Below are 130,125 nucleotides of genomic sequence, written 5' to 3'. Positions count from 1 at the left end.
ATGACCTGAGCCAAAGGCAGAGGCTTAACCCACTGAGCCATCCAGGCACCCCATCATCGTGATTCTTTTTTAAAAGATTTTATTTTTTTTTAATTTAAATTCAATTAATTTAATATAGTGTTACTAGTGTCAGAGGTGGAGGTCAGTGATTCATCCGTTGCATGTAACACCCAGTGCTCATTCCATCACGTGACCTCCTTCATGCCCGTCACCCAGTCACCCCAACCCCCACTCCCCTCCCCTCCAGCAACGCTCAGTTTGTCTCCTAGAGTTAAGAGTCTCTTATGCTGGGGTCCTGGGATCGAGTCCCACATCGGGCTCTCTGCTCAGCAGGGAGCCTGCTTCCTCCCTCTCTCTCTGCCTGCCTCTCTGCCTACTTGTGATCTCTCTCTGTCAAATAAATAAATAAAATCTTTAAAAAAAAAAAAAGAGTCTCTTATGCTTTGCCTCCCTCTCTGTTTTCATCTTATTTTATTTTTCTTTCCCTTCCCCTCTGTCCATCTGTTTTGTTTCTTAAATTCCACATATATGAGTGAAATCATATGGTATTTGTCTTTCTCTGAGTGACTTATTTTGCTGAGCATAATATCCTTTAGTTCCACCCTCGTCATTGCAAATAGAGGGATTTCATATTTTTGATGGCTGCGTAATATTCCATTGTGTATAGATTCCCCCATCATCTTTCTCCATTCATTTGTCGATGGACATCTGAGCTCTTTCCATAGTTTGGCTATTGTGGATGTTGCTGCTATAAACATTGGGGTGCACGTGCCCCTTCAAATCACTATGTTTTTATCCTTTGGATAAATACCTAGTTATTTTATTTTGAGTTTTTGAGAGAAAGCAAGAGAGTGTGAGGCACAGAGAGGGGAGACACAGAGAAGAAAGAGAGAGAAAATCCCAAGCAGGCTCTCTGATATGTGGGGCTTGATCTCATGACCCTGAGATCATGACCCAAGCTGAAATTGAGAGTCTGACATTTAACCAACTGAGCCACTCAGGTACCTCAAGATTTTGCTTTTTATTAATCCCTGTTCTCTAAGGTGGGGCTCAAACTCACGGCCCCGAGGCCAGGAGTCACATGCTCCACTGGCTGAGCCTACCAGGCACCCCTGGTTCTGATTTTTAAATAACATGATTTTCAAAACTGAATCATAAAAAAATTGGGTTTAAAAAAAACTTTCCTTGGAGAGGAAATCGTAACGTAGTACTATTTATTTGTTTTGTCCTAGACTCCAGAGCCCCAGGGATGACTTGGCTAAAAATGTCAACCTTCAAGTTTTGCTAGAGGTCAAGTCACCCGCTCGTTTTCTCCTCTTGCCCAACTGCTTATTTGTACAAAAGACATGGGGAAAGAAGGGGCGTGGCTTTCTCGAGACTTTGAGGTAACACCAAAGCTCAGGGTGATGACAATATCCGCAAAGCTGGGTTCTTAGAAATTTTGCTGTCAGCTGTCCACTGGGCACCTGTCCTGCACCGGGCCCCTTGCTGAGTCAGCCTTACTGAGCGACCTCAGAGAAGACATCATGTCTCCACTAAAGGAACCAGAAAGCCTCTGGGAAATAGCCGAGGAGACCTCAGAGCCCCTGTTTTGCAATAAGAACCCCGAAAGCTCTCTGTCCCGCACCGAGGCCCTATGGTGTTGACTTGGTCCCGATTTGATATTCATTAGCTATTACGGCCGAACAAATCTCATAAAAATTAGCCACTTAGAACACGAGCATTTATCAGCTGTGTCGAAACTCAGTTGTGGTCTGGCTGACCGTTGTTGCCTGCGGTCTGTTTTAACTGTAGCTTTAATTTTTCTTCTTTAGGTGCAGCAAAGCCAACAGATAAGGAAGCAATTGTTGTTGAAAAGATAGTTGGTTACTCACGGATCCCAAAAGAGCAGGACCGAGTGGGGCTGGCCTTTTGGGAGCTGGAAGCGGGACCCAAAAAAACTCCCTTCCCCTCTCTCCCACTCTCCCTCTCTAGCACGGGTCAGGGGAGGACCCTGATGGACCCAGCTCTGTTCTCTCGTTCCCCCAAGCCCTGTGCCTGGGTCTCAGGGGTCCGGAGGACAAGGCTGGCTAGCAGCTGGGGTGGGGGTGGGGGGTTCTGGGGGCGGGGGTGTGGAGGAGGAGAAGCACAGGGACACGGCCAGCCCGGAGCTGGGCTGCCAGCCCAGCTTGCAAGCCGAAGTCGGAGCTGCCCTATTTTGGGAAGAAGAGGAAAATGCGACCGCTCCCAACTCTCAGGATGGTGTCTTTGCACAGACATGGCCTCATCAGCAGGTCTATTCCAAGACCAACATACTGAGCCTGAATCTTCAAGAAGCCCCATTCTTGTGGACACACGCTCAACCCAGAGTCCAGTCTCGCTGACATAGCGGGTGGGTGAGCCAAACATCTCCGTTTAATTTTCTCCCCTACGCATTGCTCTTAAGAACAAGGCTCATGAAAGCAAGTCGAAGGTGCAGCAAGCAAAGCTCCTAACCCCGGGATCCTGGAGTGGTTTCCTGATCTCCTGGACAAGCCCCATCACCCAGTTCAAAGTCCTCCAACGGGAAGATAGGAGCTCAAGGGTAATTTCGTTGACAAAAACACCTCCTCAGCATTCGGCGCTTCCTGGGGAGGGGGGATAAATGTTTCTGCAGGTTCTCTGAGAGGAGATGTCCATCTGGCACACACACCCCGTTTCCAAGCCGGCACGTTTGTGGGAGCCTGCAGCAAAGCCGGCCCAGGTTTGGGCAGGACCCATGCTCTTGCTTCTGAAATCCCCGTGGCTTTGATGTGATTTCGATCAGGATATTTAACATTTAACTAACATGAATATTTTTAAAAACCACTTCATTGGCTACCGGATGCGTCCAGAGCCCACCGAGAGCATTTTCTGGGGGCAGTTTGGGAAAGAATGTAGGCGCGCCGCTTAGCTCTGTCTGACCTGTTTGCTTTCTCATCTGTAAAATGAGGCTCTAAGACTTGCCAAGTAGTCTGGCTGTAGGAGGTGCTTGGTGAAACAGTGGGATGTGTTGTGACCAGTGGGATGTCGGCAGAGGATCGACTGCTTGCCTCTGGATGCGCCTGGGGTAAAGGTGCCCATGGGGTACAGGAGACATGGAGGAGGAGGGGCGGGGTGGTGGAAAAGAGCCCAAGTCAGAGTCATCTGGAACCCTAACAGAGCTGGGGGAAAGTGCTAGAGGCGGGATGCAGGGAGGGATGGAACCAAAGGCGGTGTGGTTGAGGGGCGAAAGCCATAAGCTGAGACTTGAACTCAAGACCTTGAAGTGGCCTTGGGATGCACCCCTGAGGTCTGGGGTCCCTCCCTGTACCCCTCATTCCCACCTTCCCAGAACTGCCTTGGGTGAACTGACATCGGCCCCCTGGGTGCCTCCCCACCCGACTCAACAGCAGCTCCTTGAGGACAGGGAGCTCCCAGGGCAGGGGGGAGCTTTTAATCTGTGACCAGCTGGGAAGCAAGGCCAGTCAGCGGTCCCCAAATGTTCCAGCCTTCAGATGGGAACTAGCCCCACTTCTGCCCCTGACAGGCTGGAAGCCCAACCTTTCTCTTAGGGTTCCTGTCCCCCCATATAATTAGAGGGGTCACCAGCGTTATCAAGCGCCTTTGGAAAACTGAGGCACCCTGAGCCAGGATATTAAAAAATCGTGGCTCAAGCCCTCCTACAGCAGTGCGGTGTAAGCATAGGCTGTGGGGCCAGAGAGCCTGAGTTCAAATCCTTCCGTGGCCTCTTAACCAGCTGCCTATCCTTGAGCAGGCTACTTTACCTCTCTGGGCCTCAGTGTCCTCATCTGTACACTGGGGATATTAATATCATCTACTAGGTGGGTTCCCCTGTGAAGACTAAATGAGTCAATATGGGGAAAGCACTTGGGACTTTGCTGGGAGAAAGCTCGCCCTTGGGGGGGGGTCCCTTGTTACCTCTCTAGCTGGAGAGGCTCCCAGCCTGTCCCTAGCTGCCTAAACAGGGGCCCTGCCACTCCCTCGAGTCCCTCCTTCTGGCTGCAGGATCTTTTTCTCTCCACCTCCTTGGGTGACCCTCTGTCCTCTCAGGGACCAATGGGCCCTTCCTGGCACATTCCGCCCAAAGAGGCCAGCTATCTTCTAGAAACCCAAACTGCCAACCAGCCCCCCAAATCCAACGCACAAAAGACCCTCCCTTCCACACGAGGCCTCTGCTTGAGGTCCGTCGAGCACAAGTCCTCTAAGGGGGGGCCTGGCCTCCAGCTTGGAAAGGTCACATCCACCTTGCTCAGTGAACTTCTCTCTGGGCCTCAGTTTCCCCATCTGTAGGGTGAGGGTATGGAATTCCATGATGCCCGCGGCCTCCTGAGCACTGAGGCCGCTCTTCCTACTTGTCCTATTTCACGTCATCTTCTCGCTCCGTAGCCTGCCATGGCTCCCCAGCACGCTGGAGTCCACCCCTAGTCCTCACCACAGGGGAGGCCAGTGTCCCCGCCCACTCCACCAGAAGCCTCTGCTGGTCTCAGGCCCCCCTCCCCACCTCCTTCTCCAAGGACCACCCCTGAGAAGCCTGGGAGTCCCTCAGGCTGGGCGTGAAGCCTGCCTCTCCCATGTGAGCTGTGTGGCCTTGGACCAGCCGCCTTACTGCCTCACTCCTCTGCGTCTGACGGGGTTAGATGGGAGAACTAAGCCTCCAGCATGGGATCTGATCTCTGACCTCCCAGGAGTCGGGGCTTCTGAGGAGAGATGACTGGGCGGGCCAGGACCCCACAGAGTGGAGTGGAGGGAGGGGCAGTGAAGTAAGCAGAGGTGGGGCAGGGTGAGGAATGTTCTGGAGAGTGGAGAGTTCCTGTGAGGGAAGGCCTGGCAGGTTGGTCAGGCCGTGGACTTTGTCCACAGGGTAGCAAGAAGCCACCGGCAGGTTTGCGCTGGGAACACCAGGCATTCTGGAACTGTCCGACTCCACCTTGCTCCATGAGCGACGGGAGGTGCAGGTCAGCTAAGGGAGCCAAGTAGGAGGCAGCCACAGCTTTTCAGGACAGAGAGATGGGCTAGGACTGGACAGGTGGCGGGAGACTCCCACCGGCGGAGTTGAGGGGGATCGCCCATCCTCCCTTGGTCCCCAAATAGCTGGGCCACCAGAAGGTCTAGGCTTGCCTTCAGCCACATGCCCGCTGGGCCCTGCCGGCCGCCCCACACCAATCTGGGGGTGACCCCGGCTGCCACCCAAGAAATGAGCCACACTGACGCTCCTGCAAACCCTCCAAGGGTATGTGTTACTTCCCAGGGTCCACGTGGGCAACCACGCTGTGGCACTCTTGGATGTCAGCGACTGCCACACTCACGGCCGCCCCTCTCTCAGACCGACGGGCTTCCCTGGGTGGCTGCCGTCATGCGTGGTCCCAGCGAGGGCACCTCCCTCCTGCAGGCGGACCTCTGGGGTGCCTCCTTAAGGATCAGAGTCTCATCTTCCTGTCTGGACCTGGAACTACTCTGTGTAATTCTGTTCCAGGGCCCAGATGCCCAGCCTGACCCTCATCCTCCTGAGGCAGCCTGGGAAGGCGTACGGGGCCCCCTGCGCCCTCCAGCCCCTCAGGGACCACAGCACAGCTCTCCTCTCTCGGAGTTTATTCGTTCTAAAGGGCATCTGTTCTCCCAGGGGAGGCTGAGCAGGCTCATGTCTTCTGGGCTCCGTGGACAGGGCGGTTCACATGCTCAGGGGAGGCCAGGTAGGCCTTGAGCTTGGGCCGGGCACTGAGGCGTGCCACATAGGCCAAGAGCAGGGGGTGGGAGTCCAGGCAGCCGGGGGCCAGGACCTGGTGATTCAGCAACAGGTCCAGCAGATTGTAGTCGGCAAAGGAGATCTGCGGGGCCAAGACCGGAAGAGAGCTGGAGCAGCGCCAGAAGAGGCAGGGCCGCAGGGAGCCAGGACCCTGGCGGTTCGCCATGGCTCTCCTCTGGGCCTCAGTGTGCCCTTCTGAGAAATGGGCTCTGCCACGGGCCGGACCCAGCACTCACCTGGTCGCCCACAATGAAGGCCTGGCCCCCCTGGTTCTGGACCAGCAGGGTCTCAAAAGGCTTCAGGCGCTCCGGCAGCTCTTGAAAATACTTGGCCTTGCCCTCCTCCTGCAAAGGGCAGTGATCCAGTGGCAGCTCCCAGCACGCCTGGCCAGGGTGACTTCCCGGCCCCGGCCCCGGCCCCGGCCCAGAGCACCAGCCCGCCCCTGCTTACGTAGTTGTGGTGGATGAGCCGGCCACAGTGCCTGCGGACGTCCTCCACACCATCGTTCACCATGTCCACCAGCGCCGCCTCCCGCTGGTCTTTGCCGTACAGCCCTGGGGCAGCAGCCGGGCAGCGGGTCAGGCTCTGTCCAGGCCGGGGCTCCGCTGCTCCCCTCTCCCCCAAATGCGCACAGGTCTCAGGCTGGGGCAACCGGGTCCCCCGATTGGGAGGGGCCGCTCTGCCCAGCTCTGCTGCTCCCAACTGCGAAAGCTCAAGAGGAGGGGTGCCGCGGGGACTCAGTCCGTTGGGCAACCGACTCTTAATTTCAGCTTGGGCTGTGATCTGCGGGTCCTGGGATTGGGCCCTGCATCAGTGTGGGGTCTGTTTGGCCCGCCCCCTCCCTCTCTGCCCCCAACTACTTTCTCAAATAAATAAATAAAAGCTTTTTAAAAATGCGCAAGGGGACATGCCCAGCTGAGGACCATGTCCCTTCTTGGTCACATCCCAAGTCTTATCCCGAGACTCGGGAATTTCTTGACCAAATGGCCCCAAGGCCCCTCCCCCAGATCCGTCCCTCCACCCCCACCCCTGCAAGGGTGAATGAAGCCTCCCTTCTTCCCTGGGCCTGAGGGCAGCTGCTTGGGGAGCCCGGACGGAACTGGGCCAAGGACACTGGTGGGGCTGTGTGCAGTGCTGAGCAGCGTCACAGGGGCAAGAGGAAGCGGCAGGCCACAGCCGGAGGCCTTTCTCCTCCCACCTTGGGTCCTGCAGAAGTCAAGGCAGGCTTGGCCTGGGGGCCACCACGACTCCTCTGTCCCATTCCCTGATTGCCACGTCCCACTGGGACCCAGGGCTTGCCAAAAAAGAGGCAGCTCTTGCAGCCATGTTCCTACCACCATTGTAAGGAGGTCACAGGCTGGCTCACTGAGCACAGATTTTCTAGATTCAAGAGAGGCCAAAACAGGGGAACATGGGCAGGAGGTCCACTGTGAAGCCTGCAGCGGCCTGTTGCCTAGGCCGCACACTGCGGGGGCCGCAGCCTCCTCTGATTTGTCTTCCAAGAAATGGGCACACGCAACGCATCTGACACCATCTGGCTGGCAGAGCCCTCACGACCTGCCCTTCCTTCCCTTGGGATCATCTGGCCTGTCCTCTGGACCGGCGGAACTCTGGTTCTCAGGACATCCAAGGGGGACCCATCGGATACTCTGCAGGCTGCGCTGCCTGCAACTCTGAACTCACCAAAGGTGCGGCCCAGGTGTCGCAGGATGGCATTGGACTGGTACAGGGTGAGGTCTCCGTCCTGGAACTTAGGGAGCTGCCCGTACAGCTGGGGGGTGGGGCACAGCGCTGTCAGCCATGCTGCGCTTGGCTGCCCCCAACGGCCCAGCCCCTGCCCCCGCCCCCTCCGGGGGGTCACTCACACAGGAGGCCTTGAGCGGGCCCTGCAGCCAGGTCTCCTTGGTCACCACCTCCTCCTTCCAGCTCTGGCCCTGGTCCGCCAGCAGCATGCGCATGGCCTCGCAGCGGCCTGGGGGCGAGGGGAGAACGGGGTGGTGGGACACGTGCAGGGACCCCAGCCTCACAGCGCCCTGGGGAGGGGGGTCCAGAGTGTGGGGACGGGACAGAAACTCTAGCTTCTGAGTCTCCTGAGGAGATAAACCATGGGGAAACAGTGGCGACCACGGCCCCAGTGCCGTCCTGGAGAGGGAGACAGGGGCGGAGACCCCAACCCATGGTGCCCCGGGATGGGAACAGAGGCAGAGGGACAATGCAGCCAGGCCGGGCACCAAGAGGATGCCACCTCGGGAAAGCCGGACCTGGCCCCGCCCCCGCCGTCAAGGCTCCGCCCCCGCCCCACCGGCCCCGCCCCACGGCCCGGGACTCCTGGTCCTGTCTTCGGCCTCGGCTGGACCCCAGGGAGCAGCCTGAGCAGGCGGCCTGGCTCCACCCGTGCCCTTCGCCCTCCTGAAGGAGCAGGGGCCGCACCTCGGGTGGGGAAGTAGACGATGGTGTAGGGCGGCACTAGGAGAGACGGACAGGGGTGAAACAGGACCCCTCACGGAGCTGCACCGAGAAGGGGGTGGCTCAGCCAGGGTCCCGCCCCCCACCCCCACCCTTACCCCCACCCCCCACTCCCCATCCCCCATCCCCCACCCCAGGCCTGGTCCAGACCCTACTCACTAGCTAGCGGGGGAGTGGAAAAGCAAGTAGCAGGAAGTGGCGACGGGCCCAGTGACCTTATATTTATGGTTGTTCCCCAACCCCCCTCCCTTCTCGCCCCACCCAGGAATGCGCCGAGTCACCGAGCGGAGCTTGGCCCTGGGCAAGGCTGGGTGTGGCGGGGGCAGGGCCAGACGGGCTCACCCGCACCTCCGTGCCGCCTGTACCCTGCCTGAAGGGCACTGACTTCAGCATCGCACAGCCACTACCAGCATCCGGGCCACGCCCAAACCCGCAGGCTCAGGGCCCACGGAGGGCCAGGTCCGGGTCGCCAGCACTGGCACACAGTAGGTGCTCATTAAGTGCTTCTGGCACGAATGAATGCAATTCGATAGGCATATCCATTTTACACCTCTTCTCTCCAGAATAATAATTATGGCAAACCCTTAGGAGCCGAGGACTGTGCTGAGAACTGTATGTAGATTACCACCCTAGGACTTGGTATTGTTCTGATCCCCATTTTACAGAGGAGGAACTGAAGCACAGAGAGGTTAAGTGACTTTCTCGAGGTCACACAGCTGGGAAACAGTACTTTTACTATTCACTTTAAAAAGTTGTTAACCCTCAGTCTTTCTTCTGTAAAGCCTTGTCATCTCCAAACCATGTTTTGACTGAGTCTAAGTGCTAAGGCGCTCTTCAAATACCGATTGGACACGGGGATACGGGTGGCTGGAAAGATGGACTGAGTGGGCAGGACCTCCTGAGCCCGAGTGGGTTGTGTTCTTCCAGGCAGAGCCCGGTGCCTACCTCCCTGCAGGCCCACTGCTGAGACACCCCCAGCCCTCTTCTGGCTGCTTCTTCCTGGGTCGGGGCAGGGGTTGGGGGGTGTCTCAGTGGCTGCGGCAGTCCTTCGCGGGAACTGGAGCCTGACTGAACCGGACGTCTCTCAGCCAGGTTTTCCCGTCAGAGCCAGCAGGAACGAGGAAGGTATCTTCCCCTTCTAAAGCCTGGGGGGGGGGGACCCAAAACAGGCCTCATCAGGAGCATCACTCAACCTCCTTCAATCCACAGCTGCCTGGGGCCGGGAGGGGTGGGGGAGGTGGTGCCAGGGCTGGGTTCTATCCCTGACTCACAGCTGGAGGAACATCTGCCCGGCACTTAGCAGCTTACAAAGAGCTTTCACATAAATGGTCTCATTTCATCTCCACCACGTCCTGAGAGGGAGGGAGTCTTGTTCCCATTATACTGACGAGGACACCAAGGTTCACAGAGGTTCATTCACCTGCTCTGGCCTGGAACATGCATTGCCTCCCTTCGTGCACAAGCATCTAAGGCCTGGGAGACCCCTTCCTGCCTAGAGGGCCCGCCTCCTGCCGGCTCACCCCCCCCAGCGATTGTGCTCAAGTGCCCAGGGCCAGCTGTCCCCCTGCTCAGCCGGGCACTGTTCGACGGTGTTCTGGGGTCTGCGTTTACCCACAGTCCTCTGGCTCCCCAGGCAAAGCCCGTGGACTCTCTGGCCATCCCGGGGGCCTCCTCCTCTGGGATCCAGCAGCACAGTTTTTCCAGCCCCGGGGGGCCAGGAACTTCCCTGTGTCCATCCCCCACCTCGCGTCTTCGTGTATCTCAGCACCGGTCTCTGGCAGTTTTTTAAAATATAAACAAACCACTCTATTTTTCCTCGGATTTCAGCCTTATAAAGGGTACACTCGGCAGCTTTAATACATTGTGTTGTGCAGCCTTCATCACTACGCAGTCCCAGCACCTTTTCATCCCCCCCAAAACACCTGAACCCATGGGCAGTCCTGCTCTTATCCGCACTCATCTATTCTGTTGCTGTGGATTTGCCCACGCCGGGTATTGCATACAGCCGGAAACACACAGTCTGTGGCATTTAGGGTCTGGCTGCTTTCACGTGGCAGAATGTCTTTGAGGTTTATGCATGTCTTAGGGTGTAACTGGGGCGCCTGGGTGGCTCAGTTGGTTGAGCGTCTGCCTTTGGCTCAGGTCACGATCTCAGAGTCCTGGGATCAAGTCCCAAGTCTAACTCTCTGCTTGGTGGGGAGGCTGCTTCTCTCTGTCCGACTGTTCTGTTCTGACTCTCTCAAATAAATAAATACAATCTTTAAAACAAAACAGTGCATCATTCCTGTCTCCCGCGGAGGAGTATGTCGTGACACGGGCATGCACATCTTGTCCACCCGTTCCTGCACCGACGGACATCTGGGCTGTTTCACTTTGGGGCTCGTGTGAATCAGGCTGCTGTGAACACTTGTGTGCAAATTTTTGCATGAACTTAACGCTTTCAACTCCCTTGGGTACGTCCCCAGGGGTGGACGGCTGGGTCACACGGCAGCTCATTTTGAGGAAATGCCAAACTCTTTCCCAGAGTGGGTTTCATAAACCCGCCAGCAGCCTGTGAAGGCCCTCGCTTCTCCAAGTCTTCACCGACACTGCCACTGTCTGTCCTTTTCCCTTTAGTTATCCTGGTGCGTGTGGAGTGGCGTCTCCACGTGGTTCTGTGCGCCAAGGCTGGGGTGACTTGTGGGGAACAGGGAAGGGAGGGAGCCATTGTCTTTTGTCATCAGAATCACATCTCAGGGACACCTGGCTGGCTCAGTCGGTGGAGCACCGGAGTCTTGATCTCAGCATTATGAGTTCAAGCCCCACGTTGGGCGTGGAGCCTACTTAAATATTAATATTAATATCAATAAGAATTTTTTAAAGATTTTATTTATTTATTTGACACACAGAGATTACAAGTAGGCAGAGAGGAAGGCAGAGAGAGAGGAGGAAGCAGGCTCCCCACTGAGCAGAGAGCCCCACATGGGGCTCGAACCCAGGACCCAGAGATCATGACCCGAGCAGAAGGCAGAGGCTTTAACCCACTGAGCCACACAGGTGCCCCAATAATAATTTTTTAAAAAGAAGAAGGATCACCGCTCAGAATGGAGGAGATAGACACAAGGCTTCATTCACACTCTGGTTAGTCTCTATCAGGCTATGAGTGGGCTAGGCTTCATGGCAAACATCAGAATAGGAAAGATACGGTCTCCACTCTAATTGACTCTTCCAATGAAGAATATAAAGTCTTCCTCAGCAGTCCGTCCACCAGCCATCTGTCCATCTCCATCCTTCTCTGTCTGTCCATCTATCTCTCCCTCTATCTAATCGTCCGCCCATCCAAAAACCAAACATTTGGCCAGCAGCCCATCAGAACACCTACCTATTTGTCTACCCACCCATCTAGCTACCCATTTACCCACCCTGTCATCCTCCGCCTGTCCATCCATCCGTCCATCACCCAACCTTCTATCAGTGCAATCATCTACCCATCCATCTACCAACTATTTAACTACTAGCCTATCAAATCATCTACCCATCCTTCCATCCAGTCAGCTACCTATCCGTCCGTCCATCCATCCATCCATCCATCCATCTCTCTGTCAACCTATGTGGACTTCCTACACACTGGAGCCGGAGCTCCAGCTTGGCTATGGTGGGCTGGGCAAGTCAAGGGCATCGAAGCAAATACCGTAGAATGTTGTTCACTGAACACAAGTGAGGAAGGATTTCCAAGCCAGGCTTTCTCCACCTAGATACAAAGGCTTTGCTTCTTTTTTTTTTTAATTTTTTATTTTTTATAAACATATATTTTTGTCCCCAGGGGTACCTGGTGAATCGCCAGGTTTACACACTTCACAGCACTCACCAAAGCACATACCCTCCCCAATGTCCATAACCCCACCCCCCTTCTCCCAACCCCCCTCCCCCCAGCAACCCTCAGTTTGTTTTGTGAGATTAAGAGTCACTTATGGTTTGTCTCCCTCCCAATCCCATCTTGTTTCATTGATTCTTCTCCTACCCACTTAAGCCCCCATGTTGCATCACCACTTCCTCATATCAGGGAGATCATATGATAGTTGTCTTTCTCCGCTTGACTTATTTCGCTAAGCATGATATGCTCTAGTTCCATCCATGTTGTCGCAAATGGCAAGATTTCGTTTCTTTTGATGGCTGCATAGTATTCCGTTGTGTATATATACCACCTCTTCTTGATCCATTCATCTGTTGATGGACATCTAGGTTCTTTCCATAGTTTGGCTATTGTGGACATTGCTGCTATGAACATTCGGGTGCATGTGCCCCTTCGGATCACTAAGGCTTTGCTTCTTGACTGAAAACACTTTTATCCACTCTACCCTGACCACTTAACGCCCCCACTACTTTGGCTTATGCTTTGGGGCACACGTTTCTCCCACTTCCCACCTTCTTAGATGGTCCTTTGGACATAGGATCATTCGTCACACGTGGAATCCACGATTTTTCTGAGCCCTTCTTATGTGCCAGGAAACTTCTAGGTCCTTCACTTAATTTTCACAAAGGTACCAGGAGGCCTCGGTCAACATCCATTTTCCAGATAAGGAAACTGAGGCTCAGAGAGGGGAACTACCTCGCTGAGCGCCACATAGTGAGCACACAGGGAAACCCTGGCCTATAGACCTTCTAGAAGACCTTGCAGAAAATGCTAAAATTCCCGTGTCTGAAGGATTTTGCAGTGCTACCTGGGATGTACTGCCCTTCTGGACTCCAGGAGGAGGCAAGACCTTGACGGCAGAGGGTGACGGTTGCAGGCTGCGGAAGGCTGAACCTTCAAGGGGTCAACTTGAGCGTCTCAAGGAGCCCTTCCCACCCTTTACCACCTGGCCGGCGTCTGCTCACCTCTGAATCCTGACCTTTCCTCAGATCCCCTGCCCTGCTCAGGGCTGTGTGGGGACTGTTCCCTCCTCTGCCCACTGGCCACCCTTCCCTCTGGCTGGTCACTCCCACCATCCTTCCGGTCTTGGCGCCCACGCCATGTCCTCAGCGCCCCCAGTCACAGCAAGGTCGCCTTCTCCTCTCAAGAGCCTGTCCCATCGTCATCCTGGGCTTGCTGAATGTGCATCTGCCCCCAGCTGGAAGGTTCCAGGAGGCAGGGACTGGAACACCCAGGAAGGCGATGTAGGTACTCCTCGACGCTTGATGAAGACACAGCCCCTCTGAAATTTTCTCCGGCCTCTTGCCACCCATACCCTCTCCAGGAGCTACTGACCTCTGCCTCCCTCCTGGGCGCCTCTCCCTAATATACTCTGCTGGATGCAGGGGCCTGGAACATTCCACATTCACAGTTGATCCCCGCCAGGGTCCCAGCACTCACCCAGGGCTGAGCACGGGTCAAACCCTAAAAGGCTGCCCCTCTCTTCTCCACGAAGCCCCCGTCGCCTGGGCCAGTGCTCCCAAGCACCTGGAGACTGTCTGTGGCCCTTTTCTGAGTTCATTGTGCCTGAAAGCAGGACCCTCAGGACAGACCCAGTCTGTACAGGCCCTGAGGCTCGGTCCCAAGTGGCCTCAGATGTCTGCAAAAGGAACACATGAATGGGTGGCCGCTCGTGTGGCTGAGGGAGGCCAGAGCCACCAGCTCGGGTGGCAGGTGTCTGGCGGGATCTGTTTCCCTCGGACAAAGGCTGGTGCGGGGGGCAGGTGAATAAATCATGAGGGGCCTGGAGCAGGGCGGGGGTAGGACAACTGACCTCATTGTGGGAGGTGAAGACCAGGCTGCTGGGCAGTAAGAGGGCTGGGGACACAACAAGGGGGCACGAGAGGCCGGGGGGGGGTGCCTGGCCCACCCCCACATTTCTCCCTGAAGGAGGTTGGAGGTCAGCAGAAGGTAGGTGGGAGATGCTGGCGGAAGGCGAGGAGGTGGGGGGAGTCCAGAGCTATCCTGGGGCTCTGCGTGGGAAGAAGGGGGTATGTCTGGGGGCAGGCGCAGGTTGGGGGGGCTGTCTTTCCAGAATCTGGGAGTCATCTGGGAGGGGGTGTTGGTGGGGAGAATGGAAAGAGCAGGGGTGGACAGACAGAAAGACGGACAGACCAGTGTGAGAGAGATTTTTATGCCATGGAGGGAATGACAGGTGGGCAAGAATGGTCAGAGAGACCCGCAGACACAGCTGGACAGATGTCAGCAGGGGGAGGCAAGGGGATGCAAGTGGGAGAGCCACAGAGAGCCAGACGCAGAGCTGAGGGGGCCGAGAGGGGCAGTGAGCGAGAAAACAACGGGGAAGGCAGTGTGGGGGTGCAGACACCAGGAGTCGAAGAGGCCAGGTGGCCAGGGGTCTGCACGGGTGACGCGGGGGCGGGGCCCAGGGCTCAGTCTGTGGCCAGCGCGGGGCTGGAGGCTAGTGGGTTGGGGGAGGGGCCGTGTAAGCAGCATGGGGAGCGAGAAGAGCTGTGGGATGGGGGCCCTGGGCCTGTGGAGAGAGGATCCGGGGAAATGAGTAGCAGGGACCCTGGGGGGACCCCACCCACAGCTGCCCACTGAGCCACCCTCCCACAGGCACGGGGCAACCAGAGTGCGACCAGGAGGTACCACGCGCTTGTGTCCATGGCCCTTCCCCAGGGCCAAGCAGATGGCTGTCTCCCCGCGGGGGACCCCAGCCCCTCGGAGGGCACCCCAGGGCCCAGCCAGGCTCCCGCCAGTCCAGCAGCCACCAGGAGGCGGGCACTCCTCAGGGAGCTGGAGGCCCAGGTGCAGGCAGCCTATGGGCAGGTAAAGGGGACAGGGCTGTGGGGCATGTCTCCAACTGAGGGCACCCCGAGGGAACAGCAGGACCCCACACCCCATCAGACAGACCCAGGGCAGAACTCAGGGAGGAGACCCCGGACGTGCCTTTTGACAGAGGGCTCAGTGAGTCTGCCAGCTGCCCAGGAGGCTGGTGTCTCTCCCCACCTCGGCCCTCACCGAGCCCTGCATCCAGTCTGTGGCCCCCAGGGCTGGCCCCTTTCCACCCTTCCCCTGAGCACAAGGGCCAGGGCAGGGGCGCGGAGGGTGGGATGCTGGCCAGGGGCTCCGAGGTGAGAGCCACGGTCCTGGCAGGGAGAGGCAGCAGCGTCCTGGGCCCGGCCAAGATTGCCTCCTCTCAGGACGGGGAGTAGCGGGGAGAGTCTGCCAAGTTCTAAGCACCATTCTGGGGCGAGAGGTATCCCAGCCCTGCCCAGCACACCAAGCACCTGGTTTCTTCCTCCCAGGTCCAGGAGCTGCTTCTGAAGGCATTAAATCTCTTCCGACTGGGGGAGCTCAGGGGTAGGGTCTGGAGGCGAAAGCGCTAGAGGGGGTTTCTGGAAGACCCTCCGGAGTGAGCACAGGGAAGCTGTGCCTTCCAGGGGGCCTTGGGTCCTGAGTGGCCCCCCTCACCAGCAGAGATGCTCAGAGATAATCCTGGATTAGGACCCAAGCCCCCGTGCCCAGGGCTCCCCGCCTGCCCACTCGCTCCCAATCTTCCCCACAAAACCCTAGGAAAATCCCCTGCAGTGTCCCCAGACTCTCACTGGGAGCAGCCGGAGGCTGGCAGGAGCCCACAGCACCCGCTGAGGCCTGGGCCTGGGCTGCCCCCAGGACTCCAGGTTTGGCATGGTTCAGGAGCCCATGGGAAACTGTGCCAAGCGGCCTCGACACCGGGGGCCTAAGGTAGGACGGCTAAGGGGGAGAAGCCAAGGCCAGGAGGCTGGGCTGTAGCCTGGGAGGGTCAGGTGGGGTGGGCAGAGCCCGGAGGGAGGGCTGGGCTGGGGTTAGAGAGAGACCATGGCAGGGGGATGGAGGGGTTGGATCCCACGGCCCTGGGCCAATCAAGATTTTCCCTGGGAAGGCCCCAGACTCTAGCCCCTCCCATGGACCAGTGGGCCTTCCCTGCCAACCTCATGCAGGGCCCCCCAGGCGCCCACCCAGCTGCCTGTGCCTGCTGCTGTCCCTGCTCTCCGCTGGTCAGAGATGGGAGACGCAGCGTTTGAGCTCAAGGTCCCATTCTGCCACTGGCTTTCTAAGTGACCTTAGCCCGGTCCCTTCCTTTTCGGGGGGACCTCGGGTAGTCCAACTGAACAGTAAGGGGACGGACCCTTCCAGCCTAGAGCGTTGATGGGTGAGAGCCCTCACTGTCCTGTACTGGGCTCCAGAGATGGGAGAGGCTGGTCAATGAGAGCGGAGGGGCCGCTACCCCAGCTCACAGCTGGCTTTGCTGCAGGACCACTGGCAGCGGCCCAGCTCCCCCCCAGGGGGCTCCCGCTGCGGCCCCAGCCCCAGCCCTGAGGAGCAGGGGGGCCCAGGGCCGGGTATCCAGGGCTACTCGGTTCTCAACAGCCTGGTGGGGCCCGCCTGCGTCTTCCTGCGGCCCAGCATCGCGGCCACCCAGCTCGTATGTACGGCAGCCCCTGTCTTTGCCTCCTCTCTGCCTCTCCTTGAATAATGGGAAGAGGATGGAGTGGGGTCTTTGGAGCAAAGGCACCCAGATCCAGGGGGTGGGGCAAGGAAAAGTGGAGACACAGAAACAAGATCAAACAGGGGGGAAGACCCAGGGAGACATGCCAGGAAAGAGAGAGGGGAGGACAGAGAGAGCCCCAGAGAGCCCCAGAGACAGCCACCAAGGGGGTGGGCAGGGAGGCAGCTGGGCATTCAGGAGAGGAACAGAGAGAGAACAAGAGACATACAGTGACACTGAGGTCCCCGAGGCCAAGTCAGAGGTTCTGCCCGACTCCAGATCCACTTCCGGCACACCCTACAAGTTGGTGGGGGCAGGAGGTGGGCCCCGGGAAAGATCTGGGCAGGGGGCAGGGAAGGGGGTGGCCCAACACACCCAAGTCAGTCAGCAGAAATGGGTAGGAGCAGGTCTGAGCAGTATCAGACAGACACAGGCCCTGCCCGTTCCGTTGGGGGTGCCGAGTGGGGGTCCCCAAAGAACGAGAGGAAGGGGTGCGGGTGCCTGGGTGGTCCAGGGAATTCTTAACCTCTCTGTGCAAACCGCCCTCTCCCCCTGCCCCAGGACCGGGAGCTGCGGCCAGAGGAGATCGAAGGTAAAGGGTCTGGAAAAGACTGAAGTGTCCAGAAGGGTGGCCATAGGCGGGGCCTCAGCTGGTCTCTAGGAGGAACTAGGGGCAAGGAGGAGGCTGCGGGAGATCGAAGAGATGGGGGCCAGACTGAACGGAGAGGGGCTGACAGAGCCCAGAGCTGCCCGTTCCCAATCTCAGCTGCCAGGCGGGTCAAGGGCCCTTTTTATATTTGTTCATTCAGCAAATACCTCCTGGGTGCCTACCATGTGCTTAGCCCTGTGCGGGGAGCACTGGGGAAGGGGCGAACTGGACAGAGGCAGCCCATGTCCTCCGGGGACAGATGTCGATAAGTCAACTATGAGTACAAATGGTGCTAAGTGATCTCAAGAAAATGAACAAATGGGCTGAAGGGGACTCAATGTAGAGGGAAGACTTCCTTGAGTAGGTGACGTAAGGACCAGAAGAGGGTAGAAGGTTCCAGAACGTGAACTCCGTGAGGTCAGGGATTGTTTCCTTTTCTTTCCCTTCCCTCTCTCTCCTTCCCTCCCTCGCTCTCTCCCTCCCTGCCTTCCTTCCTGCCATATCCCAGTACCTAGAGCAGAGCTTGGCCCATAGTAGATGCTCCTTAAATATTTGAATTAAATAACATAACATGAGCCAAGACACCGAAATGGCAGAGGAACTGATGTTTACAAGGAGGAAGTGATTAGACCAAAGGAAGAAGGGTGTGCTGGTCCAGGCTGGGGCTCAGGGGGACGTGTGGGGGGTGCTGACCCCGCCCTGCCCGGCAGAGCTGCAAGTGGCCTTCCAGGAGTTTGACCGAGACCAGGACGGCTACATCGGCTACCGGGAGCTGGGCGCCTGCATGAGGACGCTGGGCTACATGCCCACCGAGATGGAGCTCATCGAGATTTCACAGCAAATCAGTATGTGCCTCAGACGTGCCCCACCCACCCCCAGTTCTCTAGAGGCCATGGCCATGGCCATGGCTTGAGCGGCTGGGCAGCCCGGGGAACGTGCCCACCCAGGTCGCCCCCAGACCCCGGGCCCCTGCTCCTTCCCAAGGCACTCTCTCTGCCTCTGAAGAGTCTCCCCACCCCCGGCAAGATGGGCAGGGCAAGGACGATTATTCCCATTTTTGAGATGAGGAAACTGAGGCTTTGGAAGCTTAAGTGGCTTAGCTAAGGTCCCAGAGCCAGGTCATTGGAGTGAGGACTTAAACCCGGTCAAAAGTCTTCAGGAAAAGTAGGAAAAGCCACCAGAAAACACAGATGACCCAGCCTGCCCTCCCCCCACCACCACCACGAGAGGGAAGGGCCCACTTACTGGGGCAGTGGACAGGGACAGAGGCCAGGAGAGGCGAGCAGGGGAGGGGCTGGGCAGGGGTCCCTGATGGCTGGGGTCTCCGATGGGCATGGCCCCCAGGTGGCGGAAAGGTGGACTTTGAAGACTTTGTGGAGCTGATGGGCCCCAAGCTGCTGGCAGAGACAGCGGACATGATCGGGGTCAGGGAGCTACGGGACGCTTTTCGGGAGGTGCGGCCACTGGGGCTGAAGGGCAGTGGGGTGGGGGTGGGGGGCTGTGGGTCTGCTGCGAGTGAAGGCCAAGTGAATGAATGATTCGGTTGGGGACTCAATGCCACGACCAATGCCATCACAGTTTGACACCAACGGGGACGGCTGCATCAGCTTGGCTGAGCTGCGGGCAGCCCTCAAGGCCCTGCTGGGGGAGCGCCTCAGCCAGCGGGAGGTGGACGAGATCCTCCACGACATTGACCTCAATGGGGACGGCCTGGTGGACTTCGAAGGTACCACCCACCGCCCTCCATGCTTAGTGCCACGCACTCTGGGAGGTTTCTAACAGACAGGAAAGAATAAAAAGAACATTGTCATTGCGTGCCAGACCCTGGGATGAGCAGCCTATGTCCTCTCCCCATGAGTAGGACAACAAAGTCAATTCTTAGCAAAGTGTGAGTGCTTAGTGAAAGTTGTGGATGGAACCAAGATGTGGAGCCAGGCAAGCTGACCAGAACCCAGTTCTCCCTCTATGCTGGATTCCCACAGGGCGAAAACAAGGGTTAGACACTAACAGGAAGCCAAGGAAAATTAGCATGTAGAAATTCTCCATAGTAGGCCCCAAAGTTGTTCCTGAGCTTCCTAGCAGCCAAAGCAAAGAGGAAAATGGGTTTAGTTTCAAGGGTTTTGTCTTTTCTGTTTTTTGTTTTCCCCATAAAACAAAGCCCCTCTTCTTAGCCCCAAGGCCTACTCCCTACCAGATTCAGAAGACTCCCTTGCAGACCCTGTCCTGGACGGCACTCCCTCCCACTTCAAAGTCAGTATATTCTCACAGCTATTGGGCTCCCGAGAGCAGACCTGCAACCTTGGCTTTGTCCCGGCAGAGTTTGTGCGAATGATGTCTCGCTGAGCTATCTGGGCAGAGAAGCTGGAGGCAGCAGACAGGAACTTGGGACCACAGCCGGGAAGCCCACCGCCTCCAATGGCCCTCCTCCGCCCCTCCTTCCCCCTGCCTGTGTGTCCTCATCTCCATCAAGACCCCATGCCCGTCCCTGTCTAACAATAAAGTATTTTGGGGCCTTGGGAGATGGCTTTTACCTCTCACTGGTATATCCTGCAGGACCTGGTCTTTGGTCCCCAGAAGTTAAGTCCTGGGCTGGGAGGCCCCTCGACTGTGAACTCCACCGTGGGCAGGGGCCCCATCTGGATCCTGGGCCCATCAGAGAGCAAGTGTCAGGAGACGTCCCTAGAGGAGGAAGCGCCCCCTGCTTCTCCCGGAGCTGGGATGCGTTGGGCCCCTCCTCCTGTAAAAAGGCCCAGGGTTACACATGCCCTAGCGCGTGCGGCCAGATTTTTCTTCCCAAGATGTGACTTGCGTTGTGTCACACTTCTGCTCCGGAACTGGCCACAACCCACCACCCCCATGGTCCCCAGGTTAATCCAGCTCCTGCTCCCGGCACCAGAAGGCTCTGGGAGGACGAGGGCTCACGTGGAGTCACACGGATTAGGATGAAGTAGAGGCGGGTCTTAAACCCTGGCTCCAGGGCCGGCAGGACAGGGTGGCTCCGGGTCAGGGAGGCCCGGGGCCTCAGGCTCTCCTAGCTGCAGCAAACACCTGCTTGGCAGAGCGCGGCCTGACCTACAGCTGTGCCCACCCGCTGATGCCTGACCTGGTCGAGAAGGGGTGGGAGCTTTCAGCCCCCCTGCCCAGCCTTCACCATCACCACCGCTGCCAGCAAGGTAGCCTGGGGACTGCGGAGGCAGGCGCATGCCGGTGTCCCCCCCCCCAACCCGAGCCCCGCCCCGAAGCGTGAGGGTTGGCTCCAGCAGCCTCGGCATCACTCCCTCACCCAGCAGATCCCAATTAATCTTAATACTTAATTATGGGATCTCTCCGGCCGGCCTGGCAGGCCCCAGGATGAGGAGGGCATGCGCGGGCCCCACGGCATCTCTGGGGGCTGTGGTCCTCCCTCCCTCCCTCCCACCACCCCTCGTGGGCCCGCACAGACAGCGTTGCTGCCTGAGAAGCTGTCTGTCGCCTCTGCAGGGCATGGGGGTAGTGACTGGATGTGCGTCGGAGGAAACCCAGAATCCTTCTCAGGGTCTGCCTCCCACCGCCCCCTGGCTCCTAGGCTGGCAGGCTCTATGGTTGGGGGTGGGGGGCGGGAGGTGACGGTGGGATGGTCCTCCTTGGCTGCCGCATTATCTGTCAGCACCAAAAGCATCCTCCTACCCCAAAATGGCCCAGAAGGTCCCAACGAGGTAACTGCTGGAGCCGGGACCAGGGCCGGGAGGGAAGAGGGAGGAGGCGGAGACTGTGCCGAGTTAAGAGCCCCTTGTCCACTTCAGGGGGGCACCTGTCGCCCAGCGCCAGCAACCCTTGCCAGGTGGAGCAGGCTGGAGCTCGGAGACCCTCGGATTTTCCCAGAGAAGCTAGAAAGTCAGATATACGCTAAGTCCCCGTCAAATAGTTTGACAACTGCCGACAGCATTTAATGAGGTGTATAAACCCTAAGTGCACATGAGTTTCACATGTGTGTGCCCACATAGCCACCACCCACATCATGATACGCCATCCACTTATTTTATTAGAACAGTTGTAGGCTTACAGAATTATCTTGAAGATAGTCCAGAGAGGTCCTGTTCACCATCCACCTCGCCCAGCTTCTCCTGTGTTAGTCGAGAATTCCCCAGAGAAACAGACCAAATAGGAGATATCTCTGCGTGTGTGTGTGTGTGTGTGTGGAATGTACTGGGTATAAAGTTATTTATAGCAAGGCATTGGTTCAGGTGACGATGGGTGCTGAGCTGTCCCAAGATTTGTAATCAGCAAGCTGGAGACCCAGGAGAACTTGGGGGTTCGGTTCCAGTCTGAGCCCGACAGCCTGAGAACCAGGAGGGTGATGGTGTAGGTTCTAGTCTGAGGGCAGAGGATTGATGTCCTAGCTCAACAGTTGGGCAGGAGAAGTTCCCGCTTATTCAGCTTTTTTGTTCCCTTCGGGTCTTCAACTGATTGGATAAGGCCCACCCACCATGGGAAGGGTCATCTTTACTCTGTCTTCCAATTCAATGGATGATAATCGCACCTGGAGACACCCTCACTGACACACCCAAAATTGTGTTTGACTAAGTATCTGGGCACTCGTGACCCAGACAAGGTGACACTTAAAATTAACCATCACACACTATTAATCTCTCGTATTAGAATGGTACATTTGTCAGTTAATGAACTAACACTGACACTGTTATTAACTAAAGTCTGTATTTCATGCAGATTTCATCATTTTTTCCCTGATTATCCTTTTGCTGTTCCAGAATACCATCCAGGACACCACACTGCACGAGGCATCGTGTCTCCTCAGACTCCTCTTGGCTGTGATAGTTTCTTAAACTTCCCTTGTTTTCTTACGATCTTGGCAGTTTCAAGGACAACTGCTCAGGTATTTTATAGAACATCCCTAAACTGGAATTTGTCTGATGTTTCTCTCATGATTAGTCTAGGGTTATGGGCCGGCAGGAGGAAGACCACAGAGGCAAGTGCCCTTCTCATCCCGTCAGATCAAGGGTACCTACTGTCAACATGACATCACTATTGATGTTGGCTTTGATCATCTGGCTTGAGGTAGGGTTTGTCACGTTTCTACACTATAAAATTCCTCTTTTTCTTTCTCCCATTGTATACTACATTCTCTGGAAGAAAGTCACTGTACAGCCCACACTGATGGGGTGAGGGGTTATAATCCACTTTATCAAGGGCGGAGTATGAACATAAACTACTTGGAATTCTATACAGATTTGTCTCTTCTCCCCCTTCATTTATTTAAATACACACACACACACACACACACGTATATCAGTATGGTCTCATAGATATTTATTTTGCACAAGTTATAATCCAACACTTATCTTTAAATTTCCAAATCACTCCAGCTGTGGCCACTGGGACCCCTTTCAGCTGACTCCTGTGTCCCTTTGGCATATACCCATTGTGGTGGCATTTGGGGTTTTGGAGTCTGGTGGGTTCGGGGTTTTGCTTTTGTTTTTTTGTTTGTGTTTTAGCATTTTCCTACATTGTGGCACTATAAGAAGCTTCAGGATTATCTTGTATATTTCCTGCCCCAGTCTTAGAATTAGCCATTTCTCCAAGGAGCTCCGGTTCATTTTATTGGAGAATGCCATTAGAAACCAAGATCTGGGTGCTAGGTTGCTTCTAGGCCCCCTCAGCACAGAGGAGAGATGTATGTACACTCATCTGTGTATATACAATTTTTAAAATATTTCTGTATGCAACTGACTGTATCTGTGTCGAACAGGGTTCCTACTGATGTCTCCAGTTCCAACCCCTTATCACGCGGATCGTACTAGCCTCCTCCTCTTGCTTACCTGTCACTTCTCATTCCGGTGATGAAAACTTCTCCCTCCTAACTGACTTAATTTTGATTCTGGTGGACGTGTGCTGTGGTTCCAGAGCTGCTAATGCACACGCCACAGGAAACCCCTTCACCGACGTGTACGTGCTTCCTTGCAGTTCCTCTGCGTTCACTCTCTAGTCATCCACTCTTTCCCCCACCCCGTCGTGAGGCTGTCTCATTCATTTATGATACGGCTGGTCCTTTGGTCACATTCTGTTCCATCCTGGGATCCCATGACCTCCTCCATCATTTCTTTAATTTTGCCTACATTCGAGTTTACCCTTTACGACTAATGCTTAGTATCGTGTATTCGCCGTTACAGATTCATACAAAATAGTTCCACTGCCTTAAAAGAAGAAACATCCTGTGTCGCCCATTTAAGTCTATCGCTCACCACCCCTGGCAACCAGTAATTTGTTTACCTTATGTATACGTCTGTCTTTTCCAGAATGTCCTACGGTTGGAATCATACAGCGTGTGGCTTTCTCAGACTGGCTCCTTTCACTCAGCAAAATGCCTACCTGTGTCTTTTCATGGCTAGACAGAGGATTTCCCTCCACTGCTGAATAAATGGTCCATTTTGTGGATATATCACAGTTTATTTGTTCCTTCACCAGCTGAATGCCACCTCCCCTGGGAAGACTCCTGTGATGCCACCAAGCGGGCTCCTTCCTCTAAGTTCCAATGCATCCTGTACCAGTCTCCACACTGTCTTACTGGACAGTGTGTCTTTGCTTTCCCGTCTTCCTTGAGACTAGGAGCTCCTTGAGGACAGAATCCGTGGCCAGGTTATTTCCATATCATCAGTGCTCCATGCAACGCCTGGGATGGAGGATGGAGTCAGAAAATAAGGCACCCAGGTGGCTCAGTCAGTGAAGCGTCTAACCAGCTCAGGTCGTGATCTCAGGGTCCTGGGATCGAGCCCCGAATCAGGCTCTCTGCTCAGCATGGAGTCTGCTTCTCCCTCTCCCTCTGCTCCTCCCTCCTGCTCGTGCTCTTGCTCGCTCTCTCAAACAAATAAAATCTTTAAAAAAAAGAAAGAAAGAAAATGCCCGTTGGATGAATGAATGAAGGAATGAATGTATGTCCTGGAGATGAGGGAAATGCACAGACCTGGGGCATGAAGGGCACACGGGCCGGAGAAGTTTCGAGAAGTCGCCTGGGAGAAAGGGTTAGTGTTTGGAAGAGAGTCTAAGGTCTGGGGTCGGGAGGAATGAAATTTGAGGGGAGGGGCCTGGATGGAGAAATGGACAGAAAAGAGCACAATGAAAACAGCTTCTTAGGAACTCATTTATCCACACAACAACCCTGCGAGATAGTTATTATTAACGTCCGCATCTCGAAGACGGGGAAACGCAAGACGTACTGAGGTGGGTAACTTGCCCAAGGGGGAACCGCGGGTGGGGTGCTGTGAGATGCCAGCCATCACCCGGCGCTCTCACCCAGGACCGTCCGGTACAGGCCCGGCGCGCGGCGAGTATTCAACGAAGGTGAGCTGCTCCTGCTGTGGTAGAAGGCGCAGGCTCGGAGTCTCGGGGGACAGCTTGAGGGGTCTTTGAGCTCGCCCTCGGACCCAACACCAGCCTGGACCGAGGGATGAGACAAATGCGAAGAGGAGCGGCTATAGCGTCGGCGACCGACCCGTTGCCATAGGAACAAACGGGGGCTTCAGGAGGGCGCATGCGCAGACCGGAGATAGGGGTGCTGAACCGGTGAAAGGTGACGTAAAAGCGCACGGGGTGAGACGCAGGGCTCCGAACGTCAAAGCCTCGCGTCCTCCGGCACTCAGAGCTGTGGAAAGGCGCGCTCGGCGGCGGCGGCGATAGCAGGCCCGGCTGGACCGACACCAAGAGATGCGAAGCTGACGTGCAAAGCAGCCCGAGCGAAACGTGAGGGCGGCGCCTGCGCCGGGAAGAGCCCTCCGCGCGTACCGCGGCGGTCCAGACCCGGGTCCCGGCTTCCGAGGCCCCGCCTCTCGGGCCTTGGGACTAATCGGATTGAGAGCGCGCCGGCCCGGACCGCGAACTCGCCAATTGCGTAGGGCGTCAGCTACCGCCCAATCCGGAGCAGACAGGTGCGAGGTCCGAAAGGCGAAGACCAATCAGCAGCGGTTGCGGCCTGTTGGGGTCGGTCTTGGCCAATGAGGAGGCCCGACTGACATCCTCACGCACCAATCGGGAGTGAGAGAGGATTCGTGCCCGCCCGCCCTTCCGGCCTGGGCTCTATTTACCAGGGGCGTGCGGCCGGTTTACCAATCAGAGCGCGGCTGAGCGGCCAAGCAGCCAACCCCGGAGGAGCGGCCGGCCGGCGTCCGCCGCACCCAAGAGTTGGGGATGTCCTACAAACCCATCGCCCCCGCCCCCAGCAGCACCCCCGGCTCCAGCACCCCTGGGCCCGGCACCCCGGTACCTACAGGTGAGGATCCAGCTCTGCCCCTGCTCGCCTGCCCGGGTGGTCGAGGTCGCGACGAGAAGACGGCCTGAGTTCCGCACCCCCGGGCCTGCCGCCTACCCTCGCGGAGCCTCAGTTTGCTGGCCTGTGAAGTGGGCGTGGTCACGTAAGGGCTAGTTGGTGGAGCGCAGGGGGAGGGGTTTGTCCCTGAAGTTGAGCGCCGGGAGTGAAGCATCCCTTTGGAGGGAATCGGGCGAATCCGGTCGGGGCCTTGGAACGCTGGGGAGAGGCGTCCCAGCCCCGCGCTGACCTCTTACTCGCGCATGTTGCAGCCGGAAGTGTCCCGTCGCCATCGGGCTCGGTGCCGGGAGCCGCTGCCCCTTTCAGACCCCTGTTTAACGACTTTGGACCGCCCTCCATGGGCTATGTGCAGGTGAGTGGGGGCGAAGGTTTAGGTATGGATGGGGACTGGAAGTCCCCTCGGAGCCCGAGCTCATCGCCCTGTCCTCTTTTGACATAGGCGATGAAGCCACCCGGAGCCCAGGGCTCCCAGAGCACCTACACAGACCTGCTGTCAGTCATAGAGGAGATGGGCAAAGAGATCCGGCCTACCTATGCTGGCAGCAAGAGCGCCATGGAGCGCCTGAAGAGAGGTAAGTGAGGCCTCCACCCTCCCTGTTCGGAAACTAACAGGACAATCGCTCCTCAGGGAAGGAAGGACATCTGGAGGCCACTTGAGCCAAGCCTAGACGAGAGCCAGTGTCCACTATCCAGAGCGGTGTCTAGAATGGAATTAAAATTGAGTCAGTTTTCGGGGAAGGACCAGGACGTTTGTCTTTAGATTTAAGGATTAGCCAAACCGCTCGTTTCACTAGGCCCCTCATTAGATTATAGTCCTGGTCCTGGGGTGAGGACCAGGGAGGAGGTGAGGAGGGAGGGGTCTTCCTCTGGAGGGTGGGGGTAGGACTGTGGAGGGTCGCTGTATGTTCCTTGCCCATCCCCACCTCAGGCATCATCCATGCCCGGGCCCTAGTCAGAGAGTGCCTGGCAGAGACAGAGCGGAACGCCCGCACGTAACAGGACGCAAGTCCGCCACCGCGTCTGGACCTTTCCTGGCCACTGCAGAGCACCTGCTTCTCCCTGGCCTTCACCCCGAGTTGCACTTCCCAACCTGGGCTTCCTGTCCTGTGTCCCTTGGTGGGTGCCCTCCAGGAACGAGGGGGCGGCTCTCACTCCAGTCCACAGCACTGACTGGGACTCTATCAAGAGTCAGCAGCGAGGTCACTGTGAGCCCCACCCATGACCTGCCAACAGTGTTGATCCAGCTGGAGCTTGCTCTTTCTGTGGCCCCCACCACTCAGCACTTACCCAGGACTTCCACCACTTTTCCCAGACTCCTTCCCGAGCAGGGCCTCCGAAGGCCTGTCACCTCCCTGCCTTGTTTCCTGGGCCATAGCGACTCTTTTTTCAGTGTCTTTTGCTAAATACACCCTTTTTGTATAAATAAAAGATAATTTGGAGTTGTTCTCTCTACCTTTTAGTCTTTCTGAGTGTGGTACTTCTAAGCCAGAAAGAAATTGGGAAAGGGGAGACTCCGGGAGGGGAAAGGGGCGGTGCAGTGGTGGGAGAGAGAGGGTCACTGAGCCTGGCCTTGCCTGGCCCTTGCTTTCCGTTGGCTTGGGTAAGGACCCTGCCCTGCTCCAGCCCTCAGCCTTCCTAGTTTTAAGTAGTGGAAAGGGGTTGAGCTCCAGTAGCTGAGAGCCGTGCTGCCACCAGGGGGCAGCGCAAGGCCTTTGCAGCCTCCACAGCTGGAGGGCACTGTGGCCAGCCTGGGCCTAGAGGGTTCTTTGGATTGGCAGTCATGCTCGGCAGGGTGGAAACGTCAGTTCATATAAGGCAGGCCCTCACATGCCTTAATGCCCTAACGTCTTAAACTCCGAGTCAGCCCTGGGAGGCTCTGAATACATCCTGACCTCTCAGAGGAGCGGGGGTACTGCTGCCTCCTTCTCCCCAGCACGTGGGAAGCAGAGCCAAGGGGAGAGGACTGGCTTCCAGCAGGGGTGAGACCCAGCTCGGTGCTGCCATCCCAGCACCTACTAGCTGGCTGGGTGTGGTCCAGTGAGCCCAGCCCTCAGGTGTCTCAGCCTTTGCCCGGGGTCTGGTTGGCCAGACTTGTGGACCCGGAAGGCATCAGTGGGAAGTCATGGGGCCCCATTCAGGGGCCAGACCGAGGATTCAGAGTGACTGCAACTCTCTGCCTGAATGTGTAGCTGAATGACCCTAGAAGCCTGGGGCACTGGAACCCTGGCTCCTCAGAAGAGGCAAGCCTTAGACCAGCGGCTTCTTGCCAGACTTTGCAGGCTGGGGCATTTCCCCCACCCTGGGTCTCAGGTTCGAGGGCTGGGGAGAATGGGCATGGGGTCCTGCCATATTTCCATGGCCCCCGGGGGGGCTGGGCGAGGGTGGGGAAGGGAACTATGAGAGCTTAGGGGATCCCAAAGAGTAGAGGGAGTAAAAAAGCGTCAGCGATCGGAGAACTGCCTCTTCCCCGGCCGGCTTGGGGAAGGAAGGCGGGGGCCGCCCTCCTCCGCCGCCGCGGGCGGGGCCGCCGGGACCCCGCAGGAGTGGGTAGGGCCAGCCGGGCCCAGGAAAGGGGCGGGGCGGCCGCAGTGACGCGGCGGGCCTCGGGAGGGCCGGCAGGGGCGCCGGCGGGCGGACCCGGAGGAAGGTCGGGGCCATGGGCCCTCGCTGCGCCTCCAGAGGGTCCGGCCACTGCTGGAACCCGAGGCTGGGGCCGGGGGCGCTCCGGGCTCCGACCCACGGCCCGTCCGCCCCCGCCCGTACCGGGTGAGGGGTGCCCGCCCTAAACTAGAGGTGAGCCGGGACGTTGGCGGGCGGGCCAAGAGCACGGCAGGGGACGGGGACGCCGGGGAGCAGAGGGAAGTGGGGACAATGGTGCCTCTCTCCTGTTCGCTGGGTGCGAGGTGGGGAGGTGGAGGGGTGCCCGCAGCGGAACCGGGGCGCAGGTGGGCGGAGCGGGTCTCCCAGGGTGGGGGCCGTGGGATACCCAGTGGAGCCACTCTTCCCTCAGCCCGAAGAGGGGTCAACCCCGGGAAGGATGATGGGGTAGCTGCATAGACGAGTGCCAGGGGTCCAGGAAGGATGCTGGGGAGGGGAAGTCGAGGACTGGGCTGCGGGCCAGGATAGGGAAGGCAGATCTGGGGGTCGGAGGGGTTAGTTATGTGGTCCTGGAAGGTGGGTTCAGATGCGGGGTGGGGGGGGACACTGACAGACGCTCAGAGGAGGGGCGCACGGAACTGCTCTGCGGAGAGACACCCCGGGTGACAAGGTTCTAAATGGATGTCCGGGAGTGGGGGACATGCGACCCCGCCAAGTAGGGGAAACGGGGTGCAGGGGGCGGACCCCCAGGGGTTGGTCGCGGAAGGCGGGCCAGGAAGGAGGCAAACGGTGGCTCCTGGGGGTGGGTCCCCGAGAGATTTGGAGGGGGCTTGGGCCACGGCCGCCGCTGGAGAGGCAAAGGTGGCCCGTTAGCCGGCCGGCCCGCGCCCGCCGTTCCGGGGGGCCCGCGTCAGCGCGCGGTTGCCATGGCGACGGGCGGGCGGGGGACGGGGGCTGCGCGGAAAAGAGGTCAGCGCTCAGCCTCGCTGCGGCTCGCGGTCCCCGGCGGCGCTAGCGGCAGCGCTGGGCTCGCCTCTGCCTCCCCGGTAACGGGCCCAGGCATGGGGTCCCGCGGCCCGAGCCCTCCGGCCCGCGCGCAGGGCTCGGGGCCGCGCGCCGCCGCCCCGCACTGACTGCCGCGCCGTGCCCTGCGCCAGGCGGAGCGGAGGCCGCGCGCGGCCGGCCGAGCACCTTCAGGATGCTCATCAAGGAGTACCACATTCTGCTGCCCATGAGCCTGGATGAGTACCAGGTGGCCCAGCTCTACATGATCCAGGTGAGGGCGGTGGGAAGCAGGAGACCAAGGGGGCCACACTTCATGATGGGGTAGTGGCAGGCACGCGCAGGCCGCACCTGGGACGAGGGGTGGGCCCAGCTCAACCCCCATCAACCCCGCTCTGGGGCTTGCAAGGACTCAGAGCCTAGGGGAGTACAGAGAAATCCCCCTTCCAGTGCAGGGGGTGGGGAGGGGGCGGCTGTGGGGAAAGGGGCAGAAGGGCCTAGCGGTGCCTCCCCATCCCCCAAGTGCTTGGCCCCTGGTTGATGCTCAGCCCACTTCTGATCTCCTTTAATCCTCCTTAGAATCGTAACCCCTTGCGGGAGGGAAAGGAGTGCATGAGCAGGCAAGAATGAGAGGCAGGGAGCCAGGAAGGGCGCCAGGTGGTAGAGAAGCCTGGCAGGGGGTTCTCCAGAGGGTGCACGATCTTTACAACCCCGTGTGGTCAGGGAGATGGGAATGAGGGTCAGACCCCAAAACTGTGACAGAGAGGGGCAGGCAGAGACCCAAGAGGGTGAGGTAGGGGTCCAGGCTTGGGAAGAAGAATGCAGGGAGGCAGGCTCTCGGGGAGGTAAAACGGTTCAGGGCCTCAGGGAGGCCTGTGTTCCCCAGAAATGAGGGTTAGGGTCTCAAGAGGCAAAACGGCCAGGATCTGGCCTCAGAGGGTTGAGTGGGCCGAGTTCAGGCTCCAGAGCTATAAACGGGCAGGAGATGAGTGCTCTTAAGCTACAAGGGGTGTGGCAAGAGCTGGTATTGGGGTCCCAGAGAGGGAGGGGACTGGGGTCAGGTTCTCAGAGAAGTGCAGATCCCCTTTACTGTCCTGGATTCTTCCAGGCCACCCTCCGGGGCCTCCTTGCTGCCCCTGGAGCACAGGAGGCACACTCCCGCCTCAGAAGCTTCTGTTGGCATCCCCCCCGCCTGGACTAGTTCCCCCCAGCACCCATCTGCACCCCACATCTACCTCCCCCACTTCAAGTCATATTACATTCATACTGTCAGATCACGTTATCTTCTCCATGAGGCTCTCCCTGATCATCCTGTCATAATCGTAATCCCAACCCCGTATCCCTGACCCTAGCCGACACTTCCTTCTTCCCATAACATTTACCCCTTCTAACATACCATGTCCTTTGCTTCTGTTAAGTTCCTCTCTGCACTGGGACGGAAGTCCCACAGGACAGGCAGGGATCTTTGGTCCTCAACAGCAGGTCCCAGTTAATGTAATCCCAATATGCCTGGAACAGAGCAGATGCGTGAATGAGTGCCGGGCTGCAGGCCCCATGGAGGACTGGACAGCAGCTGTGATCCTGACCCCTGGGAACTGCAGCGGACCAGGGTCGGGTTTCGGGGAGGTGGAAAGGGTGGGGTTAGGGCTCTGGCACTGTGCAGGGGGCCAGGCTGAGCTGGGGACCGAAGGGAGCTCAGCGGGGGGGGGCTGAGCTGCCCTTTCTGCTCTGCCCGCTCCCCACTCCCTGGTGCAGAAAAAGAGCCGGGAGGAGTCCAGCGGTGAGGGCAGTGGAGTGGAGATCCTGGCCAACCGGCCCTACACCGATGGGCCCGGCGGCAGTGGGCAGTACACACACAAGGTGTACCACGTGGGCTCCCACATCCCAGGCTGGTTCCGGGCACTGCTGCCCAAGGCTGCCCTGCAAGTGGAAGAGGAATCCTGGAATGCCTATCCTTACACCCGAACACGGTGAGTCGGGGGGAGGGCGGGCCTGGAGTGACAAGAAGGAGAGCAGCCCTGGTGGGCACAGTAATGACCATCACCCCTGCCCTGTGCCCAGGTACACCTGCCCCTTTGTGGAGAAATTCTCCATTGAAATAGAGACATATTACCTGCCTGATGGTGGGCAGCAGCCCAATGTCTTCAACCTGAGCGGAGCCGAGAGGAGACAGCGCATCCTGGGTGAGGCCCCGGGCCAGTGGGGGGGATGCCGAAGCCCCTCTCAGGCCACCTGCCGCTCAGTGGGCAGCCCCGGACCAGTCCTAGGCTCTCTCCTGGCCTCGGCTTCCTGGCCATGGAAGGCTGCCCTCCCCATCCCAGGGCAGGGAAGGTGGGGAAAGGGCTGGTCTGACCCAGTGGCCCTGGAACTGCCCCCCCCCGCCCCCGCAGACACCATAGACATCGTGCGGGATGCAGTGGCCCCAGGAGAGTACAAAGCAGAAGAGGACCCTCGGCTGTATCGCTCGGCCAAGACCGGCCGAGGACCGCTGGCTGATGACTGGGCGCGCACAGCGGCCCAAACAGGGCCCCTCATGTGTGCCTATAAGCTGTGCAAGGTTGAGTTCCGCTACTGGGGCATGCAGGCCAAGATCGAGCAGTTCATCCACGATGTTGGTGAGCACCCCGCTGTAGGAGGCTCCCTTGACCCAGCACGCACCAGACCCCCACCCTCCCGTGTTTGAGCCAGGAATGTTCCCAGGCTACTGGGGACGCAGAAACAAAAAGGCATCATTTCCATCCGATATTGCACTGAAACAGAGGGGAGCAGCCCAGCCCGGCTGGGGTTCAGGGGAGGCCTGGCCTTGAGGCATAGGTAAGAGTCAGGAGGGCAAGAAGCTGGGGACATGATCTCTGAGGTCCACGCGGGCTCTGACATTCAGAGAGGCCGCTTTTTATCCCTTAAGCTTCTAGGGTTGTCCAATGTTCTGTGGATCAAGGGAGACTTAGAAACTGTCAAAAGGGTCAGCAGCCCTAACCAGCAATACACACAAGTACAGCCTAAGCCTGGGGCTCTGCCATCATTCTTGGGGTCCCTCCCACTCCCAGCTCCCATGGCCCCATGCTCAGGCCCTGGATCCAGGAGTCCTGTTTCTAACCCTACAGTGCCTGCAGCTCAGCCCCGCCCTATACCCCCGCTCTGACAGTGGACCGACTGCTGGTAGGGAAATCCTCAGATGGGGTATCCAGGGGTCTGAGCTCCATGGGACCTCCAGTGAGCCACTTCAGGTCTCTGCACCTTAGTTCTCCCTTCTGTGAGCGAGCAGGAGGCGGGGCCAGGCATTAAGAACAGGCATTGAGAACCTTCCACGACTTGGGAGGGGCCTGGCTAATCACTTAATCCTGCCAGGATTTCTTTAACCCCCATGACACCCCTGCAAGGTAAGAACCACTAGTCCCATTTTACAAACCAGATGAGGAAATTTAGCTTAGAGAATAGTAGAGGCTCCATGGTAGAGGCTTGCATTGGTAAAAATACCAGAAAGCACAAATAAGAAAATGAAATCACCCACATGGAACCGCTAGTAAGATTCTGATCGATTTCCTTCCAGAAGTTTCTAATTATAATCCAACCATTATTAGTTTATCTCCTAGGTATTGAAGTTTCTAACTTTATTCCTCTGCTTCAGATGAAAATATCCCAGAATGGGTATCATCTTTCGCTACTTCATTAAGTGCCAACACTTCCATTAACTATTAACACCTTCATTAACTATCAACAATTTCATTAACTGTTAATGCCTAATTGTCAACTCCTCTGAAGAAGTCAGCAGGCAGCTAGTGAGAAAGGCAGCGAGAAGCCTTGGTCCCAGCTTCCCAGGTGGTCGGCATCGGGTTTGTGCTCAGAGTTGGGGTGTCCAGAGGGATAAAAGAGGCAGGGATGGAGGGAGGGAGGTGGAGCCAGAAGACCAATGCCCCAGTTTCTATTCCCATCTCCCGGAGGGCCCTCACCCTGCCCTACTTTATGGCTCCGGGTGGGTGGTGTGCCCAGGGCAACCATCACCAGTGCAGAGGCCTGGGCTTGTGGCTACCCCGTGGCAGCGGCAGGGAAACTCAGACTCGGGGGGAGGGCTATGGTTCTGATGCCTGGGCACTTGCAGGTCTGCGACGGGTGATGCTACGGGCCCACCGCCAGGCCTGGTGCTGGCAGGATGAATGGACAGAGCTGAGCATGGCTGACATCCGGGCGCTGGAGGAAGAGACCGCCCGCATGCTGGCACAGCGCATGGCCAAGTGCAACTCAAGCAGTGAGGGGCCGGAGGCCCAGGCCCCGGGGAAGCCTAGTGTTGAGGCCCGGGCTGCGGCCAGCCATGCTGGCACCCCCGACGGGCCTGAAGCACCCTCCGGCCCCGACGCCTCACCTGATGCCAGTTTCGGCAAGCAGTGGTCCTCCTCCTCCCGTTCCTCCTACTCCTCCCAGCACGGAGGTGAGGCTGGGGCCCAGAGGTGGGAAGGAGCCACCTTCAGGCCGGACACCCAGGCTGAGGGGATATGGCCCTGCAGGGGGCGTGTCTCCCCAGAGCTTGTCTGAGTGGCGCATGCAGAACATCGCCCGGGACTCCGAGAACAGCTCCGAGGACGAGTTCTTTGATGCCCATGGTCAGCACCACAGCCCTGCCGGGGGTGAGGGTGTCCCTGAGCGGCTCCCACTGCCCCGTGACACAGCCCCTTGTCCTTTCAGAGGGCTTCTCGGACAGTGATGAGGTCTTCCCCAAGGAGATGACCAAGTGGAACTCCAATGACTTCATCGACGCCTTCGCCTCCCCCGTGGAGGCCGAGGGGACACCAGGTAAAGACTGCCGGCCACCAGCACCCTGTATGCCTTGGACGCTCAGAGAGCCACGCGGTCTTAAGCTTAACGGGGTCCTGAATCGAAAGTCAGTCCAGAGAGGGTGCTCATAGTGACGGAGGAGGGGTGGATAGATGGATGGTTAGACTGTATTCCAAGTTCAGACAGAGCCCAAAACGTGAAGAAATTAATCTGGAGTCCAGGAAGGCTTCACGTGGGAGGTGATGTCTAAGCGGGACTTTTTTTTTTTTTTTAAGATTTTATTTATTTGACAGAGAGAGAGACAGCGAGAGAGAAGGAGCACAAGCAGGGGGAGTGGGAGAGGGAGAAGCAGGCTTCCCGCCCAGCAGGGAGCCTGATGCAGGGCTGGAACTTCGAACCCTGGGATCATGACCTAAGCTAAAGGCAGACGCCTAGCAACTAGGCCCCCCAGGCACCCTGTCTAGGTGGGATTTGGAAGAACTGGACTAGCTCTGTCTAACAGAACTTTCTGCAATGATGGAAATGTTCTAGCTACTGGCCACATGTGGTTTCTAAGTACTTGAAATGTGGCTAGTGAGACCGAGGCGCAAAATTTGGTACCGTATTGCATTTTAATTTATTTCACTTTAAATAGGCAGACGTGGCTGGTGGCTACTGTATGGGACAGGGCAGGATTAGAAGGAATTTTCCAGGCAAACAAGCACTGTGGGGAGAGGAATCCCTGAGAGTAGCAGGACCAGCATGTGCAAAGGCCCAGAAATGTGAAACGACCCATGAGAGCCTGATGAGGGAGGACAGAGGAAGATGGGGGGGTTGCTTGGGCAGACAGCAAAGCAGGGGTATATGGAGTGCCAGATGAAGAGAACCCCGCAGGCTCCTCAGCCTCCTTCCCTCGCTTCCCCATGTCCTACAGACCCTGGAACGGAGGCCACCAAAGACACTGGGGATGGGGCCCGAGCACCCAGGGACTCAGAGGTGAGTTTGGCCAGCTACCCCACATCTGCAGTTCTGCCCCTCCCTGCCCACCAGGCAGGCTACTGGTCTGACACCCCCGGCACCCCACTGTGCCCCACAGGGCCCAGACGGAGCCGGGGAGCTGGGGGCCGAGGCATGCGCAGTCCACGCCCTCTTCCTCATCCTGCACAGCGGCAACATCCTGGACTCGGGCCCCGGAGATGCCAACTCTAAGCAGGCAGACGTGCAGACCCTGAGCCTGGCCTTTGAGGCTGTCACACGAGTCCACTTCCCTGAGGCCTTGGGCCACGTGGCACTGCGTCTGGTGCCCTGCCCGCCCATCTGCGCTGCTGCCTATGCCCTTGTCTCCAAGTACTGGTCAGGGGTTGAAGGGTGGGGGACAGCCAGGGTCTCCAAGGTGCAGATCGCATGGGGCTCCCGGGACCAAAGAGGGCCCACGAGGAAAGGGGGAGGAGGCCAGGAAGCCGACCACTGGGCCCGTCGCCCACCCAGCCCAACTCCAGTTTCTAGTCAATGGTTCCATCACAAGGGCCCCTTGGGTGCTGTTGCTTCCCACAAAGGCTCCCCACAGTGCTAGGACTTGCCACCAGGCCAAGGGGATTTGGAGGGGGGCAGTGGAGGGGCTAGAGGCCCTCCCACCCACCCACCACCCCTCCTCCCACAGCCTGAGCCCCTACAGCCACGACGGCGACAGCCTGTCCCGCTCCCAGGACCACATTCCACTGGCTGCGCTGCCACTGCTGGCCACCTCGTCCTCCCGATACCAGGGCGCTGTGGCCACTGTCATCGCCCGCACCAACCAGGCCTATGCTGCCTTCCTGCGCTCAGCTGAGGGGGCTGGCTTCTGCGGGCAGGTCAGGCCTTAGGGATGTCCCTGGGAAGCTTGCTGCTGGGGCCCCCCCATCCGCCGGCCTCTGCTGCAGCCCCTCCTGAGGGCGCCACTCTCCCCGCGCAGGTGGTGCTGATTGGAGACGGCGTCGGCGGGATCCTGGGCTTTGACGCCCTCTGCCACAGTGCCAGCGTGGGCACGGGGAGCCGGGGCAGCAGCCGCCGTGGGAGCATGGTCAGTGGGGCCGAGCCCTGCCTGCTCGGGAGGCGGGGGTCTCGCCAGCTCTAGGTCTCTGTCCCCTGCAAAATGACTTCTCTTCAGGCGGCCCCCCTGCTGCCTTGTGCTGTCCCCTCTTGGGCTCTGCCCCGAGTTCTTTCCTGGAGGCCCTGTCCAACCCCCAAGCCTCTCTCCTCACTTCCAAATCAGAGAAATTGAATCGTCTCCAACCCTAAGGATATTTCTGTCCCCTATTTTTGTCTAGACCAATGAGCTGCTCTCCCCGGAGGTCGGCCCAGTGCGGGACCCCCTGGCAGATGGGGTGGAAGGGCTGGGCCGGGCCAGCCCAGAACCCTCAGTCCTGCCTGCCCAGCGCACCCCCAGTGACATGACCAGTCCTGAGCCCGAGGGCCCTCAGAACAGGTGACACGTCTGTGCCATAACCCACACCCTGGGCTCGTGCTGGGCTGTGGAGGCAGTGGCACTGAGCACCCCTCCCCCCGCCCCAGCCTGCAGGCAGCCCCCCCAACCACCTCCTCTGGGGACCCCAGGCGGGCAAGCACAGCCTCCTGCCCACCTGCTGCCACTTCTGAGGCTCCCGATGGCCCCACCAGCGCTGCCCGCCTTGACTTCAAGGTCTCCGGCTTCTTCCTCTTTGGCTCCCCGCTGGGCCTGGTGCTGGCTTTGCGCAAAACCGTGATGCCCACCGTGGAGGGTGAGCCCTCGCCTCGGGCTGGGGGTGGGAGCCGCACCTTCTCCTCCATCTGCCTCCCCCCCAGCTCTTTTGTCCCCCGTGAGATGCTGGCAGTACTGCCACACCCCCACTGTACCAACTAAGATGCTGGCTAGAGAAGGGGAACCTGAGGCAGAGAAAGGAGGGACTTGCCAAGGCCAAGTTTCCCGAAGTGTACCAGGAGGAACTCAAGCCCATACACGATGCTCCACTTGAGAAGGGCTCTGACAGGCAGGGGAAATACGTCATCCCAAATCACGTCAGCAGGTGCTCCTTCGGCAGCACATATACCAAATCACGTCAGCAGATAAAGGGTCTGATCTCTTCTTAGCCGAGACACCTGTGTCACTTTCCCGGGACCCTGGTAACCTCCCGGGGAGTGCAGTTTGGAAAGTGCTGGCTCTGGGTCACATAGCCCATCAGGTGCTGCGTCCCACACCCCCTGCCTCCCAGTATGCCCAGCTGAACCTCCTCCTTCCTTCATCTTCTGGGTTCCAGTGGCCCAGATGCGCCCGGCCTGTGAGCAGATCTACAACCTCTTCCACGCGGCCGACCCCTGCGCCTCCCGCCTTGAGCCGCTGCTGGCCCCCAAGTTCCAAGCTATCGCCCCACTGGCCGTGCCCCGCTACCAGAAGTTCCCCCTGGGAGATGGCTCATCCCTGCTGTTGGGTATGCCCCCGGCCAAGATAAAGGGGAGAACGGGGGGCAGCAACCGGGAGGGATGGGAATGGGCTCCCCTCCCCCAAGAAGACAGGAGCTGTTTCCTCCATCACTGACGAGCTCTCATGTCACCAATCCCCAGACCACAGAGGCCCTTTGTGAGGTCTGGATCCCCTAGACCCTCTGACATTCTCTGCCAAGGAGCCGGGGGCAGTAGGGACGGCTGGGCTAGAGAGAGGAGCCGGTGGCGCTGGGGAGCTAGTGTCGGGGAGCGGCTGCAATGAGGGGGACTGCCGGATCTGCGTGGAGGGGCGCACAGCTTATCCATATACACTTGTGTTCATGTATCATTGTGGGTCACGTACCCATATGCATGCGAGTGGTTACCCATGAGCCCCCACGAGACGAATGGGCTTGTGTCGGAGTGGTGGAAGCAGACGTTCTGAAAGGAATACAAATGGGCTGTCAGCGGGAGCTAAGAGGAGGCCAGGCCCCCACTCTTCATTTCCACCCAATTGTGGGGCACTTCAGCCTCAGCCAAGACCTGACTGGGGAGGGCTGGAGTGTGGGGGGCCCAGCTGCCTTGGAAGCCCTAGGTGGGAAGACAGGAGGGCAGCCCGGCTCGGACCGCGGCTCAGGTCGGCCCGTCTCCCCCAGCTGACACTCTGCAGACACACTCAGGCCTCTTTCTGGAAGAGCTGGAGATGCTGGTGCCCTCAACACCCACCTCCGCCAGCGGTGCCTTCTGGAAGGGCAGTGAGTTAGGCTCCGATCCACCGGCCCAGCCAGCTGCCCCCAGCACCACCAGTGAGGTGGTTAAGAGTAAGTTAACCAGCCACCCTGCCGCAGGGGTGGCACTTCTACCTCCCGACGCCCAGCTGAAAACACCCTTGCCCTGGGATGAGAGGGCCCTAGCACCCAACCTTGGACTTGGCAAAGAGCAGGCTTGGCAGGAAGGAGGGAGGAAAGAGCACGCCGGGGGGCCAGACACGTGGGCACGAGGTGGGAGGCCACCCCTGACTCAGTGCCCAACGTGGCCGTGCAGTCCTCGAACGCTGGTGGGGGTCGAAGCGGATTGACTACTCACTCTACTGCCCCGAGGCGCTCACCGCCTTCCCCACCGTCACGCTGCCCCACCTCTTCCACGCCAGCTACTGGGAGTCGGCTGATGTGGTGGCCTTCATCCTGCGCCAGGTGGGCTCGCGGATACGGGGTGGGAGATGAGAACTGGACCAGGGGAGGCGCAGCCCCAGGTTCCCTGTTCACGCGGCCCCACGTGCACAGGTGATCGAGAAGGAGCAGCCGCAGCTGACGGAATGCGAGGAGCCGTCCATCTACAGCCCGGCCTTCCCCAGGGAGAAGTGGCAGCGCAAACGCACGCAGGTCAAGATCCGGGTATGTGCCCTGCCCCTCGTGTCCTGAGGGGCCAGACCCCGCCGTCTCTCCCCAACATCCCCGCCCAGCACCTTCCCGGGTGCCGCCCCACCCCCTGTAGTCCTGGCCCCGCCTCCTCGAGCCTCAGCCCCGCCCCTGGAGACTGGGAATCTCCTCCCCTTTCTTCGGGAATTGGGACATCCGATCTCCGCTCTCCTACCCAACCTTACTTACCCTCTGAATCCCGCCCTGTCACGGCTCCGTCCCCTGGGAGCCGCAGTTTACACGCACCCCCGACCTCAGGTCGGGTGGGAAAAGCACCCACCACTTGGGCCTCGCCCCTGCCTGGGCGCGGGTCCCCCACAACAGCTCCTCCGGCATCCCTGTCCGGGCTGGGCTGCGGGCTCACGCCGTCTCCTCCCGCCAGAATGTCACTTCGAACCACCGGGCAAGCGACACGGTCGTGTGCGAGGGCCGCCCCCAGGTGCTGAACGGACGCTTCATGTACGGGCCCCTGGACGTGGTGACGCTCACGGGAGAGAAGGTCAGGACACGGCGGCCTGGGCCCCGGGTGCACGTGCGCCTGTCGAGCCGACCTCGCCCACAGGGAACTCTTGGTCCCTCCACCCCCGACGACAGCCCGCCCAGACCCTCCTCCGCTCAGGGTCCGGGGGTGCGTGGGGTTGAGGCCCACGGGCTGCTCTCCCCATCAGGTGGACGTCTACATCATGACGCAGCCACTGTCAGGCAAGTGGATCCACTTCGGCACTGAGGTCACGAACAGCTCCGGCCGCCTCACCTTCCCGGTGCCCCTCGAGCGCGCACTGGGCATCGGCGTCTACCCGGTGCGCATGGTGGTCAGGTGAGCGCCGGGCGGGCCGGGCTTCCGCGGGCTGGGGCTCTGCCGAGCCTCGCCCGCCCCATGCCGCTCACCCCATACGTGGGCCACAGGGGCGACCACACGTACGCCGAGTGCTGCCTGACCGTGGTGGCCCGCGGCACCGAGGCCGTGGTCTTCAGCATTGACGGCTCCTTCACTGCCAGCGTCTCCATCATGGGCAGTGACCCGAAGGTGCGCGCCGGCGCCGTGGACGTGGTCAGGTAGGAGCAGCCCCCCACCCCGCCCCCACGCTGGCTGCGGTGACCAGCCGCACCCCCGCCGGTGGAGCTGACCTCCATCCCATCCTGCAGGCACTGGCAGGACGCCGGCTACCTGATCGTCTATGTAACCGGCCGGCCCGATATGCAGAAGCACCGCGTGGTGGCCTGGCTGTCGCAGCACAACTTTCCTCACGGCGTTGTCTCCTTCTGTGATGGCCTCACCCACGACCCACTGCGCCAAAAGGCGATGTTTCTGCAGAGCCTGGTGCAGGAGGTGAGGCTGGGAAAGGGAAGGGGGAAGGGAGGGTCCGGCTCCGCCCCCTCCCTGGGCAATAGGATTTGCAGAAGCCCACCCGGTCCCACCCCCAACTGCCCGGGACCCTAACTGGCTGGAGAGGGCCCTATGGCCCGGCCTCCTAGTGGTCTGAGAAGCCCCCAGTCAGGGGCCTGGTGATGGGACCCTGTGGCCCCGCCTCCATCCGACCAGTCCCACCCTCAATACCCTCTAACTCGGACGCCTGGCGGATGCTCCAGGATGGCTGACTGGCCTCTCCCAACACAGGTGGAACTGAACATTGTAGCTGGCTATGGGTCCCCCAAAGATGTGGCCGTGTATGCGGCACTGGGCCTGCCCCCGAGCCAGACCTACATCGTGGGCCGCGCGGTGCGGAAGCTGCAAGCTCAGTGCCAGGTGAGGGCCCAGGGAAGGCCGGGACTGGGCGGCCGACGGGCAGCAGAGTCCGGGTCCCAGGCCACCAGGACCACCTGTGCTATGAGGGGACCACTCTAAAAGAGCCAGCTGGCCTCAGGGGACTGGGCTCCTCCTAGGATAGGGACGTGAACAGCTTGGAGCTGCAGGGCAGGCCAGGATGGACAACAGAGGTGGAGTGTGCCCAAGACCTTGAGCGCCGGTTCCCTCCGGCTTGGCCCTGGGCATGGACCTTGAGCTTTGTGAGCCCCAATTTCCTGTCTGTAGAACGGAAGTGCTGGACTGGCACCAAGCTCCCCAGCTCTCAGGGACATCACAAAACATGCACTCCACTTTGCTGGGAACAAAGCAAGCGCTTACTGAACGTCAGCTGCTGTTCTTTCCCGCCAAGACCTCAGGAAACTGAAGGCCAGAGAGGCGCAGAGCGAGGAGGAAAGCCAGGGCGCTCTGGCTGCCAATCTGGGGTTCCAGCTGCTGAGAGGAGGCTCCGGGTCTGACTGTGCCCGGCCTAGAATGCTGCCGGCACTGCCCCTGGAGCCTGCGTGGGGTGGGGGTGGGGGGTCCACAGGCAAGGGGTGCATGTGAGCCTGAGACCAGCCATGCCCTCATCCCTGCCCACTTCTGCCCACAGTTCCTGTCAGATGGCTACGTAGCCCACCTGGGCCAGCTGGAGGCAGGCTCCCACCCTCACGCCCCCACGGGACCCTCCAGGGCCGCCCTGGCCAAGAGCAGCTACGGCGGGGCTGCCCCCGTGGACTTCCTGCGCAAGCAGAGCCAGTTGCTTCGCTCCAGGGGCCCCAGCCAGGTGGAGCGCGAGGGCCCGGGGACACCGCCCACCACCCTGGCCAGAGGCAAGGCCCGGAGCATCAGCCTCAAGTTGGACAGCGAAGAGTGAGGTCCGCACTCGGATGGCCCTGAGTTATTTATTCATGGACGCAAGGGGCCCAGGTGGCACGTGCCAGGGATTGGGGGGCCCTCGGCCCCCCCAACCCCACAAACTGCATCTTTCTCTGCCCCTCAGTGTTACTTCCCTTTCATGTCGGGGGCACCTAGCCTCGGTGGGGGAGGAGGGAGCGGCAAGGGCCCGGAGGCTTTTCCAGCGTGTGTAAATCTATGGAAATAAACCACCTGTAACCCACTGACCGCTCACCTGCCCGGCACCGCAGCGCAGCCGAGCCCAGGTTCCAGTTTGATGGGGACACCGAAGGGCCCAAAGGGGCCAGGATGTGCCCAGGGTCATAGAATAGGTTAGGGACAAGGCCAGGTTGGGTGCCCAGGCCTTGGAGGTCTTCTGGAGGATTCTGTCCTCCCTTCTACCAGAGGCCTCCTCCTGAATAGTCAGGCCACTGCACCCCACCCTCCCGCCCTGGGTCAGCCCTTCAGTTCACAGGAACCCAGACAGCTTCTGGCTGACACCTCTGCCTCCAGAAGCAGAGACCACGGGACCAGAGGCTGGAGGGGAGCTATGCTAGGGGACCCTCCCGGCTGTGCCTCTGTCTCCCCCTGAAGACTGAAGGCCCCGAGGCACTTGGGCCCCGGCCAGCAGAAAACACTTCCTTTGAGACAGAGATCCTTCTCCTCATCTCTGTTGGGGACACAGAGGCCCAGAGAGGTCTTGGAGCTGGTAAATGGGAAGCTTGGATCAGAACCCTAAGCCTCTGCCTCCCCAAACCACCTGAGTACCAGGAAATGCAAGGTGATCAGCCCGGTTCCCCCAATGGATCAGCTCAGCAGGTCCAGGAAGAGATAAATACGGCCTTTATATACAGGGAAGCGGGATGCAGCGGGGGCAGGGGGGCCAGTGGCAGCAGCAGCGCGGCAGGCAGGCCAGGCAGGGCCGGCCAGGCCCTATCAGTGGGAGAAAATGCCCCGGAAGCGAGCCTTGTCCTCTTCGTCCTTCTGCCGGATCCGTGCCTCCAGGGCCCGCAGCTCCCGGCCCACGATAGGCGCCAGGGCGGGGTCCAGCTCCAGCACCTTGGCAAAGTCAGCCTGGGCCTCCTGGGCGTTCCACACGGCCGCGTGCGCCTTGCCCCTCTTGAAGTAGGCCTTGACGTTGTCTGCAGGGGTACCGGCGGGCAGCAGGCATGCAAAGGCGCAAAGGCATGAGGGCGGGGGGTGGGGGGACAAGCCAGCCGCCCGGCCTCACTTCTGGCACTGCCCCCCACTCCCAGGTCAGACCCCTCCCAACATGACGATGCCAACCACACCCTGAGCCCCACACCACCATCCCTCCACATCACTGGCATCACGGAGCCCACAGCACCGCCCGGGTGGAGGACGTGTGCTCGGGCTGGCACCGGCGCTCACCGTCGTACTTGTTGAGGATGGACGAGCAGTGGTCTAGCACCTCGTAGTACTCCTGGGCCACCAGCTTGCACTGACAGTAGTTGAGGAGCAGTGGGGTGATCTGCTGGTCCAGCTGGATCCAGTCAGGGGATCCAGGCTGCTCCTGGGGACACAGGGGCAGGGAGAGGGCAGAAGCCGCTTAGGGCTGGGTCCCTAGGCTCCCCCCCGCCCCACCAGCCCCCCCACTCCCGCCTCCGGGCCGCACCTTCATCTGCAGGTTCTTGAGGCAGGCGATGGCGTCGTAGTACTTGGCAGCGGCCTCCTTCACGTGGCCCTCCCGGTACAGCTTGTTGCCCTCCTGGTGGATGACCGGCACCGCCTTCGCCTTCTCCTCATCCGTCATGGCCCAGGGGTCCTGCTGGTATGTGCCGGGGCTCTCCACCTGCCAGAATGCGACCCCTCGTCAGGGGGCACCTCAGCTTCTCAGCCCTTGGGCCCCGGACACCAGGAGCAGAACCACTAGTTCATTCCCTGATGACTCAACAAACGTTTACGTAGCACCTCCTACGTGCCCAGCACCACGCCAGCTTCCCACACGAGAGCCATAAACATGGTGGCAAAAGCCCGCCCTCACAGAGACCTCCGGAGGCAGGGGAGCCCCAGAGGCAGGACCCTCGGGGACTGCCGGAGTCCCGCCAGGCCTTCTTTTTTTTTTATTTTATTTTTTTTTAGATTTTTTTTTTTTATTTATTTATTTGACAGACAGAGATCACAAGTAGCAGAGAGGCAGGCAGAGAGAGAGGAGGAAGCAGGCTCCCTGCAGAGCAGAGAGCCCGATGCGGGCCTCGATCCCAGGACCCTGGGATCATGACCTGAGCCGAAAGCAGAGGCTTTAACCCACTGAGCCACCCAGGCGCCCCCGCCAGGCTTTCTTGTACCCGCCTGTCCCGACCTCCCCGCCCAGCAGTCCGTCCACGGAGCCCACAGCCCTGGGCAGGCAGGCAGGGCCTGTTTCTGCCGTGAGGCCCCCAGGCTCAACAGCCTCTCACCTTGAGCATCTCAATGTCGAAGACGAGAGGCCGGGGGTCCTGCTGCAGGGCGTCCAGGTCGGCGTGGCCTAGCGAGTTGTGCTCGTGCATCTGGGCGATGCCACAGCAGTGTCGCTGGCCCTCCAGGGGGTCCTTGCCTGCCGCGATGTTGCGCAAACTCTTGGCCACCAGCGGGTACAGGACCACGTGCTGCGGAAAGGCGAGTGGGTTGCCTGGTTGCCACGTCCAAGAGGGCCCAGCCCCGGGCCCCATCACCATCTGGGAAAGGACACTGAAGCCCAGAGAGGGCCAGCAACTGGCTCAGGCCCTGTCCCGTCAACACACAGGAGGGCTTTTCCCTCAGGAATCCTCTGGCATCCCAGCCTTCTGCTCTGGAGAAGTCCCCAGCTCCTGCCACACTTTCTGGCCACCCAACCAAGCACCCCTGCCACGGCCGACACGAACACGCCCTGTCACAGTCAAGCCAGCTTCCCGGCCGTTCCAAGCTCAGTGGACTCGTCCTCCTCCTCCCCGACGGTAGCCCACAAGCTGGACTTCTCACCATCACTGAGGTCCCTCCCTCCACATTCTGTTCTCGGCGTCTCTTCCTTCTCTCCTGCCCCAGCCCATCCCATTCGGGGCCTATCTCAGGTCTGGGCCCAAGGTAGCAACTCAAAGCCCTTGGCAGGGACCTCCAGGCATAGAGGACCTAGCCTTTGACCTTCCACTAGGAGTAACTGCTCAGATGGTGGAAACCAGACTGCCCCCACCCTGGTCCAAGCAGCTCCGCTCACTGCCCCTACTGTCTATATGGGGGCAGATTCCTAGAATAGGAATCTCGCCAGCAAACATGTCCTAAGTCTTGGTGCCGAGTGTTTTGAGCTAAAGGTAAACAGGTCCAGTCCCTGCTCTGCAGTAGCTGAGACCCAGGTAGATCTTGCCATACAGGGCATGAGGGGTTAGAGGACCAGAGGAGGGTTTCAAGCCAACCACCAGCAGTCAGGGAGGACTTCCTGGAGGTTGTGACCCTAGGAATTCACTCCGAAGTATGAGGGAAGATCTTGGCCAAGAAGGGGATGGAAAGGGGGCACTTGGGTAGTTCAGTCATTAAGCGTCTCCCTTCGACTCAGGTCATGATCCCACAGTCCTGGGATTGAGCCTCGCATCGGGCTCTCTGCTTGGTGGGAAGCCTGCTTCTCCCTCTCCCACTCCCCCTGCTTATGTTCCCTCTCTCGCTGTCTCGATCTATGCCAAATAAATAAATACAATTAATTTTTTTTAAAAAAGAAGAAGAAAAAGGGAATGGAAAGGAAAAGCAGGGAGGTGAGTGGGAGGGGAAAATTGGTATGAGTCAGACCCTGCAGAGCCACGTGAGAGTCTGACAGTCACTAGGGTCCAGAGAGGATTAAAGATGCAGTTGTGCGGTCATTTGCATTTGAGAACCAGTCCCCTGGCTGCCATCTGGCTCATTAAGAGGAGAAGGCAGAAGAGGCCAGGACGCCAAGGTCCTGTTGGTGTCACACCCTGGAGGGAGTTGGTGGCAGCCTAGCTAGGGCACAGGCCCCGGGATGGAGAAGAGGGAACGGCAGGACAGACACCATAGGCAGTGGACGCCAGGTACCTTGACATCACAGCAGAACTGGGCGATCTCCCCCTCACGCATGGTGCACACGATGGTCTCCCACACAGGCAGCTTGAACTTCTTACCAATGATGAGTTCCATGGGCTTGCCACGCACCCGGCTGTCGTCCAGCACGGTGCCCTCCTTGTCGCTGTGCAGAGTCCGGTAGTGGAACGTGGCCTGCAGGCCACATGTGGGATAAGACAAGGGCACAAGCTCTCACCAAGGCCCCAAGAACAAGCCTGGCTCCAAATGTGCAGACAGCACAGGCCGCAGGACTTGCCCAAGGGTCACCACCTGACCTCTACCCCACTGCCCAGGGGCAGAAACTAAGTCACAGAGAGGGAAGTGAGGGGCCCAAGTCACACGGATAGGGGGTGGACAGGCTGGGCTCCCAAGCACTCTGGCACCAAATGTTCTTTCAACAAATATTTACTGAGCACATATTATGAGCCTGAGCTCTGTGCTAGACACAGCAGTAAACAAAGACAAAAGTCCCCACGCCTACGGAGTTCACGTGGAACTTCTAGAGGAAGGAGATGAAGCCAAAACAAAACAGTGCACTGTGGACAGTGGAGCTAGGGGCTGTGGATCAGAAAACAAAATGCAGCCGAGTAAGATAGGCCACATTATACACAGGAGGTGGGCACTCCCTGAGGAGGCAATGTTTAGGCAGCAATCTGAAGACAGGAAGAGAGACAGCACGCCAGACAGAGGCTAGGCTAGGACACTGGTGTGGGCCTTCTAGGCCAAGAGAACAGCAGGGGATGGTGTGGTGTGTTCAAGAGGCATCAAGGCCAGTGTGAAAGAAGCAGAGTGAATGGGGTGAGGGGGGCACTGCGGGGTCACCGGAGTCAAGGGGACAGATCCCGCAGGGCCTGGAGGCTGTGGTGAGGGCATCATGTTTTTCCTCTGGGTGGCTCCATACACAGGAGGGACAGGATCTGACCTGGGTTCCACTGCTGCCAAGATGAGAGAACAGGTTCCAGGGGGGTGAGGGCAGATGCAGGAAGGCGAGACCTGTAGGCCTGCGGGGGACAACAGAGGCCTGAACCAGGACAGCAATGGGAGAAACCGTGTGAAATGGTCAGATCCTGGGTGCATTCCCAAGACGTGAGAGAACAGAGGGGCCATGGAGACTGGGAAGGATTTGGCCTGAGCAATCAGAAGGCCAAAGGTGCTCTTCACCGAGATGGGGAAGGACTGGGTACAGCAAGTCAAGTCTGAGAGCCAACCAGAAATCCAAGGGGTGACGGTGAGTTGGGAGCTGGATATCAGGTTTAAGAAAGAGGTGCAGACAGAAATACACCTGGGGGAGTAGTCCAGGCATGGAGGGTTTTTTAGGGATGAGCCTGGGGAGAGCATCTGCCGGTGAGTGCAGAGAGAAGAGATCTGAAGACTGAACCCTTGCCAGGATATAGGTAGAGAAGCCCAAGCTCTTGCCCACCACACCAGGCCGCAGCCCTGGACTCTGGACTCTGTTTCCAAATCAGTACAGTGGAGGCCCCCATAGTACCCATCCTGCATCTCCTGCACCGCGGGGATCAAAGGAAATAAACCTGTGTGGTATTGAGCACAGGGCACACTGTGAGCCCTCAGTCTACGCTGGGGATTGTTATTTGGTATTACCTGTCCCTCATTTTGGGGGCCACTGTTCTCCTATCTTCACTATCTTTATGATGTCTCTCCTTATGCGGTCTGTTCCATCCAGGATCTCCTTTGCCAGGACCTTCTTCAAGGCCATCAAACCCCACCCCCAGCTCCTGGGGGCATGCACACAACCACACTTCTTCTCTCCACACTGAAAAGATCCCGATGGCCAGAACGATGCAGCTTCCCTCTGCCTCTCAGGGCACTCGCACTGGGCCAGCCTAGGATCTTTACCTGCCCGACCTTGGTAGCTCAAAGACAATGCATTCACTCACAGCCGCTCTGGCTTTTGGTGTCCCAGTCTAGGCCAGGATCTCGGGTCATTCGTTCAATATGCATGTTCTGTGTGACTGCTCTGCTGGACCCAGGGGCTGCCCCTGGGAAGCTCCTGACTCTACAGACAAGTGGCAACTGGAAAAGGCCCTCCAGGAGAAGGGAACTGCATGAGCAGAAACAGGGAAGCCTGGAGATGTAGGAGGCGGGGGCTGGAGAGGCCTGGGTAGACAAGGGAGGAAGGTGGTGGGGTCTTTGATTTCCCAGCCCATATCTGTCCTGCGCAACATCACCGAGCGCAGTCCAAACCCCTGCCAACGAGTTCGTCTGGCAGACCTGACCTCTGGAAATGGGTTTGCGCACTCCGGGGCCTCACCTTCCCCATCTAACAACGGGAGCCGCTCTAAGTGTTTTCAGAAGGCTATCCCATGTATAAAAGAACTTGAACCCTGCAACCCAGAGGCCCCAGGGCCTCCTCCCCCGTCCCGGAGGACCTCCCAGGTCCCAGGTCTCCAGCCCTAGGTCTCCTCCAGCGCCCGGTCTGTGCAAACACTGAAGCCAAACCCCCTCAACCTTCGGAGGATGACTGACGGCTTCCCAGACCAATGCGGCGACACGGCCAAGCCACGGGGCGAGGCAGACACAGCTAAATTCACCCCCTACTTATATTCAGACCAACCAGCGTCGAGCTCAGCATGTGAGCAGTAGAGTCACCGACCGCTGCTATCTGGGCATGCGCAACCTCTCGCCTAAGGCCTCCTCCCGCCTCGCATGCGCACCGCGCCGCAGAAGGGTTGGGGAGTGGGGGGCTACGTACGAACCTTGGTTCCATCCTGAAAGTCGGGGAGCTCTCCTCGGCCCTCCTGTATCACACGCTTTTGGATCCCGTCCTCCCGGAGTCTTGCGACGATATCCGCCATCCTTCTTCCCCGCTGCTCTCTTTCGGTAACTTCCGGACTCCTTCGGCAGCTTCCGGACCTGCTTCGGCAACTTCTAGCGCTTCGGCAACTTCCGAGATGGCGCCATTTTGGCTGAGGGCAGACGCCAAAAAGGGACGAAACGTAGAGGTGGCCTGTGATTGGTTGTCTGCGCAGCGGCAGAGCGCGCGGGTGTGACCAGGGGCGGGTCTGACCTGGGAGTTCCCGGGAGGCCTATCGGAGAGGCGGGGCCAGGGTCTCCCGGGCGGGGCCGGGCGGGGCTGGGCGGGGCCGGGCGGGGCTGGGCGGGGCCGGGCGATGCCGGGCTGGGCGACCCTAGCAGTCCTGTCCTTGAAAGGATTTGGACTGGCCTTCCCACGTGATTGTGTTCCCCCACCCAACCCGCTTAAAGCTGTAGTACGGTAACGGCTTTGCAGGGCTCGGAGAATGCGGGGCACCCCCTTTGTAACACTGCTCCCTAAAGCTGCTATTGTTGTGTATCCCTTTCTGGCCTTAAGTTTTCTTTTTGCATATCTAGCACAATAGTGACTCTTGGGTCCTGGATTTTTCTCTTGGAAAATAAATAAATAAATAAGTGACAAATAAAAAATAAAACTAGGAGTAAGAAAGCGGGGAAGGAGGGTTTCCGTATTCCTGTGAGTACAGTAAGCTCCCTTCGTTGGGGGTCAGGAGTGAGCGAGTCGTCCCCTGAAACCACAGTGTCAGGCACACAGTAGGTGCATAATAAATGTTAGGAACTACATGACTGATAAAAGTGAGGTACTTTGGCGACTAAAACAAGGTTTTTCTTGGCTTCTGTAAACTAGCTGTGAACAATAGCGATAGGAGCCTTTTCCCAGTTACTAATTTTTTTAAAGATTTTTTATAGATTCATTTGAGAGAGGGAGAGGCAGAAGGAGAGGGGACACAGACACCACCAGGAGCCAGGAGACATGGGGCTTGGCATGGGGTTCTGCATGGCTTCCATCCCAGGACCTGGATATCATGACCTGAGCCCAAGGCAGATGCCCAACTATCTGAGCCAGGTGTCCCTCTTCCCCCTATTTAAAGGATTCCCCACTCCAGGAGGGGGAATGTCTTGAAGCCTGTGTCATGTCTTCATCCTACCCTCCTAACTCCCCTCTGACCCAGGTGCTAAGTGCTTCAGACATTCACACTGGTTCATTGCCTACAAGAAGTCCCCTGAGAGAGGTGGGACCTCCAAGGTGAGAGGGAAGTGTGCTTTGTTTGTCTGGTTTTTGCTTTTGCTTTATACCAACACAGGAAGTTTGCGGCTAAGGTTTGCCAAATTTTGAAGCAATTTTGAAGCCTGTGTCTTATACGAATTCTTCCAGAAAATGGAAAAAGAGGAAAAGCTGACCGATATATTTTGAGGCTAGCTCAATCTCGATTCCCAAACCAGATAAGTATACTGTAAAACAAGAAAGGCATAAGCCTGTTTTACTGATTCGCATAGATATAGAAAATGCTAAATGAAATATTAAGATAATTGAAACCACTAGTATGCACAAAAATGTGTCAATATGTTAAGTGAATGTCACTCACAAAAAAACAAGTATTATATAATTCCATTTATATGAGGTGCCTAGAACAGTTAAATTCATAGAGGCAAAGTTGAATGGTGGTTGGTGGGGGAGAGGCAAATGAAGATTTGTTGTTTAATGAGTATAGAATTTCAGTTTTACAATATGAAAAAGTCCTAGAGATTGGTTGTATAACAATGTGTATATACTTAACACGACTGAACTGTGAACTTAAAAATGTTTAAGATAGTAAATTTTTTGTGTATTTTCTGACAACTAAAAATTAAACTTTTAAAAAAGATTTTATATTTATTTATTTGAGAAAGAGACAGAGAGAGAGCACAAGCAGGGGGAAAGGACAGAGGGAGAGGGAGAGGGAGAAGCCAACTTCGTATGGAGCAGGGTGCCTGACACCAGGACTCCATCCCAGGACAGGATCCTGAGATCATGACCTGAGCCAAAGACAGATGCTGACTGAGCCACCCAGGTGACCTAAAACCTTCTTACAACAAAACAAAACAAAACAAAAATCAAGATCAAGTACAGTTCATTCCAGTAATGTAAGAATCATTCATCACATCATCAATCATTCATCACATCAATGAACTAAAGGAGAAAACTCATGTGGTTATCTCAAAATGTTCAGGAAAAGCATTTGATGAAGTTTTATTAGTATTTATGATAAAAACTACGGTTAGGTGGGGCGCCTGGGTGGCTCAGTCGGTTGAGCATCTGACCCTTGATTACGGCTCAGGTCAAGACCTCAGGCTAGTGAGACTGAGCCCTGTGTCCAACTCCCTATGTGGTGGAGACTTTTCTAGCGATTCTCTTCCTCTTCCCCTCCCCCTGCTCTTGCTCGCTCACTCTCTCTCTAAAAATAAATAAATATTAAAAACAAAAACAAAAACAAAAACTTACAGTTAGGAAAAAAGGAACCTTGTCAGATTGATAAAAAGCCATATGTGATTAAGTATGATGGAGTAAGTTTCAGATTCCCTTCAACATCAGGAACAAGACAACTAGCTCTCTCTACCAACAATGCTATTTAGCATAGTATTAAAAGTCCTGGCCAAAGCAATAAACCAAGAAAAATAAATTGTGAGAGTAATTACATCTACATAGAAAATTCAATAGAATCTATGGGCAGACTATTTTAACAAATTAGAGAATTCTGAAGTATTACAGGTATATAAAATAAAGCTATGAAAAATTAATAATACTCTTCATACTATCAATAACCCAATAAAAAGCTGCAATAGAAAATAAGATACCATTCACAAGAGAAATAAAACTCAGGAAGTATTTAGGAAGTAACAACATAGCCTGGAACTTGTTGGAGAGAAAATATTTTCAGGACTCAAATGAAGACACGAATAACTTGAGTGACATACCTTTTTAATGAATTGAAAAGCCTAACATTTGAAACTGACTTCTCCTGAAATTAATCTAGAAGTATAATTGAAATCCCAGTGAAAATTAAGATGTTTTCTGAAAACATAGAAAAAAATTTTTGTAATATTTCTACAAATGAATAAAGGTGCATGAAAACCTAGGTCAAGTTTGAAAAAAGTGACCGGAAGGTGGAGGGGGGCAGTGAGGAGGGTGGCTTGTTCTATTTTAAACCACCCTGCAGACCGTAATAATAAAAAGCATGTGATACGGAGAATTAGTCAAGCGGACCAACGGACACAAAAGAGAGCTTAAAATAGATACATATGTCAACAACCATATACTTGACATATGATGAAAGTGGCACCACCATTTAGAAAGAGGAAGAACTGATTGGTTAGTGATTTGGGGGAAACTGCTTCACCCTACACTGAAATAAATACGGATCCCTTCTTGTACCATATCCAGAGACAGTGTCCATAGGGTTAAGGATCTTAATTTAAATTGTAATACCTAATATGGATTGAGTGTTTATATATGGCAGGCCCTGTGCTATGCTCCTTAATATGCATGAACTCATTTAATCCTAAAGTAATGCAATGAAGGAAATACTATTATTACCTCCATCTGACAATGAGGAAACTGAGGCACAGAGAGTTTGCATAACTTGCTCAAGGCTGGACAAGGGTGAGATGAGTGAGGTGAGTCATGCAAACTCAAATCATGTCTTTACTTAAAATTTTGAAATTTCGGGGCACCTGAGTGGCTCAGTCAGTTAAGCCTCTGAGTCTTGGTTTCAGATAGGGTCATAGTCTCGAGGTGGTGAGATTGAACCCCTCATTGGGCTCCACATCCAGCATGGAGTCTGCTTAAGTTTCTCTCTCTCCCTCTGCTCCAGCCCCCCGGGCACTGTCTCTCTCTCTCTCTCTCTCTCTCTCTCTCTCAAATAAATACATAATGATTTATTTATGTATTTATTTGAGAGAGGAGAAGAGGCAGAGGGAGAAAGAGAATCTCAAGCAGACCCCAAGGGCTCAGTCCAAAGACCTGAGATCACGACCTGAGCCAAACCCAAGAGTCAGACATTTAACCAGCTGAACCATCCAGGTGCCCCTCTAAAATAAATACGTAAATAAAAGCTTTTTAAAATAATCATAAATAAAGTTAAATGTTGATATTTTGCTCGTGTATTTTTGCCTTAAATTTTATTTTTAAAAGTAGTGCATTAAAGTGTTATTGATCTTGCTTGGTCTTTTGATGGCCCCTTAAATTCTTCACCCTCGTCCTGGCCCTCCAAAATCCCAGCGCTAGTAAGGAGAGAATGAATTCCAGTGATGTTGGCCTCTAGAGTCAGTGAACTACCTTGTTGCAACACTTTTCTGGATCATAAAACTATCAGGCCAGGATACTGTAACATTGGAGAATATCTTTGTGATCTTGGGTTGAGGAAACACTTCAAACAAAACTCAAACAGCACAAACCTGATGGGCTTGAGCCTATAAAACTGTGGATCCTTTTTTTTTTTTTCTTTTAATGAGACTTTGGGTGTAAAAATAGAAGCAGAATAAAATGAATTTATTGACCAAGTTATTTTTCAGAAACGAACTGGAAATCTCATTTTACAGCAGTGGAGCAAACAAAACAAAACCAAGCCCCAAATACCTCTGTCACATTGTAGTCGTTTGACTAGTGACCCAAGTATATGGTGAGAGATGGCGAGTAAAGGAACGTTGCCTCTCTGAAAGCAGGAAACAAATCTGGGGGAGTTTCAGATTATTGTGCATCTGCTGGGGGAGTACCCCGTGGCCACAAGCTCTCCCCTTTTGCCTTCTCAGCTTGAACTGAGCGTTCTATAAACTTTGATCCTTTCTCTCTTTTTCTTTCTTTCCTTCCTTCCTTCCTTCCTTCCTTTCTTGTAAATTCACGGAACTCTGAAAGGAAACACAATAAATTTTTGCTTTCAAATGGCTTGATCTGCCTCTTTGCCTTTGAAGTGACTTTGAACTGTATGTCTAACTCCTTGTGAGAGAATCCGGAGCCCTCTAGCCCCTGGTCCACGAAACAAACCAGGCAGTGGTCCCCAGCTACGGACCAGATGCACGACTCGGGTGATACAGCCAGCCAGCAGCCAGCCCAACATGACTTGTAAGCGAAGCAGAGAAAAAAGAGAAAACCAAACAGAAACAGTTTCTATTTTCCGTGTGTGTTCCCAGGATTTTCCTGTTTGTTTTTTGAGCTGGCCTTGAATGTGAATTTAGAGGAAGCTAAGGAATACCAAGTACCACCACGAGGAGATCCTAGATTTACACAACAGGTGGGTCATGCCCAGCTGCCCCTTGGCTTTGATGGAGAACAAGGCCAGAGGGTGATTAAACTCTTAGGAAGAGTGGGATGATCCCTCAGGAAACACACTTCCAGATCAGCTGGAGATCGCAGGCCTCAAGGTAAGAGGACTTATGTTAGGTGCTCTGTAAGAACACAGGAGATGCCTGGGCCCCCCGGGTGGCTCAATCAGTTAAGCGTCGGCGTTTCAGCTCAGGTCATGATCCCAGGGCTCTGGGATGGAGCCCTGTATCAGCCTCCCTGCTCAGCAAGGAGTCTGCTTCTCCCTCTACCACTCTCCCTGCTTGTGTTCTCTTTCTCCCTCTCTCTCTCTCTCAAATAAATAAAAATAAAGTAAATATTGAAGACTAAGGTTTGGAAGAGAATAAGTAAGGAATGCTGAAAAAAAACAAAAAACAACAAAAAAAACCCTCTTCTGGGCTGACCCATTCAAGACAGAAACAAAACATCTTCCAGTTTAACCCATTTCTGACAAAAAGTCATACCAGGGCTGACCCTTGTGGAAAAGTTAAGCTTAAACCTCTCCCAGGGAAGCCTGGCTGGCTCGGTGGGTAGGGCGTCCAACCCCTTGATCTCAGGGTAGTAAGTTTGAGCCTCACATTGGAGAAGGCCTCCAAGAAGAATGTGGAGAGAACTGGAATTTGAGTTGTCATGGTGTGAACGGAGCAGAAGAGGGCATGGAGTGCAGATCCCCCCCACAGCCTCATTTGGAGAAGACCTATGTGGCAGTGGGCCAGAAAGGAAGCTGAAACAGAAGCCACCAAACAGGACGGGTGTCCTGGGGCAGATAGTCTTTGAACGCCTAGGTATTCTTCAGCAGGTTTTTCGAGTGAGCCCCGGGGAGAATTCTTGGGGCACCCCCTGCAGGTCAATGAGGGAGAGTGCTAGGCCTGAGAGAGGAAATCGAGGCCCATCCCAGTAGCCACATCTGGGTAGCGCTGGTACCTGGAGCCCCCATCATCCATTGGTTGAGACCCAGCAGGAGCCAAGGCTGCGCTCCCCGAGGATGCCCATGAGTGACGTGGGCCCCAGCCCGCACTCCATCCCAGGACCCCCAGCATTGTTAGCCAAGGAAAGCTTAGACAAATGAGACAAACCGGGGAAGAGATCTGCACAACACCAAGGCACTGATTGATACTTACCCACATATAGACGTGCAGATCAGCAGAAAGAAGGCCAGAAACCCAATAGGAAAAATGGACAAAGGATATGAACGGAGTTCACAGAAGAGGGAAGCCCCACGACTGCCAAGTCCATGAAGAGCTATTCAAATTCCCCAGTTGTCAGAGGACCCGGATGGAAATCAGGAACCCTTTTAGATTCATCAGACTAGTAAGCGTTCAAAAGCTGGAATACCAAGCGCTAAGAGAAAACCAGAACCCTCACGGTGAGTATGACAATTCATACATTTGTAAAGCCAAGGTGGGCTGTACCCTATGGCCTGGCGGTCCTACTTCAAGAATCCTCTCACTATCCATCAGGAGGTAGTGTGAAGGTGTTCATGACACTGATGCGACGGGGCATTGAGACCGAGCTAAGTGGGCCTCACCAAAGGATGTCGTGGATAAAAAAAGTGTTGGATGTCCAACATGGTATGCCGCATGCAACTGGCAAAGGAGAGACGTGTAGACACCACGAGTGTGGAGTGTACAAATGCAAAAACATAAAACAGCAGAAGGAGTTTTATACACGGCACCTGTAGATCGCAAACATTCACGTGGCAGCTGACCCACAGAGAACCAAGCAGGATACACGGAGGCTGACTGCCCACGCTGAGAGGGCCCCGGTTCAGGGCAGTGATGTGTCCTACACCACGAAGTAGGACTCTGTCCGTGAGGTCGCAGAATGAAGCGTGGGCAGTGGAGGGTCAGCACGCCGGGTACCCAGTTCCGCCACCTGTGGGCATTTGGGATTTGGGCAAAGCACTCACTCACTCAAAGCATTCATTCATTCATTCATTCAGACACTGTGGACACAGTGGTGAGTAAAACCAGGTAAAATAAGTTAACTTTAGGCAAGTGCTGTGTAATGTGAAGCTGACTTTAGATGGCGTAGTCAGGGATGGAACCCATGAGAGGTGACATTTGAACAGGGACACTGATGATAAAGACCCCGTTGTGAAAGAGCCAGGTTAAGTGCTTTCCAAATATAGAGCACGTGCAAAGACCCTAAGGTTGGCCTGTGCTGCAGAGGGTAGGTGAAGGAGGAGCAGAAGAGGCTTGATGAGATTGGATAGATAGAGGGACCAGGGCATTCACAGTTTTGTGGGCCTTAGTGGGGAGGAGCCACAATGGAAAACCAAGGGACAGTTTTATACAGACGATTTAGCCCCATACTTTTTTTTTTTTTAAATTAGGAATAACACACAGAGAGGGGCACCTGGGTGGCTCAGTCCTTAAGTGGCCAACTCTTCGTTTCTGCTCAGATCATGATCTCCGAGTCCTGGGATCAGGCGACCTGGGACTCCTCGCTCAGTGGGTTCTGCCTGCTGATTCTCTCTCTCCCACCCTCTGTCCCCACCCCCGCACTCGCGCCCCGGTGCCCTCTCTCAAATAAACCTCTTTTAAAAATAACACACAGAGAAAAAGATCAGATATATTTTAAAAGATCACTTTGGCTGCTGAGTGGGGACTGGGTTGGAGGAGCAGAAGCCACATAAGCTTTCTGAGCCTCAGTTTCCATATCTGCAGGGGTAAGTCTACCCATCCCATGCAGATCCGCGGTGAGTCAGGGTGGGGACACACTCTGGACCCTGGAGTCTCCTTGGCCCTGGAGGCGCGGGATGGGATGCAGAAGGCCCCATCTTGGGCCTGGGAGGCTGGCCTCTGGCTGCCTCTCCAAGCCCAGGACACAGACCCAGGGATTGCCTCGAGTACGGCGCCCGCTGTGGCTCGCGGAGGCTGCCGCTGGGTGGCGCCACGGCCCCTGTGCGGTCCCCAAAGGAAGCCCCGCCCACTGGTCCGCTCGGCGCTCGGCAGCTCGGGCCTGCCGTCGGCGAGCAGGGGCGGGGCCGTTACGTAAGGGCGGGGCCTCGGCCAGGGCGCCGGACAGTCGCGCTCCCGAGAGTACGGCCCGGGGCGGGGCCTGCGTGCGGGGGCGGGACCGCGGCGCGAGGAGCAGGCGGGCCCGGATGGCGGCGGCGAGGGGCTCCTGAGCGGGCCGGGGCCATGAGCGCCGCCCGGCCCCAGTTCAGCATCGATGACGCCTTCGAGCTGTCCTTGGAGGACGCGGGCCCGGGGCCCGAATTCAGCGGGGTCGCCCGCTTCGGGCCGCTGCACTTCGAGCGCCGGGCCCGGTTCGAGGTGGCCGACGAGGACAAGCAGTCCCGGCTGCGCTACCAGGTGAATGGTCCGGCCCAGCCCAACCCCAGCCCAGGTCCGGGCGGGACCCCAGGCCGGACCCTGGAGAGCCCCAACTCAAGGGAAAATCTGTGTAGAGGCCTCAGCCTGCGAGGCTACTGATCCAGGGCCCAGCCTAGACCCTCTCAGCTCTGATTTTGGTCCCCAGCCACCACTGGAGAGCCGAGAACCGGACCCGGGTGCAAATCTCCTGGCCCCAACTGGAAATCCCACCCGGTGTTCCCGCCCATTCCTGGATACTGACCTAACCCGCCCTCCCCCGCCCCTTATCCCCCTGGACTGGGGAGCGCTCTGTACGTCTGATGCAGAATTCCCACTGAACTGGAAATCTCCATTCGCCCTAGAGGACTTCCACCGATTCTAGGATCCTTTTCTTCGAGACCTGTACCAGATTTCTGTGCCCCAAACCTGAAACCATGGGCTTCTGCCCCTCCTTGGCACCCCAAATCCAGCGCCTCCCTACTGAGCCTGTGAAATACCATTCTGAAAGCTCCACCCTGACTCCCGAACTTGGGAGAACTCCTGGCCCTGGGACCCATGCTAGGAGCCCTCAACCAGCCCCGGTGTCTCCTGCCACCGCCTGGCGCCCCCAAGCCCCCAACACCCACATCCTACCTGGGTTTCGGTTTGTGTGAATCATCAGACCCGTTTTGCGGGAGGGTGGAGGGCCAGGTGAGCAGCTGGCAGGCAACCAGGCCAACAGCTGTGTGGGCTTGCTCTCCTCCTCTCCCTGAGGGGGAAGGAGGAAGGGCCTGGGCCCAGTAACCTCTCTGAGCCCTGTGTTCTGGAATAGAACCTGGAGAACGATGAGGACGGAGCCCAGGCCTCTCCGGAGCCGGATGGGGGAGTCAGCACCAGGTCAGGGCCAGGTGGGGACCCATCCTCTACCTCCGCTCCTGGCTCTTGTGGCCCAGGTCCCTGGCCAGTCTTCCACCCAGATCACCCAGCTCTCTCACAATGTCCTACAAGGATTCCTAGCCTGATCCCCACTCCCCTCACGGGTTCCCCTGTCCTGCAGGGCCCCCCTACCCCAGTGCCAGCCCCACCCACCCACCCCCACCAGGCTCTTTATCCTGAAGAAACCCCCCAGCCTGCTCTGGCCCCTACCTTCCCACAGGTCACCTGTCCTGCAGGAATCCCTAGCTTGACTCCCCAGCCTTTCTCCACCTTCAGTCCTGCAGAGACCCCAGACCTTGAATTCCTCATCACCCCGTCCCCTCTCAGTGCCTCCATCCCAGAGGAACACGCAGCCGTAGTCCCTGCACCATCCCCCACCACCCCTTCCTTGCTTCCCCGCCTCTCACTGGGCCCAAATGGGCTGCAGGGATTCCAGCCGAACGTCCATCCGCAGCTCCCAGTGGTCCTTCAGCACCGTCAGCAACACCACCCAGCGCTCCTACCACGCCTGCTGCAGGTGAGGCCCAGCCCTGCTCAAGCTCCCTTCGCTCTGTGCCCCCAGAATAGGCGGCCCGGGCTTTCCTCTTTGGTCCTCTGGGTGGGGGAAGGGTAACAGGAGGGAGTTGGGCTCGTGTCACCTCTCATACCCGTCCTGCTCTCCCGCCACCCAGCTGGACTCAGCACCCTTTGATCCAGAAGAACCGCCGGGTAGTGCTGGCCTCCTTCCTGCTCCTGCTGCTAGGGCTGGGTGAGTGCCCTGAGGGTCCCCTGCCTACCCCCATGAGGGGCCCGTCCTCCCTTCGTGCCGGCTGTGTATCCCCCTTGGCACACCGAGCCTCCCTGCATCCTGAGGGGGAAGCTGGCTACATCACCCCACCCCCATTTTACAGGTGAAGAAACTGAGGCCTTGGGAGGAGCAGGCCCAGCCTCCTGGTCACACAGCTAGGAAATTACACATAATTGAAGTGGAACTTGGTTCGGTGCTCTAAACTTAACTTTTCTTTTCCTTCCTTCCTTTCTTTTCTTTTTTTCTTAACTTACCCCACCGAATCCACCAGGGAGCAGAAGAGTAACCACTCTGCCATTTATTCTTTGTCTGCTTGGAGCCAGGTGCAGCGTAGGCTTATTTCCCCCCTTATGGAAGTCACAGGTGAGAGACAGGGCCGTGACCCAGAATCTGAACAGGGACAGGTTCTCAGGGATATCCCTGCCAACCTGGTCCCCAGTGCACCTGTCATTTCCCCTTCTCCGGAGTCTGAGTGCGGATGAGGACCTATCCCTGCCCCTCGCTGGGCACATCCATTGCCCAGATGGGGGAACTGAAGCCCAGAGCAGGCAGATCGCACAGCCAGATGTTTTCGGACTCGGTCTGTGGGGCTGAGGACTCACGATCCCCAGAAAGGACAGGGGTGAGGTCAAGAGGGGCCCGTAAGGACAGCCCAGCTGTGGCAGCTGCTCTTCCTCCTCCAGGGTGGTCTAAGTCCCCTGGCCAGAGAGCTGAGCAGCAGCCTTGGTTCATCTCTGGGCGTCTTGGGGGCAGGGGGAGATGCTGCTTTTCCAGCAGCCACTGCAAAGCTGGGCACTGGTCATACTGGCCACCTGCCTTACCCCTTTTCATTCTCTCAGTACCCATGAGGGCAAGCACTAATACCATCGCAGTTTAGAAGTAAGGACAGAGCCTCAGGCAGGTGAAGGGACTTGCTCAGACCTCAGCTGGGAAGTTATTGAGCTGGGATTTAAACCCACATCACAGACATTACCTGGAGGCCACCTTAGACATGTAAAGTTCCTTTGCAGAAATTAGAAAAACACGCCTCCTCTGAGCGGGCAGGGCCCCCAGCCCTAGGCCAAGGTGGTCAGTAGCGTATCAGTCCCCATGTGTACTCTTTTTGAGGTGCCCTGTGCAGGGCACAAATCCCATAGCAGTCCGTGGTGGTCCTCAAGCTTCAGTGCTCTATCACCGCCCTTGCTACAGAGCCCAGCTCCCTAATTCCCCCCAATCCCATTTTCCAACTGGGGGCCCAGGACTCTCTGGGTCTGAAAAGTTGATCCAGCCATGACTTCCCCAACACCCACTGTCCTTAGCCAAAGTCCACGTCCCTTGCCGGGGTCTCCAGGCCCTGCCGAACTCCTCGAGCCTGGGCACTTGCCTCTCCACTCTTGCAAAATCAGGAAGCTCCTAGAAGGCCCCAAGTTCCTACCATGGGAAGGAACTTTGCCATGCTGTTCCCTCTATCTAGAGCACTCCTTTCCTTTTCTGCCTGCACGATCCCCACAGCAAAGCCTCTGGAGTCAGGTCGCTGCCTCCTTCTGAAATGCAGTTCTTTGCCTCAGTTTCATCTTCTGTGAAATGGGGATGATCATATCTATTTCATTCAGTCACAGTGACAATAAAGCAGTGCAGGTAACAAGCTTAGCCCAGTGCCTGGCAGCCGCTGGTAAGTGGTAACTAAATGTTACCTGCTGCTGCTACTGCTACTCCAGCTCAGCTTAGTGGCCACTGCCTCCAAGAAGCCCCTCCCTGATGCCCCAGACTCGAGTGCTGCCAGACCTGGCCCTCCTGCAGCCGGATCCCGAGCCCCCTGGGTTGTAGCTGGAGGTTCTTGTTGGTTGCAGCACCAGGAAGGGCCATGAGAGCAGGGACCTCATTTGCCTTTCCCTGTGGGATTCTCTGTACCAGGCACACAGCAAGTGTTCCATAAATATTTGTTGATTGACTGAAAGAGCACACCAAAGAGCAGAGAAAAATCTCTTTGGGGACATTTCCCAGGGCCTGCCAGGGGCCCTACTCGGAAAACAGAGCTTGGTGAGCTTCCCAGGAAGGGTCTATGGCAAGGGAACCTTCAGTTCAGGTGGGGGATACCATTGCTAGGGCCTAAGCGTTGCTGGGGGTTGTGGGTGGAGGACCCCGCCCTGGCCCCCGGCGCCGGCCCCCTCCTCCCGCCCTCACCCTCGCGGCTCCATCTGTGTGCAGTGCTGATCCTGATCGCCGTGGGACTGGAGGTGGCCCCCTCGCCAGGTGAGCGCCCCCTCCTACCTCCGCAAGCAGCGGGGGTTCCCCTCGAGGGAAGAATTCCTCGGGGACCCGCGAGTCCCTAGGCCCCTCGGAAGTTTGCTTCCGCCTTCCTAGCAGGAAACGGCCCCTTCTACCGCGGACAGTGACACTTGCCCAGGCAGTGACCCGTGAGCCCCGCCCCGTGCCCCCAGCCTTGACTCGACCCCTCTTGCTGCAGGTGTCTCCAGCGCCATCTTCTTCGTGCCGGGCTTCCTGTTGTTGGTTCCGGGAGGTGCGAAAGGGCTCCGGGGCGGGGCGGGGGCGGGGCGGGCTGGGCTCTGGGCGGGCCCTCGGCGCTGACCGGCCCCGCCCCGCAGTCTACCACGTGATCTTCATCTACTGCGCGGTCAAGGGCCACCGGGGCTTTCAGTTCTTCTACCTGCCCTACTTCGAGAAGTGAACCGCGGGCGGGCAGCCGGGATCCAGCCTCGTCTCCCAGCGGCCCCACGAGGCGCTCCTCGGGTCCGCTCCTGCTCCCTCATCTCCAGGGAAGAACTCCGGGACCCCGGAGCCCCCAACCCCTCGAAGTTTGCTCAGGAAGTTTGCCCAATACCCAGGCCTGGAAAAGTCGCCCCTGGCCTGTTCTGTGCCTTAACTTATTCTTGGGCCCTGGGGCTGCTGGGTTGGTGGTGTTTTGTGCTAATAAAAGAATGTACTTCATTCCAGAAGAGACCACTGATCCTTCTTTACCACTAGCCCTGCCCAGCCCACCAGCGTGGCCGCAGTCCCGCTCCTGCAAAAACTGAGGAGAGGGCTGATGGAGCCTGTCTTCTCATGGTGACAGTCCTGATGCTCTAAGACTTGCTTCTGCTCTTTGGGGCAGATCTGGGCCTGGGACTCTGTCCTACAAGCCTGGAGGAGATCCCACCAAGCTTCCCATTTCCCCCTGCCCTTAGCAGAGTTGGCCCTGCCCATTCCTCTACCTGGAGGCGCAGCATTGGTGCCTGCCCCGGGTGGCCCTCGCCAAGGGCACTCAGATGACGCAGGCCTGGGCCCTGGAGGCTGGTATCCTGGTTGCAGCCTGGCTCTGGGGCCCTGGACTGCCACAGCCAGCCCGGAATGTGGGCCATGACAAGACAGCAGCCCAGCCCTTTCCGCCCACTGCCCTACTTCCTAAGTCCCGGGATTGGGAGAAGTTAGGGCAAAGACAATGGTAAAGGGCCGGTATCACAGAATCTCAGTGATCAGAGACTCTTAGAACCACAGAACGTTGGAAACAGACCATCTCAGACTTTTGGAAAACCCAAGCATCTCAGAATCGTGAGAGCCAGGAAACAGAATCTTTGAGAATCCTGCAATCTGAAATCCTAATAGCTACCATTTATGAAGCTCTTAGAAGGCAGCAGGTCCTGTGCTAAGCACTTAACACAGGTGATTTCTAATAATCACCACCTTAGCCCCATTTTATAGATGAGGAAACCATGGTCCAGAGAGACTGATTGACCCAAGGGCAGAATCGAACATCCCGCAAGGCTTCCAAGACACCTGGGTGTAAGAGGGAGAGGAGAGGATACAGAGCACGTGTGTCCCCAGCTGACCACCCAAGGGGCTGGCTGAAGGACCACGGGCTGGGGTAGATCTTGTTCATGCACTTAGGTGTTTACAGTCTTTCTCCCCCAGTAACCCACGAGTGCACTGAGAAGAGACGTGGCCTGGTTTCCATTGGGTCTGCAGCAGCCAGAATGATGTCTTCAGATTCCTGTAACTTTGTGGGAAGAATTAGCCCCCAGACCCCTTCTCCCACTCCTGTTCTCCTCGCCCACCCAGACTTCCCACCCTCAGCCCCTAGTCAAGACACTTTCAAGGGCACCAGTGGGGTGCAGGAATTCCTAAACCCATGGTTCTCCAACCAGCTGTGGTAAAGGACCAGTTTTCATTTCTATCCATCATGGACCAGTGCCTTGGCAAAATAAAATAAAACCTGGAAAAATGAAATAAAAACATACAGAATGTAAGTCCACAGTCTGTATTACCAGATTTACCGGAGGTAAAATTACATTTCAATGACTATAATCAGAACAAACATAAGAAGAAAGGAAAATTGTGACAACCGCTGTGAGCAAATAGGCAATTAATACAGAAAGTTGCTACTCTGCCCATAACTTTTCGTCATTCCACGATCTTACCTTTTTTAATTATTTGTTAAAGATTTCATTCATTCATTTGAAAGAGACAGAGAAAGCACAAGCAGAGGGGAGAAGGGAGGGAGAAGCAGACTCCCCGCTGTGCTGGGAACCCGACATGGGACTCGATCCCAGGACCTTGAGATCATGACCCTAAGCCGAAGACAGACACTTAACCATCTGAGCCTCCCAGGTGCCCCTCCACAATCTTAACTAAACAAAGTTATTCCAGAAGTTGTGATTCTCCATATTATAAGTCTACAGCAGGTGTCAGCAAGCGATAACTCACAGACCCGATATGGTCCCTGGGCTGAAAGTGGTTTTTACATTTTAGTAATGGTTGGGGGAAAAGTAAAAGAACAGTACGATTTTGTGACACATACAAGTGGATAAAATTCAAATTTCAGTGTCAATGAATCAAAGTTTAGTTAATTCATTACTGAATTTCCAGCCCATCCACAACTATTCATTTCTGTGTTGGCCGTGGCTGCTTGGGGATACAGAGCTGGGCAGTCATGAAAGAAACCGTATTTCCTCCAAGCCTAAAGTCTTTACACTGTCACCTTTTACAGAAAAAATTGACCAACCCGTGGTCCATGTGAACACACAGGACACTGAATCACAACATTTAAAGTTTCAGCATGACCAGTGTGCTTGACTTGGGCTGATTAACTTATGTAATCCCAGCTGACAGTAGCCCTATCCTCAGGAGATAATGAACCTCTAAATGTAGCTTCTTTCTTGAAAAATACATCGATATTTGTGTCCAGACGAGGAATGTTAGATTTCCTTAGTGAATTATGCCTCATTTTACCCCTAATGTTTTTTGCCTTATAGCCCATTTCTGTTTGCTCTCCCTGTACTTACACCATTTCTTTTGGTTTCTTTCATATTTTCCTGGTAAATCTGTTTTCCAGGGCCATCACTTTCGGCCTTTCCATTCTCGTTGTGCTACTTGAGTGTGTCTTAGATCCTGCACTCAGCTGTGGGGAAGAGCCCGGCATCTGCCCTTTGGTGTCCGCTCTCTGTCCTACAGTAGAAGGACCTCTGGTCTTTAGCTGGGTAAAAGACTACATTTCCCAGCATACTTTGCAGCTACATGTACCAGGTGAGGAGCCTTACCTAAAGGGGTATGAGTGGTTTGTCCGCTTTTGTCCTTTGGTCCTGCCTCCAAACCTGCCACCTGGAAAATGAACAAACCTGGGGATACCCCAGGAAGGGCAGGCAGCTAGCAGGACCTTGGGTCCCTGAAGACCATACAGCTGGATTTCACCTAAAAAATAAGATTTTATCCATTTTAAGGCATCGTTATTTCTCTGTCAGTCACAGGAAACCCAGTCTCATATTGTAACTTTCCTCTGGGGCTGAGATTCTTTCTTTCTTTCTTTCTTTCTTTCTTTTTTAAAGGTCTTATTTATTTATTTGACAGACAGAGATCACAAGCAGGCAGAGAGGCAGACAGAGAGAGAGGAGGAAGCAGGGTCCCCTAGGAGCAGAGAGCCCGATGTGGGGCTCGATCCCAGGACCCTGGGATCATGACCTGAGCCGAAGGCAGAGGCTTTAACCCACTGAGCCACCCAGGCGCCCCAGAATTCTCATTTTTAAAGGATTATTTCTGCCTTCTGTTTTTCTTTGTTTTGTTTTGTTTTTTAACATAGCCTCCATGCCCAGCTTGAACTTGAACTCGGGGCTTGAATTTGTGACCCTGAGATTACAACTTGAGCTGAGATCAAGAGTCAGATGCTCGGGTGCCTCAGTGGGTTAAAACCTCTGCCTTCGGGTCGTGGTCCCGGGGTCATGGGATCGAGTCCCGCATCGGGCTCTCTGCTCAGCTGGCAGCCTGCTCCCCGCTCCCCACCCCCCCCCCCAGCGTTCCTCTCTGCCTACTTGTGATCTCTGTCTGTCAAGTAAATAAATAAATAATAAAATCTTTAAACAAAAAAAGAAAGAAAGAAAGAAAGAAAGAAAAAACATTCTATCTGTATTTCTATACATTAATGGTTCCCTTTTAATGGTTAACAAATTCTAAACTGATGGGTGAATCTCTCCTCCTCTAGGAAAGATGAGAAAAAAAGATATCAGCATGTTTAAAGTAGCCCTTCCCATCTACCATTTTATTTTGTCTATTATTTTAGTCCCTCCTTTATTTTTAAAATCCCCCAAATGAACTTTTTTTTTATAGTTAATGTTTCTTTAAATCCACCAATGTGTTTACTGATCGGTTTCCTGACCATGATTTAGTACATACTTTGCCTTTGTTCAGGTCTGCATTTCCCTCTTACTGAAGCCATCCCTTCCACAAGAGCGCATGGCTGGGAAACTCTTCCCAACGTTTATTTCCTGAAAAAAGTTGATGTTTCACCTTCCTTCTTGAATAACGATTCAGAGAGGGATGGGCTTCTTGGCCGGCAATCATTTCTTCTCGGCCTGCTGACCAGCTAATCTCATTGTCTTCTGGCATTTACCGCAGCCAACGAAAAGTCTTTGCAGAGCCGAATCGCTCTTCCTCAGTGAGCCATCGGACTTTTGTCTCGAGATGAGTTGTTCTTAGGGTTTTCCTTTTGTGACAGGGTTGTTAAGCCCATTGTGTCCTGGCGTGCCCTTCCAGTAGCTTCTCCCTATCTGTTCAGCTCTCCTGCCTAATGTGCAAGCCTGAGTTTCAGGTTCCTTAGAGTAGCTTTTTCCCCTCGAGGCCCTGGACATCTGTACCCTTGCCACCTCCTCAGGCCGGCAGGTGGAAATATATTTGACCCTCTCTTCAGGAACAGGGTAGCTCTTTGCGACCCTGAAAGGTAGTCAGGCTCACGTTCTGTTCCTTGGTCTCTGTCTTACAGATCTTCTGTCACTCATGTGTCAGAGCCGGGGCTCCGGAACTTCTCTCTATGCTGAGGCCCCCATGGTGTCCCCACTCTCCCACCACCCAGCTTTGAGTTCTTGCCTTGTCTTTAATACCTGGGGTCATCCCTGGCTTTCTTCAAGTTAAGCTTTTTTTTTTTTTTTTTTTTTTACATTTTTACGCAATAGTGGGAGGCAGGCTGTCACCCTCCCAATTCGCCACGCTATCCTGCCAACGCTGTCCCCCTGTCTTTGAACGCTGAAGTGCCCAGGAGGTTGTTACCTCCCTGGTTCTGGAGAGATCCAAAATCTTGCTCATACTGGAGAATGAGAGGCAGCTGGGAGCAGGTTTCCTCCCGGCAGCTGGGCGGGGAGGCAGGTGAGGGTGCAGGTGGGTGGGCGGCCGTACAAGCACCAGCCAGATGTTGTCAAGGTTCCGAAGCAGCCTGGGAGCCGCTGGGTCTCTTCCATTCTGGGGCCTCATGAGGAGGGTGTACAGCGTGAACACTGCTGGCCTGGGGCCCGAGGGGCAACGCGTTCTCCCGGCTAGAGCCTCAGTGGGTGAGAAGCATCATCACAAACTCTGGAGGAAACAAGGGGCAGGGCTTGGGCCAGTTCGGGTCAGGGATCCCAGGACACGCTGGGCTCCTGGGCGCTGGAAGGGTGGGGGCGGGATGGGAAGGAGACTCACCGTCAAAGTCTACGGTGCCATCCCCGTTGAGGTCCACTTCTCGGAGCATCTCATCCAGCTCGGAACCCACCAGCGGCTCCCCCAGCAAAGCTGGTGCTGCCTGTCGCAGCTCTGCCACGGTGATCCGTCCATCTCTGTCCCTGTCAAACTGGGATTCCAGCAGGGCTCAGCCCCTCCCACCCAAAGCTGGCTCTGCCTGAACCCGTCTCTATCTTGCCACATCCCGGGCCTGGATGCCCCCACCTGCGCCCATCCAAACCCTCCACCTCTTCCCAAGCTGGGACAGCAGGCCCCCTGCTCCAGGAAGTCTCCCTGGGCGGATCCCCCAGCTGAGAGGGAGCTGGACCTTCTGCAACCCCTCCCTGGCCCTAGGCCCCCTATCTGCAGGGCCGTGGGCCTCCAGGGGCTGAACCCCACCCCCAGTCTCTCTGGCCCGGATGGGAGGCCAGCAGGTCTGCTGTCCAGTCACCCAACCAGCACGCGACTTGACCACACTCCATACCTCTCGGAAGGCGATGCGCAGCTCCCGCACCCCCAGCATGTGCGCCGTCTCCTCCCTCAGCTTTGGGCTCATCAATTCCACAAACTCCTCGAAGTCCACGCGGCCACCCACTGTGGACCCAGGCAGAGCGTCACGGTGGAAAGGGCCGGGCCCCAGAAGGGACGTCGCAAGCATCACAGGTGCCAGCCTCTCCCCAGCTCTGCATCTGGGAAGGAATCCTCAGCATCCAAGCCCTTGGGGGTGGAGGGGAGAGGAGGTGGGAGCCCTGCTCTCCACGGGGACTACAGGGCGAGATGCTCAGGTGCTCTCAGTGAAGTACGTAAGTGTGGGGGAAGGAGCCCAAGGTTCGGACCCAGGCAGCTCCAGGTTCAAACTCTGCCTCGGCTGCCAAAGGGCATGGCCTTGGGGGACTCATGAACTCTCCTTCCTCATCCTGGGGCAAGGATGAGAGGACCCACTCTTGGGTGCTTTTGGGGTGGCAGTGCATGGCTCTACCATGCTGGGACCCCATCGGCAGCAATAAATGCACCTTAAGAAGTGTGCCCAGGCGGTCTCTTGATTCTAAGCACCATCCACTGTAAAAAGCACCAATGAGCAAATAACAGCTTTGGGGGAAAGAAAAGAAGCACAACACTGAATGTGTTCGCATTAACCGTAAGTCACATCCCATTTTGGAAACCATAGAAAAACCAAATGCAGGTGTCCTGGAATGAAGGGAATCTGATATTTGACAAATCAGCTAACGATAATCACCAGTGCCCTGTCTATCTGATACTAATCGCAAAGAAAGGCCAGCGTTCGGTCGCACTAGGCCTCACTGAACCTCGGAGGCTCTTTTCAGGGACCTCAGGAGGGTCAGAGAGACACAGAGAAGAAAGCCAGCCGGGAACATTTTATCACTAGTATCACAGAGACAGAGGGGGTCCTTAGCCAAGCCCCAAGGGTCTCTTGGATCACGGGTGACTTTCATGACCCCTGCACCTAACAAGGCTAATGTCAGATGGTCAGAATGCCCTAGAAACTGCCACCCACTCCCACCATCAGCCCTGCAGACTCCCAGAGCCACCTCCCGCCACTTCCTCATCATCCCCCAAACCACGAAACTCAGAGAGGACCAGGGCTGCCCAGCCTGGACACAAAGTTAGGTGACTCCCACCCCACCCTGCCCTGGGACAGTGGGGGTCAGTCACTGACTCCTCATCTTGACGTGCTGGGAGACCTCGATGAGCTCCATCTCGGTGGGCATGTAGCCCAGCGTCCTCATGCAGTCGCCCAGCTCCCGGTAGCCGATGTAGCCGTCATGGTCAGTGTCAAACTCCTCAAAGGCGGCCTGCAGCTCTGCAGGGAAGGGAGGTCAGGCCCAGGCACCTGGGTCAGGGACCCCTCCCACCCGCCTCTGCCAACAGCCAGGACCACTCACCATCCAGCTCCTCGGGGCCCAGCTCGCGGTCCTGCAGAAGCATAGTCCACCATGTCCCTGGGGCCCATCCTTCCTCCTCCAGCCCTGGGCCACGATGGCCTGCGCAGGGCCAGTCCCACAAGGGCAGGAGAAAGCATCTGACTCCCATGGGCCCCTGGAGAAGACATGACCACTCCCCTTCCTGCTCCCGGAGCCCAGAGCTCTCATAGAATCCTGGGTCTGGAGCAGAGGTGGCCGGAGACCTGAGTACCAGGAGCAGGGCAGGCCGAGTCCAAGGGCACAAGTGTGATCCCTGCCCCACCCCCACCCCCAGCCCAGGCCCCACCTGACCTTCCCGAAGATGCGGTTGAGCAAGGGTCCGTATGTCTTCTGAGCAGCATCGTGCTGGGGGCCAGAGCGATGCCGGTGGGACTGGCGACGGGAGGCTGGCCCTGGGGTCGCAGGACCCGTCCCCTCCTGTCCTCCAGTCCCAGAGGGGTTCCTGCTGCTCCCTGCGGCCTCGGGACCCGGGAGACGGGTCTGCTCCTGAGAGCTGCCAGCACCCTTCTGGGACCCTCGGAGCCCCCTCTCCTTCTTGCTCCTCTTCCTGGTCAAGGGGAGACCCTCAGCACTACTCCTGGAAGCCACGACCCCCGCAGGAGGCTTCTGCAGGCTGGGGGCCGGGTCTGGGCCATGCAGCCCCCTCACCTGCTCTGCGGCCATGTGGGGAGGGACGACGGGCTCAGAGACGCAAGACCAGGGAGCACCCCTGGTTCTCAGGAGCCATAAAGCTGCTTATGCACCCCTACCATGAGAACTGATGGCCAATGGCCGGGGATGGAGACTTGAAGGGGATTAGGGTAAGTGAGGCAGGCAGCGCAGGCCCTAATCCGGACCCTCTGCCTGGGGGCAGAGCCACATGGGTGAAGAGAACTGTCCCCAGCCACAGGGGTGCCAGGACACAAGGCTACAAGGAGCTTAGGATTCTTGCTCCTCCCCCCACGAGCTGGGAGGCCCAGCAAGTTCATCTCTCGGTCGCCTTGTCTATGAAATGGGGGGGGGGGCATATCACTGAAGAGGCAGGGACTCTCTGTCCTTGACTCCAGTCCCCAAATCCAGTTGTGTGACATGGGCAGGACTTAGCTAAGAGAGGACAGGGGAAGTCACCTCAGGAGGCAGAGAGTGGGCAAAAGCTGGGAGAAGGGAGAGACCAGGCTGAGTCGCCCACTGCAGTCCCCTGTCGGCGGGACATTGTGGCCAGAGCAGAGGGTGTATGGAATGGCGGAAGGGAGGCCCAATCACAGAGGCCTTGAATGCCAGAGTGAGGGACATGGAGGGGATGTCAGAAGAGGTGGACCTTAGAGGTGGGGGAAACCCAGAGCCTGCTCGGAGGCAGCCGGGCCCAGGGTGAGGAGGTTTTAGCCCTCTGGCTCTGTCAGGGATGGGGTGGCCTGGCTGGTCACTTGGCCCTGCTAGGCCGGGGTTAGGGTTTCCCGGTGAGCAGCCCCATGAATGATTGATGTCTTCTCAGCTTGGGTTTCATGCCGGCCGCCTTAGTGCCGCCGGGCGCCATGCAGCAGGCCCTGCTGGCGTGGGGCCCCGCGGATGGCTGGACCCCTGGGCAGGCAGGCACGCCCCAGACCGCACCTCACAGGTAAGCCAGGCCTCACCTGTGGGGGCTCAGGGCAGCTCAGGGCTATGATCCAGCAGAGGCTGGAGCTGGCAGAGCAGGGTCTGCCTGAGGAAGAGGCTTAGCGGGGAGGAGAGCCCCGGGCTACAGGCAGAGGGGCCGGAGTGGTGGGCACAGGCAGGAGCCGGACTTTGGGGGCTGTCTACATACTCCCTTGACTCAGCCCTCAGCACCTTCTCCACCCTCAGAGGGAAAGTCCCTCCACCCATAAGGTCTATGAGGGAAGGTAGAGGCTGGGTGGGAGAGGCAGCAGGCCTCCAGGGTCCCAGTCACTCTATCCTCATCACGCTGCTCAGCCCCGACCCCTTCTGTCTGGTGGCCTCAGAGGACCACCTTCTGCCTGAGCTGTGAGAATGAGGACAGGGCCCCAGAGGGAGGTCGAGGATGATGAAGAGGGTCGAGCTGCTTCCGGGACAGCTGTCCTGGCCTGAGCTGCAGACCCCCACCTGAGTTCAGGCACTGCACATGCTTCGGGGAGGGTCTCCTCTGGCCCAGGATCCTGGGACTCCTACGCCCCCCCCCCCACCAATCTGGGGATCTTAAAGCACTTGAATCCCAGGATACCAGATGGGAAAGGGCCTGCGGCGATCTGACCAAGCAGTTTGCACAAACTGTCCTCCCTGGAGCCCCAGGGGTGCTCCCCTTCCTTTAATCTGAGCACTCCCTTCTCGTTCATGTGGGAGTTCTGCTGTGCTATTTTATTTGAAGAAAACATTCACAGCTTTAAAAATATGTTCGAAAGCCAACTCTATCAGGTGCACTGGGATTCGGAGTGGCAGAATGGTTAGGTGTGAGTTTCAGGCCTGGAGCCTCTGTCCTACCTCTGACCTTGGGCAAGTCACCAATCCTCTGAACCTTCCTTCCCTCTCCTGTAAAACGGATTGTCTGAAGACTAGGTGGCGTCATCTACTTAAAGGCCCCGGCCGAGGCTAACCACCCAAAAGGCGATGACAATGGCTCAGAGAAGGACAGTGACGTGCCTGGAGACACACAGCACCCTTTCTCTCATACTCAGTCCCTCATGATTCCATTGATCCATCAGGCGGCCGCCCTGTGGACAGCACACAGGGGACCTCGGACGGACACCGCAATGAAAGCCGACCCGGGTGCCGCCGGCCTCGGGCCCCGCACAGAGCCAGACGATGAAGACTACTATCCCCAGGGTGTCTGGGACACGGTCTTCCTGGTGGCCCTGCTGCTCCTGGGGCTGCCAGCCAACGGGCTCATGGCGTGGCTGGCTGGCTCGCAGGCCCGGCAGGGAGCGGGCAGGCGGCTTGCCCTGCTCCTGCTCAGCCTGGCCCTCTCGGATTTTCTATTCCTGGCGGCGGCAGCCTTCCAGATCCTGGAGATCCAGCGGGGAGGACACTGGCCGCTGGGGACGGCGGCCTGCCGCTTCTACTACTTCCTGTGGGGTGTGTCCTACTCCTCCGGCCTCTTCCTGCTGGCGGCGCTCAGTGTGGACCGCTGCCTGCTGGCGCTGTGCCCACGCTGGTACCCGGGGCACCGCCCGGCCCGCCTGCCCCTCTGGGTCTGCGCCGGCGTCTGGGTGCTGGCCACGCTCTTCAGTGTGCCCTGGCTGGTCTTCCCGGAGGCCGCCGACTGGTGGTACGACCTAGTCATCTGCCTAGATTTTTGGGACAGCGAGGAGCTGCCCCTGCGGATGCTCGAGATCCTGGGGGGCTTCCTGCCTTTCCTCCTGCTGCTCGTCTGCCACGTGCTCACCCAGGCCGCCACCGCCTGCAAGACCTGCTGCCGCCGGCCGAGGCCCGCAGCCTCCCGTGGCTTTGCCCGCGTGGCCCAGACCATCCTGTCTGCCTACGTGGTCTTGCGGCTGCCCTACCACCTGGCGCAGCTGCTGTACCTGGCCTTCCTGTGGGACGTCTACCCCGGCTACCTGCTCTGGGAGGCCCTGGTCTACTCCGACTACCTGACCCTGCTCAACAGCTGCCTCAGTCCCTTCCTCTGCCTCCTGGCCAGTGCCGACCTGCGCGCCCTGCTGCGCGCCGTGCTCTCCTCCTTCGCGGCGGCTCTCTGTGAAGAATGGCCCGGCAGCTTCACGCCGGCCGAGCCACAGACCCAAGTGGATTCTGGGGGCCACACTTCGCCAGGGCCCATGGCCCAGCCACAGTTGGATTCTGTGGCCCCTCCACAGTTGGATTCTGTGGCACCCCCACGGGTGGACCCCACAGCCCAGCCACAGTTGGATTCTGTGGCACCCCCAGGGGCGGACCCCACAGCCCAGCCACAGTTGGATTCTGTGGCCCCTCCACAGTTGGATTCCGTGGCTCCTCCACAACTGGATTCTGTGGCACCTCCACAGGTGGACCCCATAGCCCAGCCACAGTTGGAGCCTGTGGCCCCCCAACAGGCGGACCCCACAGCCCAGCCACAATTGGAGACTGTGGCCCCCCCACAGGCAGACTCCTCTGCCCAGCCACAGTTGGAGCCTGTGGCCCCCCCACAGTCAGATTTTGTGGTCCAGCCTCAGCTGAACTCAGCTCAGCCCCATTTGGACGTTGTGGTTCAGGCACAAGAGAGCCCTAAGGCCCAGACCCCCGGACCCCCTTCTGGTTCAGCCCCCAGGCCCCGTGATGAAGCTTCCTCTGCTCCCTCCACAGATCCCACCCCAGAAGCCCCCGAGAATCCAGCTGTGCCTGCTGCCTGTGAGGGAGAAAGCCCCAGCAGTGTCCCCCCAGAGGAGACAGGCCCCACATGAGGGTCCCGGAAAGCCCAGGCCCATCAGGGCACGGGAAGTACCTGAGGGGGACAAACGAAGCAGCCAGTCAGAGCAGAGGGGAGCCATGGAGGACGTCATTGTGGAAAACCCCACCCAGTCCCCGGGGCCTGGCAGGAGGACTTTGGGGAAGTGAAAAATGAAGCACCAAAATGTCCCAGGCAGTTTGTCGCAAACGTCTTGTCCCCATCAGGTCCCACTTATCCCCTTCACCCAGTGGCCCAGCAGTCGGAGCCCATGGTCTCCGGCTGGGCTCTGCCCCCGACAGCCCAGACCCCATGGACCGTCTCCCCCAGCCTCAGTCCTGCAGGAGACAGCCAGCAGGGGCGAGCGCCTGTGCTGACCTCCCTTTGCTCCTTCCCTCCCTCTTCTCCTCCCTCTCTGACCCTCTAACAGTGGGGACGCCACAGGAGGAAGTCCCTGCAGAGAGGGAGGGCATTCAAGGGCCTGCAGGACCCTGGGGCCTAGGAGCCCAGGCAGGCTGGCCGGGCCCCTTGCCCACAACAGGTGGTGAGACCTTCGGCGGTCTTCCCTCAGCAAGGCAGCGGGAGCGGAGGCCAGAGCTACCAAGCCCGGATTCCACTCGGGCTCCCGTGACTCTGGCTAAGCCGCTTTACCCTCTCAGCTTCTGCCGCATCCGCCAGATGCGAGGGTTAAGTCAGAAAGTGTGGGAGGCGCTCAGCTAGAGCCTGGCACACAGTGGGGCCTCAGGAATCAGAAGTCCTACCCTCACGGCTGTCTAGAAAGGTCCCTTGCAGGGGCTGGAGTCAGATGGGAGGAGATGCCTCCTGGCCTGGCCCTTGGGAGCTTTGAGACAGATCAGCTGTGCCTGTGACCAGTTCTGGGCCTCAGCCTCCCCCGGGGAGCCTGAGACAGCACGAAGCCAACTCTGTGCCTCTCATGGCTCCAGAGGACTTCAGCGCCTGCGCCCTCCACTCAAGGGCGCGACTAGGGTCCACCCAACCCAGCCGCCGGCCTCCCAGTCTACAGAGTGTCCTGGTCCTGCCTCCAGCTGAGCCCCTTCTTTGCCCTCAACCCACAGGCTGGGGGTGGGGGGCGGTGGGGGACAGCCAAAGAGAGAGCTCTGGGGACCAGCGGTTCCAGAAAGGGTACAGGCCCCCATGAGGTCGAGCCCCGTCTTCCCTCTCAAGCTGCAGACACTGCAAGAAAAAGTAGGAAGCATTGAAGTTCTCATTTCTGTACCCCCCTTCCCTTTCACACCGGCGCTCTCTTCTGGCTGCCCCCTTCACCCAGCTTTCCCTCCCCCAAACTGTGCTCCAGAACCATGAGCCCTTCACCCTTTTAACTGACCCCCCCTCCCATCCTTTGAGCTGCCCTGACCGCTGGTGTAGACGACAGATGTTTCTGTGCAGCCCTTCCAGGTCTGCCTCTGTCTGAATAAGGCAGCAGGCAGGGCGCGGGGTCTGGAGAGGTGCAGAGAGATCTGGATCCGGGTTGCTCTTCACCTCAGCGTTCTCCTGAGGTAGAACGGGGCGGTGGTGTTCCCCTTTAGTTCCCCTTTCGAGGGCTGGGCCCGGGGATGGAAGCGGGCTCAACAGTGGCAATGCTGGGGGGCCCCTAATTCTAGCATTTCCTGCCGACGGGAATGTGGACACTGAGGCTGCAGGGGAGAGATATCTGAACGGGCACAAATTTGTTGAATTCATTCATTTATTGAGCACTTGCTAGGTGACCTTCTGGCCAGCCCTCCATTCTAGGGACACATGGCCACATGGGGTGGGGGGCATGACCTCGGGTGCCCCTTGGGGGGTCTTTTGAATCCCAGCTCCACCATTCACCAGCTGTGGGATCTTCAGCAAAGCCCTTGGCTTCTTTGAGACTCAGTTTCCTCATCTGTAAAATGGGGATCAGATCAAGGGTCCCCATTCCCTAGGAGTGTTCATCTCTATGAAGTACTTGGATCCTTGCCTGGCAAAGAGTAAGTGCTGAATAATTTGTTAGCCATTAATGTAATTATACCGGTGGGCATCCCCAAGACTCACCCAGGCCTGGGACTGACACTCACCCAGGGGCCAGAGCTCACATGGCTGTTGACTAGGCATTGTCCCCTCCATTGTACTGCTTTCCACTTCTGCAAGAAATGCACCACCCCACTGGGTGCATAGCCCCTGGAGCTAGGGTCCGGACTGGAGTCATTCTCGGGGCACTCTGCAGTGCCCTTCCCCCTTTCCCCCAGAGATCAGTCCCAAAGCTTTTCCAACAGGACGTGCAGAGCAGGCACGAGACCCCCAGTGCCTGCCACGTGCCTTCACCTCTGGTCCCCGTTTCAAACCCAGCCTTTGGGAGAGTGGGGAAGCCCCACCTCCAAGGTCCCAAGGGCAAATCTCCTCCATAACGGGAATTGCTATCCAGGAGAAAGAGCGGTGTTATGAAGGGTTTTGTGGGATGAAGAGGAGTTCTACTGGTGACCCCCCAGAAGAGGGTTTTGTGTTAGAGGAATATGGACACCCAAGGCCACAGAGAGTGAAGGCAGGGCTCCTCCCTGACATTCTATAGTCCATCTACCTCACCCCTAACACCCTGGGGAGGGGGGCTCCTGCTGCCCTCTAGGAGACGCGCCCCTTCTCCAGCTGAGAGGTGCATTTATTCTGAGTTGTGAATATGAACATTTTCAATTCTACATTCAGGACTGCTGTTCATTCATTCATTCATTCAGCGTACAGGACTTGACCCCACGCGGTGTGCTAGGTCTCCTTCTGGGTGCTGAGGATACAGTGGGAACAAGGACAAAGTGCTACCCTCAGTTTGCTGACATTCTAGTGGGGCAGGGCAGACAAAAAGCAAATACACAAATAATTACATAGTAGAACATCAGATAGGGATTAAGGAGGAGGCAGGAGGAACAAGTAAGGGTCAGAGAGTGACCAGCGAGGGGGGTGGACTGAGACCTGGAGAAAGTGAGAGATGGAGCCTTTTCACAATCTGGGGGGAGAGTTTCCAGACGGAGGGAACAGGATGTATCCAGGCCCTGGTGTGGGAAAGAAGGGGGTTTGTTTCAGGAGGATCAGTGTCACTGGGCCACGTGCCAGGAGAGGACAGAGGAAGGTGATGTATGGGGGGGTGGCACAAGGACTAAAGTTATTTCAAGTGTGACAGTGAGGAGTGTGGAGAGAGTCTAGTTTGGGCTTTAAACAACTCCTGGCTCTTGCCTGGAGGGCACATTGGAGAAACAGGCTTAGTAGCTGCATTCCCTTTTCCAAAGCACCCTCATTCCTGTCCTTTTTTGGAAGGGTCAGCCTGTCCCAGGGTGTGTGGAACAGAGGGAAAAGCAAGGACTTTGGAGCCAAACAGATGGGGACTAAATCTTGGTAGGGTGACCTGGGACAGGCACCCCTCCCCTCTGAGCTGTTTCCTCATCAGGGAGCGGGAAGGGGTTAAGAGGGTGTAAGTCCCAGCCTGCGTGAGACACAGGGGGGCCTCCTGCAGCCCCAGATAAGTCTCCTTCTGGCTTTACTCTTCCCTCCTCTTCCTATCTACCTCTCTTTTTCAGGGAAAAAGGAAGGTGAGGGAGGGGCCCCGACCGCTAGGGAAACCAGCCCCAGGCAGAGGGGACAGTTTGTGCCTGTTGGACTTACAGAGACACTTAAGTGCCCCCCAGGGTGAGACAGGGACAGGGATGGGTAGATCTGAGGAGGCCAGTTTGGACTCCTATCCCAGGAGCTAGCTAAGAGGGGTCATCTGCGGACAGACCACTAGCCTGGGATCTGGTAGGGACATGTTCCCATTTCTATTTTTAATAAGGAGGCTCAGCAGGCCCCAGGGGTGTTCACCGAAAAAAGTGGGTTGGCTGGGGCCTTCCACGCGCCCCTCAAAACACCGCTGCTGTATTTACATTGTTCATCACGAGCGTGTAATTTTGTAACCTTTAAAAAGAGGCACGTGAATATATCGACTGTCAGACCTGATACTGTATTTCGGAGTCGGGGGTGGACTGCATGTATGCGCTGGGCTCCGTCCAATCCTGACAATCCCGAGCGCACGGCCAGAGGAGCAGGACCGGGAAGGCGCCGGGGTCGCGGACTAGCTGCACCCCGCAAACCGCACCCACCGCCCCTCCGACCCCCACCCCTATCTCCGCCCCTTCGCCCGGGAGGGACCTGGAGCCCGAGGGGCGGGGCTCGCCCTGGCACCGCCCCTGCGCTCCCCTAGCTCCAGCGATCGGGGCCTCCGGGGCCCACTCGCAGTCTCCCGCCCCGCCCCTCCGCGCGTGACCTCGGCCCCGCCCCCGCGAGCCCCCGCCCCGCCCCCCCGCCCCCAGTCCCCGGCTCCTCTGTCACTTCCTGATTCCCGCTTCCTGCTTCCCAGAGGCCGGGATCCGGAGCCGCCCGAGGCCGGTGCCGCAGCCCCCGGCGTCCCCGGTGAGCGCGGCGGGCCGGAGCTGGGAGCGCGAGCGCGGGACCGGGCGGGGCTGCGGGGGCGGAGCCGCGAGAGGCCGGGGTGGGGGGTCGCGAGTCGGAGGAGCCCTTACCCTCCGCGGCGCTCCACCCTCAGCCCCAACTCCCTGTGGCCGCCCAGCGTTTCCCCCTCTAGGTTCACCTTGGACCCCGCTCCGAGGACGCCCTGGGATGCTCTGCGGCCAGAAGCGGCATCCTGATCCCCCGCCCAGTCCCTGCCAGGCCCCCTGGGCCGGCCTGGGGCTCCCTGCAGCTCCCTGCACATTTCTGCAGCCACTGCACATTCCCCGGGGCTCAGAACTCGGGCCTAGCGCGGCTCCACACTGGAGACCTTTCCCCATCACCCAGCTTCCAAATCCTGGGCAGGAAGGAGCTCGTTTGGAACTGACTCGGACCCACAGAGGAGCTAAGCTTGCCCTGGCTTCCGCACCTCCCACCTCCCCCACACATACCAGAGCCGGGGAGGCGCCTGGCTAGGGTCCTGCAAAGCCCCTCTGGACTCAACAGTGTGGGCCTTGGGTCAGTTCACTGCCCCCCGCCACCTCGATGCCCCCTTGATGGGTGGCAGGGTCTGCACCTGTGACCGCGTTCTGTAACTGTGGAAACTGCAAGCCAAGACCCGGTTGAGTCCTCCCCACCTCCCTTGCCCTGGGAGGGTTGAGGGCTGTTGGGATGGGTGAGGGCTGATGGAAGCCTCCCCGCCCTGCAGACATGTCCTTCCGCAAAGTGGTCAGGCAGAGCAAATTCCGGCACGTGTTTGGACAACCAGTCAAGAATGACCAGTGCTATGAAGATATTCGAGTGTCCCGTGTCACCTGGGACAGCACCTTCTGCGCCGTCAATCCCAAATTCCTGGCTGTGATCGTGGAGGCCAGCGGCGGGGGTGCCTTCCTGGTGCTCCCCCTGAGCAAGGTGGGCTCCGTGAGCAAGGGGTGAGGACTGGAGACGGGCCACACCTGCCAGACCTCACTTTCCGTAACTCGCCCATCCCTACTCCACTGTGGGCAGGTGTCATGATTCAGATTTATTGCCTAAAAGAGGTGTTAGCCCAGATGGAGAGAGGTTTACTACCACAGAGGCAGGGTCAGAGGCAACAAACATTTCCTTCTCCCCCTTGACTGCCCCTCTCGTGCCCGCAGACGGGCCGCATTGACAAGGCCTACCCGACGGTGTGTGGACACACTGGACCCGTCCTGGACATCGATTGGTGTCCCCACAACGACGAAGTCATTGCCAGTGGCTCAGAGGACTGTACAGTCATGGTGAGGCATGGAGCTGTGGTTGGGCCCGGGTCACAGGTGTGGCTCAAGGCTGCCGGCAGCCGGGGCCAAGCAGAGGCCTCAACTGGCTTCTCCCCTGCAACCCCCACGCCCCGCAGGTGTGGCAGATCCCGGAAAACGGGCTCACCGCCCCGCTCACAGAGCCAGTGGTGCTGCTGGAGGGACACACCAAGCGAGTGGGCATTGTCACCTGGCACCCGACAGCCCGCAACGTGCTGCTTAGTGCAGGTCCGCACCGCCCGCCCCGCCCCCTCTGCACAGCTCCAGAACCCACACCCTCTCCCAGGCCCACCCGACAGGGGGCCGGGTGTGGCGCCTGGAGGGTGGTCCGAGCCCGCCTGGTGGGCTGACAGCCCCTGCCCGGCAGGCTGTGACAACGTGGTGCTCATCTGGAACGTGGGCACGGCGGAGGAGCTGTACCGCCTGGACAGTCTGCACCCCGACCTCATCTACAACGTCAGCTGGAACCGCAACGGCAGCCTCTTCTGCTCCGCCTGCAAAGACAAGAGCGTGCGCGTCATCGACCCCCGCCGGGGCACCCTGGTGGCGGTGAGCGACCCTGGATGCCTGGGGGGCGGCAGTGGACAGGCCAGGGGGCTCTGTCGGCTGCCGCACTGACCACTCTGCACCCCTCCTCCTGTCCCGGATAGGAGAGGGAGAAGGCTCACGAAGGGGCCCGTCCCATGCGGGCCATCTTCCTGGCGGATGGCAAGGTGTTCACCACAGGCTTCAGCCGCATGAGCGAGCGGCAGCTGGCGCTGTGGGACCCGGTGAGTAGCCACGGTCAGCCTGAGGGTCAGGCTTGGTTGAGACTTGGACTCCCACCTGGGCAAGGAGGGTAGGAGTCACCCTGGAGAGGTGTGGGTCCGCGGTTCTCAGCCTGGCACCTGAGGCTCTCGGGACCTGGAACCCTGCCAGCCTCTTCTGTCCTTGCCCCTCGCTCTCCAGCCTCCTCTGCTGCCTCCAGCATCCTCCAGGCCCTCACCAACACTGTTCTTGCCAGTTGAAAGCCCTTCCCTCCTTGGCTTGCCTGTTCCCATCTGGTGGCCCTTTGGGGCCCAGTGCAGAGGCCCTCCCCTCCAGGAAGCCTCCCAGCCCTTTTCCTGAAGTGTTCTGTCTCACAGCCCTGTGCTGCTGTGTAGTGGCCTCCGTGGGTCCCTCTGAGACAGGGTAGTGCTGCCTGGCACCCCCCTGCTCGCACGTGGTGGGGACTAAAGGCCTGGAGTGGCCCAGGAAAGTGGGATCCTGGGAGTGAGAGGGATCCAGGAGGGTGGGAGAAAATCCATCTGGCATTGGTGGGGGCCGTGCCAGCTGGCATGGGAGGTGGCCTGGGGCCAGCCCTGATGGGCCTGGACGGTGAGGAGAGGGAAAGAAGGTTCCAGCCTGGCCTCACTGCCCACCACCCCATATGGCAGGAAAACCTTGAGGAACCCATGGCCCTACAGGAACTGGACTCGAGCAATGGGGCGCTGCTGCCCTTCTACGACCCAGACACCAACGTGGTCTACGTCTGCGGCAAGGTGGGGCCAGGCAGGGTGGATGGACGGGTGCGGGGGGATCAGACGGCCCGCTTGGGTGCTGACCCCTGCCGCCTCCCCTCCGCAGGGCGACTCCAGCATCCGGTACTTTGAGATCACAGATGAGCCCCCCTATATCCACTTCCTGAACACTTTCACTAGCAAGGAGCCCCAGAGGGGCATGGGCAGCATGCCTAAGAGGGGCCTGGAGGTCAGCAAGTGCGAGATCGCCCGGTAAGAGGGGCCTCCCACGTGGCTGGCTGCACGGGGCTGAGTCGTCCCCCATCAGCCGTGGCTGGCCAGGATGAGCAGTCAGATCTTGGGAGGCTGCTGAGGAGCAGGAATCAGCCCGCAGCAGGGCCAGGGTCAAGGTCGGACTATGGAGGGCTTGGGGTGAGGCCCAGAAGTGGAGAGTGCAGGGGAGCCCTCGAGGGACAGGTACCACCCACAGTTCCTCCCTCCCTTCCCTTTCCCAGGTTCTACAAACTGCATGAGCGCAAGTGTGAGCCCATCGTCATGACTGTGCCAAGAAAGGTGAGGCCACCTGGTGCCCTGCCCACCCACTCCCTTCCCCAGCGGACGGGCCACGCGGTGGGGACCGGGCTGAGGCCTCTGAATGGGATGTGGTTGAGTGTGGATGTGGTCAGTGGGCTGTGAGTGTGACGTGGATACCAGCACGCCTTTGGGTCACTGCCAGGCATAGGGCCGTGCCAGGCGTAGGGCTGTGCCAGGCGTGGGACAAGGAGTGAGACAGGGTGAGCTGAAGCCCCACTCTGGAAGAGCCGCGGGAGGCGGACAGGTGCCGGGCAGGCCTGGAGGGCTCCCTGGGGCCGGAAAGGCAGGACCCAACAACATGGCTGGGGGGTGGCCCTCCAGCGGTGGGTCAGGCCAGGCCAACGGCACGGAGGGAAGAGTGGAGAGAGGGTCCAGGGCCTGGCTGTGGCGGAGACTCCCACCAAGAGAGGATCAGCCCACATGTGGCCGGGCCTCCGATGCCCAGCCTTGAACCCTGGAGGAGCCTCATTCTTCGGCCGGTGCTTACCGGCCACGCGCCTCCCAGGGAGGAGAGCTGTGAAGGAGGCTGGCGGGGTTTACCGTCTGTGGGACACAGGGCTTCCAGAATCCCACGAAGCCACGTGGCTGACCCCTGCTTAGGAGTGTGGGGAAGGTTTCTGAGAGAGTTGGTGGCCTCACCCCGAAGGGAAGTGAAACGAGAGATTTGTGCTTTACAGAGGCCACAGGGGCCAGGGCGTGGGAGGCTGGGTTGACGGGGCGCAGGCCTGGAGGCCGAGAGCGATAAGAAGGTGGCTACCCAGGTTCCAGACAAGATGACCCTACCACGGGGCCCCCCGGCTGATCCGGACCTCCCCCGCCCCCCGCCCAGTCGGACCTCTTCCAGGACGATCTGTACCCTGACACGGCCGGGCCTGAGGCGGCCCTGGAGGCAGAGGAGTGGGTGAGCGGGCAGGATGCCAACCCCATCCTCATCTCCCTGCGGGAGGCCTATGTGCCCAGCAAGCAGCGGGACCTGAAGGTCAGCAGGCGCAACGTGTTACCAGATAGCCGGCCTGCCGCGGCTCCCAGCTCGGCCCGCCCGGGGGCCACCGGCTCTGCTGCGTCCATCCATACGACCGTTTCCAGCGGCAGCCTTGCCGGAGCCATGGTACGTGCCCCCCAGGGGCCCTGGTCTGCGGTGTGTGTGCCTGAACCCTTCATGGGCCAGGGCGTCTGTTGACCGGGGGAGGGCTGCAGCTCCGCGCCCCCTGACTCCTGCTCCCGCCGTCCCTGCAGGAGGCTGGGAAGCTGGAGGAGGTGATGCAGGAGCTGCGGGCACTGCGGGCGCTGGTCAAGGAACAGGGGGAGCGCATCGGTCGCCTGGAGGAGCAGCTCGGCCGCATGGAGAACGGGGACGCATAGGACCACAGGCCCAGGGGATGCCGCTCCCCCTCACTTCCTCCTCCTCCTCCACGCCTTCCTCACCCAGCCTCTGCTGGCAAGTCACACCACTAGCTGGCTGCCTCCTGCCCCCTGCCCGGGGCCTCTGGGCCAGGTTCAGGGACAGTCCACACTGACCCATCCTGTGGGCCTGGGCCAGAGCCACCGCCTGGCTCTTGTCATTGTCACTGTGGAGGATTTTTGTATCCAGGCAAGCTTATACTCTGAGGGACCATCTCCCCCCACTCCCTGCTCTCTCCCTGGAGGACGTGGGAGGGACAAGCTCTATATTTTCATTCCAAATAAAGTTCTCTTTCTAAAAGCCAGGTTTGCCCTTTGCAAAGGGTCGGGTTGGGAAAGTAAGTCTAGAACACTGGGGTGATGAAGGCAGCCCACAGGGATCACAGACGCGAGAAAGGGCTGGGGGCCAAGGGCTTCCCCCCGACCAAGTCATTGCTTCCCTGCATTCTGCCAGCTAGAGGAACTGTGGATGCCCAGGCCTGCACGGGCTGTGAACCGGTGCCTGGGTCCTCCTTTGGGAGGCCCGGCCAGAGGCTTCACAGCCCTGGCCTCATCCGGTGAGAGATCTGTGAGGCCCTAGTGTGGGTTAGCGGGTTAGGGTGGTCCCAAGAGGCCCGCGGCCCCCAGCGGGGGCCTATGGCAGGGAAGGCTGGGTGGGGGACGTGGGCAGGAAGCGGAAGCGCCCAGGGAGCCCCAGCTGCAGCTGAGCGCGCCAGAGCTCACTTCCACTCAACGCGGCCAGAGCTGGTGGCAGGCGCCCAGGCACCGAGGCCGGCGGACTGATGGTGAGCACGGGAGCCTGCTGGGTCCTGCGGTGGGGGCCCCGGAGGTCAGAGCTGGAATGTCTGGGCCCTGGGCGCTAAGGAGGGATCCCCGCACTGGGGCCCAGGAGCAGAAGCAGTCAGTCAAGGGCAGAGATGGGAGACCAGGGCAAGCATGGGGCAGAAGCTGGGTCTTCCTCTCACCTTGCCTCAGAGGTGGGCCCCCCTGGGACTCAGGGTGTGCCTCCAGCACCCCTCTCCAGGCCTGGCCCCGCTTCAGGAACCTCTGATAGACCCTCTCACCTGTTCTGCTGGTGAGCTGGGACCTGGGCACGGAACCTACCTGCATCCCTGAAGCCTGAGCGAACAGAGCCCGGGGAGAAGGGGAGGTTTGCCCGAGTCTCGGCCCCCCTCCCCCGCCACCTCCCACCTGCCTTGTTCCGACCGCAGGCTTCCTCTGGTGGCGGCACCCGCCTCCCCCAGCCCCAGGCCCTGCAAGCCTGAGGCCCCCAGGGACGGGAGTTGAACGGAAATGCTGCAGCTGGGGCCGTCCCGTGGGTGGGAGAGGAGGAGGGGCTTCAGGGACGCCCCCCCCCCATCCTGACACTTGACCAAGTGGAGGGTAAACAGTTGTCTGAGTTGGCCCCTCCATTCCCATGCCTCGGGAAGAGCAGATTCCCTTCCTCCCTCCCTCTGCATCTAGCGCCCGCGCAAGTGTCTGTCTTGACACGTCTGACCAGTGTTTGCTGAGCACCTACTGTGTGTGCCAGAAATGGTAGTGCTTAAGCCTGAAAGATGGCTGTGCCCTTGCCGCTTGCTCTGCTGGGGCAGATGAGGCAGGCTGTGTGAGGAATACCAGGGTGAGGAAAGCAGAGCCAGGCTGGGCCCGGCTGCAGAGGGGAGAGGCCGGGCAGTACTTCAGGCCAAGGTGAGCCGGCAGCAGTGTGGCTCTCGGGGATGGAGCATCCTGGGTGGAGGGAACAGCCGGCACGCGGGCCCCCCGCGGCACCGGCTCACGGAACGCAGCTGGGGTGGCAAAGGCGGGAGTCAGAGGCTCCAGAGCCACAGCTCAAAGGACCAGGGCCTTGTAGACCCAGTAAGAACGTGGGCCCTTCCGCTCACTGGTCCCCATTTTGCCCAAGAGGCAGCTGAGGACCCAGTCACGCGGCCTGACCACCCCCAGCCCCGGTGACGCGCCCCCGCCTGTCTCCCCACAGGACCTGCCCTGTGCCCTAGGGCTCGGGACACTGCTGGCCCTGCCGGGGGTCCTGGGCTCGGGCGGCAGTGCCGAGGATGGTGAGGGTCCCAACTCCGTCACTGTCCTGCTGCTGCTGCTGCTGTTGCTGCTGCTGGCCGCCGGCCTGGCGCTGGCCTGGTGCCGCCTCAGCCGGGACTCGGGGGGCTACTACCACCCGGCCCGCCTGAGCGCCGCGCTGTGGGGCCGCACCCGCCGCCTCCTCTGGGCCAGCCCGCCGGGCCGCTGGCTCCGGGCTCGGGCCGAGCTGGAGTCGCCCGACGAGGACCCCGAGCAGCCGCAGGACACGCAGGATGTGGAAGAGGACTACCACCTGGCCGGCGGCCTGGAGGAGGCAGAGTCCCTGGAGGAGGAGCAGCAGGCAGGAGAGGGGCCCGGCCCCCAGCAGGCCCCAGAGCCAGCTGACGAAGCACATGACAATAACATCGAAGCGGGCCTGGGCCTCAGATCCCAGGGGCCAGCGGGCTCAGGGGGCAGCGCTGAGGCCCTGCTGAGCGACCTGCACGCCTTCGCCGGCAGCGCGGCCTGGGACGACAGCGCCGAAGCGGCGGGGGGCCAGGGCCTCCACGTCACCGCTCTGTAAGAGCCAACGGGGTGGTCCACCCCCGTCACCGTACCCCTGTGTCCCAAGCTGTCCCGGACCCAGCATCACCCACACCCCCTCCCCATGAAGAGTCTCAAACGATCACTCCCCCAGCAGTTCTGTCCCCAAAGCTCTGCGGCCCTGTCCCCACCAGGAAGGGACACTGGGCAGCCATCTGAAATAAAACCCCTCCAGCCCCAAGGCTCTGTGGTCCTGTAGTGACCCTCCCCGTCTCTGAGCAGGGGCTCCTCCTGATACAAGCTGCCCGCCCGCAATCCTGCCCCCAGAAGTCCAAGGAAGAGCCAGGTCAGTGCCAGGTCAGTGCCATGATTCAATATTTTAATTCTTCAAGGGCACAGCTCAACTGCAGGCCAGTTGGGCGGCAAGGCCACTCCCCCGACAGCCAGAGCCTGTGGCCCTTTGTGGGCTTGGTTCGGGGGGACAGCCACCCCCAGCAGAGACACGCTCTCACACCACTCACTCCTGTACCCCTAGACCCATCTCCAGGTCTCGAACTGGCCCGGGTCCCTCCTGCCCTCAGAGTCCCCCATGCTCTTAGCGCCCTGGGCGCCCACGGCCCCTCTTAGACTTCTTGGTCCCTGAGGGGGGTCGGATGGGGAGGGGGGCAGAGCTCGAGGGCGGCGGTGGTGGGAGAGGGGCGAGAGAGGGCTCCGTGGGCTCCAGTGGTCCAGAGCAGGGCCGGAATCCCTCAAAGGGTGAGAACTTCAGGGGGCTGCGGGGGAAACCAAGGCTGAGTCAGCCTGGACCGCCCCTGGGGTCAGAGGCCGACACTGCCCAGCCCGCCCCACCTAGGCACAGAGGCTGCAAGGTCAAGTGCCCGGCCAAACAGCCCCTGCCACAAGGGGTCCCCGGGGTGGGTGGGAAAACACAGACGAGCACCAAGAGGCAGCCCTAGGGTGGGCTAGCAGAGCCAAGCCCAAAGCGGCCTCCCACCCCAGCGGCACACCCTCCCCTGTGCTCTGCGGTACCTGACCGGGGTCCGGGGGCTGCTGTTGAGGCGCCTGGGGGAGCGCAGCTTAGGCTGAAAGGAGAAGCCCTCCTTGATGCTGTCCAGGACGGAGGGGGCCACATATGTGAAGCCCTGGGGGGACGGATGGCACTCAGTGTCCGCCACTCCTTCGCCACAATCCTGCCCAGGCCCCCGTAACCCTCAGGCCACCCAGGACCTCACCAAGAAAGCCTGGTTGGCGCTCTCGCTGAGGGCCGTGTCGTCGGGACTGTCCACCGGCGTCTGCCGCGTGAAGTGGCTGTCGAACTGGCTCACGTCCTCCTCTGACTGCTGTGGGCAGACCCGGGTGGCAAGGAGGGGTCAGGGGGCATCCGAGATGGGTCCTCCACCTGGCCCCGGACCAGCGGGTCCTCCACTTACCAGGGACGGCCTGATAGGAGGGTCGACGCGGCAAGCCAGGAGGTCGTCCCAGTTAATGTGCCGGAAGAAAGGGTGCCTCTGTGGGTACAGGGCCCCCAAGCACCCCGTCATTTCCACCTCCTTGGCTCACAGAGAAACTCCCTGTGCCCTAAGGCCTTGCCTGCCTCCTGCGCCTTTGGGGGCTCCGCCCTACCCCCTCCTGGGGCTCCCCAACCCACCTGCACATCAGCAGCGTCCCCGGGGCCACCCCCAATCCGCTGGCTGGGATTCCGTTTCAGAAACTGCAGGGCAAGGGCAAAGGGTGAGGCTCTAGGGGAGAGAAACTGACTGTGTGTTCCTCCAGGTTCCTCGGGGCAGGCTGGGTGAGGAAAGGTGAGAGATTGTGTGTGTGTGTGTGTATGTGTGTGTGTCTGTCCGTCTGTGTGTGTGCGCGCGCGCACGCGCGTGCTGGGGGGAGGGCCTCTTGAGTGTGGTCCCCACCTATGGACAACTTTAGGCCTTCCAAGGTTTGGTGTGAGGGGCCCTTCCGCATGAAGCACTCACAAAGGCACCCGGTCACAGGCATCACTCCAGGGCCCTGCCGTGGGGTCCGATCTCTGAGCCTGGCCGCCTGCTTTTACCCCCAGTGAATGCCTTCTCAGCGGGAGAACAACTAGCTCACCGTGAATGAACGTTCTGCTGATTAGGACCCAGGACTAGGGATCTGTGCAACAAGGTCAGCAGCTGGTGTGCAACAGGGTGAGAGCCCCAGCTCGGCACTGTGGACCCCAGAGCCAGGGCGCCTTCATCCCCAAGACATACTGTGCCAGCAGGGAGCCCGAAGAAACGCAGGATTCCAGGCGGGGCCTAAAAGACACTGGGGCCCAGGGACCATGGACAGAGGGAACGCACCTTTTTGACAAGGTCCCGGGCATCCGGGGTGAGGTAGGGGGGCAGCGCCAGCTTCCCTTTGATGATCTTGTCCATCGTCTTCTTCCGGTTCTCTGCCGTGAAGGGAGGCTGGAGAAGGCAGGGGTGAGAGGCGACTTGCGGGCCTCCCCCCAGGCCCTGGCCCAGCCGCGGGATGGGGAACCCCTCCCACCACCCTCTCCCACCACCCCAAGGAGGCTGGACTTGCCGAGCCGGTGAGCATGTCATACATCAGGGCGCCCAGGCTCCACCAGTCCACCGCCCGGTTGTGGCCACTGCGCACCAGAATCTCAGGGGCCCTGGGGGTCAGGGGAAACCATCGGTCGGGCTGGGCCCTTCCTGCCAGACATCCCAATCCCTGGTCCCAGCCAGCTGCCGCTTACATGTACTCAATGGTGCCACAGAAAGTGTGGGTGACCGCATCCTCGTGGACCGACTCCTTGCAGAGTCCGAAGTCCGTCAGTTTGATGTGGCCTGAGGAGGATATGGGGGGGGGGGGTCAGGGCCCACCACGTGGTGCTCCTCAGCCCTGCCTGCAGGTTCCCACCCGGCAGGTGCAGGTGCACGGGCGGGGGAGGGGCGCACGCACGCGCACCCTGGCTGTTGAGCATGATGTTCTCGGGTTTGAGGTCCCGGTAGATGATGCCTTGGGAGTGCAGGTGGCCCAGGGCCAGTGTGATCTCCGCCAAGTAGAAACTGCAGAGACAGGACAGGGTGAAGGCAAGGGTAGGCGTGGGGCTGTGCTCGGGGTCGGGGGGATCCCTGCGGCCCCTCCAGAGAGGCAGGAAGTACCACCTACCAGGCTGTGTCTTCCAGGAAGATGCCCTCTCGCTCCAGATGCGTGAAGAGCTCACCGCCTGTGACACAAACACGTCAGCAGCTGTGTGCTGGGAACCAGCACCTTCGCTCTCGGAGTCTCGGTTTCTTCTTGGGGAGAGTGGGACTCATAATTCCGGCCCTACCTGCCTCACAGAGTTGCCGTGGGGACTCAATTCAATTCAGCAAACATCTACCGACGCCTACTCGGTGTCTGGCCCTGTGCTGGGCGAAGCTGGGGACACAGAGATGAAGAGACCCAGCCACTGCCCTCAGGATGCTCAGTCTGATGGGGAGACAGACATGCACACAGGTGCTCTAATAGGCCAGACCGAGGCAAGGGCTCCAAGAGCTTAGTGCAAAAAATCTCACAGAGGAGGCAAAATGACTCCCAACGTGAGGGGACGCAGCCCGCGGTAACAGTGAGAATCGAGGGGGCACTGAGAGGGATGCGGGGGCTGGAGCTCACAGGGCTCATCTGTGCAGACAGGACCCGGTGGGAAGCGGGCCCCAACCGCTTCATGGCCAACAGGGGGCACCAGGCCAAGGAGGCCAGGCTTCATCGGGGCAGTTACAAGGAGCCGTATGACTGTGAGTAGGAGCGTCGGGGACAACTCCCGTGCTGAGACGACGACCCTGAGAGTTCATGGAAGAAAGTGAGCTGAAGGCCTCAGGCCCAGTTAGGAAACCTGACCCGTGCCCTCCCCTCAGGAGAGTGGAGAGGATGGAGGACACTGCCGAGAATGAACCAGCGGGATCTGGGACCCGACTCGACACGGGGCACGCAGGAGAGAGGAACAGGCCATGAACGGGTAGTGGAAATGGACAAAACAAGCCACTGGATTTCCGTACAAACTCCCGCTGTTCCCGTCCACCCCCAATACAGGTGAGGGACACAATAGGTGCTGGACAGACGTTTGCTGAATGAATGAATGAAGGGACGGATAGACACATGGATGGATGGGTATGGGGGCCCCCTAGCCATTCTACACACCACATCTCTCCGGGCTTCCCCCAGAGCTCCCAGTGCTTCCTGGCTGGTTCCCTGGCCCTGGTTCCCTGGCTGGGCCCCCGCTCATACCACTGAGGCACTCGAGGATGAGGTAGAGTTTGCCACCAGTCTGGAAGGCATAGGCCAGTTCCACAATGAAGGGGTGCTTCACTGACTCTAGAATGTTCCGTTCAGCCCGCGTGTGTGCTGTGTCCTTGGCGTTGCGCACAATTTTGGCCTGAAGAGGCGGGGATCAATCAGAAAATGGGCACCTTGGGCTCCTTTAGTGCCTCCTGCCACTACCCTTCTCCACCATTTATCACCCCATTCTCTCTCTCCGTAATCCTGCTGCCAGTGGTCATCCCTCTCAAGGACTGATTTATCCTCTAGAGGTACCTCTCCACTTGGCACTAATGACATTTCGGGCAGGTAATTCTTTGCCGTGGGTGCTGCCTCGTACACTGCAGGATGCTGAACAGCCGCCCCGGTCTCTACCCACTGGATGCCAGTAGCGCCCCTATTTATTTAGTTGTGACTCAGAAACATAGAGGCAAAATTGCCCACGGCTGGGAATTACTGCAAAACAACATAACCACAACTGACAATAAACCAGCCAATGCCCAAGCCAGGGGCCAGGTCCTCCACCGTGTTCACTACCATCTTCCGGAAGCCTGAAGTCATGCCTGGAGAACGGTGGCCACCAAGCAAGGATGTGTTGGGTGAACACATGACTCACCTTCCTCAGGACTTTCATGGCATATATTTTGCCCGAGTTGGTGCCTTGCACCTTTCGCACTTGGAACACCTGTAGGGCAGGGGAGACAGGATCAACCTCCCTCTCCACATCCTTCCTTCAAAAAGCTCCACCCTGAAGCTCTGGCACTGAGACCCAGAGGCTGAGGCCCGCCCAAGGGTGGGGCAGTAAAGACCTCAAGTCTGATTCGGAGAGGATCTGTTTTTCCCTCCTTTACGTTTGTTTTTACCTCCGTGTTCTATGGAGGCTCAGCTGATTTATAAGCCTAATTCGTTTTGAGACCCTTTGCTGCTGCAAGACGGGGGCAGGGAGACCAGGGAGGACCGAGGGCCAGTACCTTGCCATAGCCCCCCTTGCCCAGCACACGCAGCAGCTCGAAGCAGTGGGGCCCGATGCGCTCAGGGCCCAGGTTCACACTGGTCTCGGTCAGCTCCACCTCCTCACAGCGTCCCACAGGCCTACTGACACAAGAGTTAAAGGGGGCAAGGGTCCAGGACTCCCCGTGTCTCCCTCCCCAGCCCATACCCTCCTCCCCCAACACAGCCCTCACTCACTCCAGGCCAGCCGCCCTCGACTCGGCAAGGGGACACACGTCCTGTGAGAAACCGAGGGGTAAGAGCCAAGGAAGGCACCGGGATTCCCCCCCGCCCAACCCCGCCTCAAGCTGGACTAGTTGGCCCAGGAGAGGAGGGGTCAGGAATGGGAAGTGGCGGGCGATGGGCCAGCACTGGGGAGGAGAGGCCGAGAGCAGAAAAGGGAGAACCAGGGTAAGGGCTGGAGCCTGGAACACAGGTCGGGGTGAGTGAGGGCGGGTCAGAGCTTAACAGGGCCCGGGCTCTGAGACTCTCTGGCTGGGGGAAGCCAGGGCGATTCCACCGCCTGGAGGATGGGATCGGCTCCGGGATCGAGCCGCGCCCGGGAGGACCACTCACCGAGGGGCTCGACTCTGGCTCACCCTCGCTGCCTTCCTCCGTCTCCAGGTCCAGGTCAAACACGGCCGCCATAGCGGCGCGGCCCGGCGGGCCCCTCGCCCAGTGCTTGGCCGCGCTCAGACTGACAGCCCGGGGGGCGGGGTGGGGGGAAGTTGTATGTTATCACTCCGCGACCGGGACCCCGGCCGCGCGCGCCGATGACGCATGAGCCCGCCCACCCGGACAGGCCGATTAGTCGGGCGGGGCGGAAAGATGGCGCCTGGCGCAAGGCCTCTCGGGAATTGTAGTTGCACAGTGCCGGGCTGCCGAAGCTGGTTTAACATCCTTTGACCGGACCCTCACTCTTCCCGGCACTGCTTCCCGGAAGCGGCACGGGACAAGGGCGGCCTGGAAGGCGCTCATCTTGGTTCTGGGGAGAGTTTGAGTTTGGATGGGACAGAAACACATGCAGATATGGGTGTAAACTTTATCCCCACCCCTGTTAAAGCTGTGCACCAGCTGGGTGACTGGGTGCTTGCTGGCTGGGTGGCGAAAAGCGGGTCGCATCTCTCTGTTCGCCCCCGAGAGACGACTGCATCAGTCTTCCTAATGTGACAACTGTCTCAAGGACCCTGTATCAGAGCATTTACTGGGTGATTGCTCAGGTCACGGCTGGGCTTTTTTGCCAGGTTCTTGGTTCTCACTGACCCACCTGTAAATATGGGTTTGTGCTGGAGTTTGCTACGTTGCCAGTTTAAGTACATTTAGTCATCTTGCTACCTGGCACAGAATAGGCACTTAATAAAACTTTGTTAAGATAATAAATAAATGAATACACCAAACCTGGCCTGTGACTTAAGATATGAGCATGGATTCTCGTTGAATGGGGCTCTGTAGGGGTGAATTCGGGCTGCATTAGATCTTGGATAGAGTTCTGACTGTTGTTGGAGGCCGTCTGGATGTGCATTCCAGCCGGATGGGGAGGCTAAATATGAACTCAGTTGGACAGAACTCAGGAGTCTCCAGGCTGGAGGAGGGTTATTTGATTGGATGTGGCCCTCTGGTTGTAATTCCACCCTTCAGAGACCGTCAGGTTTGAGTCCCATTGTGAGTGACCATGGCAGGCCCCTGCTCACAGTCAACACAGAGGCCTGGCCAGTATGGTGTTTATCCTTAGCGACAGAGGCTACAGGTATCCCTTGGCCACCTCTCCCTCCTCTCTTCCCCAATTCCCATCTAGCTGAGTCTGAGAGGAGTTTTCCAAGTCTTGAGAACCAGATGCCAGACCTTTTATTAGTTCATAAGCCTTTATTTGAAGAGGGATGCTTGCGGAGCTGGCCACAACTCCCGGGCTGCACAGGGGCAGAGTTATTGAGACAGACTCCCCTGAATCAAAAAGGGAGTGCAGATTTTGTTCTGCCAGTGCTGGTTAGTTATGCCAGAGGCCAATGTACCAAAGCTTGGTGGAGAAGGTGGGCGCTGCCCGGGAGGGGGCATTCCCTCATCTTAAGACCACATCTGAATGAGGGCAGGGAGCTGAGTGTGCTTTAGGAGTGGAGCGGGCACATAAGACTTAGTAAAAGTGGAAACCTGGACCTTGTAGCTTGTCCCTTGACCCCCTGGCTACTGTGGTACGACCTTGAGGCAGTGATTGTTCCTGTCTGAGCCTGTTTCCTCATCTGTAGAACGGGACAATGGTGTCTACCTGGAGAGGAGATGGTTCCTGCTGATCCCAGGTCCCTTGCTTCTACTGCTCAGGCCAAATGAGGCGGGCAGGGCAGGCCAAAAGTAGTCAGTGGGCTCTGGAAATATCCTGGGATTTGCTAAATGAGGGTTGAGGATAGGCCGTTTTATCTCAGGTTTTTGTGGGATTTATCCAAGGCCAGAGGCCAGCCAGCTTCCTGTACCCTGCAGGAAGAGACAGACCTGGAGCGATGCCAAAGAGGGGCTAAGTTTGGACCCATTTCCACCTCCCTGTCGTGTGTGTGCGCGCATGAACAGCTGTTGTTGCTTCTCCGTGGCTAGACTCGTGGGGCAGGACTGGGGCGTTCGGGCTGAACTGACAGCAAGAAGGGCCAGTGGCCCCTCCGCCACCATACTCTCTTTTATGGCCCTTAAGCTCAGGAGGCCTTCGTGTCAAATGCCTGACACTCTGGAACAGCCATGAGGCCTTGGGAGGGGGCCAGGCCAGGGTTGGGGCAGGGGTCCGGGAGAGAGAGGCACTATTTGAAGTGGGACAGGAAGTGGGCAACCGGGTAGTGGGGCCCATCGATGCCCAGACCCTGGCACAGTCCCAGCAGGCGGAGGCGAGCCTCAGCCGGGCTCTCCCCAGCACAGGCCACGCTGCAGTAGGGCTCCTCATACTCGCCCGGCACCAGGATGTCCTCCAGCAAATTGAGGCGCAGCAGGCCCTGGTCGTGGAGAGCCTGCAGGGTCTCGCGGCTGGCAGTGGAACTCAGCACCTGCGGATGCTGGGACACCAGGCACATGACCCCCACCAGGTGGCCACGGGCCCGTGGGTGGGTGGGCAAGGCAGGCCGCAGGCCACAGGCCACCATCGCCGCCGCCAGCAGCAGGTCCACACCATAGAGCTCCAGGATCCAGTCTCTCAGGTAGAAGCCGCCCATGCGGGGGTTGATCTCGATGAGTTTCGGCCCAGCCCCGGTCAGCTTCAGCTCCACATTGAACACCCCATCCAGCAGCCCACAGCCCAGGCAACAGCGGAAGGCTGCCTGCACCAGCTGGGCCTCCTGCTCCGGGGCCAGCCCGGTGGGCATGCAGGCCGCTGTCTCTGTGAAGCCAGGCAGCCTCGTGGGGCCGTTGTCGGAGACGAAGGCGGCCAGCAGGCGCCCTCCGAACAGCACCAGGTCCACGTCGTGCTCGGTGCCCTCGACGAACTCCATCAGCAGCATGGCGTTGCCCCAGCCCAGCCCAATGCCGGGGTGGTCGGCCTCCCCCTGCAGGTCACGAGCGATCCGGGAAAAGTGCTCGCGGCACTGTGGCGCATCCTCCACCAGCCGCACACCCACCGCGCCCGCCCCGAACTCCAGCTTCATGACGCCAGGCAGCGGCACCTGGCGGACGGCCTTCTCCACGTCGGCCTCGCTCTCCAGCGGGCAGCACTGCACGGCATGCAGGGAGGGCGCGGGCCAAGGGGGCCCGTGGCAGCGCCGCAGGTGCAGCTGGGTGCAGCTCTTCTGCTTGGCCAAGCGCATGGCAGCCGGGGGGCTGCAGGGAAGCCCCAGTTCCTGGCAGAGCAAGGCCGTGAGCACGAGGCAGTCATCCCAGTAGGAGAAGCAGCCATCCAGCTGCAGGCCACGGGCGCGCACCAGCTCTGCCAGCGACCGTGCGTTCTCTTCATCCCGCCGGTGCTCTGTCACATCGAAATGGATGAAAGTCTGCACCAGCTGGGACGCAAAATGGTTGGGGTCCGACTCCACCAGGTGTAGCTGTGGAAACCAGCAGGGCCTAACACATCCAGCTCAGCCTGTGCTGGTTGCTGGGACAATCGCATGGGGCCTAGAGCATGGTTTGGGCCCGCAGGGGAGACAGACCTGCCAGTTCTAGGGGGCTCAAAAAATATTCCTTGATGGGCGCCTGGGTGGCTCAGTGGGTTAAGCCTCTGCCTTCGGCTCAGGTCATGATCTCAGGGTCCTGGGATCGAGGCCCGCATCGGGCTCTCTGCTCAGCGGGGAGCCTGCTTCTCCCTCTCTCTGCCTGCCTCTCTGCCTACTTGTGATCTCTCTCTCTCTCTGTTTCAAATAAATAAATAAAATCTTTAAAATATATATATATATATAGATATATATATATATATATTCCTTGATGACTGACTAAATGGCAGGTGCCGAGTTTGCACATCCAACCCAGCCTGGAGGGGAGGGAAGGCAGCTGAAAAGAGGCAATGCTTAGGCTGGGAGCTGAGTAAGACTCAGCCAAAGGAAGGATGGAGAGGGTGTGATCTGGGCAGGAGGGGGCTGGAGCAAAGAGGGGGTGCTCCTGGGCTCGTTCTCTGACCAGAGCTTGTAGGGAAACTACCAGGGTTGGGAATTGAGAAAGGTGGCCTGGTGTCTTGGGACATCATCCTCTTGGTTGTCATTCACCCAAACAGTTCTGACCCTGGGGGTGCCCATGGAGGAATCCAGTGGGGCCCTGCACCCCACTCACTGCCCGCTGGGGGAAACACAGACCGAAAGCGGCTGGTTCCCAGGGCAGAGAGTGCTCCTGAAGAGACGGGAACGTGGCTGGGAGCACTGTAGCACTTGGCAGCATGAAGAGGGGAAAGACATTCCAAGTGGAGAGCACAATGTGCAAGGCAGGGAGTTAAGAGACATGGGAATGGCTGGCAGGGTGAATTCCCAAGGGGGTGCTGTTGTACCGTGGAAGAGGGGAGAGGAGACCATTGTGGTAGATTAGGGCTGTGAAGAACCTGACCTCTGTTTTCTTATCTGTTCCATAGCGGATAAGAACCTCTACTCTGCTGGCATGGCTTCAGATTCTTTAATGTGAGGCCACTGCTGTGAACTTGATTCAGGATCTGTAAGCTGCTCCCCAGCACCCTCCTCGCACCCTCAGGAATTCAACCCCCAAGAGCCTGCCCTTCCTGCAAGATGGGGTCAGGCTCCTTAGCCTGGCATTCAAGGTCCTGGTTCTGGTAGGAAACCTGATTGATGGCCCCAACCCTCCTGCCCGTCTGCACTGGGCTCTTTTTGCCCTGGAGGGCTCTGTGCTCTTCCTGAGGTCTTATTTCACTGGGCTGAGACAGAATTCGACCAGAAGCCAAAAAGAGTTTAAACTTCTGGGTGTCTCCGTCAGTTAAGCCTCTGCCTTCTGCTCAGGACGTGATCTCGGAGTCCTGGAATGGAGCTTGGCTTCTCCCTTTCCCTGTGCTGCTCCCCCCGCCCGCTGCTTGTGCTCTCTCACTCTCGCTCTCCCTCAAAAACTAAATAAAATCTTAAAAAAAAAAAAAAAAAAAAAAAAGTTTTGGGACGCCTGGGTGGCTCAGTCGTTAAGAGCCTGCCTTCCGCCCAGGTCTGGATTACAAGCTCCTGGGATCCAGCCCCGCATCAGGCTCCCTGCTTGGTGGGGAGCCTACTTCTCCCTCTCACACTCTCCTTGCTTGTGTTCCCTCTCTCGCTGTGTCCCTCTCTGTCAAATAAGTAAATAAAATCTTTTTAAAAAAAGTTTAGATTTCTAACCTGGGCGGGGCGGCGGGCCCCAGCCCTACTCCCGGGCTCTAGAGCCCCCAGCGGACCCGCCCAGCGCAGGCTCCGCCCCCAGAGGTGCTGGCCCCGCCCCTGGCCCCGCCCACCTTGAGCCCGTAGTGGCGCGCGGCCTCCCACACGAACTTCTTGCTGACGCCGCCGGCGCCGATCAGCAGCAGCTGCTTGCCCTCCATGAGGTAGTGCGCGGACCGCCGCAGCATGGTCTCCACGAGCGGCGCGGCCGCCGCTTCCTCGGCCGCCGACCGCGGGCGCTGCGCGGCCCACAGCCCCTCGAGCGCGCCGCACGCCTCCAGACACGGGCCGCTGTTCAGCTCCAGGGCCACGGGGGTCAGCGTGCGGCCCTGCACCGTCAGCGCGAAGTCCACGCCTGGGCCGGGCCGGGGGCGCGGGCTCAGCACCGGCTGCCGTCCGGTCCCCCGCCACGGCACCCCCCGTCCCCGCCCCGGGCGGTGCGCACTCACCGAGGAAGTCCGTGCGAGCCCGGCGCCCGCCGCGCTGCTCCGCGCTCAGGCCGGCCTCCAGGGCCAGCACTGCGGCCAGCGCGGCCTCGGCCCCCGCCTTGACGCGCTGTCGCACGACCGCCACCTGCCCCGGCTCACCCAGGCCGCACCGGGCCAGTGCCACCTCCAGCGTCTGTGGCAAGGAGCTCTGGTGCCGCAGAGGCCGGTCCTCACGGCCCACGCTGCACACCACCTGGGCAGGGTGTGGCTGAGGGTGTGGGCCCAGGAGGAGCGGCCCAGGCCTCCTGCACCCGCCACCCCCTGCACACCTACCCTTGTGCTGAGACCCAGGCCAGACCTCTCACTGGACATTCAAGTGGCCCAGGCCTCTCTGACTTCCGCCGCACAAACCACTTTCCCTGCCACCTGCCCCTCTGGTCCTTTAGACCCTAAGGGGACTCTACCCAGGCTTCCACCTGCGCCGGGGTCTCTCTGCTCCTTGGAGGTTCCAAACACGCTTGTTCCTAGCTCCTGCAGGCCTGGGGGCCTGTGCCACCCTGATGTGCCCCCCACCCCAGACCTCCATGAGGTCAGGGTTGAGAGACTCTGCCTCAGGTTGGCTCAGAGCTGTGTTCCCAGGAGGGTCCCCAAGCTTTCTTGAGTTCCCCAGCTTGGAGGCCCCTTCTACAGGTCTCCAGACACGGGCAGTTCAGGGACCCTGGGTCAGCCTCTTCTGTGGGTAAGACCTCCCTGGAAAGAGGATTCAGCCCTGGGCCCTGGTACCTAGTACCAGGCAGGGCTCCTGAGGTAGGAAGGGTGGAAAGGGAGGGAAAAAGCATCAGACCCAGGGGTCTTCCTAGAGACCACCAGGACTCCCCCCAGAGGTTATGTCTTCTCTCTGCCTGGGGCCCTCAGCCCCTCGTGAGGGCTGGGCTGGGGTGTGGCGTCGGGGTCAGGATCTAAACTTGGGCCAGGCTCACCTTGCTCAGCAGGGGCCTGTCACCCTGGGTCCGACAGACCACCGCGCAGATCCGCACAGCCAGCTCAGGGCCAGGTGGGGGACTGCCTGGAGAAAGACAGTGAAACCTGAGCCCGGCACAGAGCCGCTGGGAGGGTGAGCCGAGCTCCCACTGCTGGCTGGCCCCGGGGGCTCTCACCTGGGAAGGGCAGTCGGGCAGGTGGGCACACAGCCTCCACCAGGACACTCTCCTCCTCCTCCAGTTTCTCCAGCAGCGCCAGCACCGTGTCCGCCACTGCGCCCAGCTCCCCTCGCGGGTGCACACGCAGGGCCTGCTGCCCCCGCCAGCGCCAGCCACTGAGCTTGACAGCCACCTGCAACGGGGAGGGGAAGGAGGCCTCCTTACCACCCCATGAACCTGTGGGGTCCCAGAGGATCCAGTGTGTAAACGGAGGTAGGAAGCGAGGGGACTGCCACAGAGAGAGATGCCAGCGGTAGGGCTCAAAGCTGGGGACAACTTCGCAGCAGGACCGGGTAACCATCCCTGCGTCCCATCCTGCTGGCATCTGCACAGACCTCGGAGGCGGGAGCCTGTTACCTGCAGGGCATCACCCAGGGCACCAGAGTGCAGAAAAGCCCCCACTTCCTCCTTCACCAGGGTCTCCTGGCCCTCTTTGCCACTCAGCTCCACCAGCCGTAGGCCCGGGCTGGCCTCCCCTCCCCGCAGCAGGGCCGGTGGCTTATAGGTGAAAGCCAGAGTCGCTGGCACGGCCACACCACCCTGCTGAGCCAGCAGTCGCCTTGTCAGCAGCCTGTCCTCCAGCAGCCGGGCCAGCTCAGCCGAGGCTCCCGTGGGGCAGGTCAGGTCACGGGCAAGTTCAGCTGCCTCTCGACCCCGGCCAGGTCCCAGCCCCAGGCCCGCCAGGAAGTAGGTGGCTCGGCGTGGGGGGACAAAGTCATCCAGGAATGTCAGGCCCCCTGGGTGGAAGCTCACAGCCTTAGAGACCAGCAGGACCGCCTCGCCCGACTGCCCGGGTGCTGGCACCTTCGTCAGCCAAGCAGGGGACAGGCAGAGGAGCATGTTTCCTGTGGGCAGAGGGAAGAGGGTTGCTGGCCAGGGAAGGCTTAATGTCCCCATGCCCTCCACCTCCAGCCCGGGGCCCTGGGTAGTGGGGGGCAGCTGCTCCGGGAACCCACCCCCACTCAGAGCGTGGCAGCTGGCTGGCCCAGTGGAATGCAAGCACTTGCCAGGGTCAGTGGGTATTTCGGGATGTGGCCGGGCCAGGCGAGGGCTGCCCTTTCTGTCGGAGCATGTGGAGGAACATGGGCACATACTCACCCGGGCTCTGGACCCCACCCTCCAGGAGCACAGACAGAAAGGTGCTGGGGGATCCCAGAATGCATAAGGTCACCTCCGCACCAGGGCAGCCTGGGGGGGTGGGGGCGGGGAGAACATGGCCAAGCTCAAGAGGGGCTCCCCCCCCATCTTTCTGCCTACACTTCCCTGCCCCATAGCCCCGCCCTCCCCATGCCCCCACCCCACCCCATCTCTCGTCCCTCCGGTGTGGGCTGGAAAGGGCTAGAAAGGGAAAGGGAAGCTGCCTGCCCATCCTGCCCCGGTGAGGCTGACTCCCTCCTCTCTCTAGCTAGCCTGGAATGTACTGGAGGCTGAGTGACTGGAGACCTGGGTTCTAGCCTGGGCTCTGACACTGACTTTCTCTGTGACCTGTGGCCCCCATGCAGTGCAGTTGCTGGGGGTGGGAAGAGCGGGGAAATGTCCCTGTGCCTCAGTTTCCCAGTCCGTGATTTTCATGTATTCTAGCTGGGAACCCTGTGTCCACATAGAACTTTTGTGGCCACCTGATCTATAAAACAGATATAAAAATAAATACAAATAAAACTCATAAAGCTGGGAAGCAGTTTTGGGCCCCAGCTGTTAGCGGCTTCCACAGCAGCTCCCAAAACCCATCTATCTATAGGAGTTCCAACTCCACAGAACCTAGATTACAAATCCCACGGCTGGGTCTTCTGGGGACAGGAGGGAAGCCTTGATCTCTGACTTTACTGGTGCCAGATGCCCTTTGAAACAATGCTTGCCTGCCCGAGGTTGACTGGCCTTGCCTCCCTGGCTTCGGATCCAGCCAGAGCCTGGGGGAAGGGGCTGACCTTGACAGGGATGGAAGCAGGCTGGGCTGAGGGCACCTCCTCCCCACCCCCCCCAGGGTTGTCCCCCACCCTGGAGCCCCTGGGCACCTGTGCGGGGCACCTGGCTGCGGTCCTGGGTCTCCGGAAGGCCAGCTTGCTGCAGACAGCTCTGCAGGAGGCTGTAGCCGTAGACAGTCCAGGCCCGGGCCTCCGCCCCCTCGAGGGAGCCCTTGCAGTCCAGGCCCACGTCCTGGCGCCAGGAGCCAGGGAAGCAGCCTGGGGGCGGCAGGCCAGAGCCTCCTCCCCATGGACCCTCCTCTTCCTCCAGGTCCTTGGAGCCCAGGGGGCAGTCCCAGTCGGGACCCAGCGGATCCAGGGAGAGCTGAGAGGGGCAGAAGTGGTGGGTCTGGGGTAGGGCGAGCAAAGGGCCCATTAAGTCACTCAAGGGTATAAGCCTTCCACACCCCTAACCTTGGGCTATGTTCAGGGCAGACACTGTCCTAGGAACCGGGAGGGGGTGATGGTGTTGGATTAGGGGGTGAAGGGCTGTCACCAGGAACATGTAGGTAGGGGTGCTTTGCAAATCCAGGTACAGTGCTCCAGGGGGGCGGGGGGGAAGGTAGAAAGCAATGTGCCGCTGGCTGGACCACTGCCCCCATCCCACACGGAGGTCTGTCCTAGCTTGGTTCGTAGGACTAGACGTACGTGTTGGTCTGTTTTGTTCACTGAAGCAGTCCTAGCCCACCATAGCTGCTCCGTAAACACGGACTGAGAACAGATGAACGAACCGAGCAATCACTTGGGCTGCTCATTCCCCTCTGGCCTCGGTAACCTGTCTATCACCATCGGGGAGCTCTGCTGAGACCTGGATGTGTAGATGAAGCTGTCCCATGGCCACCCAGGTAGGCCTTGAGGACCTACTGTGTGGCCAGCCCTGTGCAGGGCACTGGTAGGGGAAAAAGCTGGTGCCCTTTTTTCAGATGTTCTGAGTCACAGAAATGCTTTCTTTGGATGACATTTTATACCCCTGCCCCTCTCTGAGGCAGGCTAACTCCCAATAAGGCTACTCAGACTCTGGGTGACCATAGGTGGGGACAGTAGTGGGCTTATCCTCTGGGGGACAGCCTGAGCAACCTTGGGTAAGTTACAAGGTTTCTTTGGCCCTGGGGGGGGGGTGGCTGGCACCTGCCCGGCCCCACCCCAGGAGACCAGTGAGGCTTAGCCTTCAGTCACGGGGATGCGGTGTGCTGCGGCCGGGAGGGCACGTCTGCGCCCGAGACCTGGGCTCGAATCCAGACTGACCAGTTCCAAATTCTGAGCCTCGTGCCTTCACTTAGAAGGTGTGTTCCAAAAAGAAGAAGAAGGTGTGCGTCCCCTGAGAGCCCAGACCGTGCTCTCACTGCTATGTCCCCAAGCCTAGAATGGTGTCAGGTGCATAGCAGGGGCTCAAGAGGTGTGGAATGAATGACCGCCAAAGGGGACCACCTGTGCCCGTCCCCGGGGCTGCTGGGGGAGCCAGAAGTGCCCAGCCCGCAGCAGCTGCATGTCCCACGCACCCGGGGTCATAGGTCTGAGCTGTCTGCACAGGGGAGCCCCCAGGGTGAGGCTTTTGGGTGCCAAACACTGCCCTCTGGGCCCTCCCTCTGACAAGGGGCTTGGGCCTTTTGAGGGGAAGGAGCAGAGGAGACTCACCATCTTACAGGTGCAGTGGCTGAGAGACTGATGGCAGAGACAGAGAGAGACAAAGGAGGGAGTCAGGGCAGCGCGGTCTGCACCCCATCGCCCAGCCCCTAAGACTCTAGAACAGAGAGGTGGCTGCCAAGGCCCGAGTGTCCTGACCCTGGCATGTGTCCAAGGCTGCCCCACCCCCCAACCCAAGGGGATGGGACTTCTGCGGCCCGGACCCCGGGGGTCCTGCCCACCTTCCCCCCCAGAGCTCTAGCCTTGCGGGTTGTGCCAGGCCCGACTGGGGTCCTAGCATCCCGCCCTTCCAGCGGGGGGCGCGCTGGGTCCCCACGGCCCCTGGCCCCTGGCCCCCCTCCCTGGCTCTCCCGGGGGCGCGGGCAGGAGCCGGGGTACCTGGAGGGCGGCAGCGGCTCAGCGGGGCAGGCGGGCGGCGCGCAGCGCAGCGGCGGGGGTTTAGCGGCGGCAGTGGCGGCGGCACAGCGGGAGCGGGCGGCGCCGCTTTATATAGAAGCGACCGGGGCATGCCCAGTGCGGGGCGGGGGCGGCGCGGGGCCCGGCCGGCACCCCCTCCGGCCGCCCCACCGCTCCGGTGCAGACACCCGCCCCCCAGCCCGACACCTGGGCTCCGGGTGAAGCCTGGAGGGAGACCAAGGGAAACAGGATCACAGCCACAGGGCTGTGGCGAGGGACAGAGACAGAGTCCGGAATGGAAGCGGGATGGAAGAAAGGGAGCCGGAGAGAGGAGGAGGGGAGGGGGAGAGCAGGAGAGGGCAGAGAGGGGTGTCAGGGCTGCCCTTGGCCTTTGGGGGTGGGGTGGCCAGGAGATCAGTCAGGGCACAGGATCTGGAGTCCTGCCCCTGGATGGAGTCCTGAGCGCCCTTAGCACACCCAGCCCCCAGCAGCCGGCCTCAGCCATGAGCCCTGTGCCCTAAGCCAGACTCTCCCAGAAAGGCCGGGTTGGACGGGGGTCCCTGTATGTCTGTGGGGCTCCTGCCTCACCTCTCCTGGCCCCCGTCAGAGTGGGGATCAGTCGGTAAGAGGACCCCACAAGGGCAGGCCCAGTTTCCCGGGAGACCCTCTGCCCTGCAGGGGGCCAAGAGGGAAGGGGGTGCCCGAGCTGCAGGGTTCCAGTGGATGTGAACCCAGGAAAGGGGGTGTGTACCGGGTCTGTCTTGCCCATTGACACTCACATCTGCTGGACGTGCCGGCGGTGACACCCAGTCTCCCCAGGACACACGACCTTACCCCAGGTTCGCTTACCCAAGCACCCACAGAAAACACCTCAAGAGACCCGGCTCACAACCACAAATTCAGGGACTCACACCCTCTCCTTGAGTGTCACGGGAGGCGGGTGTCAATCCTAGAGCCAGCTGTAGGACCTGGGCACTTCCCTTTCCTGGTCTGAACCTCACTCTCCTCCTGCCTAAAACGGGGCTAGTTCCCATCTCTCAGGGCTGTGGGGGGGGGGTTAGTACAGGGTCCCCTGCACACGCACCACACGTAGCCTGTGGTTACAATCCCAACAGCTTACAGCCTCAAACCCACAGCTTCTCCCTCCTTGTCTCTGAGTTGGAGACTCCATGGCTGTCCTTGAGAACCTTCTGGGCTGGGGTCCCGTGGCATCTGTGGGGGCTGAGTTGGAGGCTTTGGCTGTACAGAGGACCCACCCCTGTCTACCACTGAAGGGACTCAGAGGGGAGAAATGATTCATCCAGCGTCTGTCCAGCCCAGCCCACATTCCCCACACAGCTTTCCAGGGCTGGCTGCTCGACGCCCTCCCTGGAATGAGGTGTGGCCACTGGAGAAGTCCATTCTCTTGCCGCATGGGTTGCCTGAGCCCCACCGCGATCCCACTGGTGGAAACAGGGGACACAGATGTCATCAAGAAGCATGAGCTTAAGCACTTAACAAGAGTTAGAAACTGAGGGGCACCTGGGTGGCTCAGTGGGTTAAGCCGCTGCCTTCGGCTCAGGTCATGATCTCGGGGTCCTGGGATCAAGTCCCGCATCAGGCTCTCTGCTCAGCGGGGAGCCTGCTTCCCTCTCTCTCTCTCTCTGCCTGCCTCTCCATCTACTTGTGACTTCTCTCTGTCAAATAAATAAATAAAATCTTTATAAAAAAAAGAGAAACTGAAGTTCAACTGAGTAAATGTTAGGGATTTGATTGACTTTACTCAACAATTCACATACTGGGCAGCAGCCCATCTAGCAGAGAGAGGAAGGAGCTCTGAGCAGAATGAAAGACTTATAGGCAGAAGGGAGCAAGGACAAGGATGTTGTACGGGCAAAACAGCGGGTTGGGTTTTGCAAGGTTGCCTTCCTTTAGGGGTTGGCAGAGGTCTATCAGGTGACCTAACTAGTGCTGGCAGGTGAGTCCTGATCCTTGTTAAAGATTCCATTTCTGGGGGCACCTGGGTGGCTCAGTGGCTTAAGAGTCTGACTCTTCTTCTTTTTTTTTTTTTAAGATCTTATTTATTTTAGAGAGAGAGTGTGCGCAAGCGTGGGGGCAGAGGGTAAGAGAGAATCGCAAGCAGACTCCAGGCTGAGCTGGAGCCAATTGCAGGGCTCGATCCCACAGCCCCTGAGCTAAAGTCAAGAGTCAGACATTCAACCGGCTGAGCCACCAGGCACCCCATGTGTCCCGCTCTTGATCTCAGCTCAGGTCTTGATCGTGCTGCTGGTGAGAGGCGGAGCAGGGGTCTTCCATCTGCCAGAGCGTGTACACACCGCACAGAGAGCGATCCTGGCACTGGAGTGGGAGTTTTTATCTCATTATCTACAGGAAAAAATCGAGCTCAGACAGCGAGAGGACATTTCCTATACAGGGACTTTGCAGGGAGTCCGAGTCTGGCTTCTGGACAGAGCGGGGATGGGGACTCTTTGGGGTGCGTGGGAGTGCAAAATGGAGACCATGCACCCTTCCCCATGACCAGGCGGGGATCCATCTTCCCTTCTGCCTTTTAAAAAGGTGTGTTTATTTATTAAGTAATCTCTACACCTAACATGGAACTCAGACTCAACAACCTCGGGATCAAGAGTTGCATGCTCTTCTGATGGAGCCAGCCAGGAGCCCCTGTCCTTCCACTTTTTTGCTTGGCCCCCCACTCCTGTCCCCGGGGCTGACCCAGGCCAATGGACATCTCTGGGTGCCATCCCAGCTTCAGTCCCTGCAGACTGAGTGCCATCAGATTCCCTGAGCACCCCCTTCCAAGCAGGTTTGTCGAGAGCTGCCAGGTTTACGGAGTATGGTTGTTCAGGTTGCTCACTGCACAAAAGCTCCCAGCTGAGAGTGGTCTCTTCCCCTCTGCCACACAGGGCTGCGTGTGGCTGGAGGAGAGGTGTCTTTTCCCAACTAGCACACAGGTGCTGTAGGGGCTAGCACAGCCTTAGGAGGACAATGTGTACAGAAAAGTGTTCACACAAGGAGGGAGCTAGTTTTCTTCTGGTCTGACACCCCCACACCCTACCCACCTCAGGGTCCCCACGTAGATGTTTGATAATGGCACCTGCCCAGAAAATGCTTCCCTGAGCAGAAAAGGCATTGATTCAGCCCTAGCTGGAGGAGTCCTGCCAGAGAGCATTTCCCCTAGGGTCTATGACCAGTGGGACCTACTGTCACCATGGCCCCCCTCCCAGCCTCATGACAGATTCCTGGGCCCGGGCTGAGGTTGATGCTTTCCTGCTTCCCCACCCTCGAGCAGAAGAGCTGAGCCCTTGGAGGGCAGGGAGTCTAGGAGCTGACCCCGGGGTAGGCCCCCCCACCCTACCTGCTGCAGAGCCTGGACTGCACTGGATGTCCTAAAGCTAAGGTATTGCCCAGAAGGCACAAAGACCTGAACTCTAGTGGCTCTAACCCCCAACCGTGAACTTGGGCTGGGCACTCCATTTCCCCTTTCTCTAGTGAGGTTATCAATGCTGCCTGCAGAGGGGGAGGGGATCCGAGAAAAGGGTCTGGGAAGTGTGGGCGAGTGGGTTATACTTAATCTATAAGTACTTTAGTGGGGCAGGGATGAGGGAGGGAGGGCCCTGGAGGTTCTCTTTACCTCCCAGGGGCCCAGATGCTGCCCCACATTCCAAGGGGCTGGGACTCAGGCTGGGGCAGGGCCAAGGGTGTGGATGGGAGCAGGAGAGAGAGCATCCCCAGGAGGACAGAACTGGGTGAGCGCCCAGTTGTAGGGGGCAGTTTCATGGCTGCTGATGTGGAGGCAGGGGTAAACCTGGGGTCTGCCACGTGCTGCGAGATCTTGGCTGAATGTCCTCCCCTCCTGAGCCTCAGTTTCCCCCAGGAAACCCTGCAGACCTTGGTCTGGCCCTCCATGTTCCCTCCTCTCAGTGGTAGGCTCCCTCGGGTATGGAATAGTCTGCCCGAGACCCAGGGCCTGGCCAGGCACATACTAAGCACCAAACGAACACATGGAAGAGTGAACGCCCTGTCACCAGAGCATTCCAAATCAGGGCTCTGACCAGCAGCCGGGCCAGTGTTCCCGCACAGCCACTGGGACACGCAGGTTGACTATTCCACCGTGGAAACAGGAGTGCAGATGCTTTCTCCCACTGCTCCAAAGTCCTGCCACGCCCTGCCACCCTCCCCCCTGCTGGGGCGGGCCCCCAGGGAGGCAAAGCACCCTGGAACGGGCACTGTAGGGACACAAGCCGGCACTGGAGCCAGCCCTGTTGCCCTGTTGTCCTGGTGATGGCTCATGTCACGGGTACCCCAGGCACCCACAGGGGCAATTATCAAGTGTGGGAGGGAGTTTCCATGGTGGCAGTCCCGAGGGGGCGCAACCAGGGCTTTGGGGGTGGGCAAGGGCCTGTGGGACCTTTCTCCTTTGTCCTGGTACAGTAGGCTTTTGTTCTGGCCTGGCTGTCTCTGAGAGCCGGACAGGACCATGGGTGGGGGGCAGACTTGGGTTAGAGTCCCTGCGCCCCTTGGGGTCCTGAACCAACCTGGGAGGAGGGGAAGAGTAGGAGATAGACCCCCACTTCCGAGCCCAGCCTCCACTTGGGGACCTTCCTCCGGCAGGTGCCAGAGCCTTACCTGCCCGCAAGAGGCTGGGCGAGGCGGCTCCCCGTTGGATCCTTCGGCTGGTAAACAGCTTTCAGCAGCCAATGGGCAGCTTCGGTGTGTCCCGTGGGAACTCGGGGAGGGGGGCATGGAGAGGCAGGACTGGGGGGGTGGGGAGGGTGGGAGGAGAGGGGTGTGGGGAGCCTTCAATCCAAATCCATCCAGGCTTCTGCTCAGTGAGCCTTTATTCTAGGCCTCTCCAGGAGCCCTTTGGGGTCCCCTAGCCCAGCCAGGTGCCCTGCACCCCACACTCCTTCCGTGCCCGCTTCCATGTTTGCGAGGGCGGGGCACCAGGATGGCTCCGCGGGAGAACGGCAGGCCCGGCCCGGGACCCCGCACTCCGTGGCCTTCTTTCACTTCGTGTCGCACAGGCCCTGGCCAGGGAGACGCCAGACCCCAGCGGTAAAGTGCAGGGCCCGTTTCTGAGGCGGGCATCAGCCCATCGGGCAATCGGACTTCGGGGACACTGAGTCCGTGATGCCCTCAGAAGTCGAACCTTCAGAAGCGGGTATCCAGGAAGGAGGTGGAGCCTCGATGAGACCTGGAGGGGCCCTCGAGGGGAGGACCCCTGGGCCGAGTCAGGAGCCCGTGGAAGGTCTTGCCTCGGGTCTGGGGCTTGCGCCTCGTTGGCCTGGGCTCCTCTGGGGGCTGCACCACGATTTGGGGCACCTCGGGCCTGGTGTCTCCTTGCACCCCTGCCAGCTGCTGGGCCTCAAAGATGGCTTGGGCCCCAGGCAGGCGGGCCTGAGGCCTGGGGGGTGGCCCGGACGTGGACTCAGGCAGCCGGGCCAGCTGGACCCTGATTTCCCGCTGCAGGTCCTGCTCAGACAGGGCCACGCTGTGCACCTGTGGGGAGTGGCTGGTAGTGAGTGTGCCCAGACTGGGGGGGTGGGGGTGGGGCCGGAAACAGTGAGGTCCCCACAGGGCGGGCAGGACACAGCCCCAGGAAGTGGCTGAGGGCTGAGGGACTGACAGCCAGACTCACTAAGGGAACCGTAGAAAGCTACTTGAAGCCTGGGGTTTTCAGCTTTTCTGCTGCTCAGAAGACAGGAACTGGGCCCCGGGGCTCACTCTGACTTCTGGCTGCTTAACTCAGTTTCCCCACCTGAGCAGCAGGGGCTGGGCCATTGGGAAGGCAAGGTGGCGGGGGTGGGGGCACCCACCTGGGACATGAAGACCTCCTCCTGCAGCTGGGTGGGTGGGATGGCTCGCAGGGCACCGAGGGTCTCCAGGAGCCCGGGGCAGGCCAGGCGCTGTTCTGTGGTGCCCAGCGCCAGGCGCACGAGCGTTAGCCCCACTCGGAACAGCACCTTCACGCCTGCGGGCCGGGGGGCTCTCTCAGGCAGGGCCAACCCTGCCCCTCCTCGGTTCTGTACCTGACCCTGCCCTCCGCCAGACGCCTTCCACCCTCCCGCAGCTCTGCAGCCTGACTCAGACCAGGAGCAGTGACAGTGGGACCGCGATATGGGGGCTGACGCTTCCGGGCAGAGAGGTGTGCCAGCAGCCAGGGGACACAACTCCCCACACCTGCTCTCTGCGTCTTGGCAGCTGGTCCCTGCGAAGAAGGCCTTTCCAGCTCAGTTCTGTGACCTTCTCTTTCTAGAGAGATTCTCGCCAGAGCTCTCTGCCGCTAAGCCAAGAGCGCGGAGCAGGCAAGCACACACCCAAGCACGCACGCTCACGGGCACGCGCAGGTGTGACCTTGGGCTGTCCCACAGCCTCAGAATCCCTTCCCCGTAGCCTTGAGTCTGGGGACCAGTGAGGCCTTGTGACGACCGTGCCTCATAAAGAAATGATCACCACCACACGTGTCATCACCATGACGAAACGGAGCTTGTGACATTGCCTGTCCCGGGCTCTGTGGAGAGGACAAAGAGGGCTCCACCTGCCCTGCCTGGTCCTTGAGATCTGGGGCTGGAGGGGTGGTGACATGTAGATGGCAGCTTGGACACCTGTGACCAGAGCTCTAAGGGGGCCTGTAGCCAACTGGGCACATAGCAGGTGCTCAATAAACGTACTGACTGATTTCTGCCATTTTTCGTTTGTAACTGCCAGACAACCCAGAGAGAGAGAATGCAGGTGGGTCACTGACGGGGGTACCGAGACAGAGCCCCAAAGCCCTAAAACGTCCCGCTCAGCTCTGCCCCAAACTCCCCCCACTCTTGGCCTGACCTATCTGGCTTCCTCTCCACACCCACACCCCCAAGCTGGCAGCAGCCCGGACCGTGTGGACAGTGTCTCTCCTGGCCTCCCGGCCTCCACGGCGCCCTGCAAGTCCGCCGCCCCATGGAGAGGCCAAAAGCATCTTGGAAACAGCACTCTCCTCCTACTGTTCCCTCAACACTCGGTCACATCCCTTGTTTTATTTTCTTCATGGCACTTATAACAATCTATAAATACCTTTTTTTTTTTAAAGCTCTGTGCCCAACGTGGGGCTTGAACTCGCGACCCCGAGATCAAGAGTCACATGCTCCACCATGGAGCCAGGCAGGCGCCCCTATAAATATCTTGTTAATTTGGTTGCCGTTGGCTCCCATCCCCACCCTCACCAGAATGTAAGCGTCGTTCACCCAGCGGCCCCGGCGTCCTACAGCCATGCAGGGCGCAGCGAGGGCTCACCCAGTGCTCTTCCACTCCTACCGGCCCTGTCCCTGGCACTGGCCCTGCTCACTGAGCCCAGTCCCCGAACAGCTCCTCTGCTGGGATCTCCCCAGCTCTGCTCCACATCCCTGTGCGGGGAGCCCCTCCCTGGCCCCAGCCCGCCCCCAGCAGAGCCTCCCTCCCTCCGGGAGTCTCGTCACAGAGGCAGGGGCGGCCAGTTGTGGCACGGCAGGCGGGGGCTGGGCTTCTCCCCCCAGAGCCAACCCAACGCCATCAGCCTCGGCACGCTCTGGCACCCACGGCCGGGACCAGGATTGGCAGTGGCAGGTGGGGCAGAGCGGAGCTGGCACTCTGGTCCCTGTGCGCACCCCGAGGCTCCCAGCCCCGGCCACGCCTCCCCTCCAGCTGTCCACTCACCCTCGCTGAGGAAGGCGTCCCAGACACGCAGCACGGTGGGGAAGGGCAGGGAGCGGGCGAAGAGACACAGGAACCACTCGGGCAGGTAGAGCAGAGGCCCGACGCCCACCTGCTGCAGGTGCTTGTGCACGCGCGGGAGCAGCCGTCGAAGCAGAGCGGTGAACACCTCGGCGTCCAGCTGCACGGCCTCCTGCAGCCGCGTCCATCAGCAAGTCCACTCCCGAAGCCCAGGCCCTGCCCCTCTCCGTCGCCCGGCCACTGCCCGCCTGCCCAATCCCTCCCGGCGCCCTCTGGCCCCCTCCCAGCTTCTCACCATATGAGGCCCATAGTAGCCGGGGAGGTAGACCTCGCAGATCTGTACCAGGCACCAGAAGGCCTCCTGGGTAGGGGCACAGGCTGTAAGCACCCCCACCCAGCGGATCACAGAAGGAACCGCAGGGTAGGGGAAAGGAGCACAGGTGAGGGTCCTCTGTACCCTCCGGGGTGACTCTGGAGCCTGGAGCCTAAGCTCTGGCTCTTACTGAAAGTCTCCCCACTGGCCAGAGGCCTAGCAATGGGTTTAGGGAGTCGGAAGTCATAGGGTTCGTGATGTTGAATTTCAGAATCACAAATTTGGGGCTCAATGGTCAAGGGTTGGGAGGGTCCCAGAGTTCAAGTCCTGAGCTCTCGGGGTCATTGAGATGATAGTCACAGGGCTCAGAACTGGGAGTCATGAGGTCAAGGTGATGATGTCCAGATTCTCAGGTCACTGGGGCAGGGAGCAGGGGCCAAGGATCCCCGGCTGCTGGAGTCAATGTTTTTGGGCTTGAAGGTCACTGAAGCTGGTGGTCATGAGGCCCTAGGTCACTAGGACAGGATCTGGGAGTTAAGGATCCCAGGTCCCTGAGTCCAGAGTTCCTGGGGTTGGGGGCGTGGTGGTCATGGATCCAGAGCCCAGGATTGACTAGGTCCATATGTCATTAGGATGTGGGTCAAGGGTCTCAGGGGCCTGAAGTCCAAGTCCCCAGGGTTGGGGGTCATGGATCTCTGGGATTGGGGTTTCAGGGTCCCAAGCCTCTGGATTGGGGTCGAGGGCACTCACCTCTGGGGGCAGATGCATAAGCAGCACAGCGGCCACAGGGCCTTGGGCCTGACAGTAGCCCTGTTCAGGCCGATGCAGGGTATAGGCCTTGAGTACCTGCAGGAGCCCCTGCTGCCTGTGCCAGGAGACCCCATCAGGGCCGGTCTTCCATGTTCCCCTCCCCCACCCTCAGGGGGCCTCTTCCCAGGCTATAAAGCTATGGTAGTGGTCCAGGCCGATGGCCCTGGAGGCTGTGGGCCTGGAGGTCCCTGGGTGTCACTGGCCGCCTACCCGTGACCCTGGGGCGACACAAACATCTCGTGTAGAGGGAACTGGCGGTGCAGGTCCCGGCTGATGGTCTCCATCCACTGTGGGTCTCCAGGGGCTTCGGCCAGTTCCTGCGGGCAGACAGCAAGGTGGGTGTGAGGGCTCAGAGTGGCAAGGGGCTCTGGAAAGGGGAGACAGGGACCCCTGGCAACAGTTACCTGATAGGTGCCTGGGCTGTTCTTCTGACACACATGGGCCCCGCACAACAGGGGCCAGCAGCGGGCCCGCAGAGCCGAGGGGATGCCTTTCCGGCACTGCATCTTTACCTGCGGGTGAGGCCAAGGCCAAGTTAGATGAGCCAGGCCAGCATCCCCCGCTCCTGCTGGCACATCCCAGCCCCAGCCTGTCATGGGGCAAGGGGCACTTTGGGCGGGAGGGGGTACAAAGGCAGGAGGTGCTGGGACACAGGAGGGGTCAATTTTACCGGGGCAGGGAAAGAGGCAAAGCGGGCTGAGACAGGGAGCCCCATGCTCCCCTCACCTTCTTGTACCGCCGAGACATGGTTTTCTCCCAGTGCGAGGTCATCTCTACCCACTTCATCTCCCGCTGGCGGATAAGGTCTGCAGGAGGGTGACCTGGCCTGCGGGCACGTGGCATAGGCACGGGGGCGTTAACTAGCTGTTACCCAGGGCCCACATCTGCCATCCTCCATGCTGCCCCGGGAAGCTCAGCTCCTGGCCCTGGAGATCTCTGGGGAGCCCTGGGGGGGGGTAACCTGTCACCCAGGAGCTGCCAGTGGTTGTCATAGGGATAGGAAAGGAGGTGGCTCTGATGTGGTAGGAGCAGGAGACACTGAAGGGGGTGTGTAGGTGTGTGTTGGGGGAGGGACCAGCTAGCTGTCCCCTAAGATAGGAACACAGATAGGAACACAGGTGGACAGAGCCATGGACTAGAAGCCAGGAGTCCTGAGTTCTAATTTGATTCCATCTGATCTGGGCAAGTTCCTATCTGGATTGTTTTCCTGTCTGTATATTGGAATAGGGAGAGGGAAGAAGTAAAGTGTGGGTTCTTTGGTTGGGTTCTTGGATTTTTGGGGCAGATTAATGGGGGAAGACTATTTGCCTCCAAGGATAGCTGTAAAGTCTGAGAGGTTGAGGGTAAAAGAGGCATGTGAGGGACATTGCTGCCTTGTCCCTGCCAGCTTTAGGACTCCACCCGGAGCATGAAGAGGGGTGACACTGACTGAGTTCCCAAACCCTCCCGGACCCTCGAGGTTGAGCCTCACTCCAGAATTCAGCCCTCAGCCCCCATCTTCAATCCCAGCACCCCACTGCCCCCCAGTCCCTTCCCTTCTTACCCTGGCTCTGCTGAGCTGCCCCCAATGAAGCCATAGCGATCAGCCTGGCGATATGGGCCAGGCCCACTCAGCTCGGAGTCAGACCCCAAAGAGCTGGAGTCATCCTGCCCCTCGGAAGTTTGTACGAGGTCCTCCCCCAGGGCCTGGGCCATGGTGCCCCAGACCCAAGCTACCACGGGCTGTAGGAGGTGGAGAAAGCCAGTGTGAAAGGCTGCTTCTGGCCAGCCTGGGACCTGGGCTCCCATCCAGCCGATCCCCAGCCCTGGGACCTGGCTGCAGGGTTCAGAGCGGAGAGGCATCAAGGCATCTCACCAAGCCCCTTCTGGCCCCTCTTTCATTGAGGTGGGAAGAGGGCCCTGAAGTGGCAGAAAAGCCAGGCTTCTGGATGGAGGCCCAGCCCCAGACTCAACCCCTGCCCCCCCAGGCCAGCTTACCTCCCTGCTGCACCTCACCTCCTCCTCTCACTTCCTCCTCCGGGCAGCCTCAGCAACCCGCTGGGGGGCCCCTCCCACACTCCCCTCCCAAGTGTGTGTGGGGGGGTGATCACCCCTTCCTCTCCCAGGCTCTTCCGGCCTGCCCAGGGCTGTGGGCTCCTCCCCTCCCCTCCCCATGGGCAGAATGGCTGCAGACTTGGGTTCCTGTGGTGGGTGTGAAGGGTCCAGGACCCACCCTCGCGGTACAGAGGCCAGGCCCCCTCTAGTTTTGAGGTTATCAGCTTGTAAAGCAACTCAGGGTTCCAGGGAGACCTGAGTGGCTCAGTCAGTTAAGTATCTGCCTTTGGCTCAGGTCATGGTCTCAGGGCCCTGGGATCAAGCCCCACATTCGGCTCTCTGCTCAGCAGGGGGCCTGTTTCCCCCTCCCTCTCTGCTTCTTTGTGATCTCTCTCTGTCAAATAAATAAATAAAGTATTTTAAAATTTTCAAGATTCCAGTGAGAATTATGGTTTATTTAATATTTGCTCTTTACAAGGTAATGCTTTGAATATGCACATAATACGGCATTACTATGCACCCAGCAGGTAACAGTGAATCTTACAAAAAAATACTAATTTAGGGGTGCCTGGGTGGCTCAGGGGGTTGGGCCTCTGCCTTTGGCTCAGGTCATGATCTCAGAGTCCTGGGATCGAGCCCCGCATTGGGCTCTCCGCTCAGCAGGGAGCCTGCTTCCCTCCCTCTCTGCCTGCCTCTCTGCCTACTTGTGATCTGTCTGTCAAATAAATAAATAAAATCTTAAAAAAAAAAATACTAATTTAGCGTGCTCCACAGGGCGGACCAAGTGGGTTTCAGAGTGTAGCAGCAGGTGTCTGGGTCTGGCCGGCTGCCTGGGGGGCCACAGAGACTCAGGAGGTGGACGCCAGGGTCTTGGACCAGCCCCCTGCTATCTCTGAGTCTCAGTTTCCTTTTTGGCACTTCGAGGACTTAATCCGCAGCGTTTGGAGAATCGGTTTTTAATGTGCACACACCACACTCCCGCCCAGGGTGGGAACGGCTGGTTAGCCTTTGATAGAAAAAAACAACTTTCACGGTACTTCCGGACCCCTGTTCTCGGAACGGGTCACTCCTAGGGGCGAACGAGACTCAACCACGCCCCTCCAAGCTCCACCCACCGGCCAGGCTTCGTCCTAGACAGACCAAACCCAGCCCAAGACCCGCCCCTTCCCCTGTGCCCCGCCCCCCAGACCTCCGCGGCCGCTGCGCCCAGCATCCAGAGGGGGCGCTAGAGCGCGGGGGCAGCGCGCGGGGCGGGGCGGCAGGCCTAGGAGGCGGGGCGGCAGGCCGGGGCGGGCCGGGGCGGGCCGGGGCGGGCGGAAGGAGCGCCAGGCCGGAAGGAGGCAGCGGGAGGGCGGGCGGCAGGATTGGGCCCGGAGCTGCTGGGCCGGAGCGGCGGCGCCGCCATGTCCGACAGCGAGAAGCTCAACCTGGACTCTATCATCGGGCGCCTGCTGGAAGGTTGGCCGGGGCGGGGGACGTCGGTGCCCGCCGCGCCCTGGCCCCCTGCCGGGCCCGGAAGTGGTGCGCGGGCGGGCCTGCCCCTCCCAGGGCCAGCTTAGACTGGGCGGGGACGGGCCTCGAGGACCCGCGTCCACAGCCGGCCCCCCCCAAGGCGCGGGGCGCTTGGGACGGTCCGGGGACGCTCTGGCACGGGGAGCACCCCCTCTCCTGAGCCGGGGGCGCACAGGTTGGCCTGTGCTCCTGGGGGTGGAGGAGAAACATAAGAAATCTAGCTCCACCCCTCCCAGGGATCGTGCGCTGTGGGTTGGGCTGTTGGGTGGCAGCCCCCCCCCCCGACGCACAGCAGACCCCTCGAGGGGTCCCATCCTGGGAGGCTCAGCAGCAAGAGCTGCCCCTGGGCAAGGAGGGGCCCAGGAGACCCAGGTGCCCTCAGATGTGCCAACAGGGCCACTTGTGTCGCCCACCTTCCTCCTGCCTGAGGGACCAGAGTCTTGATGCCCTGTTCCGCCCCCAGTGCAGGGCTCGCGGCCTGGAAAGAATGTACAGCTCACAGAGAACGAGATCCGTGGTCTGTGTCTCAAATCACGGGAGATCTTCTTGAGCCAGCCCATCCTTCTGGAGCTGGAGGCACCCCTCAAGATCTGCGGTGAGCCCTCCCCCCCACCCCCCACCCCCGCGTCTCGGCCCCTTTTGCTTTCTGCAAGTGGCGTTCCCCATCCCTTGCGCCCCCCCCCCCCGCCCCGAGTCCTTGCAGTGCTCCTCCCTGGCGCCCAAACTTGGCCCTGGTTTCAAGTGTGGCCCCTGCCCCTAGCGCTGAACCAGTCCCCTGGGTCACAGGTGACATCCATGGCCAGTACTACGACCTCCTGCGGCTATTTGAGTACGGTGGCTTCCCTCCAGAGAGCAACTACCTCTTCCTGGGGGACTATGTCGACCGGGGTAAGCAGTCTTTGGAGACCATCTGCCTGCTGCTGGCCTATAAGATCAAGTACCCCGAGAACTTCTTCTTGCTCCGTGGGAACCACGAGTGTGCCAGCATCAACCGCATCTATGGCTTCTATGATGAGTGTGAGTAGGCTTCCCAAGTTCTTAAGTGACTCGGCTATCCAGTGAGACCCTCACATTGGGTTGGCAGTAAAGGTACCGCTGTCTACAGATACCTGCAGACTGAGATCTATGCAGGGGACTGCCCTGCCCTCCTGGCCTGGGGTCTGGTGCTCAGGAGGGGTCGGTCTGGTGAATGGCTGCTGACGAAGACTGCCCAGTGTCCTCGTGACACTCCCCTCCCGCACATCCCTTAAGCACTTAGGATGCCTCTCTGGACTGGATTCTGCCAACCTGAAGCTGAGATAAACCAGACCTCGTCTTGGCCTGGCCTGCTCCCTGGGTGGGGGTGGGTTGTTCTAGATTGGAACTCAGGTTCCTGTGGACTCAGCTGCTTTAGAATTCTAAGAAGGCTGGTGGGCAGCGGGGATGGGGGAGGGGGGCGTCTCTTCTTGTCTGCCACTGCCTGCTCCCAGCCGTGTCTGGACTGCCCGCCGAGTGCCCTGGAGGGCCCAGAGACCCAGGCTGGGTGTGCGGCAGACAGGCCTCCTGAGGCCTCTCGTTGCTCCCGACAGGCAAGAGACGCTACAACATTAAACTGTGGAAAACCTTTACCGACTGCTTCAACTGCCTGCCCATTGCTGCCATCGTGGACGAGAAGATCTTCTGCTGCCACGGAGGTGAGAGTGGCTCTGGGCGCATGTCTGGGAAGGAAGAGCCTCTGGGCCACATCCCCGGGGGCCCTGGGAGGAGGCTGGGGGGAGGGATTCCAGGCTCTCCCAGGGCTCCGGCTTTGCTTGTCACTTCTTCCAGGAAGCCCCCGCCACCCCTCCCCAGTACTCTTGTTCCACTCTCCCCCGCTTTGGCCTTGGCGTTGTGCGGGGACTGTCTCCTTTGTTCAGAGAGCTCTGTGGTCCTTGAGGCCGAAGGGGATGGCTTCTGCCTGCCTGGACTCCTGGGACTTTAGGAGAGTGCCAGGGGGTGGCAGGTGGAGGGGAGACTGACCAGCAGAAGCTTTGAGGGGCAGGGGGGTCTTTGAGGAAGTGACCTGTCCCCTCCCATGCTCCCCTAGGCCTGTCCCCAGACTTGCAGTCCATGGAACAGATTCGGCGTATCATGCGGCCCACAGACGTGCCTGACCAGGGCCTGCTGTGTGACCTGCTCTGGTCTGATCCTGACAAGGACGTGCAGGGCTGGGGCGAGAATGACCGTGGTGTCTCCTTCACGTTTGGGGCGGAAGTGGTGGCCAAGTTCCTGCACAAGCACGACTTGGATCTCATCTGCCGGGCACACCAGGTGGGCCGGCAGCTCTGGGGCGGGTGGGCGCGGTGGCTGGTAGCCGGCACCTGCTGAGCCGACTGCCCCTCCTCATCCAGGTGGTGGAAGATGGCTATGAGTTCTTTGCCAAGCGGCAGCTGGTGACACTCTTCTCGGCTCCCAACTACTGCGGCGAGTTTGACAACGCAGGCGCCATGATGAGTGTGGACGAGACGCTCATGTGCTCTTTCCAGGTGGGGATGGGAAAGGTAGTGGTTTCTGACTCCGTGGCTCAGCCCGTGAGCCTGACCAGCTCTGTCTCTTTCAGATCCTCAAGCCCGCGGACAAGAACAAGGGGAAATACGGGCAGTTCAGTGGCTTGAACCCTGGAGGCCGGCCCATCACCCCGCCCCGCAACTCCGCCAAAGCCAAGAAATAGCCTTTGCGTGCCCGTACTCTGCCCCAGGTGGTGGATTGTACAGAAATTATGTGGCCGTGGGGGGTGGTTCATGCCAGCCCCCCAGGCCCACCTGTCATGGGGAACACGGAGCCTTGGTGTATTTTTCTTTTTTTTAATGAATCAATAGCAGCGTCCAATCCCCCAGGGCTCCTTCCGCCTGCACCTGCAGTGGTCGCACGCAGGATCCTGGGGCCGAGGCTGCAGCTCAGGGCAAAGCAGGGCCAGATGTGGGTTTCCAGCCTTGCTTGGCCTCAGGGCCAGCAGACAGATCCTAGGGCGACCCATCTGGTCTCTTGAATAAAGGTCAAAGCTGGATTCTCGCCATGGCCTCTGTCTCCCTTGTCCCAAGGACTGGGCTGGCAGCCCTTCTATCCAGGGCCACTTGGGAGGACAGGCTTGCTGGGCATGAGGCCCCAGCCAGGGTAATCCCAGCCACAGGCTCAGGTCCACAGGGACTTAGAATCCCAAGCCAGAGCCAGACGGCACAGAGAAACAAAAAGTTAGCTGGCCACAAGAGATCCCAAAGGTGATTTGGGATTTGGGGGAGGGACAGGTCATGATTGGCAAAGAAGGCAGACTGGCAAGGGCCAATAGCCCCTCTGTGATTTTTGTCTTAGGGAGGTACACTTAGGGAAGGCAGGTGTCCAGCCCTAGCCACATGGTTGGAGTCTGGCCTAAAACAGAGGGGCTGGGTAATAGGTGAGGGGCATTCCATCAGGTGGCAGCTCGGTGCCAAGCCTAGGAACAGACATGATTGGTTGGAAGTTGATGAGAAGACGGGACCCAGGAGGCACCTGGAGTGGCAGCAGGGCCGGCACTCAGCTCAGCACAGCCCACCTTGACCACCCAACCGGGTGGAGAGCAGCCCTATCCCCAGGCTGCTGCCGGGGGAAGTGGGCGGCTATGGCTTCATCTAGTCCAGAGCCTCTGGACACAGGCTTGTCCTCAGTTCAGCCTTCACCCTCACTGTCTTCAGCCAGCACAGGGCTGGGGCCCGGAGGGGAGTGTGCAGGGGCGAGGATGGAGCCAAAGAACAGCGAGCGGAACTGGAAAGGGAACAGAGGAAGCAGAGTGAGTTCTGGAGGTTCCCTCCGTGCCTCCCAACCCCCGCTCCATCTCCAACCCCTACCTTCTTGGGTGGGGGAGTCCCAGGCTCTGTACTGGGCTCGGCATCATTGTCCTCAGAGTAGGGGCCAGGGCTACAGGGGGGCCGGAGGCCGGGGGAAAGGGGAATGGAGGGTCCTGCCCGGGAGCCCTCACTGTCCACAGTCGTTTCCATGGCGATCATGTAGGAGTCGATGTCGTCATTGGCAAAGTCATCCAGGTGGGGCGTGCTGCTGGCAGGGAGAGGGTGTCAGCGAGCCACACAGAAGAGGGTGTAGAGGCAGGACCCCACTTCAGAGAACTGAGAGAGCAGCAGAAGCCTCATGACCACGGCTGATCTCTGGGCTTCATGACTCATGACTTTCTCATTGGTTTGGGGGAAAGATGCTGAGGTTAAGTGGTGGCTTCCTACAAGGCATGGGGCCTGGAATCCGTTTGATCGGAGTTCAGATAGGGGCCTGAGGGAAGCATCCTGGGAGCCGGTTTAGCTCAGCTGGGGTAGAGAAGCATCGAGTCCTCTGAGCTAGGCCACCGGGGGCCAAAGCCTCTGCCCTCCCCGGAGACAGAGCTGGAAAGCACTGGGGCCCAGGGACGTGCTGGGCAGGGGGCCAGACCAAACTTCCTCTGCTTCGGCTACACTGGGCCCGTCGTCCTCCCCAGCCCACCTGCCCTTCCAGCCACCTGCTCTCCCCAGCCCCAGCCAGCCCCCTGCCTCCCAGCAGCCTGTTCCCTCCTTGGCCTGGGAAGAGGCTCAGAAGGGAGGACTCAGCCAGAGAAGGAAGCCAGCCCGACCCTGGGGACACTTCCCTGGGTGGGAGGAGGGTTCTCTGAGCACAGCTGACCAGGAAGGCTGAGCCTGAGAGGCTGGGCTTGACAGGAAGTGTGCGTGCTGGGGGAGGTGCACAAGCTGCAGGCAGGAGGCTCTGGCCAGGGGGCCGGGGGGGTGGTGGGGCGGCCGGGGTGTGGAGGTATGGGGGTGGGGAGGAGCAGGCTGGCAGGTGGACAGTCTTACCTGTGAGCCTGGAGGGGAGGCACCAGCCTGTGGGGCGCTGGGGAGTGCAGGTCTGACTCTGACATCGTGGCCAGGACAAAGTGTCCGTCCAGCAGGGTGTCCTTGACGGCAAAGATGGCTGGCCTAAGCAGATGGCAGGTCCCGGGCAAGGTCAGGGCCCTTAGGCTCCCGGCTTCCCAGAGCCTCCCCTCCCTGACCTGAGGCCGGGAATTACCTGCCTGGTGCATCGAAGTGAATGCTAAGGGACAAGTTTGCGGACTCCGCGAAGCTCAGGAGGCCCTGGGAGGGGAAAGCAGAGCCGTGAGGCCCCAGGCAGGGCAGGGAGGACGGTGGCGGGAGTGTGCTGGGGGGAACCTCACCCTGAATTCCTTGAGGCAGAAAGTGATGGCCGCCCCTTCCTGGGCCTGCAGCTGCTGGAAATCCTCCTCCCCGATGCTCATCTCCGTCACCATGGCTCTGACGGAGCTGTCTGCCAAGGGAGGAACGGGAGAGCCGGGGCTTCCAGACCCTCCCCTCTCCCACCCCAGCTCTAACCCCGTCTAAGGCCACGTCTGGCTCTCACCTGCCTCCTCCTCCTGGTAGCTGCGCAGGATGACCCTGCGGCCACAGCCGATGCCCAGTGTCACTTCTGCCAGTGCGGGGGGGAAGGGCAGAACAGCCTCCCCCAGGACCCTGTGCAGGGGTTACAGCATCACTCCCAAGGCTCAGCCCCACCCCTTGGCTTCGCTCTTACAAGAGCTGAGGCAGGGCTGCGACCCGTGTACCATGTCGGAGGGGATCCACCATGTGCCGGCCCTAGCACGCCCTGGGAAGGGCAAGGTGAACAGGACATGGCTCCCACCCCATCCAAAGCTTTCTTTGGGGGCTGCTGGGGGCTGCTGGGGGAGAGAAGTCCCCTGCAAGGGATGGGGCAGACAACAGCAGAGCCCAGAGGAGGCAACAGAAAGGATGGGCTGTTCACACTGGGCCAAACCAGGCCGGCAGCACCTGCCCTCCCAGGGGTGGGAAAGCCCACCCGGGCCATCCCTATAAATGCGACCACAGAAAAGATCTTCAATTTTTGCCTTTACGGGATACATGTTGACAAATATGTACATATGAAATAACATCTGGAATTTGTCTCACAACCGTTGGGACAGGGGCAGGCATCCGCTTTCACACAAATTTGAAATTGTCCATGAGAAAAAGAAAAACAATTGTTCGTTTAAAAAAAAAAAAATAGCATCAAAATCCAGACCACCTGAGATAACGTCCCTCTTTCTCTACCTGAAGGAGTCCTGAAAGCATTATCTCAACAGAACTCAGAAATAACAGACCGTCAGGACCCAAAGGGAACTTCAAATTACCACACCCCATGGCTACAAAAAGAAATGAACATGACTTTGGGATACTCAAATGCAAGCAGCACACAGCGTAGGGTAGGAGGAGAGCCAGCCCTCTCCACACTGGCCTTCTGCAGGGACCTCTGCCTCCACCGAGTCCCCATCTTCCGGGCTGGCACACCGCCTCCCCACTCTGATTTTCCCAGAACACCCCTGCCCCCAGAGCACCTTATTCCGGCAGTCCTCCTGGACCATGACCTCGCTGTCCAGCCTCCTTCCTCAGCCTGTGGACTCCTCAAAGCTACAGTCCAGGCAGACAGGAAAAGAGGCTAACCTTGAGTGAAGAACAGGCCCAGAAAGATGACCCCATCAGAGGAGAATTTTGAGCCCCTGAGTCACGAAGCTAGAGATGGACATCCAAGGCTGTTCAAGCCATGGAAAGAGGACTTAAAGGGAAGCCAAAGACGTGCTCTCTTTAAAAAAGGAGTGAGAAGCAGTCTAAGTGGCCAGAAAGCCAAGCTGGACCTTTGGGGTGGAGAACACAGGTTCCTGAAGACCGAGGAGCAAGGAGTGGTGTCCTCCTCCATTCCAGCCTCTGCCCTTAAACAGCGAGTCCGACGTGAGAGCAGGCTGGTCTGGATAAACTCTCTGAGGTTCAGAGAGAGGCAGAGAAGATGAAGAAGGTGTCTTCTTAAATTGACCCTGGAAGCTCCAAAGGAAAAAACAAGACCCACGGCTCGGTTTGTAGCTGGGGGACACACTCACCGTGCTGGGGCACGGAGCACATGCGAGCACAAGGCTGGGTCGAAGATGGCCTGCAGGGACTCGCAGTCCTGGAAGGACAGGTTGTGAGTCTTCCTCACCCCTGGATGGGCAGACAGGGTCTCAGCGGGTCTTGCTGACCTGCCCTCCACCCTTGCAACCGCAGGGACCCCTGGGCCGGCCAGCCGGCTGCCCACTCACCGTATCGACAGTGCAGCTGGACCACCAGGCGGCTGCTCCTGCCATTCAGCGAGATGCAGCATTTCTCCACACTCTTCTCCACCATGGCCAGTGAGCGGAAGGCGGCCAGGAATGACTGAGTGGGGGAACACATCAGCCCGGTGCTGTGTCTCCACCAACCAGCTCTCACATCCCACGCAGGCCCTGGCCATCCCAGGCTCGGCACTGTCGTACCAGGAAGGGAGCGCCCACAACACGCACGTTTACACCCTCCCAGGCTCCTCTTCAAGTTGTTACACACCTGTCTGGCGTGCCTTGAAAGATCTGCTTACTTTTCAAGGACCAAAGTGAATGTCACCACTGCCCAGGTCCCTGGCAGAATGGATCACCCTCACCCTATCTCCCATCACCCTCTGTGGTGTCCTTCTTATGCTCCTCACCGCATTTTACACCTGCTTGCTCCTGCATACATCCCTCTCCCCAGTTAGCACCTTCTGAATGCCCCCAGGGCAGACATATTGGGGTGGGGGGGGGACAACGTGAGCAGAGGGGACACAAAACACCGTTGGTGAGGGAAAGGCCTCACCTTCATCAAAATCTTACAGCGCAGGGCTTCCTGACCAGGGGCGGCCGCCTGGTACTGCTGGAAGAAGAGGGGGGCAAAGAGGAAGCAGGCATAGGCAGAGCGAGAAGAGTTCACGGTCCGGAGAGAGAGCTGGGTCAGGAAAAGCAGGGGGAGGGACCCGATCAGGGGGCAGAGTCGGGCCCTGCCCTCTGGCCGGCTTTTGCTCACATATTCGTCCTAACGTCCTCCTCCTCCACCATCACCTCCTGAAATCCTCCCTCTCCTTCCGGTCAGCAGGTGCCTTCTCCATGAAGCCTTCCATCCCCGAGTCCCCGGCAGCGACTGCTCCCACAGCAAGGGCCCTATACAACCCTCCGCGCACTCCACCCTTCCCCCCCGAGTTGCCCCCACCCGCCACCAGGCACTTCAGGGAGGGCAGTGGCTCTCGATTCACACACCGGCCTGGGGAGAGAGCAGGGCCCGGACTGACCACGGGCGGCGGGGAAAACTCGGCAAACAGCAATGCCCGAGGGCATCTGGCCTGACGCGGGGAGAAACTGGCTCCCGCCTATAATCCCACCCACCCCCTCACCCCGTCTTCCAGGGGCTCCAGGTAGAGCTCCTCCCCGATGCGGGACAGGGAATGGACGGCCTTGCCGAGCACTGCGGGGAGGAGAAAGGAAACGGGGGTTAGGCTGGCGTCTCCGGCGGTCCCACGTGCCCCCGCCCCCCAAACCCGGTCGCCCCCAACTCACCCTTCACGTTGCCGCCCGTGACCAGACACTTCATGCTGCTGCCGGCGCCGAGGCCGAGCCTGGCCTCCCACGGAGCTGAGACCCCCGGCCCCCGGCGGGCCCTACCCCACCAGCCCGCAGGTCGGCTCCGGGTCTCACCCGCCGCCGCGGGGGCCCGGGGTTCCCTTCCCGCGCGCCGCCCCCGGAAGCCCCGCCCCCACGTTCTCATTGGCCCCGGCGCGGGTGCCTCCGTCACGTGAGAAAAACGCTCGCCGGCTCCGCCGTCACGTGACGGAGTCCACGGTGGGGGAGGGGGGGCCCGGCCGCGGTGACGCGAGCGGGTAACGCCGGCCCCGGCCTTTTCGCGCCCTTGAGGAGCCGGCCGGGCTCTGCGGGACCTCGGAGGCTGCGCCGCCGAGCACGAGAAGCACGGATGCAGCCGCAGGGCACGAGGTACCCGGTGCGTGGCGGCGAGCACCGGGCTCGGAGCGCTGAGATGTGCGGGCGAGCCTCCTGCGCAGCTTAGTACGGTCTTCCGGGCGCCTCCGTGGATCCGGGGTTGGAGCTGGACCATCCTCGCGGACACACAACCGCCAGCTCTAGAGAGATGAAAGCTGTTTGCTGCAGGACCGCCGACTGGGAGAGTGGCCGTTCATTCTGGCTTTGAGGGTCCGCTATGCATCCTTGAAGACCAGAAGATTCTCGGGGCTGAAAGGGGTAGAAGGGTGTACCTAGCTGGGGAAGAGGGAGAAGAGGGTCAGTGGCGCGTGGGCTCTGCCCCTTGTCCGGGGAAGTGGCCCGTGAGCCTCGCAGAGGGATGGAGGCTGCCAAACGATGAGGGACACCGGTGGGAAGCACTGGAAACGTTTTGCCAGAGTGGAATTGCGTTTATGTGGCCATTTTTTTTTTTTTAAAGATTTTATTTATTTATTTGACAGAGAGAAATCACAAGTAGACGGAGAGGCAGGCAGAGAGAGAGAGGGGAGCAGGCTCCCTGCTGAGCAGAGAGCCCGACGTGGGACTCGATCCCAGGACCCTGAGATAATGACCCGAGCCGAAGGCAGCGGCTTAACCCACTGAGCCACCCAGGCGCCCCTATGTGGCCATTTTTAAAAGCCCCCAGGACTGTGCAGAAGAAGGGGGTTGGTCAGCCAGGGAAGTTTTCTCCTTACCCTGGGCTCTGGGCTGCGGGTCTGCAAAGTGGAAGTCCAAAGGGACTGTCCGAGCTCTAGCCCCCACAGCACCAAGCTTCCCTAGTGCTTCGAAGGGCCCTGGGCACCCCTGCATTCCTTAGGGCTGGTTTGGCTCCGCCTTACCCTCCGGTATTGTCTGCCCTGAGGAGTGGTATTTGTCTCCCAGCCCTCTGCCCTCCAGCTCCTGGCCTGCAATGCCGGACCCTGCTCCTTGCCCTCAGCCTCCGTGCATCACCAGACTTCTCTAGAATGCTAGGGGAGGCTATTCCTGCCTTGAGGGGTGGGGGAAGTCAGTGTAAATAGTACTGCCTCTACCCAGGCATGTAAGTCGTGTACTCTGGGAGTCATCCTGGACCCTGCTCTGTCACTCCACATATTACAGCCCTTCAGCAAGCCCTGACTGCTCCATCTTCCAAACACATGGCATGGCTATCATCCTGGCTCCGGCCACCATCTTCTGTCACCTGGACAGCTATAGGAGCTGAGCGGTCTCCTGCCTCCCCACCATCTTCTGCAGGCCACTCTCCAGACAGCACCAAACTGACCTTCCGAAACGTCCCCCTTCTCACACGCTGGCTCCTTCTCTTCCTAGGGCTCAGCTTCAGTGGCTGGTCCTCAGAGAGGCCATCTGTGCATGGCCCCCCACCACTTACCACAGTGCAACAGTGTTTGACATGTGTCTACATAGGGTGCTGTCAGGAAGCTTCCAGCACCTTCCCACAGTCCCATCCTTCCCTGGACAGTAGCTTCCTCCCCACCCCCAAACACCCTGTCAAAAAAATAAACCCACAAAAAAGAAAGAAAACCCACAAAAGAACCTAGCATTAGCTATTCTCTTAACTTCCCTCTCCTCCTCTGCCCGTCTCTCCCTCTCTCTCTACCCCTGTGGCTTTCACAGCTTTGCCCCCACCGCCCTTACCCAAGCAGCCCAGCTGGAGCAGGAGGCAGACATCAAGTTTCTCTGGAAGGCAAGGAGTAGAAACAATCACACCCAGCCTCTGCCCCTGACACCTGAGGGGCTATAGGGTCCTAGGGCCTTGAGGTCTTTGAGGCAGGGCCCTGGGGAGGCAGGGGAAGACATAAAGTCCTCAGGCTTTGTTTGTTTTTTGGTTTTTGTTTGTTTATTTAAGAGAGTGGGGGGCAGAGGAGAGGAAGAAAGAGTTATAAGCAGGCTCCATCCTGAGCACGGAGCCCAGCTCAGGGCTCCATCTCCGACCTGAGCTGAAACCAAGAGGCGGACGCTTAACTGCGTCACCCAGGCACCCCAAACTCTTCATGATTTTTAATGAGTCTTCAGACACACACACACACACACACACGAACTCTTTAGCTTTTCATGTTTGTTTTTTTTTTTTAAGTAATTGCTGTGCCTGATGTAGGGCTTAAACTCACAATGTCAAGGGGCACCTGGGTGGCTCAGTGGGTTAAAACCTCTGCCTTTGGCTCAGGTCATGATGTCGTTGGGCTTTCTGCTCAGCAGGGAGCCTGCTTCCTCCTCTCTCTCCCTGCCTGCCTCTCTGCCTACTTGTAATCTCTGTTTGTCAAATAAATAAATAAATAAATCTTAAAAAAAAAAAAAAAAGTACTTAAAAAAAAAAACCCTCACAACGTCAAGATCAAGATTTGCATGCTCTACTGACTGAGCCAACCAGGCGACCCTCTTTGGGATTTTTTATTAGTGTTTGGACACACACACACACACACACACAGACGCTGCCAGAGGTCTGTTCTCACCTGACCCTTCCGAAGGGCTCGGACACCAGAAAGGAGCTAGAACTGGGAATCAGGAGTCCTGGGTCTCTGGTCTGTGCTTGGCTGCTGGCTTGCTGTGTAACTATGCGGGTCCCTCTCTGCCTCTGCAGCGGTTTCCTCATCTGTACAACGTGCTTGGTGGTGTGAGGGGCTCATGAGGCTGCTTCCAACCTTGTGTTTTGTTCTGGAAGGGGCGTTCGACTTCCCTGGGCCCGTCATCTGGCCGCAGCTCTGGATAGGAGCTGGGATTGGCCGTCCTGCTCCCCGCAGACTGCAGGACTGGAAGGAAGACCTGACCGAAGGCAGGCGGCCTCTCCAGGCTCGCGACTGGCACAAGCAGTGACGCCTTTCAGGTCCGGAGGGCCTCGCGAACCTCAAAAACGCTGTGTCTCGAGAGGGATCGGTATAGGAACAATTCGGGGTCTGTGCCAGAAGTCGAGACCCGTATAGCTTCAGCCCTATGCACCGTCTCCAGCAAGTCAAGGCCCTTCTTTGGACCTCAGGTTCTTCCTTGATACATTGAGGGGGTTCGCCTGAGATGCTCTCAGGATTTTTTCAACCCCAAATTCTTAGCCTCACCCATATTTGAGGTGGCCTCCCGCAGGGGCGTAAGTATGTGGGAATATGTGCGTGGTGAGGCAGATACCTAATGGAGGAAAGTGGTCACCATCTCAAACTTTTAAAATACTTACCTGCTGGGAAATTTCCTCCCTTCAACCACCACTTCTTACCCAGCTGGTTAGGTTTAAAAATGCCAGAATTCAGGGGCGCCTGGCCGCCCCGGTCAGTGGAGCACGGGACTCCTGATCTCGAGATTGTGAGCTCCAGCCCCATGTGGGGCATAGAGATTACCCACAAATAAAATCTTTAAAGAAAAATGCGGGAATTCCCAGAGGGCGGTAATTTATTCATTAAACCTGCATTAGATGCACTACTCCGCAGGAGAGCGCATACAGGACTGAGCGGAGGGACCAGCCTGTGCCGGGCCTCTGCAGGAGGTCGTCTGGGCTGTGCACACACAGGAGAGGATCTCCGTGTGCTCTCGCTGGGGGACCCTGCCAAGGGTATAGCGTCCAGCGAGTTGGCAAGGCTTGGCCCCAGATTGTGTGCTGAGATGGACGAAGGGCATTCGGGGTACAGGCCTGCCTCTGTCTGGTTCCACCACTTTCGGGGTGACTGCAAACGGGACGCGTGGCTTTTGCTTTGAGCCTCGCCTGGACATTGCGGGAGGGGTGCCAGCAGGCCTTCCCTCAGGGGGCGGCTGGGAGGGTTCGTTCCCCCGGTATTCCTAAAGATCGAGTACACCTCCCCATACTTCAGGGTCAGGACCAGAAACGAAACAAATCCGCGTGGACAAAGCCCAGGGAATCCCACTAGGCATCTGGGAGGAAGGTCTCCCCAGAGGAACACTCCAGAGAAAGGCCCGGAGGCCGCCAGTGGCTGGAAGATGCTTGCAGGACACTAGTGGGGGCAGAAGTCAGCCCCGAGGGAAGCTGAGAGAAAGCAGGTCTCTCTCTTCACCGGCGTGGAGGCGGCAGGAGGGACGGAGAGGGATGGAAGTTTTTAAGCCCACAGCAGGGATGCGAAAGGGGAAGCTCCAGCTTGTTCACCAAAACCTGGCATGCTGGGGTTCCAGGGCCCCCTTGGAGCGCAAGTGAGGTAAGTTTAGGACAAATCAAAGGCAGCGTGCTTGCCCCAGCAGGGGAGGACACCGATGGAACTCATTACTCCAAGATGCGGTCTCGGCTGGAAATAGAAATAGCTTCACAAAAGGTTCCGATAAATCCACGGTTGACAGTTCCATTCATGGGCTGGAAGGGGAAGGAGGCTGTCTGGGGCCTGCCCGCCTATGGGGAAGAGCGACGGGAGGCCACCCCTCGGGGCCCCTGTCAGAGGCCGGCGTCAGTCCTCCGGGCCCAGGAGGCGGTGCCCGCGGTCCAGGCCAAGAGCCCCAGGGCCCTTTCCTCCGCCCTCAGTAGTCACCCGCCACTGTCTGGGGAGACACGGGGAGGCCACCAGCTCTGTGGAAAGCGTCCTGGCCGGGCTGTCCCTTAAGGGACCAGCAGAGGGAGACAGACACCGCACACATTCCCAGCTTCCAGCCCAGACACCCGGTCACCGGGGGCCGGGTGACAGCTCGGTGCCCAACACTGTGCTACGCACCCGGGGAGAAAGGGGGCCCGGAAGCCGACGTCCCTGGCTGGGATGGGGTCGCTGTAGTGGACGGGGGCGGCGGGCAGAGCGACTTCGGGCCGCTGGGGTAGGGCAGGGATAAAGGGCAGGGCGGCTCTGGAACCATCCGCAGCCCTGAGCCCCTGGTAGGCAGGGTGCGGGCCTTTATCGGTCCACACCGTTCCTCAGGGTACATAGAGGAGGTGCTTCTGAAAACTGGGGTACGAGGTGCTCCCCTGACCTGAGTGCCAGCATCTCCCCAACCCCAGGAGCGGGTCCCAGGCCAGGTGTAGCCTTCCCCTCCTCGGCCCCTTGCCAAGCTCTCCTGGCCCTCTCCTTCCTCCCCACAAATGCCCCCGGTTCACCTGCTGGAATTCTTAAGCCCTGTGTCGCTTAACGCACTTTGCAGCAGCCAGCAGCGGAAACTCGGGGGGCTCTGGGGAGGAGCATGATGGGCCCTCTGAGAGGTGCCTGTGGGGGCCAGGGAAGGGGGAGCTTCTCATAGCCCCAAACCACTGCTGTCATGCAGAAGGACCCACGGCTGGGAAGCCCGGACGCACCCCGCACAGCTAGGACCCGGTGACCACTCTCTCGTCCCCTCAGAACTTCCTGTGCCCAGAGTGTCTGCCCTGCCCCCTCCAGCCCTCAGCTCACAGAACCCGGATGGGGAGGCTGTCTGGGATGCAAAGGCAAAAAGCTCAGAGATGGGTTATAGTGAGAGGAGAGTTGAACAAGGAAGAGCCCAGCTCTAGAACTCTCCATCCAGCCTAGGTCCGTGCCCTGTGGGGACGGGTCAGCGTGGGGGTTGTGGGGCCTGGATTCGGGAGGAAAGCAAAACCTAAAGAACATGAAGGATGCAGACTCGGAAGGGGAAGGTAGCGTTACCGGCAGAGCCAGGAGGATAGGGTGTGAGGAGGGGCAGAGAGTAATACGTAACGCCATCTAGCCCTGAATGCCGGCCAATTTACTTGCATTAACTCAATTGTCCTTATTCTGAGGGAGGTATCGTTATCATCTTTCCTGTTCCACACAGGAGACAAGTGAGGTGTAGAAGGGCCAAGCGACTTGCCCAAGGTCACACAGCTAGTAAAGGCGGAGGGCACCCTCGCTCAGTGTCGCTGTCCCCACAGTGCTGGGATGGCAGCCACTTGGGGTGGGACTGTCTGTGGTCCCAGGGAGGTGCTGCTGTCCTCTGAGCCCCCGGGGCCCCCTGAGGAACCCAGACACTCTGGAGAAAGCCTGAGAAGTCTGAAGGAGGGAGGCGGTGGGGAGGGAGGGGACAGCGCGGGAGGAGCCGGCAGTGACTCAGCAGGGCCGGATAAGGATCTTCCAGCCCAGGGAGAGGTAACCCCACTCCTCTGCCAGGGGAGACAGAGTCACGGAGCCTGAGGCATGGGTTGGCCAGGGCAATGGAACATCCTGGGAGAATTGCGGGGAAACTCCTGGCAGGCAAGGGAGGAGTTGAGCATCTGGGGGTACCCCTTTGCCCCTGCCTTCCTCATGCGCTCATCACCCAGACGTCCTTGCAGATGGGGAGATGGAGCCTAGGCAGGTCAGGGGAGAGGCAGGCAGCAGGACCAGGTTCCTCTCAGCCCTGCGGGAAAGCAGGGGCAGGTGGGCGCGGTGTTCCCCGGGGAAGCTGAACCAGTCCAGGTGTGGGTGGGGGGTGCAGGGCAGGGTAGGGCCGGGGCTGAGGTAGGAGGAGGTCCTCGGCGCCCAGGGTTTCCGCTGACATCACTACCAGCTCAGGGCGAGGCAGGGCCCTCTGGGCTCCTGCCCACTAGAGGGAAAGGGAAAGTGGTCAGCCCTGCCGCCTCCCTTCCCCCTCCTGCCCTTGGCGGCCCCCAAGGCCTGCTCTCCGTGGAACGTGCACACGGGAATGGAGAGGCGGCCGCCTCAGGGATGCCATCCCAGGGAGCCCCCTCTGGCCTCTGGCAGCCCAGGCAGGGCCTCTGAGCCTACCTAGCCCTCACCCTGCAGGAGGACGGGTTGGGGGGCTTGGAAGCCTGGGGGAGTCCTCCGCCTGGCTGTGGGCGGTGGGTACCTATCGCCCTGTCCAGCCCTCAGTCCACAGTTCAGACCCACTTGGCTGCTCGTGGAGTCTGTAATTCTAGATGAGGGGAATGGAGAGCTTCAGGGGGGCTGACTCCCACCAAACCCGGAGGGCCCCAGGCAGGTGCCTGGCCCAGCAGCACACTGTCTGTTCGCGTCAGCAGTGGCTGGTGTGTAGGGCGTGAGAGCCCAGGTCTCCGGGTGTCTTTCTGTCCCAAGGATCCTCTCAGTGGCAAGTCCTGCGGTCCCCCCCCCCCCCACCCCAAGCACTCAGAACCCAGCCTCTTCCCCTGTGCGGGGAGGGTAGGGAGGGAATGTTAGCATCTGAGCGGTGTCGTTAAAAGGGCAGACAGTGCTGGGTTCCAGTCCTTGTGTGACCTTAGGCAAGTGACTTCAGTGTTCTCACATATAAAATGGGTAAATTCCAGTTCCCATCCTAGAGGCTTACTGTAAGAACGACATGATATCGTCCCCCCAAAACCTGAGCCCAGGACCCAACAGGTGGTGAGAGTTCAGTATGTTTAACTATTTTCAGTATTTAAGTTTTAGAGCTTTTTTTTTCTTTTTAAATATTTTATTTATTTATTTGACAGACAGAGATCTCAAGTAGGCAGAGAGGCAGAGAGAGAGGAGGAAGCAGGCTCCCTGCTGAGCAGAGAGCCCGATGTGGGGCTCGATCCCAGGACCCTGGGACCATGACCTGAGCCGAAGGCAGAGGCTTTAACCCACTGAGCCACCCAGGTACCCCAGTTTTAGAGCTTTAAAAGGAGTAAAAGTGTCACCAAGAGATGCCAGGCATCGCTGCCCCTGGCAGGCCCCTGCCCCTCCCGCCCGCACACAGGTCAGCCACTACGCCTCATCCCCATGGCCCCACGGGAACTGCTTGGTGAACCCAGGCATGAATC

The 130,125-nt window shown here is 58.9% G+C and overlaps 15 protein-coding genes across 25 annotated transcripts; 8 read left to right on the top strand and 7 right to left on the bottom strand.

The window, feature by feature from the left end:
• Positions 1–5,572: 5,572 nt before the first annotated feature.
• On the bottom strand, positions 5,573–8,445 carry GSTP1 (glutathione S-transferase pi 1). Its single transcript, XM_044261204.1, has 7 exons — positions 8,369–8,445; positions 8,174–8,209; positions 7,609–7,715; positions 7,427–7,514; positions 6,194–6,297; positions 5,980–6,087; positions 5,573–5,825 (listed from the first exon to the last, which is right to left on the bottom strand). Coding segments are annotated over exons 1-7 (633 nt in total). The 5' UTR covers positions 8,370–8,445; the 3' UTR covers positions 5,573–5,636.
• A 7,346-nt stretch (positions 8,446–15,791) lies between these two features.
• CABP2 (calcium binding protein 2) lies at positions 15,792–19,624 on the top strand. Its single transcript, XM_044261203.1, has 7 exons — positions 15,792–15,848; positions 16,399–16,569; positions 17,194–17,224; positions 17,992–18,126; positions 18,626–18,735; positions 18,860–19,007; positions 19,599–19,624. Exons 1-7 carry the CDS (start codon positions 15,792–15,794, stop codon positions 19,622–19,624), a joined length of 678 nt encoding a protein of 225 aa, XP_044117138.1.
• A 5,280-nt stretch (positions 19,625–24,904) lies between these two features.
• Positions 24,905–27,050, top strand: CDK2AP2 (cyclin dependent kinase 2 associated protein 2). Of its 2 annotated transcripts, none has more exons than XM_044259836.1 (4): positions 24,905–25,541; positions 25,850–25,950; positions 26,038–26,170; positions 26,527–27,050. In XM_044259836.1, exons 1-4 carry the CDS (start codon positions 25,460–25,462, stop codon positions 26,592–26,594), a joined length of 384 nt encoding a protein of 127 aa, XP_044115771.1. In that variant the 5' UTR covers positions 24,905–25,459; the 3' UTR covers positions 26,595–27,050. The 2 variants fall into 2 exon arrangements, with proteins under 2 accessions (XP_044115771.1, XP_044115772.1); XM_044259837.1 differs by lacking the exon at positions 24,905–25,541 and adding an exon at positions 25,552–25,683.
• Positions 27,051–28,239: 1,189 nt separating this feature from the next.
• PITPNM1 (phosphatidylinositol transfer protein membrane associated 1) lies at positions 28,240–41,703 on the top strand. The gene is made up of 24 exons (XM_044259832.1): positions 28,240–28,391; positions 29,354–29,472; positions 30,954–31,168; positions 31,260–31,381; positions 31,589–31,813; positions 33,298–33,624; positions 33,701–33,796; positions 33,879–33,986; positions 34,882–34,943; positions 35,044–35,294; positions 35,608–35,797; positions 35,899–36,006; positions 36,254–36,411; positions 36,498–36,703; positions 37,220–37,390; positions 38,039–38,203; positions 38,427–38,575; positions 38,666–38,776; positions 39,183–39,299; positions 39,469–39,617; positions 39,707–39,856; positions 39,947–40,130; positions 40,419–40,547; positions 41,197–41,703. The coding sequence occupies exons 2-24, from the start codon at positions 29,395–29,397 to the stop codon at positions 41,458–41,460; spliced, it is 3,735 nt and encodes a 1,244-aa protein (XP_044115767.1). The 5' UTR covers positions 28,240–28,391; positions 29,354–29,394; the 3' UTR covers positions 41,461–41,703.
• Positions 41,704–42,300: 597 nt separating this feature from the next.
• Positions 42,301–48,483, bottom strand: LOC122913191 (aryl hydrocarbon receptor interacting protein). Of its 2 annotated transcripts, none has more exons than XM_044259833.1 (6): positions 48,245–48,482; positions 45,501–45,680; positions 43,901–44,089; positions 43,117–43,293; positions 42,873–43,014; positions 42,301–42,622 (listed from the first exon to the last, which is right to left on the bottom strand). In XM_044259833.1, the coding sequence occupies exons 1-6, from the start codon at positions 48,341–48,343 to the stop codon at positions 42,417–42,419; spliced, it is 993 nt and encodes a 330-aa protein (XP_044115768.1). In that variant the 5' UTR covers positions 48,344–48,482; the 3' UTR covers positions 42,301–42,416. The 2 variants fall into 2 exon arrangements, with proteins under 2 accessions (XP_044115768.1, XP_044115770.1); XM_044259835.1 differs by having other exon boundaries at positions 42,550–42,622; positions 42,881–43,014; positions 48,245–48,483.
• Positions 48,484–56,720: 8,237 nt separating this feature from the next.
• On the top strand, positions 56,721–61,422 carry TMEM134 (transmembrane protein 134). 5 transcript variants are annotated; one of them, XM_044259827.1, is made up of 8 exons: positions 56,721–56,957; positions 57,769–57,844; positions 58,093–58,389; positions 58,544–58,620; positions 58,931–59,022; positions 60,847–60,891; positions 61,106–61,159; positions 61,245–61,422. In XM_044259827.1, exons 1-8 carry the CDS (start codon positions 56,815–56,817, stop codon positions 61,325–61,327), a joined length of 867 nt encoding a protein of 288 aa, XP_044115762.1. In that variant the 5' UTR covers positions 56,721–56,814; the 3' UTR covers positions 61,328–61,422. The 5 variants fall into 5 exon arrangements, with proteins under 5 accessions (XP_044115762.1, XP_044115764.1, XP_044115763.1 ...); XM_044259829.1 differs by lacking the exon at positions 58,931–59,022 and having other exon boundaries at positions 57,769–57,833; positions 58,327–58,389; XM_044259828.1 differs by lacking the exon at positions 58,931–59,022 and having other exon boundaries at positions 57,769–57,833; positions 58,300–58,389.
• Positions 61,423–66,289: 4,867 nt separating this feature from the next.
• On the bottom strand, positions 66,290–69,200 carry CABP4 (calcium binding protein 4). The gene is made up of 6 exons (XM_044261202.1): positions 68,829–69,200; positions 68,499–68,529; positions 68,273–68,416; positions 67,079–67,188; positions 66,577–66,724; positions 66,290–66,468 (listed from the first exon to the last, which is right to left on the bottom strand). Exons 1-6 carry the CDS (start codon positions 69,198–69,200, stop codon positions 66,440–66,442), a joined length of 834 nt encoding a protein of 277 aa, XP_044117137.1. The 3' UTR covers positions 66,290–66,439.
• Positions 69,201–70,018: 818 nt separating this feature from the next.
• GPR152 (G protein-coupled receptor 152) lies at positions 70,019–72,883 on the top strand. Its single transcript, XM_044260343.1, has 3 exons — positions 70,019–70,131; positions 71,059–72,475; positions 72,713–72,883. Exons 1-3 carry the CDS (start codon positions 70,019–70,021, stop codon positions 72,881–72,883), a joined length of 1,701 nt encoding a protein of 566 aa, XP_044116278.1.
• Positions 72,884–77,193: 4,310 nt separating this feature from the next.
• CORO1B (coronin 1B) lies at positions 77,194–82,370 on the top strand. The gene is made up of 11 exons (XM_044259826.1): positions 77,194–77,280; positions 78,026–78,228; positions 78,456–78,578; positions 78,695–78,824; positions 78,964–79,145; positions 79,247–79,366; positions 80,012–80,116; positions 80,202–80,347; positions 80,590–80,647; positions 81,498–81,776; positions 81,905–82,370. The coding sequence occupies exons 2-11, from the start codon at positions 78,028–78,030 to the stop codon at positions 82,028–82,030; spliced, it is 1,470 nt and encodes a 489-aa protein (XP_044115761.1). The 5' UTR covers positions 77,194–77,280; positions 78,026–78,027; the 3' UTR covers positions 82,031–82,370.
• Positions 82,371–83,005: 635 nt separating this feature from the next.
• LOC122913697 (protein tyrosine phosphatase receptor type C associated protein) lies at positions 83,006–84,870 on the top strand. Its single transcript, XM_044260342.1, has 3 exons — positions 83,006–83,144; positions 83,281–83,384; positions 84,048–84,870. Exons 1-3 carry the CDS (start codon positions 83,006–83,008, stop codon positions 84,666–84,668), a joined length of 864 nt encoding a protein of 287 aa, XP_044116277.1. The 3' UTR covers positions 84,669–84,870.
• A 109-nt stretch (positions 84,871–84,979) lies between these two features.
• On the bottom strand, positions 84,980–90,586 carry RPS6KB2 (ribosomal protein S6 kinase B2). 4 transcript variants are annotated; one of them, XM_044259824.1, is made up of 15 exons: positions 90,461–90,586; positions 90,083–90,123; positions 89,866–89,989; positions 89,511–89,579; positions 88,865–89,012; positions 87,767–87,824; positions 87,563–87,663; positions 87,351–87,441; positions 87,176–87,266; positions 86,950–87,057; positions 86,277–86,339; positions 86,059–86,136; positions 85,861–85,968; positions 85,658–85,770; positions 84,980–85,401 (listed from the first exon to the last, which is right to left on the bottom strand). In XM_044259824.1, exons 1-15 carry the CDS (start codon positions 90,530–90,532, stop codon positions 85,224–85,226), a joined length of 1,443 nt encoding a protein of 480 aa, XP_044115759.1. In that variant the 5' UTR covers positions 90,533–90,586; the 3' UTR covers positions 84,980–85,223. The 4 variants fall into 4 exon arrangements, with proteins under 4 accessions (XP_044115759.1, XP_044115760.1, XP_044115757.1 ...); XM_044259825.1 differs by having other exon boundaries at positions 89,866–89,986; XM_044259823.1 differs by having other exon boundaries at positions 85,296–85,401; positions 85,663–85,770; positions 90,461–90,571.
• Positions 90,587–91,732: 1,146 nt separating this feature from the next.
• On the bottom strand, positions 91,733–98,148 carry CARNS1 (carnosine synthase 1). The gene is made up of 6 exons (XM_044259816.1): positions 97,661–98,148; positions 97,262–97,436; positions 97,085–97,170; positions 96,126–96,357; positions 95,751–96,031; positions 91,733–93,888 (listed from the first exon to the last, which is right to left on the bottom strand). The coding sequence occupies exons 1-6, from the start codon at positions 98,141–98,143 to the stop codon at positions 92,662–92,664; spliced, it is 2,484 nt and encodes an 827-aa protein (XP_044115751.1). The 5' UTR covers positions 98,144–98,148; the 3' UTR covers positions 91,733–92,661.
• Positions 98,149–106,288: 8,140 nt separating this feature from the next.
• Positions 106,289–112,144, bottom strand: TBC1D10C (TBC1 domain family member 10C). Its single transcript, XM_044259817.1, has 10 exons — positions 112,094–112,144; positions 111,660–111,838; positions 110,843–110,942; positions 110,521–110,628; positions 110,327–110,433; positions 110,057–110,171; positions 109,289–109,354; positions 108,976–109,165; positions 107,121–107,275; positions 106,289–106,803 (listed from the first exon to the last, which is right to left on the bottom strand). The coding sequence occupies exons 2-10, from the start codon at positions 111,809–111,811 to the stop codon at positions 106,456–106,458; spliced, it is 1,341 nt and encodes a 446-aa protein (XP_044115752.1). The 5' UTR covers positions 111,812–111,838; positions 112,094–112,144; the 3' UTR covers positions 106,289–106,455.
• A 1,329-nt stretch (positions 112,145–113,473) lies between these two features.
• Positions 113,474–116,435, top strand: PPP1CA (protein phosphatase 1 catalytic subunit alpha). The gene is made up of 7 exons (XM_044259821.1): positions 113,474–113,608; positions 114,126–114,257; positions 114,449–114,679; positions 115,231–115,335; positions 115,728–115,951; positions 116,032–116,166; positions 116,241–116,435. The coding sequence occupies exons 1-7, from the start codon at positions 113,554–113,556 to the stop codon at positions 116,349–116,351; spliced, it is 993 nt and encodes a 330-aa protein (XP_044115756.1). The 5' UTR covers positions 113,474–113,553; the 3' UTR covers positions 116,352–116,435.
• Positions 116,436–116,470: 35 nt separating this feature from the next.
• RAD9A (RAD9 checkpoint clamp component A) lies at positions 116,471–122,237 on the bottom strand. 2 transcript variants are annotated; one of them, XM_044259818.1, is made up of 11 exons: positions 122,073–122,237; positions 121,910–121,980; positions 121,339–121,467; positions 120,774–120,888; positions 120,576–120,675; positions 119,051–119,160; positions 118,848–118,957; positions 118,703–118,767; positions 118,489–118,611; positions 117,502–117,706; positions 116,471–117,418 (listed from the first exon to the last, which is right to left on the bottom strand). In XM_044259818.1, the coding sequence occupies exons 1-11, from the start codon at positions 122,104–122,106 to the stop codon at positions 117,323–117,325; spliced, it is 1,158 nt and encodes a 385-aa protein (XP_044115753.1). In that variant the 5' UTR covers positions 122,107–122,237; the 3' UTR covers positions 116,471–117,322. The 2 variants fall into 2 exon arrangements, with proteins under 2 accessions (XP_044115753.1, XP_044115754.1); XM_044259819.1 differs by lacking the exons at positions 121,910–121,980; positions 122,073–122,237 and adding an exon at positions 121,776–121,871.
• Positions 122,238–130,125: the final 7,888 nt, after the last annotated feature.

Source organism: Neovison vison, chromosome 7 (assembly GCF_020171115.1).
Source record: "Neovison vison isolate M4711 chromosome 7, ASM_NN_V1, whole genome shotgun sequence".
NCBI classification, from domain to species: domain Eukaryota; kingdom Metazoa; phylum Chordata; class Mammalia; order Carnivora; family Mustelidae; genus Neogale; species Neogale vison.
This window is presented reverse-complemented; position numbering and strand designations above follow the sequence as displayed.

What these genes read in the sequence shown, in the direction of transcription:
- GSTP1 (XM_044261204.1), bottom strand. An exon ending in GGCTCATCCACCACAACTAC is followed by an intron (nt 6,088 to 6,193) that starts GTAAGCAGGGGC and finishes TGCCCTTTGCAG; the next exon opens with GAGGAGGGCAAGGCCAAGTA. An exon ending in CCTTCATTGTGGGCGACCAG is followed by an intron (nt 5,826 to 5,979) that starts GTGAGTGCTGGG and finishes TTGGCCCCGCAG; the next exon opens with ATCTCCTTTGCCGACTACAA.
- CABP2 (XM_044261203.1), top strand. Translation starts at nt 15,792, where the DNA reads ATGGTTCAGGAGCCCATGGGAAACTGTGCCAAGCGGCCTCGACACCGG. An exon ending in GCATCGCGGCCACCCAGCTC is followed by an intron (nt 16,570 to 17,193) that starts GTATGTACGGCA and finishes CCCCTGCCCCAG; the next exon opens with GACCGGGAGCTGCGGCCAGA. An exon ending in TACGGGACGCTTTTCGGGAG is followed by an intron (nt 18,736 to 18,859) that starts GTGCGGCCACTG and finishes ATGCCATCACAG; the next exon opens with TTTGACACCAACGGGGACGG.
- CDK2AP2 (XM_044259836.1), top strand. Translation starts at nt 25,460, where the DNA reads ATGTCCTACAAACCCATCGCCCCCGCCCCCAGCAGCACCCCCGGCTCC. An exon ending in CGGCACCCCGGTACCTACAG is followed by an intron (nt 25,542 to 25,849) that starts GTGAGGATCCAG and finishes CGCATGTTGCAG; the next exon opens with CCGGAAGTGTCCCGTCGCCA. An exon ending in CCTCCATGGGCTATGTGCAG is followed by an intron (nt 25,951 to 26,037) that starts GTGAGTGGGGGC and finishes CTTTTGACATAG; the next exon opens with GCGATGAAGCCACCCGGAGC.
- PITPNM1 (XM_044259832.1), top strand. Translation starts at nt 29,395, where the DNA reads ATGCTCATCAAGGAGTACCACATTCTGCTGCCCATGAGCCTGGATGAG. An exon ending in GAGGAGACAGCGCATCCTGG is followed by an intron (nt 31,382 to 31,588) that starts GTGAGGCCCCGG and finishes CCGCCCCCGCAG; the next exon opens with ACACCATAGACATCGTGCGG. An exon ending in TGGCTCATCCCTGCTGTTGG is followed by an intron (nt 37,391 to 38,038) that starts GTATGCCCCCGG and finishes CGTCTCCCCCAG; the next exon opens with CTGACACTCTGCAGACACAC.
- LOC122913191 (XM_044259833.1), bottom strand. Translation starts at nt 48,343, where the DNA reads ATGGCGGATATCGTCGCAAGACTCCGGGAGGACGGGATCCAAAAGCGT. An exon ending in ACTTTCAGGATGGAACCAAG is followed by an intron (nt 45,681 to 48,244) that starts GTTCGTACGTAG and finishes TGTGGCCTGCAG; the next exon opens with GCCACGTTCCACTACCGGAC. An exon ending in CATCCTCAACAAGTACGACG is followed by an intron (nt 42,623 to 42,872) that starts GTGAGCGCCGGT and finishes GTACCCCTGCAG; the next exon opens with ACAACGTCAAGGCCTACTTC.
- TMEM134 (XM_044259827.1), top strand. Translation starts at nt 56,815, where the DNA reads ATGACGCCTTCGAGCTGTCCTTGGAGGACGCGGGCCCGGGGCCCGAAT. An exon ending in CAGCACCAGGTCAGGGCCAG is followed by an intron (nt 57,845 to 58,092) that starts GTGGGGACCCAT and finishes ACCTTCCCACAG; the next exon opens with GTCACCTGTCCTGCAGGAAT. An exon ending in GGAGGTGGCCCCCTCGCCAG is followed by an intron (nt 60,892 to 61,105) that starts GTGAGCGCCCCC and finishes CTCTTGCTGCAG; the next exon opens with GTGTCTCCAGCGCCATCTTC.
- CABP4 (XM_044261202.1), bottom strand. Translation starts at nt 69,200, where the DNA reads ATGGCCGCAGAGCAGGTGAGGGGGCTGCATGGCCCAGACCCGGCCCCC. An exon ending in CCAGCACGTCAAGATGAGGA is followed by an intron (nt 67,189 to 68,272) that starts GTCAGTGACTGA and finishes CTGGGTCCACAG; the next exon opens with TGGGTGGCCGCGTGGACTTC. An exon ending in TGCGCATCGCCTTCCGAGAG is followed by an intron (nt 66,725 to 67,078) that starts GTATGGAGTGTG and finishes CTGGAATCCCAG; the next exon opens with TTTGACAGGGACAGAGATGG.
- GPR152 (XM_044260343.1), top strand. Translation starts at nt 70,019, where the DNA reads ATGCCGGCCGCCTTAGTGCCGCCGGGCGCCATGCAGCAGGCCCTGCTG. An exon ending in CCCCAGACCGCACCTCACAG is followed by an intron (nt 70,132 to 71,058) that starts GTAAGCCAGGCC and finishes GATTGTCTGAAG; the next exon opens with ACTAGGTGGCGTCATCTACT. An exon ending in CTCCACAACTGGATTCTGTG is followed by an intron (nt 72,476 to 72,712) that starts GCACCTCCACAG and finishes GAGAGCCCTAAG; the next exon opens with GCCCAGACCCCCGGACCCCC.
- CORO1B (XM_044259826.1), top strand. Translation starts at nt 78,028, where the DNA reads ATGTCCTTCCGCAAAGTGGTCAGGCAGAGCAAATTCCGGCACGTGTTT. An exon ending in TGGTGCTCCCCCTGAGCAAG is followed by an intron (nt 78,229 to 78,455) that starts GTGGGCTCCGTG and finishes TCGTGCCCGCAG; the next exon opens with ACGGGCCGCATTGACAAGGC. An exon ending in GCAGCCTTGCCGGAGCCATG is followed by an intron (nt 81,777 to 81,904) that starts GTACGTGCCCCC and finishes CCGTCCCTGCAG; the next exon opens with GAGGCTGGGAAGCTGGAGGA.
- LOC122913697 (XM_044260342.1), top strand. Translation starts at nt 83,006, where the DNA reads ATGGGGCAGAAGCTGGGTCTTCCTCTCACCTTGCCTCAGAGGTGGGCC. An exon ending in CCCTCTCACCTGTTCTGCTG is followed by an intron (nt 83,145 to 83,280) that starts GTGAGCTGGGAC and finishes TTCCGACCGCAG; the next exon opens with GCTTCCTCTGGTGGCGGCAC. An exon ending in GCTGCAGCTGGGGCCGTCCC is followed by an intron (nt 83,385 to 84,047) that starts GTGGGTGGGAGA and finishes GTCTCCCCACAG; the next exon opens with GACCTGCCCTGTGCCCTAGG.
- RPS6KB2 (XM_044259824.1), bottom strand. Translation starts at nt 90,532, where the DNA reads ATGGCGGCCGTGTTTGACCTGGACCTGGAGACGGAGGAAGGCAGCGAG. An exon ending in TTCCTGGAAGACACAGCCTG is followed by an intron (nt 87,664 to 87,766) that starts GTAGGTGGTACT and finishes CTGTCTCTGCAG; the next exon opens with TTTCTACTTGGCGGAGATCA. An exon ending in TGTGGCACCATTGAGTACAT is followed by an intron (nt 87,267 to 87,350) that starts GTAAGCGGCAGC and finishes CCTGACCCCCAG; the next exon opens with GGCCCCTGAGATTCTGGTGC.
- CARNS1 (XM_044259816.1), bottom strand. Translation starts at nt 98,143, where the DNA reads ATGCTCCTCTGCCTGTCCCCTGCTTGGCTGACGAAGGTGCCAGCACCC. An exon ending in GGCTCGCACGGACTTCCTCG is followed by an intron (nt 96,032 to 96,125) that starts GTGAGTGCGCAC and finishes GGCCCGGCCCAG; the next exon opens with GCGTGGACTTCGCGCTGACG. An exon ending in CGCGCCACTACGGGCTCAAG is followed by an intron (nt 93,889 to 95,750) that starts GTGGGCGGGGCC and finishes TGGTTTCCACAG; the next exon opens with CTACACCTGGTGGAGTCGGA.
- TBC1D10C (XM_044259817.1), bottom strand. Translation starts at nt 111,811, where the DNA reads ATGGCCCAGGCCCTGGGGGAGGACCTCGTACAAACTTCCGAGGGGCAG. An exon ending in GGCAGCTCAGCAGAGCCAGG is followed by an intron (nt 110,943 to 111,659) that starts GTAAGAAGGGAA and finishes ACGTGCCCGCAG; the next exon opens with GCCAGGTCACCCTCCTGCAG. An exon ending in ACAGCCCAGGCACCTATCAG is followed by an intron (nt 110,434 to 110,520) that starts GTAACTGTTGCC and finishes GTCTGCCCGCAG; the next exon opens with GAACTGGCCGAAGCCCCTGG.
- PPP1CA (XM_044259821.1), top strand. Translation starts at nt 113,554, where the DNA reads ATGTCCGACAGCGAGAAGCTCAACCTGGACTCTATCATCGGGCGCCTG. An exon ending in GGCACCCCTCAAGATCTGCG is followed by an intron (nt 114,258 to 114,448) that starts GTGAGCCCTCCC and finishes CCTGGGTCACAG; the next exon opens with GTGACATCCATGGCCAGTAC. An exon ending in CTATGGCTTCTATGATGAGT is followed by an intron (nt 114,680 to 115,230) that starts GTGAGTAGGCTT and finishes TGCTCCCGACAG; the next exon opens with GCAAGAGACGCTACAACATT.
- RAD9A (XM_044259818.1), bottom strand. Translation starts at nt 122,106, where the DNA reads ATGAAGTGTCTGGTCACGGGCGGCAACGTGAAGG. An exon ending in TGGAGCCCCTGGAAGACGGG is followed by an intron (nt 121,468 to 121,909) that starts GTGAGGGGGTGG and finishes TTCCTGACCCAG; the next exon opens with CTCTCTCTCCGGACCGTGAA. An exon ending in GTGCTCCGTGCCCCAGCACG is followed by an intron (nt 119,161 to 120,575) that starts GTGAGTGTGTCC and finishes ACCCCTGCACAG; the next exon opens with GGTCCTGGGGGAGGCTGTTC.